This window comes from Malus sylvestris, chromosome 5 (assembly GCF_916048215.2).
Source record: "Malus sylvestris chromosome 5, drMalSylv7.2, whole genome shotgun sequence".
Classification (NCBI taxonomy): domain Eukaryota; kingdom Viridiplantae; phylum Streptophyta; class Magnoliopsida; order Rosales; family Rosaceae; genus Malus; species Malus sylvestris.
Genome location: NC_062264.1, coordinates 30,094,665 through 30,213,187, shown reverse-complemented (window position 1 = coordinate 30,213,187; position 118,523 = coordinate 30,094,665). Strand labels below are relative to the sequence as shown.

At 37.9% G+C, this 118,523-nt stretch overlaps 12 protein-coding genes, 1 non-coding gene and 3 pseudogenes across 20 annotated transcripts; 10 read left to right on the top strand and 6 right to left on the bottom strand.

Moving 5' to 3' along the window:
• Positions 1-11,157: 11,157 nt before the first annotated feature.
• LOC126624087 (sm-like protein LSM5) lies at positions 11,158-14,106 on the bottom strand. The gene is made up of 4 exons (XM_050293103.1): positions 13,954-14,106; positions 13,738-13,861; positions 11,795-11,867; positions 11,158-11,507 (listed from the first exon to the last, which is right to left on the bottom strand). Exons 1-4 carry the CDS (start codon positions 13,988-13,990, stop codon positions 11,475-11,477), a joined length of 267 nt encoding a protein of 88 aa, XP_050149060.1. The 5' UTR covers positions 13,991-14,106; the 3' UTR covers positions 11,158-11,474.
• Positions 14,107-17,941: 3,835 nt separating this feature from the next.
• Positions 17,942-18,891, top strand: LOC126622765 (blue-light photoreceptor PHR2-like; annotated as a pseudogene).
• Positions 18,892-28,172: 9,281 nt separating this feature from the next.
• Positions 28,173-30,648, bottom strand: LOC126624081 (uncharacterized). 2 transcript variants are annotated; one of them, XM_050293094.1, is made up of 2 exons: positions 30,380-30,648; positions 28,173-29,343 (listed from the first exon to the last, which is right to left on the bottom strand). In XM_050293094.1, the coding sequence occupies exons 1-2, from the start codon at positions 30,495-30,497 to the stop codon at positions 28,280-28,282; spliced, it is 1,182 nt and encodes a 393-aa protein (XP_050149051.1). In that variant the 5' UTR covers positions 30,498-30,648; the 3' UTR covers positions 28,173-28,279. The 2 variants fall into 2 exon arrangements, with proteins under 2 accessions (XP_050149051.1, XP_050149052.1); XM_050293095.1 differs by lacking the exon at positions 30,380-30,648 and adding an exon at positions 29,425-29,794.
• A 1,001-nt stretch (positions 30,649-31,649) lies between these two features.
• LOC126624082 (uncharacterized) lies at positions 31,650-35,186 on the top strand. 4 transcript variants are annotated; one of them, XM_050293097.1, is made up of 4 exons: positions 31,650-31,820; positions 32,542-32,819; positions 33,416-34,620; positions 34,724-35,186. In XM_050293097.1, exon 3 carries the CDS (start codon positions 33,438-33,440, stop codon positions 34,599-34,601), a length of 1,164 nt encoding a protein of 387 aa, XP_050149054.1. In that variant the 5' UTR covers positions 31,650-31,820; positions 32,542-32,819; positions 33,416-33,437; the 3' UTR covers positions 34,602-34,620; positions 34,724-35,186. The 4 variants fall into 4 exon arrangements, with proteins under 4 accessions (XP_050149054.1, XP_050149055.1, XP_050149053.1 ...); XM_050293096.1 differs by having other exon boundaries at positions 31,651-31,820; positions 33,428-34,620; XM_050293099.1 differs by having other exon boundaries at positions 31,652-31,820; positions 33,563-34,620.
• Positions 35,187-36,962: 1,776 nt separating this feature from the next.
• Positions 36,963-39,123, top strand: LOC126624084 (uncharacterized). The gene is made up of 5 exons (XM_050293101.1): positions 36,963-37,255; positions 37,342-37,426; positions 37,659-38,155; positions 38,561-38,819; positions 38,947-39,123. Exons 1-5 carry the CDS (start codon positions 37,250-37,252, stop codon positions 38,964-38,966), a joined length of 867 nt encoding a protein of 288 aa, XP_050149058.1. The 5' UTR covers positions 36,963-37,249; the 3' UTR covers positions 38,967-39,123.
• A 9,706-nt stretch (positions 39,124-48,829) lies between these two features.
• LOC126622763 (uncharacterized) lies at positions 48,830-50,276 on the top strand (annotated as a pseudogene).
• A 1,574-nt stretch (positions 50,277-51,850) lies between these two features.
• On the top strand, positions 51,851-54,705 carry LOC126624080 (F-box/kelch-repeat protein At3g24760). The gene is made up of 2 exons (XM_050293093.1): positions 51,851-53,189; positions 54,350-54,705. The coding sequence occupies exon 1, from the start codon at positions 51,977-51,979 to the stop codon at positions 53,165-53,167; it is 1,191 nt and encodes a 396-aa protein (XP_050149050.1). The 5' UTR covers positions 51,851-51,976; the 3' UTR covers positions 53,168-53,189; positions 54,350-54,705.
• A 741-nt stretch (positions 54,706-55,446) lies between these two features.
• On the top strand, positions 55,447-59,478 carry LOC126624079 (glycine-rich cell wall structural protein 1.0-like). 4 transcript variants are annotated; one of them, XM_050293091.1, is made up of 9 exons: positions 55,447-55,680; positions 56,981-57,061; positions 57,205-57,293; positions 57,477-57,551; positions 57,718-57,827; positions 57,913-58,104; positions 58,235-58,297; positions 58,689-58,799; positions 58,866-59,478. In XM_050293091.1, exons 1-9 carry the CDS (start codon positions 55,558-55,560, stop codon positions 59,150-59,152), a joined length of 1,131 nt encoding a protein of 376 aa, XP_050149048.1. In that variant the 5' UTR covers positions 55,447-55,557; the 3' UTR covers positions 59,153-59,478. The 4 variants fall into 4 exon arrangements, with proteins under 4 accessions (XP_050149048.1, XP_050149047.1, XP_050149046.1 ...); XM_050293090.1 differs by having other exon boundaries at positions 58,689-58,826; XM_050293089.1 differs by having other exon boundaries at positions 57,718-57,821; positions 58,689-59,478.
• Positions 59,479-68,717: 9,239 nt separating this feature from the next.
• LOC126624083 (protein SULFUR DEFICIENCY-INDUCED 1) lies at positions 68,718-71,680 on the top strand. The gene is made up of 3 exons (XM_050293100.1): positions 68,718-69,007; positions 70,622-70,990; positions 71,089-71,680. The coding sequence occupies exons 1-3, from the start codon at positions 68,888-68,890 to the stop codon at positions 71,488-71,490; spliced, it is 891 nt and encodes a 296-aa protein (XP_050149057.1). The 5' UTR covers positions 68,718-68,887; the 3' UTR covers positions 71,491-71,680.
• A 129-nt stretch (positions 71,681-71,809) lies between these two features.
• Positions 71,810-74,314, top strand: LOC126624088 (pantoate--beta-alanine ligase-like; annotated as a pseudogene).
• An 80-nt stretch (positions 74,315-74,394) lies between these two features.
• On the bottom strand, positions 74,395-77,757 carry LOC126624086 (putative vesicle-associated membrane protein 726). The gene is made up of 5 exons (XM_050293102.1): positions 77,392-77,757; positions 76,118-76,259; positions 75,903-76,023; positions 75,028-75,090; positions 74,395-74,809 (listed from the first exon to the last, which is right to left on the bottom strand). The coding sequence occupies exons 1-5, from the start codon at positions 77,579-77,581 to the stop codon at positions 74,666-74,668; spliced, it is 660 nt and encodes a 219-aa protein (XP_050149059.1). The 5' UTR covers positions 77,582-77,757; the 3' UTR covers positions 74,395-74,665.
• Positions 77,758-86,269: 8,512 nt separating this feature from the next.
• Positions 86,270-91,025, bottom strand: LOC126622176 (DEAD-box ATP-dependent RNA helicase 51-like). The gene is made up of 12 exons (XM_050290852.1): positions 90,568-91,025; positions 90,201-90,386; positions 89,570-89,755; positions 89,142-89,225; positions 88,857-88,898; positions 88,583-88,651; positions 88,127-88,426; positions 87,953-87,991; positions 87,240-87,344; positions 86,989-87,057; positions 86,779-86,904; positions 86,270-86,670 (listed from the first exon to the last, which is right to left on the bottom strand). Exons 1-12 carry the CDS (start codon positions 90,910-90,912, stop codon positions 86,488-86,490), a joined length of 1,734 nt encoding a protein of 577 aa, XP_050146809.1. The 5' UTR covers positions 90,913-91,025; the 3' UTR covers positions 86,270-86,487.
• Positions 91,026-94,632: 3,607 nt separating this feature from the next.
• Positions 94,633-96,290, top strand: LOC126622177 (uncharacterized protein At4g13200, chloroplastic-like). Its single transcript, XM_050290854.1, has 3 exons — positions 94,633-94,991; positions 95,227-95,381; positions 95,742-96,290. Exons 1-3 carry the CDS (start codon positions 94,775-94,777, stop codon positions 96,006-96,008), a joined length of 639 nt encoding a protein of 212 aa, XP_050146811.1. The 5' UTR covers positions 94,633-94,774; the 3' UTR covers positions 96,009-96,290.
• A 48-nt stretch (positions 96,291-96,338) lies between these two features.
• On the bottom strand, positions 96,339-99,885 carry LOC126622175 (guanine nucleotide-binding protein-like NSN1). The gene is made up of 9 exons (XM_050290851.1): positions 99,730-99,885; positions 99,321-99,562; positions 98,827-98,935; positions 98,541-98,714; positions 98,213-98,430; positions 97,788-98,052; positions 97,439-97,618; positions 97,118-97,329; positions 96,339-96,902 (listed from the first exon to the last, which is right to left on the bottom strand). Exons 1-9 carry the CDS (start codon positions 99,746-99,748, stop codon positions 96,522-96,524), a joined length of 1,800 nt encoding a protein of 599 aa, XP_050146808.1. The 5' UTR covers positions 99,749-99,885; the 3' UTR covers positions 96,339-96,521.
• Positions 99,886-100,012: 127 nt separating this feature from the next.
• Positions 100,013-100,097, bottom strand: TRNAM-CAU (transfer RNA methionine (anticodon CAU)). The gene is given in 2 exon segments: positions 100,013-100,048; positions 100,060-100,097. It is a non-coding gene; the product is annotated as a tRNA-Met (tRNA).
• A 5,260-nt stretch (positions 100,098-105,357) lies between these two features.
• Positions 105,358-109,495, top strand: LOC126624726 (uncharacterized). Its single transcript, XM_050293828.1, is given in 9 exon segments — positions 105,358-105,672; positions 105,883-106,086; positions 106,377-106,700; positions 106,962-107,184; positions 107,596-107,739; positions 107,831-107,955; positions 108,597-108,801; positions 109,244-109,372; positions 109,374-109,495. Coding segments are annotated over 8 exon segments (1,326 nt in total). The 5' UTR covers positions 105,358-105,672; positions 105,883-105,976; the 3' UTR covers positions 109,440-109,495.
• The last annotated feature ends 9,028 nt before the right edge of the window (positions 109,496-118,523 follow it).

Here is a 118,523-nt window from a genome sequence, read left to right as displayed (position 1 = left end):
CGCAATGTAAATTTGAATCGGATACGACCTGATCGCTCGTACCCACTCCGACCCCATGACCCAAGACCCAAAACCCGGGATGGTTAATGTTACCCTCTCCAGTCTCGCCTCCAATGCCATCCAATGCAACCCATCAAACAAAAATATAAAATAAAAAACTAAATAAATGTAATCCAATGCAACCTAATTAGTAGATTATGTGGCTATAGGTTACTGTTTTGGGGCTGCTTTCAGTAACCTATAGCCACATAATTTCTCTGCTTAGTTGAATTATGTGGCTATAGGTTACTGTTTTGGGGCTGCTTTCAGTGTTAGTGGACTTGGCTCAACTTCTACTTGTAATTACTGTGGAGCCTCTTTCTAGTTAGTTGTTTGTTTGGGCTTTGTATTGCTTGATTTTGTAATGAAATGCTGCGTTGACAAAAAAAAAAACTTGTAATTAGAAAGAGGACCCAATACTTTGTCCTATGGTATAAACTTGCAATTACAAAGAGGACCCAATAATTTATCCTATGGTATAAATCTATTTTCTGTTCAGTTTTTTTGGTTTGGTTTTAATTCTGTTCGACTTATTTTAGTGGATAATAAACAAATTGACAACGTGAAGTTAAAGCACTACCTAAACAGACGTCTCTTGTATGCAAAAGTGAACAAATGTAGTTTTTGGATTGATAGCAAAAGAGAATTGGAAAAAAAAAAGGGAAGGGGGTGGGGACTACTAATAAGTCGTTTAATAGCAATTCCATCTATCACTGTGAAAGACCAGATTGGCCTGTTCTGTCATAAGTACCTCCCTATTCCGCTAAGTGGGGTTCGACAATGGGTTTGAGTCAATAATTGGAAAATTTCCTTTTCTCAATCTTGATTCGCATAGAAATTCAAGAACTATAGTCCTAGGTGAACTGGGGAAACCCAAAATGACACGGGTGTCGTAGAATTACTTAGTTTAGATACCATATGAGTAGGCTCGGCAAAACCCTTGAGTTTCACTAGATAGTGCCGATAAATCTCATGATAGGTACCCAAAGATACACTGCATAAGCACCAATTTTGGCTATCTAAAAATCGGCAGAGTTTCTGCTACCTCGAAGCCAATGCAAAAAGTGCGTTATTGGGAAACAAAGGCAGAGAAACAGGAGGCTGAAAAGGTGGGATGAGTGTGGTGGTGAAAGTGGTCATGGTCACGGTTTCACTTGTTCGGATCATGAAACTTTTGCACTAGCAGCTGTACTAGAGGCTTTTTAGGCACAAAAAGAATTGGAGTGTATGCAGTGTAGTATCACACTGACCTGTTTTCTTCTAGGGCCGAAATGATCGTTGAAATTTATCTTTCTAACTGTATACATGTATCAGAGGAAAAAGGCATTTGAGGAAACAATGCAATGGAATTGTTGCATCAATTGCAAAATGTTACTGGAGTCCCATTACATATGTGAGAAATAAATAATAAAACCCGGCTTGCGTCAATGTATTCGAAAAATCAACACCACTCCAAATTAGAAGAAACATAATCCACCATATTCTTAACACATCCTACAACCATGTCACCTACGAAGAACGAGTGCTGGGTGGAGAAAATAAAGGGCATCTAAGGGAGCCCAGTTCTCGATGAAAAAGATCAACGATCTCCCCAGAACCATAGGTAATGCAAACATTCAACAACGGAGTGTGGAGTTCCCTCTCATTCCGCTTCAGGTGAGCCGCCAGGGACCAGCTGCATTGTGCACAAACCATTAGACAATTTATAACAATAGTTTGAACATCTTTCATCTATGTTTTATGCTGGCTCTAGCTTCTATTGAAAAGGCCAAGTAGAAACCATGAGCTTGCAGAAATAGTTGCAAGAGTAGGTTGTCAAATATAAGGCGAGAAAAGAAAAAGGCTACAAAAAGTGTAGTACTATACTTGACAATGAAAACCTAACAATCACTTGCATATTCACCGGAAATTCAATTATTTCATCCAGGCAAATAAAGACCACCCATGTTTAACTTACAATGGCAATATTGTTTCCGTTAAGTAAAATCTGATCAAGCTTGGTTATACGTCTTCCTTCAGGAGTAATCTCACTGCACATCCAAACAAAACAACAAAGGCCCTGAATATTAGCACGCATGACAGATCACAAAAGTGGAAAAACCATATAGCAAATAGGGGGAATGAACATAACTAATGACTAACATAAACTAACTACTAATACAAATACGATGTATGCCAGATACATCCTAGTCCGATTTCTCTTTTGATCCCAATACATTACAGTACGTTTGATACGACCAATGAAAAATAAGCGAAATGCGAAAGGTAGAATGCGCAGAAAACAGTAGGCTGGAGGAGGAATAAGTCTGCCTTTTTATTGCTTAGTTTCTTCAAATATTACATTTTTAGTTGCAATTTTATACATCACGTAAAATGTCCATGTAAAACCACTGTTGCATAGAAGATTCGCATTAGAAGTCTATCTACCTTATGAAAACAACTTGTATTCAACATAATGTCTAATTACGAAATGCCCTATAACTAAGCTTAAGCAATTCCATGACTTTGCCAGATTTCTCAATCTAGTATAAATCGATGTATCAACTGTTCCATTTAAAAGCCAAATCGAAGTATTTTGGCATCCAGATAAGAAAAAATCATAAGAAAATAAAGATATAGAGTAAAATTATAATATACAAACGAGGTTGTATTCGACTATTCACAATGCGCTTTACCACCAATCAAAATTAACCTTCAAAATTAAAAACCTTAATTCCCATTGTATATAACTAAGATTCGAAGCTCTAGAGGCTGTCCTGCATACTTCGACATTAAAATATACAAGTATTTGGAGTATTTGGAGTATTGGAGTTTCTCTACAGAAAAGGAAAAGGTCATGAGTGTATCCCAATAATACAACAGCGAGAGGGATCCCAGAATGGTTGAATTTCAGCGCGACACGTGTCCCACCCTACATGTGGCAAGGTTGTTGATTGGCAGTTTGTGTGAGCATAAACCAACAAAGGATGAACGAGTCGTGCTATAGCACAATGTTCTTGACCATCTTACAAAACCGAAAATATTATCAGATGTTTGCTTGTATAAATTGGACTCGTAATGTCTCTCCTCGATTTCCAAAGGGAGAGAGAGAGTAGACCTAGCTCCTCAAATAGTATTTGTTTTTAATTATTTATTTTTCTTTTCTTTTTTTTATTAATATTATTGCAGCCAATTAATCCAGAGAAATTAAGGGGGGAAATGAAAGGGAATGGAGTGGAGTTGGAAGATGAACAGATGCAGGACCAAACGATGGTATTTAGTAAACAGATTTCTGTCAGCGCATATGTGCTTAGTAGCACCAGTATCCATCAATCATTCACTCACATTCGAGACCATGTTGACCTCGGACACAATAGCAGCCAACTCTTCATCGGTGATTGCCATGTTAGCATGGTTATTGTTGTTCCCGTTAGCATTATTTTCATCATTGCAATGATAACAATCTTGTGCATTGTGAACAAATTTGTCACACACATAGCAGGCACCCTTAATCTTCTTTAGATTCTTGCCTTTAGGAGCAAAGACAAATTGTACAAACTGCTTGGTTTTCGGAGCCTTATTCTTCTTAAGCTTGGCCTTGGAGTTTCCTCCCTCAACATAATTTGCATTGGTATCAATGGCAGCAAACCCACCAGTGCGGTCTGGCTTTATGTGGTCTTCTTTTACTCGTAGCCTCAGAATCAAATCCTCCATATTCATCTCACGGCGCTTATGCTTGAGATAAATTTTGAAGTCATTCCAGGAAGTTGGCAATTTCTCGATTATCGCCCCAACTTGGAAATGCGCATTGATCTCTCATTCCTCAGAGTGCAATTCATAGATCAATTTTTGGATTTCTTCGAGTTGAGAGACAACATATTTTGAATCCACCATAGTATATTTGAGAAACTTACCGATAACAAATTTCTTTGAACCTGCATCATCAATCTTATACTTTTTCTCCAGGGATTCCCACAACTCCTTTGCAGTCTTGCATAAAGAATAAGTGTCGTAGAGATTGTCGTCCAAACTATTCAGAATATAGTTCATACAACAAAACTCAGAATGATTCCAAGCTTCAATTGTCATGACAGTCTCTTTAGTCATTGGATTCTCATTAGACTTCGGAGCTTCTTCCTTGACAACATGAGCGAGATTCATGGTTGTCAGGAAAAACAGCATCTTCTGTTGCCATCTTTTAAAATCCAGCCCTTTGAATTTCTCAAGCTTTTTAGAATATTTTGGCACAGTGTCTGTCATGCCCCAATCCCAACATACGTCCAGGATCGACACATGACGTCACCAAATACTCGTATATCTCACATACCCCATCTCCATGATATGGCAAATCACAACTCGAGAATCAAATTGCAAAGTAATTTTTCGTTTACTTTATGGTTGCATCTAACCTCCTCGTTAGACTGTCTACGTACCCTCAATAGGGATCAAACAATTCGTAGTTCACTTATCACAAAATCAGACGTTTATTCCACTAAGTTCAAGCAGAAAAGCATAGCATTCCTCAATCATTTATTATAACCTGACAACATGTAATTCCTGGACTCAGGCTACATAACCAACCCCCATGAAAACATGATTTCTCTCATATCCAACATATAAATCATTATGTCTCATCATGATATCGCAATTCACAACATGCATCGTATTTAAGAACCGACGAAACACAAAATCATTCTCTAGCCGCATTAATTAATTAATTTGATCAAAGTAATAACAATTATTCCCATATCTTCTAAATTCATACCTTATGAAATCATAATTGAATCGTAGAAAATCCCGAAAGAGCACTCAAACATCCCACATCTTTTCTAACTCAATTCACAAGATTCTCGAAACCATTAACACAAATATATATAAACCTAAGGCTAGAGTGACACAGTTAGGCCAAGCCTACTTCTCCAAATAATGGAATTTTAGACTAATCCATGAAATTCAACAACCTCGGGTTCCGGACCACTCAACAGAACCAAACTAAATATGATCGCCTATCAAATGTATCAAGTACAACTAATCATCATCACCTCTAGAATGTGTATGGTCCCCTATCGCGGATATACCAAGCAGAACCATAGGCATAATCTCATCGTGCAGGCAATGATCACCCATCGCAGATATACCAAGCATGATCACCTCTGAATACATATGGTCCCCCATCGCGGATATACCAAGCAGGACCACATCCTAACTCTAGGTAATGACCACCCATCACGGATATACCAAGCATGATCACTACTGATACCACCTAGCATGCGTATGGTTCCCCATCGCGGATATACCAAGCAGAACCATATGTGCAGTCTAATACCATAGGCAGTGATCACCCATTGCGGATATACCAAGCATGATCACCCCTAACAGTCCCCCATCGCGGATATACCAAGCAGGACTATATCATATAGCTCTAGGTAGTGATCACCTATCGCGGATATAGCAATCATGATCACTCCTAAGCATACATGGCCATAAGGATCGCCCAACGCGAATTAACCAAGCGCGATCCATATATGGTATGGTCCCCCAGTGAGGATTAACCAAGCAGGACCACTAGTGATCCCCTAATGCGGATTAACCAAGCAGGGTCAAGTTAATCAGGTCCCCAATGTGGATTAACCAAGCAGAGTCACACCTACAGAACTGTTAGGCAGTGATCACCCAACGCGGATTAACCAAGCATGATCACCCCTAAGTATAAATGGCCATAAAGATCACTCAACGTGGATTAACCAAGCTCGATCCACATATGGTATGGTTCCCCAATGCGGATTAACCAAGCAAGGCTATCCATGTACCACTGCTACATGGTGCAGAAAATTCAACACACAACCTACCCACAACTCAACCCCTATGGGTTACAACGTAGTCACTACACCATCAATTTCTCATGGCCACCAATTAATACATCACACAATCATATAAATTCTACATAATACATCTAATAGGATTCTAAGATCACATAGGAATAGCATTTATCATACTTATCATTTACATTGCTAAAAAGAGATAATTAAACACACATATATCACAACCATCATCAGTACACAAGCCAAATCATGTTCATAAACATAGGTCTATGGCTAAATATATAAAAATCACATTTCAATAGAAATCACACTTATAAAACCAATTCATATTCACAACGGATACTAATATAAGAATTTAAGGTAATAACCCTACCCCATATACTTAAGTCACTCTTTAACCAATGTGGGTCCACTAGACTTCACTTAGTCTCCCGTAGTACCAATTTTAGCATCCAAAACATTTCGGGACATGTTGACCAAAAGTCAACTTTCGGTCAACAATAGGATTCGCAACTCCACGTAATTCAATCCAAAAGATCCGCCCATCGGATTTTGGATCCATAACTTCTTAGGGTCCTCATTATTCTCATAGAACAACATACTAATTTCTCATCGAGATCCAACGGCCGGATCTCCACCAATTGATAAAATTAGGTGATAGTTAACAATTAATTTTTCTAACTTAGAAATCCAATTCAGGAAGATCCCTACGTTGGATTCCCGATCCATCAGTTCCAACTATCTTCAAATATTACGTTCTATAATGCATTAAAATTTGGTGAGGATCCAACGGTTGGATCGTCGATTCAAATTTTGATCAAGTGATGTATCGTAATGAAACTAAGTTCAAACAATCAAATCACTTTATACGGATATCAATTATGAATTTAGCTCATCTAATTAGACTTAAAAAGACATTATCGGTCCACCGCCTCACACGGCGGCCGGCCGCCACAACTCACCGGAAAATTCAACTATTTTTAAAAATTACTAAATTTTACAGAAATGAAGATCTCAATAAGTAGAGCAAGTTTCATACATGTGACCAAGGCCAATTTGGCCGGGAAAGGCACCAATTTCACTCAAACCGGCCGGAAACCCTAGAATTGGTAAGCTTCGATTCTCCTTCCTCGGTGTTCCACCGCCCCTATAGATGATTGAGCTTTGTTCTAGGGCTCATGGGGAGTCTAAGGGTGGTTGAGATCGATAGAATTTCATACAAATTTGGCGGATTATCACCAAGCACCTCACGGTGCCTTCGCCATCGTACACCCCAAAACGAGCCTAATCCCATCGAATATTTGATGATCAATGACGGAGAAGAAGCGGGATGGTGTTTGCAGGAAATGACGGGGTGTGGATCACCGGAAAATCGACGAAAAATGGTCCGAAAATCAAGCAGGTTCGATGGGGAATGCGGGTCAACCCATTTCCCCCCTTTCTTCCTCTCTCCTTTCCCCTCCTTGCTCTGCCATCTGATTGGGCTGCTCCCCCTTTTCTCTCCCGCACTCTCTCTTTTCTCCCCGCTCCCTTGCTGCCACTTGGCAGCTTTTAAACATTTATTTATTTATTTATTTCCCAACAACTAAAACATCTCTAATTTCTTCGTTAAAAATCCATTTCACGAACGGTTTTCGCCTACGCATTCATGAGATCGAGCTCTATTCAAAAATATAATTTATGCCCTCGAAAGGTCTATGAAATTTAAATAATTAATTTCCAAACTTCAAACTTCCTCATTACTACTTTAATTAAAACCTCAATTCAAATAAATTAATATAAAATCTCAATAATACAAATACGTAGATTACAACAGTGAAATCCAGGAACGGGATTTCACAGTGTCATTCACAGTCAATGATTGTTGATCCATTATTTGTTTCAAGATTGTTGGATAAATATCAACAATCAATGATAAATTTATAGATGCTAATAAATAATAAATGCGAACAACTAACCTAATAGAGTATGAACAACAAAATAATATTAAACAGATAAATTGATGATCGAGGCTTGCGTACCGCAATGTCCTTGAAACAGATATTTCACCCCTACTCAGTGCTTATAGTTCTACAGACGTCTGCTCACCAAGATTCAACGATCAAGTCATAATTCTAGCACCGAAAACTTAACTTCTGGCAAATTTCTTTGCGGTTCTCTCAGTAAGAATGCTTTTTGGATTGTAGAAGGAGAATTATGTTTTTGTGTTCTAAATGTCATGCAGATGAATGTATATATAATAGGATTATGCATGTTCGCAACAGGCATGAAGAAGGGATGCATCTGTTGGGAAACATCTTCTTAGAAAGGTGTTTGCTCTCTGCGTTCTTTCACCACACTTCAGACTTCATCTAAAAAGATGAGTATGTTGGTAAAAGATATTAATTAATTAAATCTGAAATTAATTAAAAATAATTAATTAAGGAATTTAATTATTAGAGTCCGAGCCCCAAGGCCCAATGCCCATCTTTTGATAATTAATTATATATTAATTATCAATTGATTAGTACACCCCAAAACTCAAACTCAAGGATGAGCCCAATTTTATTCTTCATGGTCCATCACTCTAATCACTTTCTATAAGGGACAAAGCCTTATAAAATGAGGGAACTTTTTGGTAGTAACCAATGTAGGACAATGAAATTCTACTTAAATTTCATTACACTTCAATTTTATAAAATTATGATCAATAATCTTAATTGGTTTCTCTTGTTTTTTTTTTTTTTTTTTTGTAGGCTTCTATATTGCAGAATAATGATGAGTACTTCGCCAACCTCTCTCAGCAGCAACCGGACACGCCAATGGAGCAGCTAACACTAGATCCAGATGTGTCTCTATAGTTGCTCATAGATAGGGGTGGGCAACAGAAGCCCGAGAGTTTCGTGGCCTAAGATCTAGTCGAGTTCGAGACCTCGAGAGATCTTCTTCATCTAGCTCTTAGCCTGCAAGTGGTCGTCTTCCAGAATGTAGTAGTTGGAGATGGAGTTAGAGGCCATGCGCCATCAAGAAGATGTTGCGAACCAGCAAGAAAAAGCTCGGAATGAAGTAATGCGCCAACGGAAGGATAACTTTTTACTGTACATGCAAGAGATGACAAAAATATGATAATCGGACAAGTTAGGTTCGTCGAGTCAAGTTGGTCAAGGCACTTCATGCAACAAAATAGTCGTCGATAATTCATTGGGCAAATAGTATTCACCCGACAAAATTTTATTTTACGTCAGGCAAACGTTTGAACGACGACTTTTGCCCGACGAATATCTGTCAGACAAAACATTAGGCGAAGAAACTTTATTTGACCTTTCGTTTGAAAAGGGTTTTTTTTTTTTTGTAGTGCACTTGTTGTGAATAAACAAAATACTACAAAGAAAAACACTTGAAGATTAGGGTTATACCATTAAAGAGATAATAAGTTAATCATGTTTATTTAACTAACGAGTATTACGTTTTTAGAGTTGTTTCTAGTTAAAGACATTGGGTTACACTCCGAGTATTAACGCCATATTATCTTCCGTTTAAATTTTGATAGAGACTAAACTCGGGAGACAAATCAAATGTTGTACGTAAAGGGCGGTGCTTATAGATGACGCTAAAGGGCGGTGCGTATAGATGACGCACTATAGATGACGCACTCGAGATGCAAACATTTTTCCAACTAGTGCACTGAACATCCCCATCCTTTGATATTAATTATATATTAATTATCAATTAATTAATACATCTCAATGCTCAAATTCAAGGTTGAGCTCAATTTTATTCTTCATGGTCCATCACTCCAATCACTTTTTGTAAGGGACAAGGTCTTATAAAGTAAGAATTTTTTTGTTATGATCAATATGGGACAATGAAATTCTACTTAAAATCTCCAACATCGTTAGCACTACACTTAAAAAATATACAAACATGAGTTGCTAGCACCAGGCACAGGCAGGGGTTTGGTGCGGCCTCTAATGCCATAAAACTAAAAGCGCGTAATTTATACGTTCGCGTACCGACGTTGACATACACGACCAAAATGTAAAAGAGCCTACGTCTCTCTTCATCTTGCCTTCTTTGCTGCTTTATTTAAGCTCATAAAAGTACGGTTCACAAGCACACAATGAGCACACACTGAGACAGAGAGAGATGTCAGCGAAGGCAAGTTTAGAAGCAAAGCCAAAAGGGATGCTGATGAAATTGAACACATCTCAGAAAATAGACAAGAAGCCTGATGAGCAACCTTATTGTTTCCAACCGCAAGCAGGTGTGACAGCGAGCGTAATTCCAGCAAAGAGGAGGTCAGTGAAGCGAATGATTCTTGATGATGTCGTCCAATTTTTCTCTTCGGTTTTCACAACCGACAAGGCTAAAGCGCCAAACACCAAGAACAAGAAGATGATCAGGATCAGTTAACGTTTACCCAAACCCTACCATGGCTTGTACTTATGTAGACGCCATTTTAGGTGCCGTTGGTGTTTTACATCTGGCTATTGCGTGCATTAGGGGTTTAAATGTCATTTGCATATCATTCTTTACTTCCTTGGTGTAATTTATTTGGGAATTAATACTTAAAGAATAATGCTGTATGGTGATTAATATTAATTCTTGTTTGAAATCTTTTGGTTTTCTGCTTTTTTTAATAATTTATTATTATTAATATGGTGTAACAATCCGTCTCTAATTTTATGAGTTTATTCACTTTAAAAGAATGGATTGACCTATTTTCTACTTGTAATTACTGCGGGCTTCGTAGCAATATTCATGAATTTTGACAATTTATTTTCGCTTTTTAACAACCAAATAAACTTGAAATTACAAAGAGGGCCAAATAATTTATCCTATGGTATAAATCTATTTTCTGTTCAGTTTTTTCGGTTTGGTTTCGATTCAATTTGACTTATTTTAATGGATAATAAACAGACTGACAGCGTGAAGTTAAAGCACTATCTGAACAGACGTCTCTTGTATGCAAAAGTGTACAAATGTGGTATTTGGATTGACCGAGCAGCACTGTCAAGAGAAGTGGAAAAAAAGGGAAAGGGGTGGGGACCTTGAGAGAGCATCACATTTGGATATCTACACAAGAAAGCAATACACTGACAGTCTGACTGAGTAAGCACCAATTTTGGCTATCTAAAAATCGGCTGAGTTTTTGCTACCTCCAACCCAATGAAAAAACTGCGCAATTGGGAAACAAAGGCAGAGAAACAGAAGGCTGAAAAGGTGGGATTGGTGTGTGCGCTGTGTAGTATCACACTGACCTGTTTTCTTCTGGGGCCAAAATGATCGTTGAAATCTATCTTTCTAACTGTATATATGAATCAGAGGAAAAAGGCAATTGAGGAAACAATGCAATGGAATTGTTGCATCAATTGCAGAATGTTACTGGAGTCCCATTACATATGTGAACAATACAGAATAAAGCCCGGCTTGTGTCAATGTATTCGGAAAATCAATACCACTCCAGACTAGAAGAAACATAATCCACCATATCCTTAACTATCCTACAACCATGTCACCTACGAAGAACAACGAGTGCTGGGTGGAGCAAATAAAGGGCATCCAGGGGGGCCCAGTTCTCGATGAAAAAGATAAACGATCTCCCCTGAACCATAGGTAATGCAAACATTCAATAACGGAGTGCGGAGTTCCCTCTCATTCCGCTTCAGGTGAGCCGCCAGGGACCAGCTGCATTGACGTTGTGCACAAACCATTAGACAATTTATAACAACAGTTTGAAATCTTTCATCTATGTTTTATGCTGGCTCTAGCTTCTATTGAAAAGGCCAAGTAGAAACCATGAGCTTGCAGAAATAGTTACAAGAGTAGGTTGTCAAATATAAGGCGAGAAAAGAAAAAGGCTACAAAAAGTGTAGTACTATACTTGACAAAGAAAACCTAACAATCACTTGCATATTCACCGGAAATTCAATTATTTCATCCAGGCAAATAAAGAACACCCATGTTTAACTTACAATGGCAATATTGTTTCCATTGAGTAAAATCTGATCAAGCTTGGTTATACGTCTTCCTTCAGGAGTAATCTCACTGCACATCCAAACAAAATAACAAAGGCCCTGAATAGCATGCATAATAGATCACAAAAGTGGAAATACCATATAGCAAATAGAGGGAATGAACATAACTAAGGACTACATAAACTAACTACTAATACAAATACGCTGTATGCCAGATATATCCTAGTCCGATTTCTCTTTTGATCCCAAAACATTACAGTACGTTTGATATGACCAATGAAAAATAAGCGACATGCAAAAGGTAGAATGCGCAGAAAACAGGAGGCTGGAGGAGGAATAAGTCTGCCTTTTTATTGCTTAGTTTCTTCAAATATTACATTTTTAGTTGCAATTTTACACATCACGTAAAGTGCCCATGTAAAACCACTGTTGCTATAGAAGCTTTGCATTAGAACTCTATCTACCTTATGAAAACAACTTGTATTCAACATAATGTCTAATTAAGAAATGCCCTATAAGCTTAAGCAATTCCATGAGTTCGCCAGATTTCTCAATCTAGTATAAATCGATGTATCAACTGTTCCATATAAAAGCCAAATCCAAGTATTTTGGCATCCAGATAAGAAAAAATCATAAGAAAATAAAGATATACAGTAAAGTTAATATACAAACGAGGTTGTATTTGACTATTCACAATGCGCTTTACCACCGATCAAATTAACCTTCAAAATTAAAAACCTTAATTCCCATTGTATATAACTAAGATTCGAAGCTCTAGAGGCTGTCCTGCATACTTCGACATTAAAGTATACAAGTATTTGGAGTATTGGAGTGCTTGGCATTGTACTAACAGATTATTAGAGTTCAATAATCTGTAAGAGCTCAATTCGGACTTCCAATCAACTGCTTACCATGAACAATTTTCTAACATAAATACTAACAAAGAAAATTCAGATTTTCCAAGCCAGTAAAAATTGTCTCTGCCACAGCGCATTCCTTGTCCCCTTCTTACACTATTTCTTCTATTCCTTCAATCTTCTTTTAGCCAGTGCACCGCCACCTTCATTGGGTTTGACCATATTACCACCGTATTATTCACCACTGCCATCGGATTACTTCACGTTGTTCAGTGATGAAAATAAAAATGGGTGCCACATTATGTGAAGTGAAGCTTTGTGGGCAATGACAGCAGCAATGACAGCACATGGGCAATTTGGTGTAGGAAGGGATGGAACTTGTAGCCTTGTTCTAGTATAAGTGCATTTGGGGATGGTATGTTTAGTGTTGTGTAATCTAAGTAATGTGGATATGGAAGGAAGACTAATCTAAGTTTAGGGGATAAATGGGGTTTAGGGAGGGTTCTAGCCTTCTAGGGTACTTTAAGTAGTTAATCTTCTATGTTTAACTTTGTTCAGTACGTTGTATATTTTTGCTCTTTTAATCAATATTAAAAGAGTTATTAGCTTTGTAATGTTTGGTCTATCGTTTATCGGCTCTTCTTTCTGATGTGTAAAGTAGATTTTGCAATGTATCTTATTATTAGATGGTGACTAAGCATTTTCAGCTGTTTAGGCATGAGTGCTGTTTAAGATGGGTTCAAAGCTCAGATCAAAAACAAAAATGTGGGTTCAAAGCCATGTGTCCTAAAAATGAAGAAGTCTTTTGTTCGGACTAAGTCACTCGTCCGACCACTCCCAAGGTGAATAGTTCCCTAGGGGCTCTACCGCGATATGATATATCTCACTAAAATCCCATATCCAAATTAGACCCAATTCATAACTTTGTACTCCCTTCTCCTTTTTCTAATCTTCCCATCAATTAATCAAACATTTAAAGCATTTACAAAGCTAAAGACTCAATGTTGTACCAAAAAAATCGAGATAAAAATCCCCCAAATTTTTAGGGTTTCATAAGAACAGAATTAAAGGAGAAATTCATACTATTCGGTGACGTCTTCGAGTACCATGTTGACGTAGACATCGAAACCCCTCAGAGTCCCTACGAGCTCCTTGTCACCCTTCATTATCACCCATATCTTCGAGCCTATGCACCGGTCGATCAACTCTGCGCATTTTCCAGGAAAACACCTCAAATTTTCCGTTTAATTTTCTCGAGAAAATACGGGAAAGTAGAAAGGGGAACGAAGTGGTCAAAACCTGATGGGAGTAGCTGCGAAGGATTGTTGGCGGCCATTGGAAGCGGAGTGAGCTTTTGGCTGCGGTAGCGAACGAGTTGGCGGCAATCTTGGTCTGTCAGAGAGTGAGTTCGGAAGTTTGGACTCGAGACTTTGTTAGTGTGATTGGCAAAGTCCAAACTACCCTTGACGACTTTTTAATATTTCTTTTCTTTCTTTTCAACATTTGAATTTGGTTACCACTTACAAGAATAGATTTTTTCGGAATACGAGTTGATATACAACGTATTATAATATATTATAATATATATATATATATATAGTTTACTGTTTGTTTTTTTTTTAACTATAGATTTTGTTAGATTAAATGTTAGATTAGTCATTAAAGAATTTGAATTCACGTTGTCGTGCAAAAATTCAACACCTTTTCACTTGCAAATCTTTCTAATACCCTTTTTTGTTATGATTACTGTAGACATCGAAATTTCGGTAAATAAATGTTGACCGATAAATCAAAGTGTCAACGCTCATGTATTACATAAATTTTACACGTAGCGTGTGACTCAACGAAAATTGAAATGAGTTGGAAAAGTCATCAAATAGGACACGTGTCAACACCTGGCAGAAACGACTTATTTCATCTGGGATATTATATTCAAAATTAGGCCTTGGAAAATTCTACAAATACAAGCCCATTTCATTCATTTGGAAGGAATTCATATTACACCTTGAAGCTCTGAAGCTCTGAAACTCCGAAGCTCTCAAGCAAATCCCGAAGGATCAAGAAAGCCCTTTTCGTTCTTCATCAAATCCACCTTCAAGATCAAGCCCCGACGGCCCTTGAAGAAAGTGTTCTTCGTTTTTCGTTCTTCATCAAATCCACCTTCAAGATCAAGCCCCGACGATCCTTTGAAGAAACTTTCAACAGTTCATCCAAGATCAAGCCCCGACGGCCCTTGGATCAACGAAATATCCATAAATCAACACCTTACGGAGATCGAATCAGAGGATCAAAATAGAGAGAGATTGTAACCCAAAATCATCAAATACAAATATTTGTTTGTGCACGTTGTTCTTGTCTCTTTCGTTTCAGGAATTTTCCGTGTTCACAAATTGGCACGCCCAGTGGGACCATTTCTGCCTCTCATCTCTTTCTCCGAAATTCAAGCGCACTTCGAAAATTAATGGCATCAAGGAAGGCTCAAACTGTTCCCGCAACCGGCGCAAAGAACAAGAGCGTCCTCGTCGCAAGTGGTGTCACTTTGGGCATCACGACTCGAAGCATGGCAAGAGCTACTTCTGCCACCTTTTTCACCTCTGCATCAACTCTGCCAAAGGGACAAGAGCACCCAAGGCACGAGCCTTTGATCACCTTAGCCTCACTAAGGGCACCAAGGGGGGGAAGCCCAAGGAAATACTCCGAATTCATGCTCTCCGATGACGATTCAAGTGGCAGTTCAGCCATGCAAGTCATGACTGCTGGAGCAACTTCAATCGATGAACAGCTTGCTCAAATGAATGAAGCAATCGCAAGACTAACTTGAACCGTGGAAGAAAAAGACTTGCAAATCGCAACATTAGTCAACCGACTGGAGGCGCAAGACAGCGAGAAACCCGACCCAGAGGATGATCCACTAAAGGGAGCTGGCGGAGACGAAGAACCCCCGGTGAAGAAAATCGATGGGAAGCCGAAACCAGACCAAGCAGCGGCGCTCATGAGATCTCTCTCTATCCAGCAGCTGCAGGAGATGATCACCAATACCATCAAGGCACAGTATGAAAGGAGCTCTCATACCTCCACGTTGTACTCAAAGCCTTACTCCAGGAAGATCGACGCCCTAAGGATGCCGAAGGGCTATCAACCGTCGAAGTTTATGCAATTTGACTGAAAAGGAAACCCGAAGCAACATGTCGCACATTTCGTCGAAACCTGCAACAATGCAGGGACGGAGGGAGATTACCTCGCTAAACAGTTTGTGCGCTCGTTAAAAGGAAACGCCTTTGAGTGGTACACGGACCTGGAGCCCGAGTCCATCAACAGTTGGGAACAGTTGGAAAGGGAATTCCTCAACCGCTTCTACAGTACCCGCCGCACTGTGAGCATGCTAGAGCTGACGAGCACGAAGCAATGGAAGGAAGAACCAGTCATTGACTACATCAACAGATGGCGCACTCTGAGCCTCGACTGTAAAGACAGGCTCTCGGAAACCTCTTCAATCGAGATGTGCATCCAAGGCATGCAATGGGGTTTGCAATACATCCTTCAAGGCATTAAACCGCGGACCTTCGAGGAATTGGCCACTCGCGCCCATGACATGGAGTTGAGCATCGCCCATCATGGGAAGAAAGAACCGATCGCCGACTACAAGAACGACAAAGCTCTTGGGACAAAGGTGGAAAAGGCTGCATGGAAACCCACCAAAGAAGCGATGACGGTCAACACATCTCCCGTCAAAATATCCACACGAGGCAAGGCGATTCAAACCGAAGCTTTTCGTGATCAAGAGACGCGTAGACGCACTTTGAATGAGCTTGAGGAGAAGACTTATCCATTCCCCGACTCTGATGTGGTTGCCATGCTAGATGACCTGTTGGACAAGAAGGTGATCAGTTTACCTGAGTGCAGACGGCCGGAAGAGATGAATCGTACTGACAGTCCAAGATACTGTAAATTCCACCGCTTCATCAGTCATCCGACAGAAAAGTGTTTCGTGCTGAAAGATCTCATCATGAAGCTGGCTCAGAAAGGAATCACCGAGCTAGATCTTGACGATGTAGTGGAGTCAAACTGTACCACCTTCACTTCTGGCTCTTCCGACTCAAAGTTTTCACCTCAACCGCTGGGGGCATCCTCCAAGACAAGCAAAGTAGAAGGATGGACTCAAGTCACTCCTAAGAAATTGCACAAGAAGCATACGTCTCCTCCACAAGTCTGCCAATCGGAAAGGGGGCAAAGCAGCTCTTGTCAACCTTCAAAACAACGTGAACGTGTTGAAGATGATGAAACTTCGACACGAATATCGTCCGTCCCCATCACGATGCGCGACTTCTTGCCCGAAGACTTCTTCAATCACGCGATCAAAGCTCATTGCTATGAAAATTGTGAGGGACGCCTCTCCTGGATTGCTTGACAAAATTCACAAATTCTCCTTGCCCGCACGAGTCTAAACTGCATGGCACAAAGCTCCTCACCTGCATGAGCCTAAACTGTACATGGCACCAACGCTCCTTGTTCGCACGAGCATAAAAGGCGACAATAAATGCTCCTTGTTCGCACGAGCCTAAACTGCACGAACCAAAGCTCCTTGTCCGCACGAGCTTAAACTGCATGACACAAAGCTCCTTGTCCGCACGAGCCCAAACTGCATGGCACAATGCTCCTGGTCTACACGAGCATAAAAGGCAACACCAACGCTCCTGGTCTGCACGAGCATAAAAGGCGACAACCCAAAGCTCCTTGCCTGCACGAGCTGAAACTGCAAACGGCACCAAACGCTCCTTGCCTGCATGAGCTGAAACTGCAAACGGCACCAAAAAAAAAAAAAAAAAAAAAAAAGAAAGAAACCAAAAAAAAAATATATGTATGTATTTGAACTACGTTACGACTTGCTCTCTTCTTTGGAAGGGTGCGTAGGCAACTCGAACGTTCAACTTTGAGTGCAGTCACATCAAAATAAAGAATAAGAAATTTTATTAAAGTTTGATGTTATTACAATATTATTTTGTCCAAAAAAAAAAATACTACAGCTTAAAAGAAAAAAAAAAATATATATATATATATAATATATATATGCCTCAAGCAGATCAAATAACATCTGCAATTCCAGCAGGCCTAAGCCTTCCTCCATTTTCACAGCTGCTTCCCTTTCCCAAATCCACACCATCAAATCCTAACCTGTGGCCCACATTTTAAAGTTCAAGGCCCGGCCCAGGAAAATAGCCCATATCAGTCCACACCGCAGGACCAGGTCACTCTCCACACCGGAGTTGGCTCGTCCCGAGTCACCGACATGGTTCTAGATGTGACTCCCGTGGCCATCTTCACCATCACCTATTGCTGCTGAGTGCTCAGATCGGCGCCATTAAATTGTTGGGTGCGATGCCCACGTCCACCAGGCTATCATCCTCTCCAGATCTCCCCAAGTCACCATCTCCTCCATTAAAACTGTTCATCTGCTCGCGAATTCTCTCGCTGCATCACAAAGCTCTTCCTCTCTCTCCACGGCTAATGTAACTCCGCCCAAGCTCTCCTTTAAATCCACCATCTCCGCCAACCCTCTGCAGAACCCCCTCTCTTTAGGGTCCGCGCCGCCCCTTCGACCCCTTCAATGGGGCCGCAATCCGTCGAGCTTCCATTGTCTGGTTCCGAAACGATTTACGAGTCCACGAAAACGAATGCCTCAACTCGGCCAATAACGAGTCCGTATCAATCTTGCCCGTCTACTGCTTCGATCCGAAGGACTACGGAAAATCCTCTTCTGGGTTCGATAAGACAGGCTCGTACCAGGCGTCGTTCTTGGTCGAATCGGTGGCGGACCTCCGGAAGAATCTCCAGGCGAGAGGGTCCGATCTGGTGGTCAGAATCGGGAAGCCCGAGACGGTTTTGGTGGAGCTGGCGAATGCGATCGGCGCTGACTCCATTTATGCGCACAGAGAGGTTTCGCGCAACGAGGTTAAGGAGGAAGAGAACGAACAATGCAGTCCTGTTTCTATATTGGACCCTCCGTTCCAAGACGACAACGAGGGACGTGACGGTGACGGTGAGGATGATGACGACGAAGACGGTTGTGATTTGAAGTGCAGCTATGCCAATGTACAGAGAACAAAGCATCACCTTCTGCAGACAACTCCATTTCTTTCGCAAATGTCTTCAACAGCAACCCAACTCCCCGACCATCCATGCTCGTCATCATCGTCCTCTAGCTTCCAACTTCATCACCATACTCGTGACCTTCTCTGAGCAATAGGATCCTCGAAAGTTATTGCTTGTGCTGCTATCCTGTCTTCGTCCTTCCCCCATCACCCTCGCCTGTTCTAGTTCCTGCCCCTGGATCTCAAGCATTCCCAGTAAATGGTGGTAATTTTCACGTTGAAAATCCTGCTTCCAGGCAATGGCCTACCATGCAGCACCAGCAACCTTCTTTATACCCTGCTACCGGGATTCAGTCTGCTGGACAACAATATATGCCCTCCATTGATGGAACTTCGACTGTTGCATCACAATCGTCAGCTCGGGAAGCAAAGTCTACTGGAAGAAGAGAACTTCCTGCGGATATTTTTTGCAATAAACTATTCTTCTTTTCCCGCATCGGTTCCTGGCAAGACCTGTGCCCTCCATTACTGAAGCTCCGCTGCTCTCGAACCTGCTCATCGCCCAGCACCGCACCTCCACTGCAACTCCAGCGAGTTTGGTCTAGATCCATCAACCACCTTCTTTTCTCCTCCAGCACCGGCTATTTCCGTCCGCGCGGACATGGCTTCGAGGATGCTCGACGGAGCAGTGAGGCTGCCAAGGTAGTTAACGGGTAAGGTGACAGCTGTGACGGATGTGAATGAGGCTGTACAGCCAGCCAAGGGCGACAGGAATTTGCTGAGGATCTTCTCTCGGTCGGAGCTCCGCGAAGCTTTCAGAGAAAATACGGACGGTGAGAGTGCAACGGAGCGTAGGGAGACAGCCTCCTTTGCAGCAGACAACCACCCTGGCAATGGGCATCCTTCCATGCAGCGAGCATAGCAAACAGCAACGAGCAGCAGCCATGTCGCTGACTCGTCCTCGTCCTCGTCCTCCTCTGCAAGACCTTTCCTTCTGCCCAGCAAGGATGATCAGCCACGAACTCCACACCTCCGGCTCCCTTTCTCCGTCCATCTCCGTCGATGCTCTCTGCAAGCCCTCTATCCCTATATATATATATATATATATATATATATATATATATATATATATATATATATATAATAAATAAAAAAAAAATAATAATAATAATAAATAAATAATAAAAAAAAGTAAAGGGCTTCATGGTGCGTCTGGCACCATGTGCAGAAAAAAAGAAAGAAAGAAACGTCTGGCACCATGTGCAGAAAAAGAAAGAAAGAAAAAAAAAAAAAAAATATATATATATATATATGTATATGTGTATATATATATATAAAGAAGTAAATGGATCCTTGGTGGCTAGCACCATGCAAAAAAAAAAGGGAAAAGGTTTTGGAATGGTGGATCAGTCCATGTGAAAAATTAATATGTATGTATGTGTGTGTGCATAATATATGTATGTATATAGCAAAAAAAAAAAAATGCATTGAGAGAAATAGAAGTCCATTTTATTTATTTTTCTGGAAATTTTACATAAATTTGCATTATACATACCTTAAAAAATAAAAAATCAAATCAAATCAAATTTACAAGAGGGTATCTTCAAGGACGATCAGGTGCCGCCTCACCACTCGGCAGAGCTCCAGAAATGAGAGGCGCCGGAGGTTGACTGTTTGAAGCCACACCACTCGACGGAACTCCAGGAAGAGGAGGCACCAAAGGTTGATCATTTGGAGCTTCATTACGCGGTACAGCCCCAGAAAACGAAGGCAAATGTTGTTGGAACAAACCCACAAACCTCCGATGATCAAGTAAAATATGACCATCAGATTCCTGCATCTGGTCAATTTTCCTCTTCATGTTTGTGGCATAGTTGTGTGCGAGCTTGTGCAACTGTTTATTCTCATGCTTGAGCCCTCTAATCTCCTGTTTGAGACTCATCACTTCAGCCGCCAACGATTCAACTTGACGGGTTCGAGCAAATAGGCGTTGGGCCATGTTGGACACAGAACCCGCACACTGCACACTAAGAGCCAGAGACTCCTTAACAGCCAACTCATCAGACCGCCTGGAAAGTAGTCTGTTATCTTTGGGAGTGACAAGGTTCCGGGCCACCACCGCAGCGGTCATATCATTCTTCATCACCGAATCCTTAACGGTAAGAGGACCAGTAGGGGATATGAAGGATGGACGCCATATGTTATCTGGAGAAGACGGGACTACCTCGTCATCAAGGTTCAAATCAAAACGATGGTCGGAGGGTCCAGACATTTTCAAAGTGTTGAAGAAAGAAGAGGTCAGATGAATCAAGATCTTAGAAGTGCAAGAAGGGAGTTTCTACAAGCAAAAATTCAAGTGTGCTTTGAAACGAACTGCGTGCCTCTATAAAAAATCAGCACTCGATGGGATTTCAGAGATCGAATAGGCGAGCTCAGAATTCGAAGAGGCCATTCAAAAATCGAAGAGGCAAGCTCAGAAATCGGAGAAGCATCTTGCTTTTCCAGACGCGTCAGCACCCATTACACGCAAACTCAGCTTTGCGGAAATCACGGGTAATTTGTCGAAGCGCCAATCCCAGATATCGAAGAGGCGCCAGTCTTTTTCAGCCGCGTCATCACTTGTCATATGCACACTCAACTTTGCGCAAATCACGGGCAATTTGTCGAAGATTTTCGGTGAAGGAGAAAGCACGTGAAGTTTACTGTTCAATCACGCGTTAGTTGCCGACACGAGTGAAAGAATAGTACCTCTACAGGTATTAAAGGACCTCCTATAACTGTCCACCTTCACCTTCCACAGCAAGGCAGACATATAGAGCCTTTCTTGATCTCCAAAAAAATGCTTTCCCAACGAAACCTCTCGAGTCATTCAGTGTTCCTTATTCCTTGGGGTACCTCTGCAAGCCAATGACTCCAAACCAAAAGTATCTCATATCACCAGGGTAGAAAGCAAGAGTATCTCATATCATGCACTCTCCCTGTCCTTTCTTTTGTCCTTGTTCTTACCTGCAAAGACAAGGATAAAGAAAGCAATATGCCGGAACCTCCACTCAAACTCGGGTAAAGAACCGACTGCTTGAAACCCTTCCCTGATTGCCTACCTAGCACTGCTCTCGAGTACTCGTCTCCCACTGCTGCTGTACTTCCAAAGAAGCTGTCACATCTACCTGAAGAACAGATAAGGCAAGTGAAAATGATACCTTGCAGCATGTGGAGACAACGTGCAGAAGGAACAAGCAGAGAAGAATGCAGTCTGCACAGTCAACTCAGCAGAAGGAGTCCGAGCTGAAGAACCCGAGAAGCTGCCACATCTGCCTGAAGAAACAAGCAGAGAAGAGTGCAGCATACACAGTCAACTCAGCAGAAAGAGTATGAGATGAAGAACTCGAGAAGATGCCGCATCTGCCTGAGGACGGTGAACTCGTTTTGACCCTCAAATTCTTGGGTCGACTTACTAGGCGTTGTGGGCTGCACGTGCCGTTTCACCACCCTTGAATCAAATCCTTAAAGATCAAGTGACCAACTGGAAGAAGAGCCCATCAATCTTGAAGATCATACCGTTGACCAAACTGCTCAGGTGTGAATTAGAAAGATTGAATAGAGCAACAAGTCGTCACCTTCACCTCGTGCCTGCTTACCATGTGTTCGAGTCAACCTTCAAGAATCAAGCCTCAAACGGCCCTTGAAGAAGCTTCCAGCCAAAGTTCAAGATCAAGCCTCTACGGCCCTTGAAGAAATCACAAGTACGATTCAAGATCAAGTGTCCATCACCCTTGAATCAAATCAAACTCCACATAAAGAGTAAGTTCAAACAATCGGAGGAAGCCAGAAAATCCTCCAACCCAGTTCAAGATCAAAGCTGTGGAAAGTCAACAAGCGCAACAAAATACGTGCCGATTCACCCACTACCAAAGCCAAAGATCATCTACCACATAAAGCTCCTTGTGGTCCAATTTCAACCTTCAAGATCAAGCCTCGACGGCCCTTGAAGAAATTTCAAACAAAAGTTCAAGAACAAGCCTCAATGGCCCTTGAAGAAATCTCAAGCCCAATTCAAGATCAAGCCTCAACGGCCCTTGAAGAAATCTCCAGCCCAATTCAAGATCAAGCCTCGACGGCCCTTGGATCGACATCTACATTAAGGGACTTCAAAACGCATCTCCTACACATGACAAGCACATGTATATGACGCGCCTTGAAGTGGGGGCATTTGTAGACATCGAAATTTCGGTAAATAAATGTTGACCGATAAATCAAAGTGTCAACGCTCATGTATTACATAAATTTTACACGTAGCGTGTGACTCAACGAAAATTGAAATGAGTTGGAAAAGTCATCAAATAGGACACGTGTCAACACCTGGCAGAAACGACTTATTTCATCTGGGATATTATATTCAAAATTAGGCCTTGGAAAATTCTATAAATACAAGCCCATTTCATTCATTTGGAAGGAATTCATATTACACCTTGAAGCTCTAAAGCTCTGAAACTCCGAAGCTCTCAAGCAAATCCCGAAGGATCAAGAAAACCCTTTTCGTTCTTCATCAAATCCACCTTCAAGATCAAGCCCCGACGGCCCTTGAAGAAAGTGTTCTTCGTTTTTCGTTCTTCATCAAATCCACCTTCAAGATCAAGCCCCGACGACCCTTTGAAGAAACTTTCAACAGTTCATCCAAGATCAAGCCCCGACGGCCCTTGGATCAACGAAATATCCATAAATCAACACCTTACGGAGATCGAATCAGATGATCAAAATAGAGAGAGATTGTAACCCAAAATCATCAAATACAAATATTTGTTTGTGCACGTTGTTCTTGTCTCTTTCGTTTCAGGAATTTTCCGTGTTCACAATTACATGAAAGAAATTTCCCAAGGCTAATCTTTAAAGATGTTGCAATCTTCTCCATTTTTTAACCAATTGTCAAAATTGGTGAATTTTTTCGTTCCACTGAGGGTAAGTTTCGACATTGAGGTGAGACAAATTACCAAAAAAAATTGATAAATTTGATAGTTCAAAGTAAATTATCACGTTTAAAAAATTCTTAGAGCTCAATACAAACCAAAAATTGAAAATATAAAATTAGAAGAAAATTAAGAGTATATTATTATCAAATCTAGAGCCTTAGATGTAGAAACATATATTCTTAACCGACTTAACTACGAATTTCTTGCTCATTTTCTTTCTATTTGTCTTATATTAAAATAAAATGATTCCACAGATCAACATATAATAATATATTAAACCTACATATTGGGTGAACAAATAATAGTGTCCAAAATGTGAAAAAGATGGTGGTGTTATAAAAAGGCAAAATTTATAGAGAGATAACCTTTACTCGGTGAATGAACGAAGCAGTTGCAGAGTAATATACCGACACAAGCTGTTGCAGAGGAAGTAATGTATATTATTGCTATTAGATATATTTCTCTTTTCTTTCTTCTTCTCATTCACTAATCTTTGCACAATTGAATTGCTCTATTTATAGAGCTACTTCAATGGAAAATTACAAAACATTACTATTTAGCTTATGAGTATATAGTACACATGTGATACTTTACTATACACATTACTATACACATGTGGGCAAACATACCCATCATTTACAACACTCCCCCTTGGATGCCCACATATCAACATCAGTTGCCTCATTAAAACCTTGCTTGGAAAAACCCTGTGGGAAAAAACCATAGCGAAGGAAAAAGAGTACAACTTTACCCGGATGGTGTTGAGCATGCTTAGGTTGCCTCGTTAAAACCTTGATAGGAAAAACCCAGTGGGAAAAATCCTAAGCGAAGGAAAAAGAGTACAACATGCATGTATCATGGATGCTCCCCCTGAATTGTATCTCCCCCTGATTCCGCATTTTTCAAATCTGTAAGCCGACGTAATCCGATTCCCTGTACCAACTTCTGAAATGTGCACTTTGGTAGAGATTTGGTGAACAAGTCTGCTAAATTTTCATTGGAACGGATTTGTCTGACTTCAAGAACTTTAGCCTTCTGAAGCTCATGTGCGCTGAAAAATCTTGGAGATATGTGTTTAGTCTTATCACCTTTGATAAATCCTTCCTTCATTTGGGCGACACAGGCTGCATTATCTTCATGGATGACAGTTGGAGTGTCTGTCTTTGAAGGTAGACCACATGAATTCCGGATGTGATGGATCATTGATCTTAACCAAGAACATTCACGACTTGCTTCATGTAAAGCAATTATTTCCGAATGATTGGAAGATGTTGCAACTAGCGTTTGCTTTGTTGATCGCCATGAAATTGCAGTATCTCCATTAGTGAACACATATCCATTTTGTGAGCGGGCTTTATGCGGATCGGAGAGAAAACCAGCATCTGCGTATCCAACAAGGATTTGTTCATTTGTGGGCTTGTCTGAGTAGAAGAGACCCATATCTGTTGTCCCACGAAGGTATCGTAGAACATCTTTGACTCCCTTCCAATGACGAATTGTTGGAGCAGAGCTGTACCTGGCTAACAAGTTAACTGAAAAAGCTATATCTGGTCTAGTACATTGTGCTAAATACAATAAAGCACCTATTGCGCTCAAATATGGTACTTCTGGACCAAGGACCAGTTCATCATCTTCTTTTGGACGAAATGGATCTTTCTTAATGTCCAAAGAACGAACGACCATTGGGGTGCTAAGTGGATAAGCTTTGTCCATGCCAAATCGCTTCAGTATTTTTTCAATGTAAGCTGATTGATGGACCAAAATTCCACTAACACAATGCTCGATCTGCAGGCCTAGACAATATTTGGTTTTCCCAAGGTCTTTCATTTCAAATTCGTTTTTCAGATATTCAGCAGTTTTGTTGAGCTCTTCGGGGGTTTCAACTAGGTTCATATCATCGACATATACTGCCACTATAGCAAATCCAGTATTTGATTTCTTAATGAACACACAAGGGCAGATGACATTGTTGGCATATCCTTCTTTAATCAAATACTCACTGAGACGATTATACCACATTCGCCCAGATTGTTTCAGCCCATATAGTGATCGCCTTAATTTGATTGAGAACATACCCCGTGGTTTGTTAGTTGCTTCAGGCAACTTAAGTCCTTCTGGGACTTTCATATATATGTCAGTATCTAATTCTCCATATAGATACGCGGTGATGACATCCATAAGTCGCATGTCAAGTTTTTCTGAAATCACCAAACTTATTAAGTAACGAAACGTAATTGCATCCATTACAGGAGAGTATGTCTCTTCATAATCAACTCCAGGTCTTTGTGAAAAACCTTGTGCAACGAGTCGTGCTTTATATCTTGCAATCTCGTTTTTCTCGTTGCGTTTCCTTGTGAATACCCATTTATAACCTACGGGGTTCACACCAGGCGGGGTTTGGACTACTGGTCCAAAAACACTTCGTCTTTCCAAGGATTTTAATTCTGCCTGGATTGCATCTTTCCACTTAGGCCAATCTTGTCTCTGTTTGCATTCATCAACAGAGCGGGGCTCAATATCATCACTTAATATGATTTCAGTGGCTATTGCAAATGCAAACATGTCATCGATGATTATTTCATTTCGATCCCACAATTCATTAGTACATGCATAATTTATGGATATTTCTTTGCTTTCATGTACTTCTGTCTCTTCAGGGACATGTGTCTCATCAAGGACATTTTCTTTTTCTGGAAGTACAGAGTCACGAATTGTGGATTTATCATTCAATTCCTTTTCTTGAATGATATCATTTGGGTTCAATTGGGCCCTCATCTTTCTCTTTCGAGGAGCTGAATCTTTTGAACCTGGGGGTCTACCACGCTTCAGGCGTGCACTGGATGAATCATTCGCTGCCACTTTATTTTGTCCAACAGGGACATCAATTCTTGCAGGTGCGTTTGCAGCCGGTATATATGACTGTGTCACTTTCGAAGCATCATTAAATGCATCTGGCATTTGATTAGCAATACCTTGAAGATGAACGATTCTTTTCACTTCGTTTTCACATTGAGTGCTTCTTGGATCAAAATGAGATAAGGTGGGAACAACCCATGTTAGCTCTTGTCGTTCTTCTGGAACGGTCTTTTCTCCCCCTAACGACGGGAAAATTGTCTCATCAAAATGACAATCAGCAAAACGAGCTGTAAACACATCACCAGTCAAAGGTTCCAAATATCTAATGATAGATGGTGAATCAAAACCCACATAAATTCCCAATCTGCGCTGAGGTCCCATTTTAGTTCGTTGTGGTGGTGCAATAGGCACATAAGCAGCACAACCAAAAACTCGTAAATGTGAAATATTTGGCTGATGTCCAAACACGAGTTGTATTGATGAGTATTGGTGGTTGGCTATGGGTCTCAATCTAACCAATGATGCAGCATGTAATATGGCATGTCCTCATGTAGAAACTGGCAATTTCGTTTTCATGAGCAGAGTGCGGGCTATTAATTGAAGCCGCTTGATAAATGCCTCTGCTAAACCATTTTGAGTATGGACATGAGGAACAGGGTGTTCAACATTAATGCCCAGTGCCATACAGTAATCATCAAAGGTTTGAGACGTAAATTCACCAGCGTTATCAAGTCGAATGGACTTAATGGGATGATCTGGGAACTGTGCTCGCAACTTAATTATCTGAGCAAGAAGTCTCGCAAAAGCTACATTTCGAGTAGACAATAGGCAAACATGTGACCATCGGGTAGATGCATCAACCAAAACCATAAAATATCGAAATGGTCCACAAGGTGGTTGAATAGGTCCACAAATATCCCCTTGAATTCTTTGCAAAAATGATGGGGATTCATCATCAACCTTTAGTTGTGATGGTCTAATTACCAACTTCCCTTGGGAACAAGCCTTGCAAGGATTATCATTCGGGACATTAATGTGTCTGCTCAGTAATGGATGTCCATTAGAGTTGGTAATGATTCTACGCATCATGGTGGATCCTGGATGACCTAGACGGTCATGCCAAAGCATGTAAACCTTTGAATCAATGAACTTCTGGTTCATGACAGTATATGCCTCAACTGTCTTTATGTATGTACAATACAATCCACTCGATAAACCATGCAACTTCTCCAATATACGATTCTGGGTATCGTTGGAGGTAATGCATAAATATTCCACATTTTCTACACTTTTCGTTTCAAGGTGGTATCCATTTAAACGTATGTCTTTAAAACTCAACAAATTTCGAATGGACCGAGTAGCATATAATGCATTCTTTATAGACAATATTGTTCCATTTGGTAACATAATCTGGGCTTTTCCTGAGCCTTCAATTACATCTGATGGTCCTGATATTGTTGTTACCTTTACTTTTGCAAGTACCAAATTCGAGAAATACTTTCGGTCTCGAAGTATTGAATGCGTGGTTGCGCTATCTGCAAGACAAAAGTCTCCGCCATTGATCTTGTTTTGAGAATAACCATAATTTTTATCCATGATCTCTGAGTAAAGAAAAAGCAATTTATTCATACTGGAATACTACTTTTATTGAATTGAAAATGCGAGCATTAAACCACAGGTACAAATAACATGAGTACATTAAACATAAATAATTCAATCGGACCCATAAACTTCATTCCCTCTTTCATTAATAAAGTCTGTAGCATCCAGGTGGGTTGTGTTTAACTGTCCTGATAAATTGGTCACTGGATCAGGGGTTTCCATTGGTTTAGCCTGGTCAAGGAAATTGATCTCGACACCCTTCTCCTTGAAGGAGGCTTGATATAGTTCCACCAGATGCTTTGGGGTGCGACAAGTACGCGCCCAATGTCCGTTGCCACCACACCTATGGCAACCTCCTTCATGATTTCTAGGAGTGTTCACATGAGCTTTTCCTTTCTGGCGATTGGTATTTTTAAAGCTCGGGCCTGGATTATACCTTGGAACCTGGTTGTGAAACTGGACACCATGGTTCTTGCTTTTTCCTTTCCACCGACCTTGCTTGTGACCACGTCCTCGTTTGTAATTATTGCCACGGGAGGATATGGTATTTCTTTCAAGGGACGCAACATTCACTTCTGGGAACGGTGCTGATCCAGTAGGTCGGGAATTATGGTTTTTCATGAGAAGCTCATTGTTCTGTTCAGCCACCAAGAGCACAGATATCAGCTGGTTGTATTCAGTGAAGCCTCGCGCTCTATACTGTTGTTGCAGTACCATGTTAGAGGCGTGGAATGTGCTGAAAGTCTTTTCCAATAACATCTCCTCAGTGATAGTATCCCCACAGAGTTTCATCTGAGAGGTAATTCTGAACAACGCCGAATTGTACTCAGCCACTGATTTGAAATCCTGGATCCTTAGGTGAGTCCAGTCATAGCGAGCTTTTGGAAGAATCACCGTTGTCTGGTGATTGTATCTGCTTCTCAAGGCATTCCAAAGGGCTAACGGATCTTCAACCGTTAAGTACTCGCTCTTTAGTGCCTCATCAAGATGGCGACGAATAAAAATCATGGCCTTTGCTCGATCTTGAGAGGATGAACTGCTTTCTTCCTTGATGGTATCTCCAAGATTTGCTGCTTCCAGATGGATCTTGGTATCCAGTACCCATGTAAGGTAATTCTTTCCAGTAATGTCCAGGGCAGCAAAATCAAGCTTTGCCAAGTTTGCCATTTTCTTTTCTGAAAGAAAAATGAGGTGTGTAAGAACTTGCAGTAATATGTGTACTGGAGAAATATATTGTTAGAACTTCTGGTTCTTACAAATTTTTTTTGATCTTCAGGCCAAAATGATAAGTACTCGAAACTTCAGGCTCGAGATTTACACAATTAATGAGAAGGGCAATTGTACCGCACCATTCTCATCGAAATAAGTATAGGATGGGTGATTATCCCGCACTACTTTAAACAGCAGGAAAATTTAAATATGTAGAGCAAGGTGGACGATTATACCGCACCACCTAAAATTGCGATAAAATTTAAATATGCAAAGCAGGGTGGACGATTATACCGCACCACCTAAAATTGCAATAAAATTAAATATGCAAAGCAGGGTGGACGATTATACCGCACCACCTAAAATTGCAATAAAATTAAATATGCAAAGCAGGGTGGACGATTATACCGCACCACCTAAAATTGCAATAAAATTAAATATGCAAAGCAGGATGGGTGATTATTTCACACCACCTAAAATTGCGATAAAATTAAATATGTAAAGCAGAGTGGGTGATTATTTCACACCACCTAAAATTGCGATAAAATTAAAGATGTAAAGCAGGGTGGGTGATTATTTCACACCACCTAAAATTGCGATAAAATTAAATAACGGGAAAATTTAAATATGCAGGATAGAGCGGGCGATTATACCGCTCCACTTAAAATTTGCAGTAAAATTAGATCTGCAGTCCAAGATAGGCGATAGAACCGCACAATCTTGGATTGCATAAATAATCAGTGGGTTAGTAGTCAATATCTACACCAAACAAGAAATCAAAGATATAAGTGACAGTTAGTTGGAGAACTAGAAGTAAACATGGTGCAAACAGTTCTTCGCGAGGGTATACCCAGCAATTGAGGGAGAGGAAGAAGAAGAACAGAAAAAACCTTAGAGGAAACATTTTTTTTTTTTTTTCTTTCGGTGAAAGGAAATGAGAAAAAGATTAGAGAGTCGTGCTGATAACGTGTTATAAAAAGGCAAAATTTATAGAGAGATAACCTTTACTCGGTGAATGAACGAAGCAGTTGCAGAGTAATATACCGACACAAGCTGTTGCAGAGGAAGTAATGTATATTATTGCTATTAGATATATTTCTCTTTTCTTTCTTCTTCTCATTCACTAATCTTTGCACAATTGAATTGCTCTATTTATAGAGCTACTTCAATGGAAAATTACAAAACATTACTATTTAGCTTATGAGTATATAGTACACATGTGATACTTTACTATACACATTACTATACACATGTGGGCAAACATACCCATCATTTACAACAGGTGGAACTAGCATGAATCATATGACTCTCACATATAATTATCAAACTTACAGATTCGATAAAATTATTGTTTAATTTGATCTAATAGGAAATTTGTTTTTCTTCATCCAAATATGTGATTGATATATTTGTTATTATTTTAAAATTTGGCCAAAGAATTAAAAGGTGAGTGGTAACATGTTATTCTCGAACTCGCTACATTTATGCTTAAGTATTTTGGTGCACCAGGGTTAGTACTCAAACAAACCTATGTCACACGCTAATTATGTTAAACAAAATATTTTAGAATTTGACATTGTCTCCATAACACAACAAATAAAGAAACCTAGTTGAAGATGAAGGAGATATCATGAAGAAGTTTTTCATGATACAAATTTAGTTGTAATTATGGAAGGGGACGTAACGTATTTGTTTGTTGTTGTCAAAAGATAGACTTTATTAAATTTTAATAGCAATGTTTACATCTTCAGCAAGAATATTAAACAGAAAATCAGGACAATCATGTCCTATAAATAAGAGCCACCATGCAAGCAACAAATGAAGCAACCGAGTGAGCAGCAAGATTACCACCCACAGAACAGACAAGTAATTAGCGGTGTCATTATTTAGGTTTTAGCTCTTCTTGCATTTTATAGATATAAGTTATCATTTAAACAATGAATTCTCAATATGTTTATACGTCTCGAGATATGAATAAAATTATAATTAGGTTCCATTGTTTTTTGGTCAATGTACACATTTTAAGTTGCTTGCATGGACTAAATTACACAAACCATTCTTTAAACACAATCCATTTAATCGAATATTATTAGTGTTCAAAGACTATAATTAAACGTATAATCAATGCAAAATCGTTTCTAGATGGAGGATCAAAACGCAAGACGGAATGGACCTGCCAGTGGGTCCCACATCCTCCCGATTTCCGCCACGTGTCAACAACAGGAAGTGGAAGTAGCCAAGACCGCTCCATCCATGGGGAGGTTGCAACATTAGTGCTTACCCTCCATCTTCCAACAAACGCATTATAAAAACCCTAATTTCATGTGCCGTTTCCTCATCAAATTTCGATCCAAAATCTCAAGCAATTCCTTCACGCAGTCTCTCTCTCTCTCTCTCAACCCACAGCCCCAAATTGAAGGACGAAATCAAATCATTAATCTTTGTAAATCCTCATTTTCTTTGCGCGTCTCATTTTTTGGAATTTTCAGTTATTTAATTTATGTTGATCTGATCAGTTTTTGGGTTTGATCTAGTTGGATCCTTGTTGAATTGGGTGGTTGATGGATTTTTGTGTTTTTTCGGACCTGAATTTGATACCTTTTGTTTGGTTTATTGAATCCTTTGATGATTGGAATCTCAAGTGTGCTAAATTTAGGATTAGGGTTTGGATGCAATTTTGGGTTTATCTGTGGGGTTTAGGTTTAGATGCTGATTTTTATCTGGTAAAGATTGGATTTTTGTAATCTTTTAATGACCATTTTGATCCCTACCCGTTGCAATGCTCAATTTCTGTTTAAAAATGCTTAATTTGCTCTGATTTTTTTTTTAGTAATTATTGCTTGATCTTTGAATTTCACTAACTTTGTATAATATTGTGCATATGAAAGGGGGCGGATGGATATAAAAAACTTTTAGAATCTCTAAACAGAAGGTGTGAGCACTTTTAGAATCTATGAACAGCAATAGAATCGGTGCAAAAATATATCTCCAATCTCACCGATTTTTTCATGGTCTTTGAAATTTCAGTTCAAAGGTCATGTGGTCTGATACATGTATACATGATGTTTCTACTAATATTGCTTCTATCTGTTGCTGAATAATGCCATGATTGAACTAAGGTGTTATGTACATGACATCGCTTCTGTCTTGTCGTATAACTGCAGGTCTCAGCCTCATTTGTGACCTTGTGGCCTGAGACGTACGTCGTTATAATAAATCAAGAATTCAATTCCTTGAAGCTCTGTGCCGTTGTCCAGTCGCTGCATTGTTTTTATCACATTTTGGAGCATTTGTAAGAGTGGTTGCATTCTGATTTCTGTTAGAGACAAGTGCTTGCATCTGATTTCTGTTAGAGTCAAGTAAAGATTCGGTATTTTTCAGTTGGTAAAGCAGTAGAGATCAGAAGCCCAAGTAGGGAATTTATTTAGAGCTTTGCCTTTTGGTAAGTGTATATGTAGTTCAATGATCCTTTATATATCTGATATATTTCAAATCATACGTGTGTTATATTAGGGGTGTTTGTTTGGATAGGTAATTATTCTGATTGCACGTAATGTTAAGTTTCTTGGGAACAAGGGAATTACAGTTTTGGCAGTAATAATTTGATAAACCCTTCATAGTAGCTGACTGTTCTTCTTTTGTATTAGACTGATTGCATTCTTTAAGAAACTTGGAACCCGATTGAACTTTCTTTTGTACGTTGTTATAGACCTAGATTTTGGGTAGGTTCTTATATTCCCACTAATCAAATTGAAATTGGCAGTGGTTCAAAAGTTGATTCTTACTCTTGATTTGAAAAAATATTTTTATGTGAATTGGATGGGGAAGGGATAATGTGAAACATTATACAGAAACATGTACCATAAAACATCTGTACCCTTCGCATTCAACATCGATTCGTGTATTGTTTTTATGTGATAAGAGAATAAATTGCTGCTGTATACAACATGACCGTAGTGTTTTCCCCCTGCTTATCTAATTGATGAACATTGATTATGCATGATAGTACTTATGTAGTAATAACTTTAACTTGCTTAGTAAATCGAACAGTGTTTGCAAGATGGCTGGTGTGAAACGAAGATTAGATACTGATTCAGATATTCGTGCTCTTAATAAAGAACTGGATGCCGTTTCATGCCCTATCTGCATGGACCATCCGCATAATGCCGTTCTCCTGCTTTGCAGCTCACATGATAAGGGTTGCAGATCTTATATATGTGATACAAGTTACAGGCATTCAAATTGTTTGGACCGTTTTAAAAAGATGAGAGAAAATACTATGAACAGTCCAACTCTACCCAGTCCTTTCCCTATAAACCGTTACGGTCCTCGTATTTCTGATCTGAACATCCCTCTGAGAACAGACTCAAATGAAGCTAATGAAAGTGACAACCTGATTGAAAGCAATTCTGTATTATCTGTTAATTTACCTGGACCTCCACAGCAACATGTTATTCAAGATTTAAATAGGCCTTTTGAAGCACAACCAGAAGGTGTTATGGAAGTGGTTGATTCTGAGTCATTTCAGGAAAGGGATGAACATGATGATTTGGATGGGGAAAATTCACCGGAGTCACAATTGAGCTTGAAATGCCCTATGTGCCGAGGAGCCATTCTTGGATGGGAGGTTGTGGAAGATACCAGAAAATATCTTAACCTGAAGAAGCGAAGTTGCTCTCGGGAATCATGCTCATTTTCTGGTAACTACCAGGAGTTGCGCCGGCATGCCAGGAGAGTTCACCCAACCACCAGACCCTCTGATATTGACCCATCTAGAGAACGAGCCTGGCGACACCTTGAGCACCAGAGAGAATTTGGTGATGTTGTGAGTGCTATTCATTCAGCCATGCCTGGTGCTGTTGTTGTTGGGGACTATGTTATTGAAAATGGAGATAGGCTACCAGGTGGAGGGGAAAGTGGTGCAGGTGAAGCTAATGGGCCTTGGTGGACTACCCTGTTTTTGTTTCAGATGATTGGCTCAGCTGACCGTGCTGGAGAACCAAGGGCTCGATCAAGGGTTTGGACAAGACATAGGCGGTCAGCAGGTGCTTTAAATGAACGCCGGTTTCTTTGGGGTGAGAATTTGTTGGGACTTCAAGATGATGATGATGATGATGACGATGATGATGACAACATGCCCATGACTAATCACAGAGATTTGTCTCCAATCCCCAGAAGGCGTCGACGTTTGACACGCTCAAGGTCCGATGAGGATCGACCATGAGAAGTGCCCTTTTTATCTGGTAAAATTTACAGTTCCTTGACCGAAAATTGATGTATACTGGATTTGTATATCAGATTGCCTTTAGTTGACCCCATTGGTGTCTTTGGCAATTGTTGTTCCAGTAACTGCAGAAAATCCTTCAGATGAGACCGCCTGCTCCAAGAACTGCAGTTTAAGAATCGCATCAGCTTGTTGGAACTTAGAAGAGTCTTGAAAAAGATCAAGCTGATCGTTCTGGGACAATGGCGGTGCTAATTTGAAGGGGATTCTCTCAAGCCCGTGTTCTCTTTACCGGTGGGAGGAATGAGCCTCTGGTTCACGTCTAGCAGCCCGAATCCTCTTTTCAAACAGGCAGTGGCAGCCAACAGAAGTTGAGCCATAACTCATTCACCTTCTGGTCAACACGAGGCCAAAGCTATCCTGTACATGCGTGATATGGTTATGAAGTTGATATCAGTTCTACTCTATGCTTGTTTATAAATAACATTAGACATTGTATTGAAATGTAAATAGCTTATGCATCAACGAAATTCCAGTTTGTATAAAGGATGGAAACTTTCAATTCATTTGTTTCGACGTTGTATTAAGCTTTCGATTCTCATTCAAAGATTGTCCACTGGGGAACTTAATCACCCCGAATGCGGCCAATTCTACAGAATGTCGTCCAAGGTGAAGAATGACCCCGTCAAAACTCTCACACTCGATAACTTTCTCGCGTTCGCGTTGCTGAGCGTTGTGAAAGCTTGTGAGAGAACGTGGATGATGTTACAACCAAGAGAGGCAAGCAGAATATGATATGAATGAGAAAACAGTGACAGGGTTGTTGAGAGCAACTTATTCCTTCCCAGCACTTTGCATTTCTTGGGGAACCAAATACTAAGATCTAAAGTTTAAGAGGAGCTTGTGCCACATCACTCTTCCTTGGCCCGATTTTTCATCAAGAATGTCGTGTACAATGTAATTCCCACATTGATTTTATTTGCTTCAATGGTGGAGATTACTGTGAGTTGCAGATGCAGTTGCTGCCACAAGTTTAGGGGAGCTAACGTTTTCCCATCAAGTCCCAATGAAAATGAAAGGGCAGAGAAGCTCAGACACAGACGAAATCTCCACAAGTAAGGCCTCTAGGCCTCTAGTTTGGGGCAAAATCTAGAGTATACCCGGTTGTATAATTCCGCTCTCATTCCACTCTCCTCACCTTGCACATTACGCAACCATTCACGTGATGTGAGAAATAGAGTGGAGAATATACAGCTAATTACCGAAAGAATCCCCAAACTTAGTTTTTACTTAAAAAGTAATTAAAAAATAGTTATGAGAGCATATCTGCATATGTTCTCAACTCACCTCCATGTGAAGCACACCAAGTTCTTGCAAGCACCAAGTTAGTATAACTGACACAGCCCCAAAATATCTCCTTCCCACATGCTCAACTCAAGCAACATGTAAATTCAATATTAATTTAATTTTACGCATAAGAACAATTATGTGTGCGTATAGATAAACAGTGTTAGCCTTAATCATTTAGCTCTAATCAGTTAGTAAGTCAGCACAACGCTAATTATTCATTTTCATTGACTTCAACGATGTAATTCTAGTATCCGAACCTTCCTTCTCGTAAACATTCATCAAAATCGAAAACCGTTCGTCAACGAAGGTTACCTCGAAATGTAGATGTATGTGTAGTTCGGAAATAGATGGAGAGTTGCCTGGAAATGCAGCCATACCCAACCGGCCAAAATACTGAAAATGTTATGGAATCTGGAAGACGGTGATGACCCTTTTCTTCCTTAATTTGTCACATATTTTTTTAACGCATTTCTAATGTGTTAGGGAACATGATTTTCCCAATTCTCCACCCCATCTTTCTTTTGTTTGATCTAATTCTAGTCTTTAATATTAATGTGAATATATAATCCATTTTTGTGTCCTCCTGCTTGCAAGTCAAGTTGCAAGGACAAATTGTTATCTTAATAAACCTTGCAATAATTGGTCTTCTATGCCAACTATTTGTTAGAGCTTCATTTTTACCCCTCGCTCGCAAAACTGAGTTTAGTAGAGTAGATTATTATTTACAGGTGTTGATTCCACCAGTTTGTCAGGGCAATACACTCGTCCTCTCTTCTTCGAATTCTCTTTTCCGTAGATTAACACAAGTGTAAATCTTAGACTAAGTAACTTTGTGGGGGTAATATATAAAGGGGGACCAAATGGGAGTGATGAACCATGGACAAACAAGTGTATGGCTAAAACAAAAGCCACCAAAGCTAAACACATTTGGGTTCTTAATTAAATTAAATCCTTTACTTAACCACCACATGATCATCTTATATATATTTTTCCCCCATGTTACAAAAGAATCCCAAGTCATTGATCCAATCCTTCCCCCACTCATTGCTTAGTTGTCTCTCAATATTATTATTTTTTATGCAGATTCACTTCTAATATCATTTGTCTTCTTCTCCAAAAGGTCCCAAACCCTAGACAGGAATCTTGAGCATGCAGACAGCATAGGCAGATCTCTCTGTGCTGTCCATTTGACCAGAAAACAGTCATCAACTTTCTCACTCCTCCATCTACTTCTCACTGGTCACTCCTCACAACTCACAAGCATTATATAAAGGAGGATCCAAATACAAGCGATAACCATGCAGGTAAAAAGAGTGTAAATATTTGTATATGTCAACGCAAAGACATAGCATTTTTGGATCAAAACTGATCTCTCTTATAAACATAGCAGCTTCTTCAATGGCTATTTGGAGCTAAAGTTGGACAAGAAAGGGAGGAGATTTCTAGTTCTTCCAACAAGAACGCAACAACTAATGGTAAGAGATCAAACTCGATTTACTTATTCGGTGCATTTCACTGATAATTGTTAATTTTAGTGAGAAATGTTTTAAGATAATAGTTGGTTGGAATAACAGTTGGGTTTATGTTTTGTTTCTTTGATCGAAACGGTGTTTTAAGTGTTTTCTAGCTATGAAAGAGAGTTTTGACCTTTAACATTAGGACTTTTTTTTACTAACCAATTTATGAACTTTCTATCTTCATTTTCAGATCAAGAAGCTAAACCAAATTACATAATCGTCTTTAGGCGCGGTAGCGCCAGTGTTTATCGAAAATCATCAAAAGGAGTTGAAGAAAGCAAATCGGGTAACAAGAAGTTCAAGCCGTTTACCTTTCTATGTCGAAAAGATGTCGCAACGGCTTGCTTTAATAGCACTCTTCAGCTAAAGAGACTTAATAGCATAAACAGAAGGCAGGGAAGGCAGCATTGGATTCAATCTATGAAGATCATGAAGAAAGAAGATATTGCAAGAGGTCTGGGAATTAGTAGCACCAAGGCGGATTCGGTGAATGTAAGCAACAAGGTTTTACCGGTGAATGATTCAACGTTATCAACCTCGACGAGAACAAACGAACAATGTGGCTTACCGGAGAAGAAAGAACAGCTTAAAGGGGACAAAACCAGAACCCTTTCAAGAATGAAGGAGCTTCTGAGATGGGCTGCTGCTGCAAAATCAGACAAGGGTGGAAAATTCATCGCTCGAAAGGTACAAATCTAAATTTTTGTTCAGTTAAAATTCATTGATAACCATTTAGTTTTTAGTTTTAGTTTTTTATTTTTCTTATATTTTGTACTGCATGGACCTATTGATATATAATATGAGAGAAGCAGGTCCACAACCGTAATAGTTATGCAGCCATATGTTGCTGTTGTGACCTTCTCTAGCCATTAATGTTCAAACTTACCACCACACATTGCAACTAGAGTGAATGTTTGTTACCTCCAGGTGGAAATCAAAGTTACATATTTTAACTGGTCCTAAATCATGCCGAAATAGCTTGCTTAACGCCAGGTTTCTCAGAACGTGCTCGTTGAGTCTTAAAAGTAACATATGCCGATCTATGATTGATATCGTTTATGGTTGAGACTTAACTTGTGTTGTTCCATCCAGGTTAAGCAATTTCGAAACCGGGGAACTCTGAAAGCAGTACCAGATGATGATCAACCAAGCAACGACTCGCCGAAGATCAGCTTCAGATGGGATTTGGAGAGCAACTCCACCACTTCCTCTGCCTATACAGCGCTTTCAACAGCATCTTCACTCAAGAATGATCAAATCATAAGCCTTCCATCTTTGAATTCTACAAAGTTTCAAGACCCGGATCACTTGGAACCCAAGAAAGGGAACTGGATCACCTCAGACTCAGAATGTAACACATGCTTCCTCCTATAGTTTCTGCCTAATCATTTCTTTTTTGTTAATAACTTGAAATTTATATTGCTAATACTCTATATATTCAACTAATTAACCCTGGAATTATGATTTTGCTTGAACAGTTGTGGTGCTAGAGCTATGAAGATCTTTCATATCCATCGACGGCCGGAATATCGATCAACTGCTTAGTGATTGTATCATAATTATTAATTGAAGATGTTAAATTTTGTGAGAGATTTAAGATTTGAAAAGCAAAATCAATGCAAGGAAAGGATGTTTATGTGATTTTCTTAAAAGAATGCGATCTTCACTAGTATTTCATGAAAATAGTCATTCAGCATAAATAAGTGAACCTCGAATTATACCATTTTTTCTGTCTGCATCCTGCATGAAACAAAGGCAGAAACTAATTTTACATTCACACCAATTAACTCTACTTTTGACTTTTCAAACAAATCAACAAAATAAAACTAATGTTCCAGTTGATAAGTACACAGAAGGATGTCCCTAACTTAAAAGTTAATCGGTTGGTTAACCCAATCTTAAGATAAATTACATTAATATTTCTTCAGATTTAGCGCATACTCCCAGCTAAACATTACGATTTGGAAGATGATAGAGACTACCTAACATCAAGATTATGCAAGGAAAAACATGCGTTAACAAGATTTGATTTCTAATTCAAACGAAGAAAACTTGTGCCGTCCGGCGGCTATAAATAGCAACACACGCATAAGGAGTGGGTGAAGAAAGTTGAGATTCTATCATAAAACCAATTGATAATATGGGGAATAAATTACTTATAAGCAAATGCAAGGTAACTCTTTCTTATGGGAGATTGATATTGTCAATATGCCCCGTCACATATGGCGAATTCTCAAGCCTAGCACGTAAAAAAGACAAATCGGTCGTGGAGCACGTGTGGTCGATGAGCTTCACATATGGGACAACCTACTCTGATACCATGAAGAAAGTTGACATTCCACTGTAAAACTCATTGGCAATATAGGAAGTAACCAAATTATTTATAAGCAGATGCAATGTTCATTCTTTCTCCGATGTGTGATTCATACTCTCAACAGTGGGGTCTCTCCAAGCACTGACTCGACCAGTATTGGAGAGTATGGGAGAGCTCGCCAAGCCGCACAGAAGAATTTTTCTGAAGGGAAGACCTTGAAAGAACTTGAAACAAAGAGTGCTAGAGAGAGTTTATGAATACATGTGGGTATGATTGTGAAGATGATGAAAGACTCCAAGGCATGCAGTAACTATGCTATCTTTCAGACTTTATTCGCCCTCACATGTCACATGTAGTGTGTAAAGAGGATATGTGAATAAGACTTGTGGTACAATGAAGCCCGACTTACCCTATTGTTTGTCAAAGTATTGCACATTCATAAGAAACCCCAAACCTACCGATCGCCCGAGGTCCCCATCCGACCGGTAGCCCATTCCAACCCACCGGTCTTTGGTTCCAGCAATTCTCCAGCTAGTGTGACTCTTGGATATTGGGCCACAAATTCGTAATATAGAGTATAGGCTTGGGTTAACGGTTGAATAATTGGGCTATTGAATAATGTCGTGGGAGCTGCAAATTTCAGCACAATCATGCACAAAATAAATTTGATTGCCTTTAGCACACATTATATGCTACAAGGAAAATAAGATCCACACTCTATTTTCTTTTACACAATTTTTTTTTTTTTTGGTTGAAGAAAGTTTAGGGCGAGGGAAGGCAACCACATTCCAGGGTCGAGACATATCACAAGCTTATTTCACACATTATTATTTATTTATTTTCAAAAATCAAAAGCATTTTTAATAGAGAGATGTAAATTTGAGCAATGGGACCACCACCGAAATATGTAAAAGAGTATGTACTTCATATTTTAAGCCGGCAACTGGACCATCTAGAAGAAATCCATACCAATCTGACAGCTAGCAAAGTACGTAAAAGAGTATGCGACATTAATGTGACTAAGACCAACCAAATGCTCTACTCACTCAGCCGCTGAGATATGATGGGTAATATTTATGAGACTCAATTTCTAGACTAAATTTTATAAATTAAATGATATAAAAATTTATAACTAGATTATTATTTAAGCGTTGATTAACGTTTTTATTTCTTAATGCATCATTTAGTTTGTAAATTTAGTCTCACTAGCATTACCTAGATATAATATGTACCACCATCCCACAAACTTGTATACGGTCAAACGACTTTCTCAACCACAATTCTTAGGCCATCTCCAACCGAAGGGTCCAGAGAGCCAGAGAGCCGAAAATAGCCCTAAAACCGTCTCCAACCGAGGGCTAGGCCAGAGGGCTCTGGAATCTGGGAGGGCCCCACAGGATCGGAGAGGGCTGGAGGGCTGGAGGGCTGGCTGCTTTCGGCCAGCCAGCCAACCCCGGGCTGGCTATTTTTTTTTTTAATGATTTCCTATTGCTGTCGGTTATGGCCGACAGCATTAAAGATATTCTTTTTTTTTTAATAGTTCTACTATTAGTGTCGGTTATAACCGACACTAATAGTTTGAAATGTTTTTTAATATAACGGCTAGTAGCCGTTGTATTATTAGGCCTCTTTTTTTTTTTTTTTTTTTTAATGAATTTAAACTTCTTTTTTTTTTTTTTTTAATGAATGTAAACTTCTTTTTTTCCTCTTTTTTTTTTCCTTTCATATGAATCAAATTTTGTTTCATATTTTTTTTCCTATAACTTTTATTTCACAAAATTTGTTTCATATTTTTTTTCAATTCTATTTTTTTCATATAACTTCCTAGGCCATTTATACAACATTAAATTGTAGTTTTTAAATAATAAATTATGTTTGGCCCTATGGCCCTTTGGCCCTCGGTTGGAGACGGTTTTTTGTGACAGGGCTAAAACGAGCCCTTTGGCCCTCTGGCCCTCGGTTGGAGACGGAGGCAAATATGACCATGTACTGTTCATTAAAATATTAATATCTTGGGGAATCTTGGAGGGCTAGAGGGCTCAAACGAGCCCTCTGGTCAGCCTTCGGTTGGAGATGGCCTTATATATGCCTTAAAAAAAATATAATAATAATCTCTACTAATTAATGAAACCTTCATTGTCAACCAAAAGAGGGTGAAAAGATAATTTAGTCTTCTATCACACAAAAAAATGATGGGCAATAATGTAACTTCATAAGTCTAAATTTTATTGTTTTTTATTGAAACCTCACCTAAAAGTGATGTTAAAATATCTCTAATATTTAAAATTAAAAAAAATTAAAAATAAAAACCTCCCACTCTCCCACGTTTTCTCTCTCTTCCTCTCTCCTTCTCATTTTCTAAAAAATGTGTTCATATACACAAAGTATGTAGATAAATGCTAGTACTTAATAATACCGATTTTCTTCATTTTGAAACAACTAACTATTCAAATCATTAACATTATCGTTTTACAAAAAAAAAAATGGTGAAAAATAGTTAGAAACTTTTGTTTGGTTGACCTGCTTTAGAAAGCACCAAAACATTTCTCATCCATTAGAAGCAAGGTCTAAAATATAGATATTATCTCGATATTTTCATCGCAATTTCCATATTTTTTTACTACCGATATTTCCGATATCATCGATATTTTAGATCTTTTAGGAACTCGATGTGGTACTAAGTCGCTCATGTATCTTACCATGCAATGTATAAAGTGTAAAATATTGTGCTAATTCATTATATATAAATGATTATGGTGTATTAAAACTTCTTTCATTAATTACTACATATTTTCTACACTCACAATGTTTGCCAACTCGCTATATAATCAACTTAAATCAGTTAAATTCATCATGCAATGCATTTCCTTCTAATTTTTTGTGATAAACTAATAGATAATTGACTAAATAAACATCCTGCAAAGTTTCAATAAAAAATTCCAAGTTTTTCTTACAATTTATGTGGGTTTTATTCAATTTTTATCGATATCGATAATATCCCGATATTTCTATCGAAATTTCCGTGTTTTTTTATTACTGATATTTCCAATATCATCGATATTTTATACCTTGATTAGAAGGAACCTCAAGGTGGTTATGATTTTGTGAGGGTAGTCCTAGTACGTATTAATTGTCCCATCAGAAGGAAAGTCAAGCTTTTGTCTCCTTCCGTGTACAAATAAAAACAAAAGAACAAGTGATGTGTTATTCATATACCTCTTTTTACTTTATACATATCATCATAAATTGCAATCGTCGAATTGATTGAATCAAATAAGTTTAAATAACAAAAATTAATAAAAGGTATGTGCAAAGTAAAAAGAAATGCACCGGCCCTTCCGGTTGTTTTCTAATTTTTCATACAATAAATTACCTTCCATTTAAGTTGTAAAAAGTCGAATTCCCATCCCAAAATGTAAGGTATAATTTTTTACATTCATTAATCTGACTGCAAACAATCAAAAGCAAAAGAGTATGAGACAAATTGTAAACTAACGCATTCTAGTAATATAAGGTATTTTTTATGCTGAGCGGATGAGTTTCGCATTAAAAAATAAATAAATTTACATATGTTTATAAATAATTGAACTATTCTTCATATTGTCAATTGATTTTATGATAAAAACCTCGGTTTTCTTCATATGACTTTGTTTTGCTAAATTATGAATTTACGCTGTGCTGTCAATATACAGAGTCTAGTAACATAGTATTGACGAGATATAGAGATATCATCAACAACTACTAACGCACTTATAAATTGTTAATAATTATTGATGTGTTATGAGACTCATTTACGTCAAATACTGCCAACCACTTGCGGGCATGTATAAAAACATTATGGTCAACGCTAGGAAGACATTTATGTATATCGTATCTTATAACGGGACTTTAACGAAAATATTTCGGTATTGTTCGCTTTAATGAAAAATCATATTTTTACACTAAAAAATCAATCTTGATACTATTCACTTTACCCTTTATTTTGTCCTTATCATTAAAACTCAAAGTTTTCAAGCCATTTTCATTAGTTTTCCTATCTTATAATTCATATGACGTAGTTATTGATGATTGGATCTCGTTTTTATTATTTTTTATTAGTGATAATCACATAATTATAAATTGGGGGTTTTTTTAACTTTAATCTTTGAAGAAGATTAAATTTAATAAAAATCCAATGTTAGATTACATATTAATTTTAGTCCTTTAACGTGTACTTAATTTAAATTTATATTATATTTTTGTTTTAATATCTAATGGATATCTTATTTAATGTCTCCATATTAAATTAAAAAAAAATTAGTACATCAATATTTTTACATTAAAGGAATGGGGAGTTCGGCTAAGCCACACAATGGGTAGCCCAATTTGGTATCGAATTCGTCATCCATGATATTCGAAGACCTCTCACTTTCAAATGAAGATGAATACCACCAGACCGTAGTACTGAGTGACTTTAAAATTATTATTATTATACACATTTTAATTTATTTAATTTTGTTTAACTTCCTCTAATTACTGTAATTAGAGGAAGTTATTAAATGATAAATTAAAATGTGTATCTAAACTACCTATTAATAAAACTTTCTTTGTCAACTAAAAGAGGATGAAAAGACTATTTAGTCTTCTATCACACAAAAAAATGATGGGCAATAATGTAATTTCACATGTCTAAATTTTATTGTTTTTTATTGAAGCATCACCTATAGACGATGTTAAAATATCTCTAATATTTAAAATTAAAAAAATATATATATAACCTCCCACTCCTACCCACGTTCTCTTTCTCTCATTCTCTCCTTCCCATTTTTCTAAAAAAAAATGTGTTCTTACACACAAAGTGTGTAGATAAATGCTAGTAATAATAGTAATTATTTAAAATGTGTCTATAATTACTTCCTCTAATTACTGTAATTACCAATTATTTGACACATCACAACCGAGGTTGAGACGTGCTGGCTGTCACGTGAAGGTGATGTAGCCAAAATGCGCAACAGAAGTGATAATAAAAGAAATGCAAATAAATAAATACCTAAAACCAAAATTATCTAAACCAAGATAATATAAGTGAGTGAAGGTGACCAAGCAAGTTATACAAATATCAAAGCATAGGTAAATGAAAGTGCAATCGAACCAACTAAGTACTAATTATACAAACAGGGAAAAGATCTCTACTTATTTATAGAGATATCAAAACCACCGTGAAAGTCCTCAGGAGCCACCAAGGATGACCAGCTACCTAGAACCTGGAGGGGCGCAAAATAAAAAATGTGAGTGGGCAAAAACAAAGCTTTTGAAAACACAGTTGTCTTTATGAACATACTAACCCCTCACTATCAAACCCGTATAATTTCCCAAAAAATAATAACACGTAGGTTCATAAGGATAATGCTTAGAAACAATGAAAACAGAGGTATGCCATGTCAAGATGTTCAACCATAAAATGCGTAAGCCAGGTGATACGAATTAATGTCAAATAGTATGTCAGCCGGAGTCACCTAATGTGACCTGTACGGTTGAATCTATAGCTCATCAAGTATGTCTGCACACAAGTCAAGACCACCTATTATGGTTTGTATGACAGGGCTGGGTGTAGATAAGTACGCTCAAGTGCTACGATCACGTGAAGGCAGTGCGAATAATCGCGGGTCACCTACGAGTCAAAACCACTTATTGTGGTCTGTACGACAGTGGTGTGCACCAAATTTGGATCCAAGGTGAATGCGTGGTGTAGGAGGTGAACATCACGTGAATGACTGTGCCCTGACCAGGGGCAGGAACACTAACACCGAGGTGCAGGATAGTGAGCTCAAAATGCATCAACGTATAACCACACACAACACAACCAATAGCAACATGGAGTACTCACCTGAAGCTTACCTGAGCCTCCGCAATCTCATCCAAAACTATGCATAGCTATACTAATGCAATACTAACACATAATGCACACATGACATGGCATTTAAAACATACGTTCATTTAAAATAGTTTTTGGGAATCAAAAGCATAAATACATATATATAGAAAACAAAAGCCCACTCACTGGTAAGTAGCAGGATCGTAGCCCTCAAGTCTCGCCTGACCATGCTCATCCTCTGGGTACGTCTCACTTATATGCGAAATAACTAATTTTACATTAATTTTAAAAGCACATACACAAACCCTAGGAATAACTTCGCATACATTGCTCAAATGGAGTGTTTGAATATACCAATGTGACCTACTCAATAACATGAACACCCCAATATTTTTAGATTAAATTTCTGATGTTTCACGCATCGGCCAAGGCACGGGCACACGCATGCATGTGCCTGGCACACTGATGGAATCTCTAACGGCGTTAGGGAATATTCCGTTTAAAAACTAATGGAGTTACCTGACGCCATCAGTATATTCCGTCAAAGTTGATAGAATATTCTCCTCCTTCTCCGGTGGCTTCGCCGGAATCTGCCGTCAGCCGCTGCCTATGTCACCTGTTTCTGGAAAATCTTAAAACTTTAATATCTTCAACATTTTTCAACCAAATTCCACCAATTTTATATGGATTTGAAGCTCTCAACTAGAAGAACATAATCTTACCTATTTGAGGTCCTAAAACCGACGGAAAGTGGTCCGAATAAGGCTTGGAACAACCGGCCAACTTGCAACTCCGTGTTCTCGCCTATTCCAACGTTCAAACTACTCCAAAACTATTCTAGAGTCCCTATAAAGTTGATTAGGACCCACCTCAAGCCTTTAAACCTTAGAAAAATACCACGATCACGACGTAGAAAAATACACCTCGCCGGAGCTCGCGAGTTCTCGAATTCCCGCCGTCTATTCCTCGACCTAAAGGTACCAATGAGTTCGTGGGGTCAAGGTGAGTGCGATGATAGTGATTTCCAATTCGATCTGTGATGCTTTGATGATGATTGTGAGGTAAAGGTGGCTCAGGTGTACGAAAGGAGAAGAAAGAAGAAGAAGGTATGAGATAAGAGAGAGAGTGAGGGTGTGTGTGTGCGTGTGCGTGTGCGTGATTGGGCAGAAGGAAAAATGAGAGAGATTTTTAATTTAATTGGGCAAAAGAAATCAGGAACTAAGGTGATTGGTGGGTAAGGTATAGCCAACCTATAATATTATATTTCTACCCATTTACACACTCGTTTGTTCGTAACTTCTTCGTTACGAATCCGATTTGGCCCTAGGTCACATCAACACACTCATGGTGTCGAGTACGATTTAACTACGACGGTAGAAATAATAATTTAAAACTACATATGTACATCCACGTCACTAAACCACGAGGGCATTACCGTCACTTTACACACTCGGGGAAAAAAATATATAATAATTCGGGACGGGTCGTCATGTATTACTATATACATTTAAGTAGAATTGGTCTATTACTCATAAATTTTTAATCTTTAATATTAGAAAGCCAGAAGGAGAGTTTGATGTCTCAAGGCTTCACCAAAAAAAAATTGGACTAGTAAGCCCCCCAAACAAAAAAAATCAAAACTGACATTTATATTTCATTTTATTAGAAAAAAATGAGATAAAAAAGGGTACATGACCAACTCCACTCCTCCTCCATTTTCGGAGAGGGAGGGACTAAATATCTCATAGAAATATTGTTAAAAAAAATAAAATAAATAAATAAACAGAAACTTAAAATTTGTTTTATTGAAAAATGAAAAAAACAAAACAAAACAAAACATAAGGGAACGTGCTGAACCCCTCAAACGTGGAAACTGGAAATACTAATAATTAAAATAAAAAAAATTCCATGACAATTATCCTCTAAAAATTAAAAAAAAAAATTCATGACAATTATCCGCCTCCATTTTCGATTTCGTCATCTATATCGATATATATAGATATATGGAAGGAGAGCCCCAAAACATGGTCATTAAAATTAAAATTAAAAAAAAAACATGACAATTATCCTCTAAAAATTAACAGTTATGGAGAGGAAAGAGAGACATCATTTTATGAGAGAAATATTAAAAAATAAAGTAAAAAAACGACATGGTGAATAACTGCTCTCCATTTTAGGAGAGAGAGATATTAAACAGAAAAATTAAAATTCGTTATATTGAAAAAAGAAATAAAAAGAAAGAAATAAGACAACAGAAATGGAATATTAATCTAACAAAATTATATTAAAAAAATATCTAAGAAATTTATATTAAACAAAAACAACGTTATTGCTCTCCATTTTAGGAGAGATATATTAAACAGAGAATTAAAATTTGTTTTACTGGAAAAAAAGAAAAAAGAAGAAGAAAAGAACATGAACGTATCTCCTCCATTTTAGGAGGAGATATTAATATCTAACAAAATTATATTAAAGAAAAAAAATTAAGAACCAACGTGGGAGAAAAAGAGTAGAGGTTGTCGTCAGTTAAAAAAAAAAACGGTGAAGTTCTCCCACTACCAAGCAGTAACTTCCTAGTTCCCACGTATATTCCCATTTTTTCCGTTGTGGCTACAATATTATTATATGTACTCCCCATCTCCTCTGGTTATGTGGCCGAATCTTATACTCCCCATTTTTTTGCCCTGCCTTCTTCACATGCGATGCTATTTGAATTAATTTGGTGAGATTCTTGACTCAAAAGGCTTTTGCCAACCATTCATATCCATCTTCTGTGAAATCTTTGTGCTTTTTATTTCATTTTTCTTATTATTTCTCTCTCCTTTTTGTTATAGGGTCAAGACGATTCTGTTAGGCTCCAAAGTTCAAGGTTTGAATAACTTTGGGTAAATCTCAATTTAAATTTACCTTTTCAGTTTTTAGGTTTTTTTTTTACGGTTTATCTTTTAGGTGATGAATTTGATGTACTCTACTACAACTTTGAGGATGTATATATGAGTTTGTATTTAGTATTTTAAGTCAATTTTAGTTTTTTTTAACTTCTTCCTTTGAAATCTTCATTGTGCGCTTTTTAAAATTTGGTCAGATTATGAGTTTCAATTTTGATTATCTTAATGTGCTATATGAGTGCTATGGTAATTTTAAAAATTATTTGTTTTCATTCACAGTATATTTGCAAGAATACCCACAAAAAATGAAGAATGAACTACCTATTGATAAGATCCCAAACATACGTGTCTTTATTTTTACACCTGAGTGGGAGATATCTGTCGAAGTAAAAACTACTGATCTAAGCCAACTGATTCTCAAAGAGTGGAGAAAGAAGAAGCATGAGCAATATGTATTCTAAATTCTTTATTAAATTTGTTACAAGAAATTTTAACATTATATATACCCTCAATATATAGGTGGCACATGAAAAAGATTGTAGAAGAATTAAAACCTTCAACAACTCTTCACATCATACCTATTTGAAATAAAGTTCAACAAATTAGGTACAACACCATTTCCTATTTATTTGTAGTGGCATTCTCTATATGAGCTTCATGTGAAAACGCATGCGAAGATTAACGTTAAGGAATAAAACACAAACTTTAATAATTGAAGCCAAAAAAGTATAACATATATGCATCTGTACATGCACACACACATATGAAATTGTCAGGTAAAATGTCCACGGGCTTGACAGTATACATGTTTGAAAACCGAACGTATATTCCACTAGGTCATCACCACATTATCTTTAAAGGAACTTTAATGAAAGCTTCCGGTACAGTTCATTTTAACGAAAAATCATATTTTTATACTAAAAAGTCAATCCTGGTACTATTCACTTTACCATTTATTTTGTCCTTATCGTTAAAACTCAAAGTTTTCAAACCCTTTTTATTAGTTTTCCTTAAAAGTTGATAGGCTTCAATCTCAATTAAGAATTATCGCATGCTTCAATCTTCTTATGGCCTGTAATGCCATTATAATTTTCTACTGCTGCTTTGAGATAATATCTCCTCCTATTGTTCCTTTGTTTCTTCTATATTATTATCTCCTCCTAAAATGGAGGAGATACGTTCATGTTAATTATCTCAAATTAGAAAATTAGAAAAAAAATCTACAAATTAATTATCTCAAATTATAAAAATAACAAAATAATTTTTAGGTGCAGGAAAAAGATTAATAGTGATCAAACAACTTTTCTAAATACGGTAAGTTTTCTCTTATTTTTATACGGAAGTATACTATAAATTCAAATTGCATTCAATTTTCAGATAGAAATAAAATTGCATTTTTTGTCAATTTTACAAGCATCACACCCGTCTCAAAGTACAAAGGTTGAAGTACAAGATTAAGGTAACATTTCTTACTATTTAATTTTGTAAACATGATTACAATTTGTTACCTAAAACTTGACAAATTATTTATCTTTCAATATTCTAATAGTAACTGGAGTAAAAGTATTGCCATGAGGAAATTGTAAAAGTTAAAGGTATTTAGGTTAAATTGCTTACAATCTTTATATTTGGGATTGTGCATTATAGTTTGACTTCTTATTTTATCATCATTGCTTGTAGATTAACCATGAAAATCTAAAGCATCAAGTGCAAGCAAATGGGTGGCAAACATGGCTTTCATTTCACACGTAAACGCTATGTTTACATATATACATGTTTATATTTTGCTTTGCTAGCCTATAACTTTGACTGAAAACTTATGAATCTAAAAATTTTGATTTAAGGACATTAAATGTTATCAGCCTGTATCTATAAATGAAATTACATGTCATATTTTCAGATTTTTTTAATAGTTTATGTTTTCCCATTTTATCTTCGTTGTTGTTTTAAAGGAAAAATAGTAAAAATTGTACGAGAGATTACTCACATATGTGCAAATTGAATGGAATATATGTTGCTAAATTCTTCAACGACTGTGGCAATATGACAATATGGCATGCATAATGATAACACCATTATCATAGTAAACGAAAATGAAATCCACCATTTTCAATCCCTTATTGACTAAGGAACCCAACTCTTGATTTTAAGGAACCTAACTCTTGATTTTATTTCTGGGGTAAAACGATACTGATGAATATAAGAGAATTCTAATTACACTGGTTAACTTATTTTGTTTTTTGTTAATAAGTAATTACCAAAGTGATAATAATGACCAAGCATAGTTTAGTTTGTGAAACCAAATTCTATCAGCCAAACAAAAAAAATGACACCATAATAATCAGTAAGCAAAAAAAATGTAGAATAGTTAGTGTGCAATTCATGAATTTCATTTTTTATGTACAATGGGCGGGTGCAAAAAGACTAAGTTAGATGATTGAAAATAATAAGAAATTGTTCTGATAGACACACACCCACAATTTATAAAATAATCACTTAAGAAATATTAGAATATTTAAAACAACACATCTTTAGAGCGCGTAGTGTTCGTGATGCAAAAAAATCTCTCGCACGCACGTGCAAGGCTAGTTATTATTATCATAAAAGTAAAAAAAGTTTAAAGGTTTTCTAGTTTTGGAAGGTGGAAAGCGAAAGCTACAAGCCTACAACAGTGGAGGTGGTGGTAGTAGTGGGAAAGGGATCCTCTCCGGATCCGTTTGTATTCAATGAATTTTAATTCTTTTAATGAATCTAGGGGTATTCAATCAGGAATTTAAGTGATTATCTGAAATTTAATGTGTATTCAATCAGAATTTTAAGATATTTTATGAAAATCCTTAGAAATCCGGATGTATTCAATTAGAATTTTAAAGAAGTTTATAACATTTCAGGTGTATTCAATTAGAATTTGATTTTAAAGAATTTGAGAAAGTTGAGGAATTAGAGGGAATTAGAGAGATTTCGTAGTTTATTTTGAGCATCTACAAATCTCACCTCCCCCCAAGAAATTTTGAGGGAATTGAATCAAAATTTTACATAGAATCTCTACAAATCAATTAAACTCCATAAAAATCCATGGATTTATAAATCCATTAAAATCTCTCAAATTCTCAATTGAATACACCCTCCTTAATCTTCCTTATTAAATAATTTGAACTCTTAAAATTTGATTCAATGGTTAAAAATACGGATTTATTTTAAAAATTATAATAATTTTAACTGTTGAATTAATTTTAAAAAATTCGGATTGTTTGACGATGATGATTATATGAAAATGATCCGGATTGCTTGCTACTAAAATATGGAGGGAAAAGGGCGCACGCAACATACTGTTAGTTTATCTTCCGATTAAGTCAAACTCCTCCACCAACTACCCAAACCCCACTCTCCTCCTTCCTCTCTCCTCCTCCTCTCTCCATTCTCTCTCACTCCGCATCCAACCCACCCCACATATGGCTGAAATCAGCTGCCTCAGCTCCGACGTGACGGAGCTTATCCTCTCCTACCTCCCCATCCCCACCCTCATCCGCGCCTCAGCCGTCTGCAAGTACTGGCACTCCCTCATCTCCTCCTCCACCTTCTCCTCCCCACTCTCCCATAAATACCCCTGGTTCTTCCTGTTCGGCATCCACAACACCTCCTCCAACTTCAACCAGTGCTTCGCCTTCGACCCCCTCTCCAATCTCTGGTTCCGCCTCCCCTCCCCCACCTTCCCCTCCCAGTCCTCCTCCTTCCTCGGCGCCGATGGCTTCTTCCTTGTCACCGCCCCTTTCTTCACCTTCTCCCATATCCTCAAGCGCCAATGGCTCTCCACCTCCCCTCTCCGATTTTCCCGCGTCAACCCCCTCGTCGGCGTCGATTCTCCCTCCTCCTCCTCATCCTCTGCCTCCTCCTCCCCAATCCCTAGCTTTGTCGTCGTCGGCGGGGTCCGATTAATCGGCAATTTGGTAGACATCGAGGACCGTTTGGCCGTGGAGATTTACAATCCCGATTCCGATTCATGGCTCCTCTGCCCGCCGCTCCCCGCCGATTTTCGCTCCGGAAACTCGTCAGAATCTCTCTCCTCCGCCCTCTTCAAGCGCCGATTCTACGTTTTCGGAATCTACTCCTGCTTTATTGCCTCGTTTGATCTCCGCACCCACGCCTGGAGCGAAGTCCAGACCCTCCGCCCGCCCGGGGTCGTCTTCTCCTTCCTGATTTCCTCCACCAACCACCTCGTCCTCGCCGGAATCTGCAACGGCCCTCTCGGTCCGTCATTTAACCTGTGGAAGATCGAGGAGGCCACCATGGAGTTCAGCGAGATCGCCATCATGCCGCAGGACTTGTTGAATGGATTGTTCGACGGCGATGAGGAAGACAAGTTTGCGAGCTTGAAATGTGTGGGATTGGGAAACCTTATATACGTGTTCAATGAGGAGTATCATAAGAAGTACCCGGCTTGTGTTTGCGAGATTGGTTCCGATGACAATGGCGGACCTTCGGGGAAGTGTAGCTGGAGGAGACTGCCCCAATTGCCTTCCCCTGTTAATAAATTCCATAAAGTCATCAGCTTTTCGTCGACAGTTTCCCCGCATAATATCCTTCGTGGCGAAGGGGAGGGCGAAGGAGACGGCGTTGTCAATGTGCAGCCTATGTTGAACTGATTTTACGCTCCGCGGATTCATGGTATGGATTCAACCATTTTCTTAATTTGTTCTTCATTGATATCGTGTTAAGATTGATTGATTTTGCAATTCAAGTTTGGTGGGTTTGATTTTGTTAAGTAGGATTTAATTAGCTGTGACGTTTCTTGATTGAATTAACAAGGGGTTTTATGCCAAATTCAGTGCAGATCAGTAGGTGACATATGTGAATATATCCTTAAAGATGCAAGTAAAATTACATAGAGAAACTCCCAAATCAGGGTACTTAATAACTTTATGTGACTAGTTCAGGCATGATCGATTAGTGTTAATTACCCGTTTTAAGAGGAAACCACGGTAGCCATTCAGTACTACGGTCTGGTGATATTTCTCTTCACTTGGAAGTGAGAGGTCTTAGGTTCGAATCTCGCGGATGGTGAATTCGATACCAAATTAGGCTGCCCCATTGTGTGGCTTTGCCGAACTCCCTCTCGCCTTAGTGTAAAAATATCAATGTGCTAAAAAAAAAAAAAAAAGTGGAAAACACAGTATAAACAGTATGCAGCTCCTTGATGTGCATGGTTCACAGTTCCGGTTGCAACTTTTTTGGCTGAAAAATAGAAGTTACTTTTGGTGATGGTAGAACATTACATGTTGGACATGTTCCTGAATGGTAGTGTGGGACAGTAAAGTTCAGAGGTTTAATGAGCTGAGATTTTCAAGTTTCTACCATATATGCTTCTTCTACTAATGTGGCAAGATTTATAAATCCAGTTTTCTCAAGTTTCTACCATAAAAGTGTTGGTTTATACCTTAATTGTTGACATTTCTGTGCTCCATAAGATACATAAGTTTCGGTGATTGAATATCTACCCGTTTTCATCTTTATAAGGAATATAATCACCTTGTGGAGGTTTCCGCTCTTGAGTCCTGCATTGAATATCTACTCTATGCTCACATTATGTGCCGTTGGATTAATTTGATTTTTGGGATTCTGTTGAAAATCTTTTCTCTCAACGACGTATGATCACCTTCCCCCTATTTTGAGGGGCATTGCCGCATTGTGTTTGTGCGTTCCATTTCCCTCATTAAGTGCATGTGCATTCACAACCGAGCAAAAAATAGATCCTGGTCTCCGAAGTCAGATCAAATGATGCCTTGAATGATTTACTAACATTTCATTGTCTGCAACATGTTTGACAGCAATGCACATGACAGAGATGCAAAATCAAGCACTTCGGATTGGGAAAAAACATGTTTCAGTTGTGCAGATGATGCTCCAGTATCTGTCTTGTTTCTTAATATTTCAGAAGCTTCTATACAACAGACACGGAAATTGAATCATAGCTGGAGTATTGTCAACGTCCTCGACGTTATCTACGCTCTCGTCTCGGTTATTGACATCGTAGTTCCTTGTACTGTTTGATGTAATTTTATGTGCTGTTAGCATTGTGGTGTTATATTGATTTCCAACGATGTGATGTAATTGTGTGTATTGGGTAAAACATTTTGTAAGTTGATAATTTTGGCTTCAATGAAATCGTTTAATTTGTGTACTATGGTGGAGCTCTTCGAGTCAGAGAGAGGCTTAGGTTGAGAATTTTTTTTTTTAATAATTTAATAATATTAACTTTTTATCAAATATTTTTAGAATAAAATTTTATTGCTAGTTGTTTGAACAATTCATTTTACAGAATAGAGTTGCACTTGGACAATTACTATTCATTAAGGCAGTAATTGTCTTTTCCCAATTGACCAGACAATTATTGCTTTAGTGAGGTGAAATTGCTCTAAATATTGCGTTGTTATCTGCACTTAGTTTTTTTTTAATCAATTGTGGAGTGATACATGGAGGCAACGATAAGTCAGAACATGTAAGTGACCAAACAATGGAGAGATTTTTCAGTGTGATCGGAACATGGGGTGGTACACTACGTGTTACTATACAAATCTTGGGATATGTGTGTCAAAAAATTAATAACTTGAAAAATAAAATATCCCACTACTTATATAAAAACACATGGTGTACTCCCGTGTTATGATCACAATAAAAATTTTCTCCAAACCTTGGGCGTCAATTTGTGAAGGAGTGTTATCCACACACTATTTTTTACTTCTCACACACCCTTTATTAATTTATGCCCTTCGATTTTTTTTAATTTATCCGATCCGTTGGTCGAAAATTAAAAGGGTGTGTAAGAAAAAAAAAAGTTGTGAAATATGGAGCGAAATCCAATTGGGCCTGGGCTTTTGATTGGCCGAAAATGGTTTTCACCAAAATTTCGCCCTTTTTTTGACTGCTTCTCATTTTCACTCTCACTCTCCCTTCTCTCTCTTTTCTGACTGTCTCGCTCCTCCTCTAGGGTTTTAGGGTTTTCTGATTCTTCCAAATCCGAAAAATCCGAAACGCCATGGAAAAGTTTCAGAAGGTCGAGAAGCCGAGGCGCGAAGTGCCCATCAACGAGAACGAGATCCGAATCACCACCCAAGGCTCTATCAGAAACTACATCAGCTATGCCACCACTCTGCTTCAGGTTCGTCTTCTCAATCTTCGATCATCGCTTATGTTCTCGTTTTTTTTATCGTTTTTTCTTCCATTGATTCATAATTTGGTGTTTTTTTTGTATTTTTGGTTTATGGGTGTTTTTGCATGTCTTTGTTTTTGTATTGGGTTTTGTCCGTTCGGTTTATTGGATTGTTTTTGCTTCAAATACTGATGGATTTCTGACCCATTTTGTTATATTTGGGTTTTTTTTTTTACTGGTGTTGGTTGTATGCTGGTGATAATATGCATTTGTGTTATGCTTTATGGATTTTTCTGGTATTTGGTTATGTTTGAAACTTGAATCACATGTATGTAGATGTTGTTATTGTTTATATTGATGGTCTCGGATGGTTTTTGTTGTACATATACAGAAAGTCCTTCGTGATTGTTAATTCGTGTTGGTGACGGAGATGCTAGCTGGTAGGTCTGGACTGTAAAATTGGCCATTGGCGGTGTTAGTGAATTGGGAATGCCATTTATCAATTATTTACATCAGAATATGACTGTTGACCTCAGTGAGGAGGTGGTTAGTCTTAGTTTGCACGTTTGCGTTAAGAATTCAGTTTACCGAACATTTCGTGTTGTATGCAGCTTTGCAAATTTAGTTCTGTACTTGTTTGCATCATATGCTATGTCATTTGATTATAGACCAATTTAGGCCGAGAGTTCAGTGACTGCTGGAGCTTTGAAAAGGGATGGTCAATGTTCCAAAAGTGGTTGCAAAGACAAGAGTGAACTCTTCAATCATGGTCTCTTCTTAATACCAATCCTTTCTCTCCAACAAGTGCACAAAGCCCTTTTTGGTGTGAATATTATTCCTTTTTGTGATGGATTCTCCACCTGGGAAGGGTTTCCTTTAGTCTACCTGGCAAAATCTATCAACAAGGCGGTCTACTGTTTTTAGTCACAGTAAGGGGTCAGATACAATAAAAAGTGTGTTCCGTAAACTACTCAGATAATATTATTAATGATGGTAAATCTGAGGATGGACAAGAATTCATATCTATTTACAGCTGTAAGATCAGTTTGTATCGGTTCTGCTTGAGCTTCTATTTACTATGTCTCCTTCTTATATCTGTTGTTCTTTTGCCTTTTTATGTTCTAGAATCCCAACTCCCAAGGTTAACTTTATTTTCTCTCACCATCTTTTTTTCTTTTCTGTCAGCTGGTAATCTAAGATTAATGTTATAGGACAGTGCCTTATATGGTACTTTGTCTTAGTGGTCTGTATTCGTGATAAGGGTGATTCATCTATCCGCGCATCTGATTTTTTTTGAAATTTTTTCTAGGATAAGCGTGGAAAAGAAATTGTCTTGAAGGCAATGGGACAGGCAATTAACAAGACAGTTGCAATTGCTGAAATTATAAAGGTTATCTTGCTTGCTCTCTTTATACACAACGCACGCCGCCACCACCCCCCCCCCCCCCGCGCGCGCGTCCTCTTTCTTCCTCTTTTTCTTAAAAATAAAAAAAATAGCACGCACATTAACCAACCATTTGTTTTTTAAAACAGAAGAGAATTTCCTGGTTGCATCAGGATACCGCCATCAGCTCTGTAAGCATAACTGATGTGTTTGAACCGATGGAAGAAGGTCTTCTCCCGTAAGTGTTGTAAATTTTGTACGCATGAATATATTTATGGTGATCACTTCATTCAGTAAGGAAATGACTTATGACTTAAACAGATATTTTGTGTATGCTCTGTTTGGTGGGTTTTTTTTTTTTTCTTTTCTTTTCTGCTTAATCAATAATGGGCATGTACTAAGTTATAAACAAATGTTGCAGTGTGGAAACGACTCGTCATGTCTCAATGATTTCAATCACATTATCAACAAAGGAGCTAAACACAAACTCTCCCGGGTATGTTCTGAAATATATTGGGGTCTTCACCAAGGTTTATTTTTTAGATCAAGTTTGATATTCTTCTGTGGTACGCGCATAAAAGTATTGAGCTTATGGAAAGTGTTTCCTTTTCCTTTTCTGGTGCTTTTAACATGAATTTTTTCTACATGATCCCTTTCCATAGGTATCAAGCCCCATATGCTGCGGATCAATCAAAGCCACAGCCGAATTACCAACAGCAGCAGCAACCAAAGCAAGCACGTGTTCCTTACAATGCTGTTAATGAAGGTGATGGTAAATGACAACTTATCAAGTAGCTTTTATTTTAAGCATGGTTTAATGTTTAAGTTTTAACATGTTTCCTTGATTTGGTTCTTAGATTCGTATGGCCGGGGACGGGGACGGGGACGGGGACGTGGTAGAGGAAGAGGCCGGAATTGGGGCAGGGGAGGAGGGTATGACAATTATCAAGGTGGATATGGAAACCCTCAAGGTGGATATGGGAACTATCAAGGTGGAAACCCTCAAGGTGGATATGGGAACTATCAAGGTGGCTATAGAAACTATCAAGGTACAATAATGAAATGACATACTAGTCATTGGGGATTTAAGTACTCATATTATGATTTTTTGAAGTGCCTATACTATATATGTTTTATATAATATAAATCTGCCCTTGACGTGGACTTCTTTTATGGTAGATAATGATGGATATTCAAATCGGGGACAAGGTGGTGGACGTGGTAGAGGTTGGGGTAACCGTGGTAAGTTTATTTAACATCCTATACAAGGTCTATGTGATAATCAAACTTGTGGACGAGTATAATGTATTCTTTTTAGTAAGTACCTATACAAGGAAAGTATCCTGAGCAGCACTTTGGGTTGGGGGATTAGGAGGAATTGTTTACTAAAGAGTCGGCCATATTTGAAGGGTTGGCATATTATACTATTTTGAGGAGTGTCGGATCATTGTGTCTTTGCGTTTGCGTTGTGTGCATATACTCAATAGTATCCCTATACCTCTCAGTCTGGTGGATGTACTTCACAGCTTAAGATGTGTACTTCAGATATGAATTTGTTCTTTCATAGATTTGCATGTGGTCATTGGTTCATATGCAACGGACTAATTATGAAAAGCATTTTATTTTTTTGCAGGTGCTGGTTATGAAAGGAATGGTGGTGGTTATGAAAGGGGTGCTGGTGGCTATGAAAGGGGTTCTGGTGGGGGTTACGAAAGAGGTGGTGCTGGTGGAGGTTACGAAAGAGGTGGTGCTGGTGGGGGTTATGAAAGAGGTGGTGCTGGTGGGGGTTACGAAAGGGGTGGTGAAAGAGGTGGTGCTGGTGGGGGTTATGAGAAAGACGGTGCTGGTGGAGGTTATGAGAGAGGTGGTGCTGGCGGGTATGAGAGACGCGGTGCTGGTGGGTATGAGAGAGGTGGTGCTCGCATGTATGAGAGAGGCGTTGCTGGTGGATACGAGAGAGGTGCTGGTGGTGGATACGAGAGAGGTGCTGGTGGATATGAACGAGGTGGCAGAGGTGGAGGGGGCAGAGGGTACAACCAGGGAAAAGGACGGACAGGTGGGCGCACAAGGGGTGGTGGAACTGGAAACCAAGCATAATTTAAAGTAGGTGATATTTTTTGCTTCAGCTACAATGCATGTGCCCTTTTGCCCGTGAGGGTGCGTTTTTATCAGAATACTGTTTCAATGGCGTGAAATGTGGCCCTTCGATATTTGGCGTTGTTTAAACAGTGTCTATGTTGATGTTTTCCTCCTGCGTTGCGTTATATTTTTGTGGATATGGGCAGCCTTGTATTGGGTTTTGCATTTAGCGTTTAGCATTTAGCAGCCAAGTGAAAAAAAGGGGTCGGTTTTAGTATTGCTGTAATTCTTTTGACATTATTGTATCTAGTGCTTCCTTAAAATATATCTTTATTTCTTTTAAACCAATGTTCTCTTCCTATTTACTCATTCTCTCCTTGCAACTCATTTCTTCTTCTCGACAAACACAGTTCGAAATGTGTAAAAACTTTTCCGATAAATTTTGTATTGAATGCTTCCTTAAGATTATTGCGTTTTCCTGTAGTACCATAGAAAATTGCCTTTTGGAGTTTGGTTATTTGCCTTTGCAAACAAGTTTCAACGGACTTCCCAAATAGGTAAAACCTAGCTCGATAAAGTATTCATATTGGCATGTTATCGTTGTATCTATACTATTGGTATTCCGATTACATTTAAAGTTTCAATATCGCATTTATATGCTTGCGAGTGGAACTTTACATGGAAAGTAAGTTTCCACTGATAGACATGATATTGACAATCCCAGTATCGATATCATCATTTATATGAAGGACAATTCTAATCAATACCGTGTGCATGTATTTTGTTGATATTGATTGATCAGACCGGCTAATTGATCAAGCGATTTGACTCGATTGTTTCTCTAACCTTTCAAAGTCTAATGAATAGATGGTATTTGAACCATATTGACTACGTGTCACCTCTTAGAAATGTGGTCAACATGTGCTCAATACAATGTAACGTTGATATGCCATGTGACACGTAGGTAAGATTAGGGCCGACCTTGGAGGTAGTCAGAGTAGGCGGATGCTTAAGGCCCTCCGGCCCTCAATTTATATATATATAAATTAGTATTACAAACTTTGTGTTTGTTCAAATAAGAAGTTTACAAACTTTGAGTCTTTGTCTGAATACAATAGATCATTGGGCTGAGCGGTTGATCCTAGCATTTGTAAGATTTAATTGTTTTATATAATCAATTAGGTGGTTGTTAAGCCCAACACTACATTTGTATGACTTATTTCTAGAACTAAGAATCTTGAGAGAAACTTTACCGTAGAAAATAAATTGGGCAATAAAAGTGTTGAACTATTTGAGATAAATGGATGGTTTTTCTCGAATGCATGAGTTTCTTATTGAATTTTGTTATTACAATTGTCTGTATAGAAAGAAGTTTTTTAAAATTAAAGTTGATCAAATCTTATCTTCGATCAACTATGTCATAAGAAATATTGAATGGGTTAGCTATTTTTTCAACTAAAAAAGAATTTGTTGAAATATTAGATTATGTAAACTTACTTGGTATATTTGCATCTAAAAAATGCAAGAAGTGTAATATTTAAGTAATGTTTGTATATCTTTCTTCTTTTGATATTATTCTGTAATGATATTTGATGTAGAAATAAACTTTTTCATGTATTTAGCAAATTCTTTTTATACATATCAATTTACAAGGGTCGGGGGTCAGACAACTCTAGGGTCCCACTTTAAAGGCTCGCCTAGGCCCCAAATTCTCAGGGTCAGCCTGAGCAAGAAATTGCATTAAAATGCCACATCATCATGTCAGCCAGCAAGGACAACATTGCTATTGCATCATAAAAGTTGTTATCTTCACCCAATGTTTAAAATATCTATGAAACTGTCGATATTTTCGTTGAAATATCCGAAAAATCAAGGATCGATATGGAAAGAAGGGATGAATTGCAAACTTTACCCTATATCGGTGCGATATAGGAAAATCAATTAATATCGATGATTTACTGATTCACTGCAGAAAATTTGGCAGAATCCATTGTAGATTTCAAACTTTTTGAGAAAATTCTCTAATTTTGACTAAATCTGAATAAGTTGATAAACACACCGCATTGTAAAATTCCATAATTTTTGTCGAATGCAAATATCAATTTCAATATTCTATAAAATTGAATATAGATATTTCCACCTATATTGATATTTTAAACATTATCTTCGCCACATTATGGAAGACCTTAAATCTCAAATTTTACTTTGTATTAAAAGAACATAGTAAATTTGAAGAAAAAAAAACACTTCGGTAATTATAAATTTTGTACAAAAGCGCTTTAATATTTAGTTTGAGGAAAAAAAGATGAATAACGTATTCATTTAGCATACTTTAAGTGATTTTTAAGTGTGAAATTTCTTCTATGTCATCTTATTACAAAGTAATTTTAGTTTTTTTATTCCTAAAAGAGGAGAAAGTAATAAAATTAACATGTGAAAGATGATATTAAATAGTGTGAAAAATGAGAATAGTCACAAATTGGTAAAGAATTTACATAGCAAATAGGCGTGTCATTATGACATTTCGTATTAATAGTACAATGTTATATATAATTTTTTTTATCTCATATGTTACTGTATTATAAACTTAAAGCGACACGATCGACCGTGTCCATGCCCATAAACGTTCTCTCCAAAAATTGAAGTTTTAGAGCCAAATTGGATCTTCTTTTTTTTCTCATTTCTGACAATTGAAACAAGGTTTTAATCAATCATGTGTCTGTCGATAGAGATATACAGGGAAACAAACAAACACATGGTAGGACTTAATTTTCATATTTCAGACCTAATCTCTTCTCACATGCCACAATTTCTTCGAGCACTATTCATAAACAATTATACTATTCATTTTTGTTAACATTTTCTTTTAGCAACTAAACTACCATACGGTTCATTTTTAGTATAACTAGTTAATTTGCACCCAATTAAGAATCACAACCAAAAATTAACATTTGCCCAACGAGAATTTGTTGGACGAATCAAGTTTTGTCAGGCAAAAGTAGTCAATGTTGTGATTTTTTTCAGAGACTTTAGGCGGCGAAACGTTTTGACGGGCAAAGTTTTCGTGGCAAGGAAAAAAATTTGCAAGTATTATGCTACCTTTTGCTCGACAGAAAGAAGTTCATCGGGCAAAGTTATATTTTATGATTTAGGGTTTAAAGTTTATAGTTTGTCGGGCAAAAGGAAATGTTTCACCTAGCAAAGGGGAGGGACATTTTTCGCATATTCAATGCTTTTGATGATTTTTGTAATCTGGGAAATTAATTTCAACACTCCAACCATCAATGTAGTTGGTATATACTCCGAGAGAGCATATGCCAAAAATCATCCAAATGCAAGCTTTGGGGATTAGGTAATGAGACGAAATCCTTCGAGTATTAGAAACTTAGCATCACGATTAAACAATTTTTTCAGCTCCGATTTTGATAATTTTTAACAACTACTCCCTGACAGTAGAAAAATACAGTGAACAGACCCATTCATCAATTTAAAATATTTACACTATTGGTTATCACAAAATCTTACGTTCTACTTACAAAAGTATAAAATAAACTTTAAGTTTTCGTTAAATCTATTGTTTTGAAGGGATACGCAGTCTACAAAATCAATTTCCACGATCCAACCGTTAAATATGTTTGCAAATAATACAAAATTGCATACGTCAAAAATCACCAAAAGCAAACTTTTAGAGATTAAGTAATGGGACGAAAGGATGGACTGGGTTACAATCATATCATCATGAATTGATTTGTTCATCAAATTCGATGACCTTGTAACCGCTTGAAAATATATAAATAAATAAATAAATAAATAGGGAAATTTTGAATGTTTGGTGTTTGGTAAATTTTGTCAGGCAACAATACTAAATTCGTTGGACAAACTTTCAAATTTTCTCCACTTTTCCAAAACTCAAAATTTCCCCCATATTAAAGTGCTTGCTAGATGAAATGTTGTAAAATTCGTCGAGCAAATGTGTTTTCGAATTTTTTTTATATTAGAAATATTATGAATATACTTGAATTTGTGAATTGAATGTGCAAGAAAGGCGGTGTGGTGGGGGGGGCGTGGTGGTTCAGGCTCGAAGGGGACCAGGGTGGGGAGTGGGTTGGTTCCGGGTGGAAATTAGAATTTGTATAATTTGTCGGAATATTAGAAAATTTCTTTGCAATTTTTTTTTGGTAAAATGTCATTTAATAAATATTTTAGAAAGTACTCTAATTTATTAAAATTAATGCAAATTAAATTTTTTTCCTCGTATGTCATCGCGGTTGATCACTTGTGGTTGTCGCTCTTCATTCGGTTCGAGTTGGAATGACTTGGCGGCAGATATGGCGAATATTTCATTGGAGGTACTAGGTGGCCACCGCCAAGTCAGCGGCTGGGCACATTGCATCAGCTTCGTTGGTCTAGGAGCACCAATTTTTCTCGACTTATTTACAGTCGGAAATGACGTGTTGTTGTGCCAGCCTAACCCCCACTGTTGATATCGCACAGGTTGACTTCGATTCAGTGGCCATCGCCATGTGAGAGACGGAGAACTTCCAGCCGGGGTGTGAAGAAGGTGAAAGTGTGGGGGACCTATAGAAGCTTCTTCTTGAATGGGATCACTCGCATAACGCAAGTCAAGATCATGGTTGTTTACAACTCAAAACATTACTGAGCAAACGCCAAATTCAACAATCTGTTGACTCACAGCATGAGAGCCATCATCTACACCAAGTACCCTATGAAACTCCTTACATGGAAAAAGCTCGCCTCGAGATAAAGGACGAGATCTCGATAAATGTGCCTGTTTAATTTTACTTATTTAGTGCATTTTTCAAACTAACACTAGATTTTATTTTTCGTCTATTTTAGGTCAAGTTTGAGATTGACATGGATAAGTAGGGTGTGTCCGAGTACATAAACCAGGTGTGGACCGATCGATTCAAGGAGTTGAGGCACGAGGTGCACAAAAACTATGAGTGTAACATCCCACATCGCACAGGGGAGTGGATCATGTAAGCCTTATATGTATATTCCCATCTCTACCTAGCACGAAGCTTTTTGGGAGCTCACTGGCTTCGGGTTCCGTAGGAACTCCGAAGTTAAGCGAGTTCGTACGAGAGCAATCCCAGGATGAGTGACCCATTGGGAAGTTCTCGTGTGAGTTCCCAGAAACAAAACCGTGAAGGCGTGGTCGGGACCCAAAACGGACAATATCGTGCTACGGCGAAGTTGAGTCCAGGATATGATGGGGGGGCCCAGGCCAGGATATGACAATGAGACTTGTGCATCTCCTACTTAAGCTTTGATCGATCTATTCCCAAAGTTAGTATAAATGATGGGCAAGTGAACTAACTTCACGTACGGTCACTTTCAGAGCCCGAAATTTTTGGTAAGTTTTTTTATATTTCATTTCAATTTTTAATTCAAAGTTTTTTTAATTTAATTTTTTTTTTTTTTCACAATGAAAATCAACGACAAATAAGGCTAACTGGGAAGCGAAGTAGTACCTCCCTCACTTTGGTGCTCGACTTCTCATCTACGGGTCAAAGAATGGCGTGCGAAGCGTTCGTTTTTTTTGGAAGTTGACGCCTAAGGGGATATGCATGACAATTGATAGGTGCATTATTTATCATATTTTCATATTAATTATTCCTAGATTTTGTTAAGGAATTGATTATAAAAGAGCCTTATTACTTTCCTTTTCTTAATTTCAGCCATTCTGCACACTTAGAACGTTTTTTGTGATAATTCGACTTTCCAAAGGAGTTTTAATGCAAGGCCAATTGGAGAAGGAAGCTAAGAGGCTGAAGATCGTTCTGTCCAAATTTCATAATTTTCCATGGAGCCATTCATTCTAGTTTTACAAATCAATCTTGCAAAAGTTGTTTTCCCGTCATAATTGCGCAACTGTGGGAGAATGAAGAAGGCTTTCCTGATTTTTTCTAGTGGCGTGTGATATATGCTTGGAAAGATAAGAGATCAAGCTATGTTTCCTATATTTTTACAGAATTTTCAAGAAGATAAATCAACCCCAAATTTGACGTGCAAGACAGAATACGTGTTTCCCAAGCCAAGAAGGATTATTTCCTAGTTTGTGTTATTAATTGTTTAGGAGTTTGTTTTATTTAGGAGAGTTTCTCCCAGATCTAGTATAAAATAGGTGTCCTAAGCTATCTCTAGATGACCCCCACATACCCTGGATATCACCCACATCCATACTACCATTCACCATCTCCGCAATTTGTAAAGAAGAGCTTAAGGACGTGCTTTGCCATGGATTCCGGATTCTATCTTTCTTTTATTTTTATTTCTATGTGTAACTAAGTTATTTTCTAAGGTTTATGATGAAGCCATGACATGAATATTTGCGAAGTACTTTGTTAATTTGATTATATGCCATGCTATATTCTTAATCTTTGTGGGTATTTTATTCTAGATTCGAATTTCTAATGACTGATCACCTTTAGGAATTTTGCATCTAGATAGTTAGATAAATCTATGAGGATGACCAATCAATTAGGTTTAGTGGAATTAAGATTAAGAATAGTAGACAAACTAGTGAGGATGACCAATATCAAGCTATAGCTAGTCCTACTTGGTTGGCATGATTCTTCTACGCTTAATGGGTTTTTATGTGTTTAATTGTATGCCTAACCAATATGATATAATTATCATGTAGAGATACAAGAGTTGATGCCTGACCATGAATTAATTCATATCTTAGAAAGAACAACCTTTAACATTGACATGGTAATTGGATAGTAGTTGGCTCTAGGAAAAGTAAAGTAAATAGGATTGTTATTGGTGAATTCATAACCTTAGGTTTTCTTGTGTCATGTGTTTATTTTAATTAATAATCTTTTCTTTTTCTTGTTAATTTTAGTCTGAATCAATTACTCAATTATTCAATTCAATCTATCCTTTGTTTGTTTAATTAAGTCTAGCATGATTAATCGATTAAATTGGTATTAAAGCAATCCATGTGGGATCGACCTCGTATTTGCATATATTACTACAATTAATTCGTGCGCTTGCAAGTTTAATTTGGTTTAAATTAATCTATTATTTAGGTTAGTTTAAATATACATCACCAATTATGGCAAATAGGTACCTGACAACATTTATGTACGTATTCCATTCAACATTTTAACTTCAAATTTCATTACAATTAAATTTTATAAAATTATGATCGATAATCTTAATTGGTTTCTTTTTCTTCTGTAGGCTTCTATGTCGCAAAATAATGATGAGTACCTCACCAACCTCTCTCAGCAGCAACCGGACACGCCAATGAAGCAGCTAACACCTGATCCAGATGTGTCTCTATAGTTGCTCATAGGCAGGAGTGGGTAATAGAAGGCCAAGAGTTCCGTGGCCTAAGATATGGTATGGTTCAAGACCTCAAGAGATCTACTTCATCTAGCTCTTAGCCTGCAAGTGGTCATCTTCCAGACTGTAGTAGTTGGAGATGGAGTTAGAGGCCATGCCCCATCAAGAAGAAGTTGTGCGCCAGCAAGAAGAAGCTCGGAATGAAGCAGTGCACCAGCGGAAGGATAACTTTTGACTGTACATGCAAGAGCTGACAAAATACGATCATTGGGCAAGTTTGGTTTGTCGGGTCAAGTTCGTCAAGGCACTTTGTGCGAGAAAATAGTCGTCGATAATTCGTTGGGCAAATAGTATTCGCCCGGAAAAATTTTATTTTATGTCGGGCAAACATTTGAACGACGACTTTTGCCCGACGAATATATGTCAAACAAAACATTAGGTGACGAAACCTTATTTGACCTTTCGTTTGAAAATGGGTTTTTTTTGTAGTGCACTTGTTGTGAATAAACAAAATACTACAAAGAAAAACACTTGAAGATTAGGGTTACACCATTAAAAAGATAATAAGTTAATCATGTTCATTTAACTAACAAGTATTAAGTTTTTAGAGATGTTTCTAGTTAAAGACATGGGTTACACTCCGAGTATTAACGTAACCCAATGTCGGGAGACATTGGGACTAAAGTCGGGAGACATACGAAATGAAGCACATAATAACTTCCAAGTTATAATAAATCACGACAAATCAAATGTTGTACATATAAGGCGGTGCTTATGGATACGCACTCTAGATACAAACATTTTTCCTAAACAGTGCACTGAACATGTCCAGGTTCATCCATATATGGCAAAGCTCCTCAGTCCTCACACAGTGCTCCAACAGTTTTGCACTGACGCCATTTTCTTGCTTGCTTGCTTACTATACAAGTATTTCTCTAGATTTTTTTTTTTAAATGTTTAAAGATAGCAACAAAATTTAGTGCTCAGGAGTTGGGATATATCTGAAATCCTCGTTCAAATCTAGTTCTTAGTTGTTCTAACTGAACCCGACTGGTTTAAAGGTCAGGTTCACCCGTACAACCTACAAACTGACGTCCACTGATAAGATTATCTTCCTTTTAGTTAGACTAGGAGCCGTCTAACTTTCTAACAAGAAAGCATTAAACGATATCGGATAAGACACACAAACAGAGAAGATGTGTTGTCGTCTATATATATAAGAATTTTCCTAATATATACATATTTGTTACATTTTCATAACTTTCATCGATCACACGCGACGTTTTGTGCTATCACACGCGACGTTTTGTGCTATCACACGCGACGTTTTGTGCTAGAAGAGTCTCAACATAATCATGTCCAAGTTCATCCGAAAATTGAGATATATAGGATAGGGAAGAATTATATGTTTATTAGGTAGTGTGAAAACCTCACCCTACCTGGCTATGATTAAGTAGCTAAAAGGGCATGACCACCGATCTGTCATATGCGATAAGTTACAACTAACTTTACTAATGATATGAAAAATAGTTTACATTACAGTGCTGTATTTTGACTAGTGGCATTGACAACAAACCCTAGGGCCCTGTTGTGGGGTCAAATGACGTATCAATTTATAGTAAAATACATTATATTTACAGTAAAAACCTTTTATATAAATAAATAAAATAAAAATAAAATGTAGTGTATTGTATTGTTAATTATATATAAGAGTAATGACATGAAACTAAATTTATAAACTAAACGTTGTGTCACTAAATGAAAATGAGCACGTTTATCAACGTTTAAGTAATAATTAAATTATCAACTTCTATATCATTTAATTTACACAATTGAGTTTGTCTAGCATTGTCATGTACGAAAAAGGAAAAGGTCATGATTGTATTCCAATAATACGAGAAATTTTTAGTTGTCACGAGAACACAGATAGTATACTACGTGTTTTTATACAAGTAGTAAAAAATTTTGATTTTTAAGTTATTAACCTTTTAACACATATAACACACTATTTATATAGAGACACGTGGTGTACCACCTTGTGTGACGGTCACACTGAAAAATCTATCTAATGCAATAATACAACCATCGAGACTGTTCCCAGAATGGTTGAATTTCAGCGCGACACGTGTCCCACCCGACACGTAGCAAGGTTGTTGATCTGCTGTTTGTGTGAACATAAACCAACAAAGGATGAATCGAGTCGTGATATGGCATAAAGTTCATGACCATCTTATAAAACCGAAAATATTATCAGATGTTTGCTTGTATAAATTGGACTCGTAATATCTCTCCTCCTCGATTTCCTGAGGGAGAGAGAGTGGAGACCTAGCTCCTCCATTATTATTTGTTTTTAATTATTTATTGTTCTTTTCTTTTTTTATTAATATTATTGCAGCCAATTAATCCAGAGAAATTAAGGGGGAAAAAAGAAAAAGAATGGAGGGGAGTCGGAAGATGAACAGCTGCAGCACCAAAGGGAAGAAAGATGATCTTTATCATGTTATTCATAAGGTTCCTTCTGGTGATAGTCCTTATGTTAGAGCTAAACATGCTCAGGTTCGTCCCCATACTTCAATAGTTCTCCAGTCTAGTTTTTATTTATTTGTTTATTTATTAAACGCGATATAATCAAAACAACGGGAAGAGAAATTCAAACTTGGGTGAGCATATTGCTCTTTCAGTCTAGGTAACTTCGCGATGCCCAAATCTAAGATCTTGTTAGTTTTTTTTTCGTTTGGGGGTTATAAGAAGCTGATTCATGTCATAAAAACTCATACCTTGGTTTTGCATGATACGATGAGTTTGATTAGTAGCGATTGAGTTTGAATTGCATGCTTAATTTTTCCAAGATGTATACATTTTCTTCTTTGTTTTATACTTCACGTGACGAGATAAATAAATAGATAAAAGATAAACTGCCGTCTGCAATTAGGTTGTTCTGCTCGTTCTGATATATGATACATCCTTGATATTCTCTCATTCTATCTTTTTTTTGTTTTGTGCACCCTTTTGGCATTACTCAAGCTTCTTCCAATTACCAAGGAGATTATTGTTTTACCAAATCCATCATTTTTGTTTGGAGGATGCTTCAATATTTCCTTAATTTTCCCAACTCAAAAACCCCAATAATTGAATGGCTAGTACATTATTTTATTAATTTTTCTGGATGAATGGTTGACTTAAGTGGGGGTAAAATTTTGGTGAAGAAACGCTAGAGCTCGAGCATGAAGTTTAAACTTCAAACCTACTTTCTTTCTTCCTTTTCCCAAATTCGAAGCTGATTATTGCCTACCATGCAATCGATCGACCTCTTTTCCAATAATTTTTATGGCTAGCTTTTATAATTAATTGGGTGAATTATAATTTATATGTAGTTGAGTGGAAAATCAGATCTCAGTGTGTTTCACAGGTTCAGATCTCATCTTTGGTTAATAAATTAGGTTGCAAATGATTTGAAAAATACATACTTGAGTTAAACCAAATAGTTTAATTTCGTGAAATAATTAACTTTGGGTTCGTAGAATGTGGAAGTTATATGTATATACACACACAAGCGAATATTTTTCATTAAATTTATCCAAATTGATCGAACTTGGATATAAAGAGGGAAACACGCTGCTTTAGCTAATTAGTTTAATTAAGTTGAGTTGTGCGTAGAATTTAGAAGTTTAAACCACTTGAAATGTTATATTATTTATCATAATTAATTACCTGAACAATACTTATTGCAACAAGATGAATAACATTATTAAGATGTTATTTGCAGTCCATAAAAATTTAAAAGAAAAATAACACCTATAAAATAATTGACAAAAATGAAAAATCTATTTAAATTGTTGTTAAAGATGTGGGGGCCAAGAACCAAGTGGATGTTGGATCTGGACTCTGAATTATGATGTCAACTTGGTATCCTAAAAAGAAAAAGATTTTGTGTTCATCAAAAATAAAAATAAATTGCTCAAAAAAAAAATGCATATATATAAATGCAATGCAAAATATTTATTGTTTTTTTATTAGTGTTGGCCCACTTCGTCTGGACCACTGTGAAAAACATGGAAAAGAGTGACAGTATCGATTATTTACATGGGCCTTTTTCTTGGGGGCCCAAATTACAGCCCAATTTGTTAGTCTTACCAAACCCCTTTTTTCTTTTTTTGTAATATTTTTCAGCTAGTTGCAAAGGATCCTGAGGCAGCAATAGTGTTGTTTTGGAAGGCAATAAATGCAGGAGACAGGGTGGACAGTGCCCTAAAAGACATGGCTGTGGTGATGAAGCAATTGGATAGAACTGAGGAGGCCATTGAAGCTGTTAAGTCCTTTAGAGGCCTTTGCTCCAAACAAGCCCAAGACTCTCTTGACAATGTCCTCATTGACTTGTACAAGAAATGTGGCAAAATTGAAGAGCAAATTGACTTGCTCAAGAGGAAGCTTAGGTTGATATACCAAGGAGCCGCCTTCAACGGAAAGCCGACTAAAACCGCGCGCTCTCATGGAAAGAAGTTCCAAGTTTCAGTTACGCAAGAGACTTCGAGATTACTGGTATGATTTATCAGATATCCATCTGATATGTTATGTTGAGTTGCCTAGGTTCATAATTTTGGTAACATGTTACCTTAGTAATGTGATAAATTTTACAGGGTAATTTGGGCTGGGCCTATATGCAAAGGGGTAACTACATGATGGCGGAGGTCGTGTATCAAAAGGCCCAAATGATCGACCCTGACTCAAACAAAGCATGTAACTTGGGTTTGTGCCTAATCAAACAGGGCCGATACGAAGATGCCCGTTTGGTACTTGAAGATGTGGTTCAAAGTAGACTTCCAGGATCTGAGGAGAGCAAGTCGAAGAAACGGGCCCACGAGTTGTTAATGGAATTGAGGTCAATGAGTAGTTTGCCAGAGTCATTGGATCTACTGAGCCTGGATGATGATTTTGTGAAGGGGCTTGAGCAATTGATGAATGAATGGGGTCCGTTTAGATCCAAGAGGCTTCCAATCTTTGAAGAAATCTCTCAATTTAGAGATCAAGTGGCATGTTAATAGTCCAAATTATCACTTTCTTGTGTTGTTTCACTTGTTCATATTGATATGTAGGTGTGTTAATATAGGTTGTGTGTTTAGTCCCAACAAAAGGGAAAACACAAACAAACACAGAATCAAGTTGTCTTGTATGAGGGTGTGTGGGTAAGTTCAAAATTGAAATAAAGTTCCTTGGTGGTTTGAAACACAATCCATTATTGGATTTTTCTAATGACTGCAGCTACAACTGAACATCAATTACAAGAGAGACAAACGAGAATTTAAATTAGAGTTATCGAAAATAGAATGAAATTGTCTTAGCAACAAATTGGAGGTAATTAGTCGTGTCAAAAATAAAATTTCATACTCCCCTTTAATCTAACGTTTATTTGATGAAATAGACAAAAATTGCGTAAACTGAGACTAAATTTGATGAAATAGACAAAAATTTCGTAAACAGACTAAATGACAATTTGAGAAGGCCCGACCCAACCTACCCGCCACAAAGCAGTTTCTTCCTCACTTGAATTTTGCTATTTGCCTTCGCCAATTCCACCAAGCTCTCGCTCTCTCCTTCTCGAAACACCAACATCCCAGCTTCCAATGGAGGCCGGAGAGCCACAGATCATCAGAGACAAGGACCAGATGCGGAGGTGGTCACGCGCCATGAGATCCCAAGGCAAGACTGTCGGACTAGTACCCACAACAATGGGCTACCTCCACGACGGACACGTGTCCCTCATCCGAGAAGCTCGCACCCACGCCGACGTCCTCGCCGTCTCGATCTACGTGAACAAGGGTCAGTCTCCCCCTCCGAGAAGACCTTTCCACATACCCGTCCGCTTTCCACGGCGACATCCGGAAGCTCACCCAAATTCCCGGCGGCGTCGACGTCGTTTTTAACCCCCACAACCTATACGACTACGGAAATAACACGGACGCAAAGGCACCAGCGAGTAATGGGGCACGTGCGAGCGACGGCGGTGAAACGGTGTCCTGCGTGGAGGAGAAGGGGGCGGGGCACGAGACGTCGGTGAGGGTGGAGAGGTTGGAGAAGGGGATGTGCGGGCGGACCAGGCCTGTGTTTTTTAGAGGGGTGGCGACGGTGGTGAGCAAGCTGTTTAACATTGTGGAGACGGATGTTGCGGTGTTTGGGAAGCAGGATTATCAGCAATGGCGGATTATTCAGCGGATGGTAAGTTCTTGTTGGATTTTCAGAGCTTGATTTTTAATCGGTTTTGCGAATTGCTTTCAAAATGTACGATGAAATCTCTTTTCGTGGCATTTTTCGCCGCGCCATAAACTTCTAGAAGTTCATGAATTGGAGCATGAAATTGTAAGACTTGGAAAGATTTGGTCGGAAGTGATGGCCAAAACGTGATTTAGACCTCTTGTCTTGTCCCTACATTTTCAATTGCATCGAATTTTTGTCTTTGTTTGTTTGCATTCCGTTTACTGTTGGAATTCGAGGACGTGTCAACTTACGTTAATTTCTTGGTGCGAAATGTCACTTGTGCGGCACATGGGAGGGTAGATTTAACGGAGTTCATACAAGGAATGACAAAATGTTGGGTGTGAGAATTTGTTGTTTGAACCCGATTTTGGTCTCGATTTAATGTGCTTTGTCAATGCAAGAATGTTTGATGTGCTCATTTTGTGAGGAAAGAAAAATAGATTGCCAATGTTGTGTTCATTGAATTGAAAATTGTTGCAAAGCATAAATTTCGGGTTTGGGTTAAAACCGTTTCAAAAACTTTGTTTGCTTTATTTCATTTGGCCATTTCAAACCTAATTGCTGCAGTAGTTTTAGACATGATGTGTTTTGATGATATGATGTTAGCTACATTTGTAGGAAGCTGCTTATGGATTACCGGTCTCTTTTGAATTTGTACAGGTTCGAGATCTTGATTTTTCCGTTAGAGTGATAGGTTCTGAAATAGTGCGGGAAAATGACGGCCTGGCGATGAGTTCACGCAATGTGCACCTCTCACCTGAAGAACGGGAAAAGGTTTGCTACTGCATTTAAGCCTATCTCGCTATTTGTATAAGCAAGTCACTGTCAAAAGCTAGATCTTCTGCAGAAAAGGGACATTAATTGTAAAGAGTTGAGAGACTTGGTCGTCGAAGCGATTAGTGAAGCCGGTGGAAGAGTCGACTATGCTGAGGTGAGCATCGCAGAACTAGCTTGTTTTACCGCGTTGGCTTTAAAGATGGAACAACAAAGTCCTTGATACTCGTTCAAGATAGCTTTGAATTTTTAAAACCCTAATTTTCGGCACTTACCAACTTCATTTTTCTTCGATTAATTTCTTCCACCTTTCTGGGAGACGAGGGACAAGTACCTCGTAAGCTAATATGTCAGAAAACTTGACGAAGATTATGTTCTAATTGTTTGTGAATTTTTCCGGCAGATTCTCGACCAAGGAAGACCTAGGAAAACTTTGGAAGAGAATCTAAGAAAAGACTAGTACTTGGATCTAACAGAGGACATAACACAGAACCGAACGCTATGGCGTTCTATGATTCATATAGCCAACCTCACTTAGTGGGAAAAGGTTTTGTTGGAAGCTTGAAGTCAGTAGAAGAGATCAGACGTTCGGTTGTGTTGTGTGTTGCTGCCTGGTTCGGGTTAGTCAGACCGATAGACAACATGGAGATCAATAAATGAATCATTGTCTTCCTACTTCGTACTTCATAGTTCATACAACATACATAGAAGAATGTCGAAGAGGTTGGACTTGTTTTTCCGTTTGACAAAAGCCATTTTCATACATTATTCTTAAGGGACGTTTTCCCTCATGTTTTCGATTCTCAAATGAAAGCGAAAAGAAGCACATTTCCCTCACGTTTCATTTCCGGTGAATTTTTTAGCTTCGCGTTATTTGGGCGGTTTTACGGTTCTTGAGAAGGGTGATAAGATGCACATTCGACACTTTTCAACCGTTGCATACCAAATCTAGAATCAGTCACAAGTGCTACAACATAAGTTCCATGGAGCAAAAGGAATCAAGAACGATTCGCACATCCGACAGAGCCTATTATGGGAAAAAATTTACGAATACAAGCTATACAAACGGTCTTGCAATACAAATTATAGCAGAAAGTAGGATGTGCAACCAAGAATAAATATACGTAGACCAGAAACAAGCGCGACGAACAAACTCCATCCTGTGCCCGATAAGAGTTTACGGACACATCAGCATTTGAAGCCATTGCAAACGGATAGAACGATGATGAGAATCAAAGCGATTAAGATTCCCAAAACTATCAGCTTGATCTTCATGTTCTGGAACCACATCTTCCTCCTCATCTGGGTTCCCTGCTGCCTAAAATCTTGTGCCTGCATCGCCAAACCAATCAGTAACACAGCATACATCAGAAAATTAACTACACAAAATCCGAACACTCAAGCCGCCAAAAGAGAGATAATTACACCCAGCCTACAGTGATTAAGGGTTTACTGATACTAATGAAAAGCCAACAAAATACGGTTCAATTTCAATACATGTAATTGAATTGGCTATTGCAGGGTAAAACAAAATGGCATCAATCGCTGACCTGTGAGCGGAGGTTCTCTGTTTTATCAACCAGAAGTTCAATTTTCTCCCCACGATCAAGAACCTGCAATGAACATAATCAATCAAATAATCTCGCACCACATTGATCCCAATCTCGAAATAATTATTCCAATAAATTAGATCTGGCATTCGTGTCATGGTTCCCGTGTTCGTGACATACCCAATATCTTAACGGTTGTGTAGTTAAAATGGGTAATATTACCCAACCCAAAATCAACCAATTAATATGACCCATCCCGTTAAAGAAAATATATTTTAAATCAATACATGATCAAATGAAAAACGCAAGTCAAATCAAATAATCCAATGGTAAGGATGTAATCTCACTTATGTGAAATCAAATCCTGTGGCAATTGTTGTAGTAAGGTTTTTTAATTAATGTAGAAGTATGAAAAATGTAATACATCCATACATACATACATATATAAACGCTCGTAATGACAATCAACGGTTAAATTTAAATTTATAGTTTATGTATTTTTAAACTGGTTTGGAAATTTTTATTCTCACTATCTAAGAAAAATACTATGGCTATTGTAGAAAGGGTTTTTAGTAGTATAAAATCATCAAACTAACTTTTTTTATCGGGTTGAGATGGGTTACCCACGGGTAAACGTATTAAGAACCCGTTCTTAACAATCTCTTAACGTGTGACCCCATAATGACCCAATTAGTTAACGTGTTGACCAAAAACCCGTTATTTCATGTCATTTCGGATCAGGTTAATAGGTCGTGTAAGAAATTGCCAAGTTTGAAAATTATTAGTCCCAGCAAAAAACCTGACCACAAGAATTAGATACCAAACTAAACAAAAACGATTGGTTTTCTAGATCTAAACAAATCACAAGGCCTTACCTTTTCAATATTTTCCATCATAACGCCTTTGACTTCTGAGACTTGTGCTTTCACTTTTGAAAGCTTGCTAATCTCCTCGGGATGATCCACACAGTATTGCATGTGCTCCTTCAGTTTGGACCTATATTGGCACCAAAATTTGCAGGATTAGAAGACGTCATAGGAAAGGTCAACCACATTCAATTCAATAAATGGAAAAGATAAAACAACAGTACCCGAATTCCTTGTTTAGGCTATTTGCAACTGCTGTTGCAGCTTTCCCCCCACCATATCTACCGATAAAATCCTCCTTGATTCGCTCAAGGAAGGCAATAGGAACTTGTCGACCAACCGCCTCAACTGCAACTACACAATATGCTGTAGCATCGAAGGGGTAAAGTTAGTTCAACTCTTATAGACATAAATGTATCAAAATTCAAAAGAGTAAAGAGAAACAAACACGAATAAAAAAACATCCCATCATCCAACTATGCATAATGAAAACTGAAATGTTTTTCGACTGAAAAGTAATTTTACGCGGCTCTTTTCTTTAAACTTCAGAAACTCAAGGTTCTAGTGCATGCATTCATGTAAGAGAACCGATTTTGACAGATCAATTAACAAGAGTTGTTTGCAGTGGCGTATGGTGGCACTACGTTTCCAGAGGCTCCTTAAAGTGAGATCACTCCTGTTCAACTTCTTTAACCTATTCTATTTCGGTAATGTTGAAAATCTTGGTAGAAACATGCATAGCAAAAAAACATTAAATCAGATTTGACATTAACGACTTCTTGCCATATTTCCTAAAGCTTAATCTAGTAATTACGAAAACTAGAAGCTAAAATATCTTACTCATTCAACTTATTTAAGTTGAGAGTTTTTTCGTTGGTTAAATCCGATAACAAAAAACACTTCCAAAGCCATTGGAATGCACAAGTGAATAAGCTTTACAAAATCAAAGGAGACACAAAGCCATGCTCATTCGGCTCGAGAAATCTAGAACTAACATAATTCGGATACAATAGTATTTACTAACTGAATCCAGAAAAACCAAAACCCAACTAAAACCTTCGATCGTGAATTTAATTTTTCCTCTCATATCCCTATTCAACACTCATATCAAACGAATCACTTTAACAACAGCGGGAGTTACGAAGTTTACTTTTACAATTATTTTCCTTTTCACCGCACAAACTTGACTCTTTTATCATTACTCACAAACATTTTCTCACCTACCAAACAGCCTAACAAAATCCGAGAAAAACGCACAAGAAATTACGAGCTTGAGAATCCATACGAATCTTATCCGACGGCCTCAAAGCAACGAAAATCTATGCCAATCGAACTAATAATAAACGATTTTCCAAAAATAGCATAGAAACCACGAAGGAAATCCAAATCGAGCAAAATCGGCACATCAAATCCACGATCAATACGCGGATCGGACCGGAAACTAAAAAAATCTATCAGAGGAGATCTGACGAGAGAGAGAGAGAGAGAGAGGAATTACTGAAGCCATTATCGACGAGGTAGTTGAAGGTGTGGCCGTCGCAGTTGTAGGTGAACTTGTTGTTAGTGGCCGGAAGTTTCTGGAGGCACTGGGAAGCTATGCTGGTGAAGTTTCCAGTGAATTCCGTGTACTCAGCGAGGATCACCGTGCCGCGCGCCACGAAGCTGTAGATCAACGATTGCTGCCCCATGGATTCGATCCCCGAAGCCTACCCTATGAGAGAGGAAGTGAAGATTCCGGTTGCGGATGAGAGAGAGGCAGCGGAGGGTTTGGGGGTTTTTTTATTGGAGAGAGAGAGAGAGAACCAAAGTCGCGGTGGTTTTATCGTGATGAGAGAGAGAGAGAGAGAGAGAGAGAGAATTTTGCTTAGATGAGAAGCTAGGTACGGTAGCGAGGGGGTCTTCGTTGTGAGTTTGTTAACCTACCCTCCAACGTGAGAGGAAATAACGAAAATGCCACGCAGTCTCTGAGCTGCAGTCGGATTTTGAATTTTTCGGAAATATTTGAATGCTTTTTTACTACAAAAGTCAAGGAGACGCGCAGAGCCCCCCTCTAGAAACTAGAATTTTGAAAACTCATTCAATTCAAAGGACCTCATCCGATACGTGTTTTCCTTTTTCTAATTTTTTTTGGACTTTAATTATTATTTTCTTTTTGGATTAGAGCAATATTGAAGAACGGAGATATTCTTTGTGTACCCACATCGCTACGATTATTTGATAACAAGTTGTTACATTGTATATTAATATAAACCATGTTATTGATATTTTGAAATTTTTATTTTATACTCTTCACAAGTATGTTCTTATCTTTAAATATAAAAAATTTGGAATGCAAAATTAAAATTTAAAGTGTCGATAACAATTTCTCTTCAAAATTTTTTATTTTGTAGTTGACATGTGTTCCACCAACCATGCTGGTATTTCAATGGAAACATATGACCTAAGAACTAATTTCCTCAAGTGAAAGTTGCCGCCAATTATTCATTAATATCAGCACAAATCAATTTCATGACCATATTTTAATTCCCAACCCTAAATAATCCAAGTAAAACTACCAGAACATGTTATATGCATTGTTTAAAAGGAAAATTAATGAAAATGGCTTGAAAACTTTGAGTTTTAACGAAAATGACAAAAATGTGTTATAGGTGAATAGTACAATGATTGACTTTTTAGAGTAAAAATATGATTTTTCGTTAAAACTACCAGAACATGTTCATGACCGCAATCTTTTCGTTAAAACTACTTTGTTTAAAATGGGATCTTGACAAAGTTTATAGCTTCAATAACATCTACTAAAAAAAATAGGTAAAAATATCTCTGGATGTTAATCCCAATTTTGTCCATTTATATTCGCATAATAAGAAAAACAATAATTTTTAAGTATGTGCTATCTACATACTTTTATTTTTCACACACTTTTATTAATCATGTCTTTTAATTTTTTTAATTTGTTCGATCTGACAGCTAAAAATTAAGATGAAGTGTAAATTTTCGCTCTAGCATTACTAGATGGGTGGCTCGATATGTTGGGGCTCTTGTTTTCGTTTGTTTCAAGTAGATAATGTTAAAATATATTAGATAAGTCTATTGGTTCCTGGATCCTCAAGAATTTGGGCAAACCCAGATAAAAATGAGTAGACAAAGTTTGTCCAGCCTCTCTCGTACTTGACAAAAACATTGCATTTTGCAGCTGTTCAATCTGACATCTAATTGTTGCGTGACAAATCCACCAACCAATTTTAAATAGGGAAATAAAATTATATTTATCTATATATCATTGCCAAGGATTGAAATTTCCGTACGTAGTTTACTGCCCTTTTTATTTTTTCGTTTTGAAATATACCATTGTTATTATCCATTTGTACGATCATTTCTACCATCTTTCTATAAAACCGACATTTGATGGTAATTGTAGCACCGCCTTTAAATTTTGTTTGGATAGACTTGATGAATGCTATTTCATTGCCTCAATAATCCAACGCCTTCACCTTCATGGTAATGACATGCACTAATACTTCGTGGTAATGAGTTGTAAATACAAGAATTAAACAAAGTTTACTTGGTGATTTTAGTACGGGTGGGTTCGAAAAACCGAAAATTGAAAAAAACCAGACCAAAAACTGAACTGAGGTCGAAAAAAACCGAACCAAACTGAAGATTCGGTTTATGGGGTTAGAAAACCGAATCGAAGTGTTTTCAAAACGACGTTGTTTTATAATTAATTATAAATTAATGCTTTTTACTTGAAACGGCATCATTTGTTCTTCCTTTCTTCAGTCTGAATTGCGTTGCTACGTTTGTATTGTAACCCTAATCCTAAACATCGATCCCCCAGCCTCTACTGTGTGGACCCTCCTCTCCTTCCCAATTCCCAGCCTCCGTCGCTCCACGCACCTCTCTCAACTCAATTAGTCTTCGTCTTCTTCCTTCCCAGCGACCTGCAACCCGTCTCACTCTTAGTCAGTCAGTCTCTCACATCTCATCGATTTGCAAGTGTCGCCGTCTCACTCTCAGTCTCTCACCCTCGCGACCCGCGACTTCCTCTCGCTGTTTCGAGTCTCGACCCACGACTTCCTTTGCAAGGTTAGTATCATGGTAATTTCTCTCATGTTCTACATATTTCCTTTTCAATTTCATGGGTTTTGCAGATTTTATTTTCAATTTCATAGGTTCTGCAGCTTTTCAATTTCATGGGTTGTGATTTTCTTTTATTTTTAGTGGTTTTTGTTGTTCCTATGATAGTAATGCTTACTATTGTTGTCAATTAGAAGAATATGATTGAAATGCTGTGTTTAACTCAACCAAACATTAAGGAAAAATCAAATTAATTCCTACTATGCATATCTTCCTTTTCCCTGAACAACTTTGATGCATTGCCGTCACCTATGTCCGTCCACGTTCAAATTAGGTCAAATTCACCTTGAGGGCCCTAGAAAAGCAAAATGAAGCTGCAAGTTGCAACCGCCTGTACGTATAGGACCTGGATTGGATTATCTGTCTTCCTCATTCCATCTTCTTCTATTTTTATGGTCACGGTTAAACCACGTCAACATTTTATATTCTTATTACTTTTTGTCTTATTATAGTTGAATACCAGAGTGCGGAACAAATAAGACTACAAAATAATAAGAATATTATTAAACAAAAGAGAATGCCGGAACGGCTACAAAACCCTAAGGGTGCGTTTGTTGTACCGGACTGTCTCGGACTGGACTAGCTGCAGGGACTAAGCTGGACTGGCTTAGACTAGACTAAGCTGGACTAGCTTAGTGAAGCGTTTGGTGCAGTGTCGGACTAAGAAGCAGGATAATGAAAACAATACTGTTCACCAGATTTGTGTTTGCTTAGACTAGGACCACATTATTGTTCTATTTCAATAGCTCCATTTACCTGTGCCCAACGCTTTTGCCATTGTGTAATAGAGTAATTGTACAAATCTCATGATCTGAGTTAATTGGAGCATATTTTTATCATGTGTATTATGAATCTTAAAAAAAAGGACAATTGTTTTGTTTTTAATACTTGCTAATAGAATTGGGACATGAATCTGCACATAATGAGCAAAATTACATTTCAAGTGGCTGAGACTCCCCACCCCTTAAGGCACATTCAGGCAACAAAGTAGCGTTTGGGAACTTGAACTATGGAATTTCTCAACTCTATTCTATATAAAGGCTTTTGCAGCTGAGTCTCTAAAACATCATTCACTAAACTTTCATCCATGATATTTTACAAAATGCTAGTTAACTATAGTATAGCATTCCAAAGTAGATCTCCATAATTTACAAAATCTTAGTTAATATTAGCCAAAATACTTCATAGTGCAAAGCTAAGTTAGATCTCCATAATTTGAGTCGTTTGTTCCTTGTTTTCCCTTGGGGTCTGAGCACTGGCCACTTCCGTTTATGCTCCTCTTGTCCGCAACAATAATTGGATCTGTACCACAAAAGAGTTTCATGAGAACAGGCAAGTAGGCAGGTAGATCTTAAGAATATATGAGATTGCATACAAGATAGACATTTTTTTTTAAGGGAAACGAAAGAATTTTATAAAAAGGAAAGAATTTACAAAAGAGGAAAAAAAACCGTGGAAAAGATATCCACCTGGAGCTAGAAGAAAACTAGCAAGGACCCCTACTGAAAACTAAATGAACAGAGGAAAAGCTAAACCGAATCAATTAATGGCTGCTAACAAATCCCTAAATATAGAAGAGAGATTGTAATCTCTAAACTCCACTGAAACCGAAGCCCAAAGGGCTGCCCATTGTCTTACTCTATCCCAAAGCTCCTCTACCTTACGCTCCAACCAAATGTTCCAGAAGAGGGCTGTCAACAGAGATCCCCACAAGGTTTTGGCATACAAGATAGACATATGAACACATTGAGAGAAGCAAATTAACTCATAGTTATAATATCCAATCAATTTGCATACTATCACCAGATTAACTCATAGTTATGATATTCACATTGAGAGAAGCAGCAGGGGTGGAATTTACATCGTTTGCGCAACATACTTCCCTCGACATTAGAGAACTAATTTTGCGCGATTGATGTGCTTTTAAAGCTTATAAATTCTCAGTCAAACGACAATACCTCTATTCTAACAAAACAGCATTTGCTCGAACGCTTATACTCAGACTAAAATCACAGGATTGCATCTCACTCTTGGACACTACTGATATTCAATCGAGCTATATTGACGCGTGCAAACAAATCATAAAAAACAAAACAAAACTCAAACCAAGAAGTATAAGGTTATTCATTTATTTAACATCCATTGTAAAAGACCCAAAAACTGGAATATACAGTTTAAATTTATAATCTAGTTTTTCTTCATTTCCTACCATTTCTCAGCAACCAAACAATTTAAATTTAAAATGTACATCATTTTTCAAATCAACACCACAAATCGGATTATACCATTAATTATACTATGAAAGAAGCAAATGGATACCCTCTAAAATCAATAGAAAGCACAAATCTATAATCTTTTCAATCAAAATCTCACCTCAAATCCTTCATCTGCAGAACCCCATTTTTCCACACTCGAAAGTTCACTCTCTTTCTTCTTTCCCTTCTGTAGACACAACAAATCACTCAAATCCCACGCTTCTTCCGAACTCAGCAACCAAGATTCAAATACGCAGAAGGATCTTCAGTCAATTTGAACCACATTCTCTTCACCCAAGAACCCACATTTACAAAAATGCCAGCTCTCTTTCTTTCCATTTTTGGACTAAATTTTGTGCTGAAAAACAAGAACAATCAGGTGTGGAGGAAATGATTGAAGATCTGAAAGCGTGGAGCAGCAGAATCATTTGGGTTTTGAAAGTAAAGAAAAGAGTCTTTAATTTCAGCGAGAGAGAGAAAGTCTTTGGGAATGCAACAGAGGAAAAATGTCAAACTTGAGAGAAATCAGAGGGAAATTTGCAGAAACTAGAAACCAGGAGAGAGAGAGAGAGAGAGAGAGAGTTTGAAATGGAAGAAAGAAGAGACGTTAGAATTTAGCACTGAGCAAGGAATCAGATAAATAAACAAGAAGAAAACGCATCATTGCTGTGAGGGAGAGCTTTGCTTTCAACCAAAACCCTGATGCCCAAAAATACCATTTTTCCCCATTTTGCAGAATACAAATTACAGATTGGTAAGTATTTACTCAAGAAACAAAATCAGAACCACACAAGTCGATAATCGAACTCACAAAAAGAACACCAGCCAACCAAGAAGCATCAAATTCGTGAACCAAGAACATAAAAACGAAAAACCACACAGAAATATGAAAACCCCAAATTCTAATCTCAATTTGACCTAAAAATCAAAACCCTAATTTGTTCAAGTGCAGAGGTCTATGATTGAAATTTTCTCAAACCCAAAACAACAAAATCAAATAAAGCTCAGTAATATCACGATCTGCAAAACAAATCGATGAAATAAATCGAAGATTCGAAGTTTACCAGACAACTCAGAGTAGATGAGGGCGAGCAGATGCAGATGAGGGAGGACGCAGAGATAAGGGTGAGGAGGACGACGATGAGGGAGCAGGGCAAGGAGGGAGCGATGTGTGACGAGTAGGACGAGCGACTTGGGGTTCTTGGACGAGCGAAGCTCTAGCGGTTCTCTCTGTGCTTACGAATCCGGCCGAGATTGGGGTCCTTCGTTAAGAACACCTAGCGAGGTGAATAATCCGAGCGAGTCCTACCTAAGCTCATTAAACCTAATCCTTGTCCAAAACAAACATGGGACTATACTAGCAATTAGTCTAGTCTAGTCCAGTACCCCTTAATCCGGTCAAACAAACACGCAGAGACTACATTGTGAATGACTTGTTCTCAAACTAAATTACAAGCTCTATTTATAGAGCAATAAACCTAAGAAACCCTAATGCTTAAATGCCAAAAATACCCTACTACAAAATCAAATCAAATCTTAATTAATTTCCTAAATAAACCTAATAAATTCCAACACCCCCCGTCAAACTCATGGCGGTATACGACATGAGTTTGCCAACAGACGATGTGGATGCAAGCTTTGTTATGCTAACTTCCGATGCCAATTTCAATACAAAATTCCATCGGTGCAAGTGCAAGATTTCAATGCCAGTGCCAGTGCAAGATTCCAATGCCAGTGCCAGATTTCCATGCCAATGCCAGTGCAAGATTTCCATGCTAGTGCCAGTGCAAGATTCCAATGCCAGTGCCAGTGCAAATGTCGATGCCGATGCCAAACAAACAAACAAAAAACAATCCAACAATTTTTTTTTTCTCTTTTGCCCGCATGGGCCTAAAAAACCTAACCCTTTTTTTTTTTTACTTCTGCTTTCTTCATGCAGCAACCAAGTCGAGGGAAAGAAAATGGATTGCAGCCAACAGAACAACTCCAATGCAATTGCAGAAGGACTCCATACGAGTTGCGACAGATCCAACTCATAGGAATCGAGTCCGGGTACCGTGCGAGTTCAAGCACATGGTGGGTGGATGGTTCTGCAGATCCAGATGGGGTAGGCGCAGTGGAAGTGATGGCAGATTCCACCTTTTTAAAAAAAAAAAAAAAAAAAAAAACAAACTAGACCAACGACAATCTAAACAACGAACAAGACGGACAAACAAACTGATACGAATCAAGGGCAGATTAAATCCCAAAGGATCAAACCTGCTCTGATACCAAGTTGAATATCAGAGTGCGGAACAAACAAGACTACAAAATAATAAGAATATTATTAAACAAAAGAGAATGCCGGAACGGCTACAAAACCCTAAGAGGTTACATTGTGAATGACTTGTTCTCAAACTAAATTACAAGCTCTATTTATAGAGCAATAAACCTAAGAAACCCTAATGCTTAAATGACAAAAATACCCTACTACAAAATCAAATCAAATCTTAATTAATTTCCTAAATAAACCTAATAAATTCCAACAATTATTTCCATAAAAAAATGATATAATATGTTGACGTGGCTTAACCGTGACCATAGAAATATGAGGGGATGGGAAGGGGATGGGATGAGGGAGGGCAGACAATCCAAGTCCGTACTTATATCCAATTCCAACGACACTTTGCAATTGAGAGATTTTTATTTTTATTTTTTTTATAAAAAAACGATATATTTCATTCCAAGGCCATAAACTAGGCTAAACAGTATAAGAAAAGAGGAGGTCCTCCTCCAGAAGATCACAAATAAACAGAGGAGGATTGCCAAACCAAGTAGAATTACTCTCTGAATGTAGAGCAAACCTAGCAATTCTATGGGCTACAAAGTTGGCATCACAGCGAACATGGACAATAGAAACTTCAGCGATCATTTCCATAAAGAGCTTGGTATCTTCTATGATAGGTCCAATAGTCGACAAATTAGTAGAAGAATCATTTAATGTGGAAACAATCTAAACTGAATTGCTCTTAAAAATTATATTTTGTAAACCCCTTTCAATCACCACTTCGAAGCCAACTCTAACCGCCAACGCTTCGATTTGAGCAGGAGAGAACACCTCCTGGAAATTAAATGAGGCAGCCCCAATAAAGCCTCCATTAGAGTCGCGGATTACCACCCCTAGAGAATTTCAGTTTAGAAACAAAATCCAACCGATTTGATGGAGAAATTTAAATTGCAGTAATAACAATAGTGCATATGTGGGAAGAAATATACACAAAGTACCATGTGGTGATGAGATACACAGATCATGGATTGATTTAAACAAAATTAATTGGGCAAAAACACATGTCAAAACAATCATATTTTATAAGTATTGCACACGTATAGGTGTTTTATGTTGTAGTTAAAAGATGTCCTAAAAACCGAACAATTGGTGTGAAGCCGTGTCGAAGAAGTTCTGATTCACCATCAGAAGATAATATAAGAGAATAAATTTCTTCTCACTAGGCACAATACAATAGCCTTGTTCCACTTCCACCCCTTGCCCTTCGTTGCTCGCCTATTGATATAGTGCACACAAACATCAGACATGCATCCCATAAGTCAGGAGCTAATAAAATCGCATTGGACTCCTAATTTTAAAAATAAAAAAAAACCAACAATATTATGTACGCTAAACGCTAGGTAATACTTTAGTATTGAACATGTTTATCCACGAGATTAACAAGTGAATTTATTTATTCACGATATTTTTTAAAAAGTAAGAATTATAATATTTTTTTATAAGAAGTAAGAATTTTATTGCCTACTCTTTGTATTATATTGCAAGAATAATACGTGTATTTCATCTCATGGTTGTGTCATTCATCCATTTATTATGATGGGACGTGTTCTTACGAACAAACAATTGGAATTGTTTAATTTCGTCGTAATCATCATATCTATATTCCTTATGAAAAATTTATTCGAATTGGAGATGGTTAGCAATTTATATGTATCAAATAAATTTGAAGGTATCGAATGCATATAATTCATCAGATTGTTTCTTGGAAGGTAAAGGGAATGATCTATTGCACTCTGCTTTTGGGCTCCAACACTATGAGGAGAATCAATTAACAAAAATAAGGTAAAAGGGGGCGGAAATCACTTTTCCATATCTGAACCATTTGATCACTTTTTACAGAAGTTAATGTGGATTCTTTCTTTTGGCTCAAGACTCCCTAATGTCTTACAAATTGTCGAATTTCATCTCGGCCTTTTTGCCTACCGTAAGGATTGCTCACGCTGAATCCGTTTCGACTTCCTTTTACTTTGCTCATCTTCTTCCTGAACTTTGAAGCGTTGCTGTTTAAGTTCAGATTCATCTTGGGGGGACTCAGAAAGCAAAATGAAGCTGCAACCGCCTGCACGCAGTCCAATTCCAGTTAGGGTCTCTTTGCCGATTAATTCAGATGAAAAGATAAATATTAATTTCCTCTGCAACATCAATCAAGAAAGAAAAAGTTGAGTACCTGCAGATCGAGTCGGTGGACGTTAAAGATGTCCTTCATAGAGTGTGAATTATACGCTAATAGATAAGATTTATATGCCTCTTTTGCTGATTTGCGGAGATAATCGTTGCGCTGAACCATCTCCACCTGCATCAAACAAAGCAACACATAAGGTTCCTTGGAAACAGTTATTGTATGGTAGTAGATTACGATTGAACAACAGAACATTACCAGTTGCGACTGCACATTTTTCAGCATACTCTCCTTGTATTTATGTTCTTCAACGGGGACCTTTTCATCCTGAACACATAATAACATAAGCAATTGAAATGGAGAACAAGCACCGAAGCGTAGCAACCTAAATAAAAGCTTAAGGCCATATATTCAATCAAGCTTGCTTTAAACAGACACCCTTCTGAAAAGCATGGCATTTTTTTAGATTTGGTTGCTTCCATTCGTTTCTTATTCTTGACTAACCATACCATCAAATAGCGAATAAACTGCATCTCTTCAGGAATGAGGAGAAGGAATGCCTTTCCTTTTCCACCTTCTCCTCGAGCTGTTCGACCAACACGGTGGATATATTCCTGCACAAAGATATCCCATTGTTGTGAAATCTTTTACAAATGGGTAAAACAAATGAACTCAGGAAGCCCAAGAAAATACGGAAGAAAACAAAGAACCTGAACTATCGTGGTTTGCTTATATGCCTATGTCCACAAGGCACAAACACAAATCTTCACAATATCGATAATGGGTACAACCAATTATCTTATCAAGCCTCAAGATTTAAGACTAGATGAGCCATAAAGAACAAGAAATATGGAAACACTCGTATATCTTTTCTTATCTTTCAGACACTTTGCCCTTCGATATTATGTCACTTTAACTCCTTGAGTTCCTCCCACTCCTCTCTCTGGATGGTATTCCCATTCACCATCTTAAGAGTGGAAGTCTGAATTCTCTCTTTGCTTACTTATGCTTGTAAACCAGCAAAGCTCTTTAAACAGCCACGAGAAAGGCATATTAGAAAATCTAGTCCTAGAACCTAATCACCAAGTATATTAAACCGTGGTTAATTGGGAAATTAACTCCAATTGGAAATTGGATTCTTATCCTGAATTAATAATGGATAAGGAAAAATTACTCGATACAAAAATTAATTGAAATACATTAGTAGAGAAAATTTGGGCACCTTGGGATCATCTGGAGGATCAAACTGCACAATCAAGTCCTACAAGCAAACGAAAAAAGAAGAATAAAATTTACCTTGTGCGACTGCTTGTTGCGGTATTGGTAATGTAACAGAACAGAAGCTTATTGGGATAACATGAAGTTCAAACAAGATATACAGTTGAAGGAAACATACCACGGCAGGAATATCCAGCCCACGAGCAGCAACATCAGTACAAAGTAAGATTCCTTTCTCTGCTTTGCAGAAGTCAAAGAAAGTTTTTGTCCTCTTCTGTTGCTTTTGCTTTCCATGGATATCAAAGCACTCCATATTAATGTATTTAAGAAGTTCAGAGTGGAATTTAACTGAGTTACAAGAAGAGAAGAAGACCATCACTTTCTTAGAACGAGTGGTCTTCAGAAAAGTATATAGGAGAATAAATCTCTTATCGCTGGGCACAATAACATAGCCTTGTTTTAGCCCTTCATTAGTGACCTACAGTGCACATAATTTTGTTAGACTCTAAAGATTTAGAGCTATATCAAAATGAACAAAGAATGTATTAAATACATATAAGTAGATTTAAATGCATGAGAGATATTAACACAAGTAAATTACTAAAAGAATACATGAAACCATCTAGATTCCTACCTTAGTCCTCCCTTCATCCACATCAATCAAAAAAGGATCTTTCAGTGACAATCTAGCAAGATCTTCAACCTACAGGTTTAACAAGAAAAGTATTATCAGAACAAAGCAATTCATGTAGCATATGAGCACACACACGAGTAAACTCAGTGCAAGAAAAATAACTGAACAACTGGACGATGTGCAGCCTATTAATTCATGCTAAAATAGATAAACACAATGCAGAAAGCAAAAGATTGACTATTATAAGATAAGGACATGAGTATAATGCACAAACCTTCTTGGTTTGGGTTGCTGAAAATAAAGCTGTCTGCCTTTCCTGCACATTCAATAGCAACTGAATAAGTCAAGGGAATCACCATGTAAAATCCATTTTCAATTGCAACTAAAACAACAAAAATGACACATTGAAGCTGAATTGTGAATATAATCATACACACTTCACTACATTCTTATCTCTATCTAACAAAAGAAAATAAGAATATGTTGCAAGCTGGATGCATCTATTGTTCAGCATTGAGTATTTGTAACACAAGCTAGAATGCAGAATCATATAGGGTACCTGGGGTAGACGTTTGATAATCTGTCGCATTTCTTCTTCAAAGTTATCTTCCAAAATCCTGTCGGCTTCATCAATGATGAGGCACTGCAAGTCCAATAGAACAATGAAACCAAGGATTGTCAATTGCTATGATGTCGGGAGACAAACTTACATCTCGATAAAACATGTTTAGTCCAACCAGACCAAGAGGCTAAATTTTATATCTATCATAACAACCAAAATTGAGAAAAGGGCCGGAAACTACTAACAAGTTTTCAGTAAAGGGATTATTAACCGCTGCAGAATAATAGAGAGTTAAGAAAATAGTGCGTAGAATCATCTTTCAATGAGAAATCCATTGTAGAAATTAGCCCCACTTTACAAAATAACCAGATACAAATAATTTTGATAGACTACAACAATATTTCCATAGAGGAGATGTGAGGAACCTTCAAGTTCTTATATAGAAATCCCTTGGTATTCTGGAGATGGTCAAGAAGTCGGCCAGGGGTTGCAACCAATAGATTTACTCCTTTTACAAGACTTTCTGCTTCTCTTCTCCGATTTGCACCACCAATAACCAAGTCGACAGTCTGTGAGTGATACTTGAGGAGGTGCTCTGCCACAGCGTGGGTCTGAATTATTGAGAGGAAAATATGCAGGGATGAATCAAGATGATTTATCGTAAACCTCATAATGCGACAGCACATCGACTAATAAAGCACAATTTCTTTGGTTTTGTGAAGCATAAAATTTTACATAAACATTTCCGTTTTCGGACTTCTTTCTAAGAAGTGAATTTCTTAAATTATTGAGCATGTTAACTTTCATATCTTGCAAATATGAATACCAAGCCATATTTCAGCCCGCTAATATAGAGGAACTCCATTACCAAGCCAATTTTACAAAACTGTTCTGCAGAATTGCATTATCACTCAAATACAGGCAGGCCTTTATGTTCAACCTAGATATGTAACAGGCATAAAAAAATGATCTTGAGTTGGAGCCAGTGAAATAAGACCGACCCCTGTAACATATCAAATCAATAACAAAGAAAGAATGTACCAGGGTTTGTTTCACCTGAATCGCAAGCTCCCGTGTAGGGCAAATGACAACAACAGCGGTTCCATTACGAGGAGTAAACTTTGTGTGATATAGCAACTCCACAGCTGGTACTAGAAAAGCAAGAGTTTTCCCAGATCCTGTCCTTGCAGCTCCCAGTACATCTTTTCCGATCAATAGTGGTGGGATTGTTCTGGCTTGAATCTGCAGCAATTGAATTTACTTGTAAATTGCGTTAAGCCAATTTCGCCCAAAAAATATACACTAAGTTACACAAATTCTACCCCAAAAAAGCCTTGATATTAGAAGCATGGCAATGTCAATCCATGAATGAATCAGGAGCTAATAAAACCATTGAATTCGAACCCGAAATTTAACTTTTTACCTGAGTCATGTGCTGAAATTTCATATCTTGAACGGCCTTAAAAGTGTTGGAAGACAAATTCAGTGATCCAAAAGACTCTGTGGTCATAATCCCAGACCCTCCACCTCTCTTAACCTTCGTCTTCTTCTCTTCCTTCGAGGCTTCTACACCTTCATTTTCCTCTTTTCCCGCTGTTTCCTCTACCTTCATTCTCTTCGTCTTCTCATCTTCCCCTTTGTCTTCTTCTTCTTGGTCCTCCTTACGGTTTTGAGGCTCTGATTCTTCAATCGTACCGGTCGATTCCGACAGTTTCTTCGCTCTCTTTCTCTTCCGGTTGTTCCTCCGAGCAACCATTGCGCCTTCCATGGCCACTGGTTCTATAGAATTTGGCAATTTAGGGTTTCCGGTCTGGATTGTACTAGCAAGCGAAGGTTTAGGGTTTTGACTACCGTCCACGGGGAAGTATGATTGAGTGAGGGCCAAGCCAACTCAATTAAATTAGGGAGGTGATTTTTAAAACGAAAAGGTCAAAAAAATAATTTAGTTTTAATGCAAAAGAACAAATAAAAATGTAGTGAATGGTATCAGAAAAAAGTAAAAATGTGATTTTTTGTTAAAAATGACCAGTACTAGAAATGTTTCGTTAAAACTCATTTTTAAAAACCTTCTTCTTTAATTCTTGTCATTAGAATAAATAAATTAAACGAAAATAACTGTGTACTAAGAAAAATGATGGGAGAGGTTTAAAAACGTGTTGAATCGTAACTTGTCTTTCATACAACTGACCATTAAATGCAAGCAAATGTTGAGACAGTCAAATTTGATAATCAATCGTCACATAACAAATTCCATCATGCTCTTATTAACATAGAGAATTGTCATTAGCACTCTAAAAATCTCATTTGGCACTCCAAATTTTCTATAATTAGAAAGAAAAATACACTTATAAGGAGTGTAGAATGAGATTTTTGAAGTACTATACTAGTAACAGTTCCATTAACATATTATAATATTTGTTACTTGCTCATAAGAAAAATGATTGAAGATGAATAGATTGGTTTGGTTCAGCTATGCTACTAAAATTATAGGGTAAAAGACTGTTTACTACCCTCACGTTTCGTGGTTTTCAACATTTAGTACATCAATTTTTTTTCGTCTCAGAGTCATACCTAAAGTGTAAATTTTGGGACAGTCTCATACATCTGTTAGTCAAACTGTTAAGTCTCCCGTTAACTATGACGTGACGGGCATGTGGACAATGATTAGGCGCCACGTGGAAATTAAAAAAAAATATTTATAAAATAAATATAAAAAAAAAATATATATATATATATATATATATATATATTAAAAAAAAAACCTTATCTTCCCCAGATTCAGAGGAAGAAGAAGAAGGAGAAGGAAGAAGGAGAAGAAGGGGAAGGAAGGAGGAGGAAGGAAGAAGAAGGAGGAAGAAGAAAAAAAAAGTTGCAGATTCAAAGGAAGAAGAAGAAGAAGAAGAAGAAGAAGGAAGAAGAAGAAGGAGGAAGAAGAAGAAGGAAGAAGAAGAAGGAGGAAGAAGAAGAAGAAAAAAAAAACGAATCTGCAACCCAGATTCGGATGAAGAAGAAGAAGAGGAAGGAAGAAGGAGGAAGAAAAAAAAAACCGACATCTTCCTCGGATTCAAAGGAAGAAAAATAAGAAGAAGAAGAAGGAGAAAAAGGGGAAGGAAGAAGGAGAAGAAGGAGGAAGAAGGAGAAGAAGGAAGAAGAAGAAGAAAAAAAATTGCAGATTCAGAGGAAGAAGAATGAAAAAAAAAAAAAAAACCAAATCTGCAACCCAGATTTGGAAGAAGAAGAAAAAGGAGGAAGAAGAAAGGAAAAAAAAAACCTTCATCTTCCCCAGGATTCGAAGGAAGAAGGAGAAGGAAGAAGAAGGAAGGAGGAGGATTTGGATCCTCTCTTGAGCTAATGGAGAGGATCCTCCTGACCAGTTATCATGGGCCATTGGTTTTTTATCTAACGGTTACAAACAGGGAGGTCCCTTTAAAGTTATAATAATTATAGCCGTTGGATTTTTATCCAACGGCTCATGATAACTGGTCAGGAGGATCCTCTCCATTAGCTCAGGAGAGGATTCAAATCCGAAGGAGGAGGAAGGAAGAAGGAGAAAGAGGAAGAAGAAAAAAAAAAGTTGCAGATTCGGAGGAGGAAGGGAAAAAAAAAACCGAATCTGCAACTCATATTTGGAGGAAAAGAAGAAGAGGAAGGAAGAAGGAGTAAGGAGAAGGAAGAAGGAGGAAGAAGAAAAAGAAGAAAAAAAACCTTCATCTTCCCCAGATTCGGAGGAAGAAGAAGAAGAAGAAGGAGAAGGAAGAAGAAGGAAGAATGAGACGAAGGGGAAGGAAAGAGGAAGGAAGAAGAAGAAGGAGGAAGAAGAAAAAAAAAAGTTGCAGATTCGAAGGAAGAAAAAGAAGAAGAAGAAGAAGAAGGAAGAAGAAGGAAGAAGGAAAAAAATAAAAAAAACAAACCGAATTTGCAAGCTAGATTCAGAGGAAGAAGAAGAAGAAGAAGAGGAAGGAAGAAGGAGGAAGAAGAAAGAAAAAAAAAACCTTCATCTTCCCCATATTCGGAGGAAGAAGAAGAAGAAGAAGAAGGAGAAGGAAGAAGGAAGAATGAGGAAGGAAGAATGAGGAAGGAAGAAGGAGAAGAAGAAGAAGAAGGAGGAAGAAAAAAAAAAGTTGCAGATTCGAAGGAAGAAGAAGAAGAATAAGAAAAAGAAGAATGAGGAAGAAGGATAAAGAAGAAGGAAAAAAAAAACCGAATCTGCAACCCAGATTCGGAGGAAGAAGAAGAAGATGAAGGAAGAAGGAGGAAGGAGAAGGAAGAAGGAGGAAAAATGAGGAAGAAGATAAAAAAAAAAAACTTCATCTTCCCCTGATTCGGAGGAAGAAGAAGAAGAAGAAAGAAAAGGAAGAAGAAAGAAGAAAGAGGAAGGAAGAAGGAGAAGAATGAGGAAGAAGAAAAAACAAAGTTGCAGATTCGGAAGAAGAAGAAGAAGAAGAGGAAGAAGGAGGAAGAAGAAAAAAGAAAGAAAAAAAAAGAAAAAAAAACGTGGATGACACGTGGCGCCCAATCATTGTCCACATGGGCGCCACGTCACAATTAACGACAAATTTAACAGTTTGACTAACGGATGTATGAGATTGTCCCAAAATTTACACTTTAGGTATGACTCTGAGATGAAAAAAACTTGATGTACTAAATGTTGAAAACCACGAAACATGAGGGTAGTAAACAATCTTTTACCCAAAATTATATGTAACCTAAACTAATCGAAATTCTGCCTCTTTGTTTAACTCCCCTTCAGACAATTGGATTTGTTAATAACTCATTTAGAATCAACTTATGATGTTCTCTAAATTCCTTACATCTTGGTGTAAATATAACGTTGTATTAAAAAAACGTATAGCCTGCAAAAGGAAATCATAGTTTTTCAAAAGTTAGGTTTGGTTTATTTCCAAAGATATTAGAGTGTTCAAAGAAACTGAAAAAGTGAAATATAGGTGGCAAGAGAAATTGGATTGTCCATAGAGTAATGTAATCACTTATCTTATCACGTTATTGAGTAGAATGTCAAACGATATCAGTTGATTATATGCCTACACTTCTCCAAAACACAATGAGAATTCTACAAGGAATAAGTTTTTTAAGTGGATTTGTCTGTGTGATACAGAGCAACGGTCCAAGTGACAAATTATGCTATGTTATAACCAAATTGGCAAAACTTAACTTTCAATCTCAATTTACGCACTTACAAATTGTTGATTTACACATCTTTTCAATTAAAAAGCGTGAAAACACGATTGACCATAGCAAAACTCTCATACAAATACTATAACACAAAAAATCCCACAAACAGATGAGCTTGAGCTTGTAGTGTTGTCAAATCAAATCACCATGAAATTCAAGATCTTAAGTTTTGATAGCAAGATGTGTGGGACAAGGTGCACTAATTTAGCATAGGCTGCTGCACTTGTTTATATGGACCACGCATGGTTCGGGTGGACCGGAACACTGGACTTACGTGTGTGTAAGTTTAGGCCCACGTCATTAACACAAACAGAAAACCCGACCCGAACCCAACTGTACTGGACGGCAAACCCTGAAGATTTTTGTTCTGTTGAGCCAACAAGAAAAGCCGAGAAACACCGAGTAAGTGACAGAATCTGAGAATCTGAAGTGAAAAAATGATTAGTGGGGTTTTAACTTCTGCTTCTGCTTCCCCACAAGCACTTTCTTCCCTGCTTTCTAAACCCAGAAGCAGCAGCTTTTTCTCTGCGTCGTCTTCAAGCTCTGCAAGTGTTCATACAGATTTGAAGCTTAAAAGCGTTGGATTTTATGGAAGAATTGGGTCTCAGAGAAGCAGATTGGACTGCAGTGCAAATCCTGGTGGGCCCGGATTTGGTATTGTTCTTACCTCTGTGTCTTCAATTTTTGAACTTTTTTCATGTGTAAATTATTTGGTGTCGGTTGAATGAATCTCGTTCTGGAAATTGTTGATTTGTATGAATTGGGTTTTTATCTAAATTACGAAAGAACAATCCTTTGGGTACCCCTTTCCAGAAATGTCAGGTTTTTATGGGATAAATGTAAATTTTGGATTGGAATATGCAAAGATTTGAGCAACTGAATGTTGCAGGTGAGGGTGATAGCAGGAGTGTTCTGGATGCCTTTTTCTTGGGGAAAGCTCTAGCTGAAGCTATAAACGACCGCATTGAGTCCGGTGTAGGCGAGTTTTTGAGCACGATTGGTAGGCTGCAAGCTGAGCAGCAGAAGCTTGTAGAGGAGTTTCAGGTGAGCACTTCACTTCATTGATGAATTGTTCCTCCTTGTGAACTTTCTGCTTTACAAATTTGCTGTCAACATTTCCGTAAGCGAAAAAACATTTCCAGAATTCATGGATTGAAGCTAAATGTGAAATCTGCTTTAGATAATTTCTAAATCACTTCGGTTTAAGGCAGATCATTGTGCATAGACAACACCATATTATAGTGAATAGCGTGGGATCATCGGTACAAAGTTCTCTTACTGGTTCTCGATTTGGTTTGAACTGTATATTGCTAGTGATGTGAGGGATTGAATCAAAACAACTGCATAGTCTGCATTGAGCATAATGGATATTAGTCGCTGCGCTAATTTATCAATTATACACAGGAAGATGTACTGGAAAGAGCCAAAAAGGCCAAAGAGAAAGCAGCACGCGAGGCCGTGGAGGCACAAGGAATCGTGACATCAACTACAGAATCCATAACACCAGTCACAACCACCAACGGCGTTACAGCAGTATCTTCGACAACCACGACGACTGTGGTCACTCCTGTGAATCAATCCTCATTGTCTGAACCAGCTCCCTCAACAACTAAGGACGAACAAGATCCGGGTGACGATGACACGGTTCGAGGGGTGCCAATTGATGATTGAGATCCATCTTCATGTATTAGCATATCTTACACCTTCCAGCCAATACAGTTGGTTTTTAATCTGGTGTAGATCACTCGTTATAACTTCGATAATAAGTTATTGTAGTCCTTAGAGAAAGGGCTTAAACTTGGATTGCAAATACACATGCTGATGCTAGCTACTTATACGTCCTCCGTTGGGAAATTGTAATCCGATTTTGGTAAGACTTGATCTGAATCGCAGTTCAGATTCAACTCGTTTCAACGAGGGTGACAGTGAAAGTCATGATCTTTAGTGGGATAAGGTTTTGTTGTTGTTTGTAGAGCGTGCAAGACGAATCCAGGTTAAATATGCAGATAAATAATCAAGCTTTTATATTGTTAGGCAGACATAAATCCTGTCCGTACAAAAATCTGAAAACCATTGGCATTCATACATATTTCTCTTAAAAAACAAAAAACTGGCTAGATCAGACTGAACTTGGTGTGCACCGTGGACCGCCTCTGATGATACAGTTGCATTTGATCGTCCCGGCTATTTCTCCGGTTCATCAAATCCAGTACCAGACATCGGAACCTTTCCTATAAGTTGACCATCACTAACATCCATAGCGGATCCCTTGTTCTTGTAATCCACTTTAAAGTCATAGTCACCGTCAGCATCCATAGCGTCGACTGAGGCTGCGGCTGACTTGGCCTTTTTGTTTTTCTTCCTTTCTGCTTTCTTTAGCTTAGGATTGAGAATACCTTCAGCTGTGTACAATTTCTCATTTTGCCTGATAGTTCTAATAGCTTTCTTTTCCTTGGGTTTGCCACCATCATCTTCTTCACATGCCATGGACTGGTCATCGTCTCCGTCAACCATATCTTCAGGACTTCCATCACCATGACTTGATGGTCCTTCTGCCGTATCAACCTGGTGCGTGATAATGTAAAATCAAATTACATTCGGAATTTGATAAATGTACACTAAATTTTAAATCAAATGTGAATCAGTCGGCTTCCTAGAAGACTATTGAACATATCTGTAAACAGCATGCACAGACTATTCAATGTGCACTAGTTTGGCTACCAAAATACTGAATAACAGAAAAGGAGTCATAAGTGATATGGTTAGCACAGATCACAAACCTCTTCAATATCTTCATTGAAATTGAGCGGGCAACTGGGAGGAACTTCGACAGGATGGAAATCACTAACAGACTTGAGGCTTCCGATGAATGAAGATTCTGCATTGTATACTTCATCAATGTTAAACGCCTTGCCCAGCTGCAAAACAATGTTTGCCTCTGAAGGATGATCTTGATTCCTAACTGGGGGCATGGTGTAGTATGGAATTTTACCTGAAAGACATTGAACGTTTAGCATCAATTATCCACTTTTTCAGCATTTACCTTCTTTACAAAAAAAAATTTCAGAGTTCTTGTCGGACGAATAAAGGTCAATGCATACCCTCGTTCCAGTCGTGCAGCACAATTCTTGCGGCAGCGCCAATATCTACAACACCACCCTTTTTTAGCTTACCCCTAACTGTAGCCACCTTATGCAGAAAGTCATCAACTGAATCGAAACTTGGGAGCTTGTATAGAGTCACCAAAAGTCTTTCTGGGCAAAGCTTCAAAATTTCCTTTACTGTTCAACAAAGAGAAAATCTCAACTAAGCTTAAGAAGGATTGCAATAGAAGTAAGTTTCATATACAATAGGAATCACTAATAAGCATTCCGTGGTAGATCAATGCAGGATTAGGGCAGTCATGCATATTACGAGGGTTAAATGAAGAATCTGAGACTTGGTGAATACCTGGAGCAATTGGATCCTCTAACTTCTCAATTCTTTTGCAGTTTCGTAGTGCTATAGAGGCATCATTCTCTTTAGATCTAAGCATTACAACACCAGGGCAGTCCAGCAATTTGACATTATTATCCAACTGAACTTCTTGCAGTGATCTTGTTAATCCTGGAGTAGAACCAACATTGACAACACGGCTTCTCTTCAAACTATTAATCAGACTACTCTTTCCGACATTGGGAAGGCCGATAACACCCACAGTAATTGATTTCTTGATCTGTGAAAGACAAAAGCTCACATTTACACCGGAAATAATGCGATGAAATTATTCAAACTTACTCATATTCCAGCAATGAAAACCCTAATTTTAGAGGGATAAATATAACATGCCTCTGTGTGTGTGTGGCATTGCTTCCTAAAACAGATGATACAAGTACCTCATGACTTCTGGAATAGTTCTTCAACAATTTTAGAAGAGTTTCAGCTCCCAGACAGTCGCTTGTCTGGAGAAGGCTGCTTGGTTTTGATTTCTTCGAAGATGATTTCCACCCTAAGTTTGACCTTTGCTCTTGGGTGTTGCACTTGAAGGCAACAGCTGGTAACTCTTCCCTAAGATAAGTCAGCCATTTCTCAGCAGCTTCTCGTGGGACAAGATCTGAGATCCAAGAACCATCACAGTTATTAAAGGCTAAAGTTTAGAAACAAAAAAAAAATTGAAAGTGCAAATCAATGTTTTAAGATACTGAAGAGCATGAAATGTATTACCAATTTTGTTCAGAAGTAAGACGAGATGCTTGTTAGGACCCGATTTCATCACCATCTTTTCCATATCAATACATCGGGTACCCAGGGGGTCTCGAGCATCAAGAACTTCCAAAATGACATCTGAGGCTTCAATAACTTTAACCAACTCCTTGTAGAAAGCCCTATCTGAGCTATCTGTACAGAGAGAAAATCGTTTTAAGAACAATTAAGGATAAAAAATGTAGTGATATTCAAGCTGAACCATCCGCAATAAAACATTCCTTAAAAACACCAAGTAACAACATACCTCTATTATTCCCGAAGGCAGTGGAATCATCAATACTCTCTTCTTCTGCCACTTCCTCTGAATTGGGGACATCGTCGTCCTCTAAAATCCCCATCTTCCTCTTTTTAGCCTGAATCAGAATAAAAAGTTTATTACCAATATGATACAGCTAAAAGTGTGCACTAAAAGCAGGTAAGTGATTGCTTCTCAATGATGAAATCGGCAAGCCGAGCATATGTTAATACTTGAACGCCAAAACTCATATGCAGTAAAAAGGGTACTGTATCAAAAAAGTATACTCATTCATTCTCAGCTATCATTGCATCATATGCTGTAAACTTTAAACCCAATTTCAAATGCCAATCTGAATGCCAATTGCATCAGTACACGGGAAAAACTATATTTCACGTACAACTGCTCAAAAACTCGAGAAACTCTAATTCGTAAATCATAAGTCAAAGTAATTCAAACAACAATCAATCACAAAAACAGAAACACGGGTACTAAAGCCGTACCCTTTCTTTGCGGGCAGCCTTCTTTTGCTCTGCTTCTTCGATATATTTAGCCCGACGGACTTCGAGAGCCTTGAGCTCCTGCTCCTTGAAGGGCCAGTCATTAGGAATACCCGGGTCCTTCTCGACCTTCTTGTTCTTGAAGCCGAGCTTCTTGGCGTCCTTGGCCTTCTTTTTGTGGTGCTCCTTCACCTTCCTTATCACCTTGTACTTCTTACTCAACGTCACTCTCTTACTCTTGCTCTCTGCAACCCATTAATCCAATTCCAATTAATTCCAGAAAACAAATACAAATCAAATTTATCAAAAAATTAACAAAAATAATAAAATTGCAGCTTCAAATTCCGATTAATAAAAAAAAATACAAAATTTAACAAAAATGAGAGATTTGTAGTGAAATTAAGAGGCTTACTTTTGCTTTTCTTCACCATCGTTGGGTGTCCTTCAAATGAAATATAGAGGGTGTAGAGAGAGAAAGGAGAGGAGAGAGAGAGGGAGGCCCTGAATCGGTTTAGGGTTTAGGAGGAAAGTGAAAGAAGACGGAGCTCTGATGCGGTTTAGGGTTTATGTAATTTGGGTCGCAGTGGAGTTGTTGGAGACTTTGGGCCGACCCGAAAGATTTTCTAACTGAGTGTGGAGCCCAGAGTTGGACCGGGCCTAGGCCCAACCAAAATAACTGAAGGCATAAAATAATTTGGGGTGAGAGAGGCTCGAACTCTCGACCTCAGGATCACTCAGAAGCTATGAGACCTACGCGCTAGCCAACTGCGCCACCACCCCGATGTTGTTAAACTTCGGCAGTTATGGAATATAACGCTTCGCCTCATTTTAACAAAGGATCTCATTTGAAATAGATAAGACGCTAATTTTAACGTGTTTATACCATATTTAGGGCCTCATATAAATACTCAAGGGACTTAAATGTAATTATGTAATAAATGAAGCGGCAAATATGTAATTAGGGGAGGAGCCCTTATTCTATAAAAAGGGTCTCCTCACCCTCACAAACCCTAAGCCTCTCCTATCTAGATCAAAACTCTCACACTCTCTCCCTCACTTCTCAGAGAAATATAATACAATCAGTGTGGACGTACCCCAAACCTTGGGGTGAACCACGATACATATTGTGTTATTTACATTTCTTGTAGATTCACGGTCGGATTTACGTTGTTCCAAGACCTCCGGTTTTATGCATCAACATTTGGCGCCGTCTGTGGTAATCGATACGAAAAGTTGTGTCGGTTCTCTTTCATTTTTTCACCTCCATCGTGAATCCACAAAATTTGCAAGAAACCCAAAAACCTCACTGGGCTTTTCCAGAAAAAGATTCGTCTTAGTAGCGAGCACAACTTGAGACAAATGTCACCTTCTCCATTTCCACAACATGAAAATCTTCCACTTGTCTGTCACCTCTTCATCAAATGTCTTTCTCTTTTCAAGACACCCTCTCGATTTCCTCAGCACGTCTTCTTTTTCCTTTTCTGGCCCCAATTTATTAATTTACACAACCTAGCAAGCTTAATTGCTTCAGTCAAGAAAACTTTTCTAACTCCCAAGTCCCAAGAAAAAATGGGTCTTGAAATATCAAAAGACCAATTCAGGCCAATAACTCCAGTGCGAGTTGCCACACACCCTGTCACCCAGCACCCAAGATCTCAAATTCTCAATGCTTATAGGTCGGTGACAGGGCCAAAATTTCAAAGATCTAAGGAGGAAGACTAACCAACCAATCAGATCTTTGAAAATCCTCTGATTTTTCCATTTGGATTTTGCTGGGCTTATGATGGGGTGGAGGTACAGAGCTGGGTTGTTCCTAATTACTGTTGTTATTGTCATTTGGGTCACCTATGCAGAAGCCGCGTTGACTGGTCCATGCTCGATCGACTCCCCGGCGAGCGCAATGGCTCCATTCCACGTCGACGACTCGTTTTTAGCTCGTGAGGCTTAATTCATCACCACCGTTGATTTCCCAGATCAGCGGAAGAGCTCATCCTCACCATCGCCGCCCTCTTATTCCTTTTCGCTCTTTCCCACGCCCACACATCATCCGACCTACCCGCCAACAAAATCAGCGGTCGCGATCCAGCTGGCGCAACGTTACTTGAATCCAGGCCCAAGCCCAGACAGCCCACCTCTGTCGTCCCCGATTATCTGTCTCTCTGGAAAACGATACGTATATTTGAGGCGGTGGAATATCGGGTTGGATAGCGACACCATCACGTTTGCTTTGAAAAGTATCAAGTTGGGGGATTTGGGATTTGGACGAGAACCATGTTGCCCACGTTGATTGGTCCTTGCTCGATCGACTCCCCGACGAGCGCAGTGTCATCCTCATCGCCAACAATGGTGTGCACATGTCATCCTCACTGCCAACAATGGTATTGCTTCGTATAACCGGTTTGCCAACGCTATAGGTTTCATGAGGACCGAAGCTTTGTCAGGCTGCACCCAGACTCTCAAGAAATGGCAGGAGCTCGACAAGTAGATTCAAATCCATGGCTACCCAATGTCAAGTTGTCACCGGCAAAGCAGCGGTGGCCTAGGAACCCGATAAGCCATTGGTGATCGAAGATGTACAGGTGGCTCTGCCGCAGGCTGGAGAGGTCCGGGTCAAGATTCTGTGCAATTTTTCGACGGATTATATATTACGGGAGCAGTACATGGATCCTTGGAATGAGGTCAGAATTGCAAAACTGCTTGAAGACTTTGATGCTTTAGCTAAAGCCTTTATTGTAAAACATTGTTGTGACGATGATGGCACAACAAGGCCACGATGATGCTTTGTCACTCCCATTGAGAAAATGCCCACTCTAAAAAGATAAAGCTTCCTATTATTATTTCTATCATGATTCCTTGCCAGGTGAAGAGACAGAGAGATGTGTCTGCCAAGTGAAAAGACAGAGAGAGGTGCAGCAAAAAAAAGAAAAGAAGATTGCAAAAGCAATCAAGTGAGCTGAGAAAAAACGAAAGCAAAAGAGAAAGTAAAAATAAGGAATAAACACCCCACCAGAACGATGTGATTTACTGTTCTTGTTTTTTACTGATGTAATTTATATTCCGTATCTTTCGGAGATATCTGTATAAACCCCATCAAAGGGTAATATGTATAAACCCCGTCAGAGGGTATATAAAAAAAAAAAGGCAAAGCCCAAAATAAATGGGTTGGAATGTTGTGTAGAGGGCGAAAGCCCATAAGCCCAAAATAGCTCCAACCAGGCGATCAAAAGTACGCCCAGTACTCCACAATTATTCGGCAACCTGCCGCTATTACCACCAACCAGGTAATCAAAAGTACGCCCAATACTCCAATATTATTAGGCAACCCGCCTCTATTACCACCAACCAGGTGATGAAATGTACAACCCGTACTCTAATATCATTTGGCAACTAGTCATTCATGCCACCAACCAGGTGATGAAAGGTATAACTCGTACTCTCCTTCATGCCACCAACCAGGTGATCAAAAGTACGCCCAATACTCCAAATTATACATGAGCACTACTCATGTCATTCATACATAAACATTCATGAACATCACTCATATCAATCATACATAAACATTCATGATCACTCATGTCAACATTCATGAGCATCACTCATGTCAACATCCATGAGCATCGCTCACGTCAATCAAACATTCATGAGCATCACTCATGTCAATCAGCTTCAAAACCTTCATTTACAAAAGCTCTAGCTTCGAAAGCTTCATTTACAGAGTTACAGCTTCAAAAGCTTCATTTACAAAAGCTCTAGCTTCAAAAGCTTCATTTACAGAGCTCTAGTTTCAAAGCTTCATTTACAAAGCTTCAGTGCAAGGTATACAAATACCGCCTCCGAACAACCGCCACTTCGGCCCATATATGGATTCAATTTGAAGTCTTTAGCCAACAGACTCTATTGACCGAAGACTTGGGGGACTACATTATGTACCATATATTGGGCCTCAACTGGGCCTCATGAAAAATACTCGGGTGCCTTAGCCCATCATTTATGTATTGAGGAGCGAGCCCTTATTCTATAAAAGGGACTCCCTCACTTTCATTAGAGAGCACCCATTGTTCATGTACTGAGAAACGATCCCTTATTTTATAAAATGGGCTCCCTCACCATCATTAGAGAGCAACGCCGCCAGCTGAGCAACCGCCTCGCCACGAGCATCACTCCTAACCCATCACTTATGTATTGATGAGCGAGCCTTTATTCTATAAAAAGAACTCCCTCACCACCATTAGAGAGCATCGCCGCCTTCTGAGCAACCGCCTCGCCGCGAGCATCAACTCTAACCCATCATTTATGTATTGATGAACGAACCCTTATTCTATAAAAGGGACTCCATCACCATTATTAGAGAGCATCAACTCTAGCCCATCATTCATGTATTGAGGAGCGAGCCATTATTCTATAAAAGAGACTCCTTCACCTTCAAACGCCGCAAGCCGAGCCAACCAAGGCAACATAAGCCACGAGCCGAGCAGCCTCGCAGCGTGTGCTACTTCTAGTTGAGCGTCATTTCAGATTGAGCACTGCCTCATATTGAGCATCAGTTCAAGACAGCATCTAGTTACTTCGGCCCACTCATGGACTGAATTTCAAGTATTCAACCAAAAGACTATCTTGACTGAAGACTTGGGGGACTACTGTTTATACCATATTTAGGGCTTTGTATTTAGACCTCGTATAAATACTCAGGGGACTTAAATGTAATTATGTAATAAATGAAGGGGCAAATATGTAATTAGGGGAGAAGCCCTTATTATATAAAAAGACCTCATCACCCTCACAAACCCTAAGCCTCTCCTATCTAGAGCAAAGCTCTCACACTCTTTCCCTCACTTCTCAGAGAAATATAATACAATCAGTGTGGACGTAGCCCAAACCTTAGGGTGAACCACGATACATCTTGTGTTATTTACATTTCTTGCAGATTCACGGTCGGATTTACATTGTTCCAAGACCTCCGGTTTTGTGCATCAACATAACGTATGTTAAAAAGAGTCACTCAATGGTTTGGTAGTATTCATCTTCACTTGTAAGTGGGAGATCTCTTAGGTTCGAATCTCGTAGATGGCTAAATCGATACCAAATTAGATTGCCCATTGTGCAACTTAGCCGGACTCCTCCATCGCTTTAGTGTAAAATATATCGTTGTACTATAAAAAACATATGTTAAAAGAAGAAAGGAAAAATTTGTTACGAACTTAGGCGTATGAGAATGATTCCTCAAAAAGAAAACTTACCAATTCCAATCTTTCTTAAAATAGTAGGATTAGAAGTGAGAAAATACTTTAACATATAAAAAAAAATATGGAACAATATCTTTGAGTACGAGTATGAGTAGTATCTTCAACATAATTTAGTTTGTCTTATAAAAACTAATGTCATCTTCAGTTAAGGACTAAATGCCACATTTAGTCTAAATTTGATAAAAACGATTTCCAAATGATAAAAAAAATTATATTATAAAAATCATGCTAAATTTAGCCTCATGACATGTCAGAAATAACCGATCCACGATCCTTGATAGTGTGAAGCCCAAGTGGAAGGCATGCTCCAATATCTCATACGGAGAACAAAATCCTTGAAATGATCAGGTTGAGTAGTACATCTAACTCAATTTATAGGTTATCTCGTAGTAGTAATTGTTATCTAATGATCAAACTACTAGCATCTTGCTTCATTTGCTAGTTTATGATCACCCAAGTACAAAAGAATCCAGCTTAAAATGTATTAAAAAAAGAGTTGGATCCATCATCCAATGAAATTCAGATTTTTTCAAATCTCGCAGTTCGAAACTGATGAACTGAAAAATCTGGATTATTCAAGAGAGCGAGAAAGAAAACTAAACTCTTAATTTGTGTGAGGTAGGCCAAATAAATAGGTTAATATGGACCGTAAAATTTAAAATAAATGGTTTAGATTTTCGATCTATCGACTCCCGGCTTGAAGATTCAAAGAGAATCTCCGGCCATTGCATTTGTAAATGCAGATGGAGAGAAGAGACTAGAAATTAAATAATAAAATACAAATTCAACTGAAAAGAAAAAAAAAGAAAATAAAAAAGAAAACAAGCAAAAGCAGGAAGAAGAAAGGAAAGTGTAAGGCAAAGAAGCGCTGACCAATCAGCGACGGAGTTTATAGTACTTTGATTTTGTTTAGGTTGGCTCCCTCTGAATTTGAGCCGTTAACAACTCCAATATTATATCCAATGACCATTTGCTTTCACCATCTTCTTCCCTTCTCATAGCCCCCCAATTTCATCTCCCAGATTCCCAAACCCTAACCCTAACCCTAATTCCCCAAATTTCATCTCTACAATTCTGGAGTTCCGGGTTCATAAATTCATGTATTGTACTGGGTAAGCGCTCGAATTGATTGTAATTTTCGATTGTATATATATGTGTGTACGTAAAGTTTGAGACTTGGGATGTTGTATGGCAGTTCGACATTGGTTTATGCTCTTATATCTGTTGGGTTTATGAGTAAATATGCTAGCTGACTAATTGGTCAATGTTATTTTTGAGTTTGGAAACAATGGAAAGTGATTGTATGCTGGTGTTATCTGCAGAATTTGATGAGGTAGCTGAAATTCTCGAATTTTATCATCGGGTGGTTTTATTATTACAATGTGCTGATTGAGGGGAGAGAAAATTTTGATTCAAATGGCGGAATGTCTGGCTTCGCCATTATGTATGAAGCTGCAGATGCGGAGAAGTTATGTCAAAGAGGAAGGCTCTGTACCCCGGAGTTCACGTCTGCAGAAAGTGCAAAGGTATACTGCCGGTGTTTGATTGTTTCTTACATTTATGCTTATAGTATTGTAATTTGCATTATGTTGTTTTGAGGATAGGGGTTAGTGCACCAAGCAAGAACAAATTGTGAATTATGGTTGTCGAGTAAGTTAGATTTGCCCTGCTACTATTTTGGGCTTGATGTGATAGTTAATGATTTCTAATGTCTTCCAGAAAAGTATAGAAATTGGGTCAACATCCATTCTGGCTTAACACTTCAGGGTTTATGTTTCATATTATGATTCTCACCCTTCTACTATATTCGTTGCAGTAGGAAGTATTCGTATGGAAGGTGCAAGACAGTTCCATTTCTGACCTGGAGAATGTGTGAGTTCACTGCTCTTGGCATTTCAAATGTGAAAGTTGGTCCTTTTTCTGAGGCTTCCTCGAAATGTGCTTGCTTGGGGTCTTTGGTAGGCTCTGATGGTGCAATAGCCTCTGATTGGGTACCTATTGCTGATCAAGTGCTTCTGACAGCCAGTGTATTTCTCACATATATGGCTGGAGTAATTCCTGGTCGGACCTCTAGTTCAACTTTTCGAAAGGGCATCTCCAATGACAATGTGGGCTGTGAAACCTCAACTGCTTCTGGTAGGTAAGGGTAAGCATGTCCAAGTTTTGAAGGTTGAAGTCTTCGTCCATTTAAAATTATTTCTGGATAAATTAACCCCGAAAGTTACCCTCCAACCTTATTCTCAAGGGGAGGAAGTGCTATCAAGCACAAAATATATTGGCATTCAATTATGTTTCTTCAAAATGACTGACAAGTTTCTTGTCTAAAACTGAAGCCGCAATGCTTATGGTTTTTTTATTTGGCTTATTTTAGTTAGCTGAGGTGTATTTTCTCTAATTGTAGTGGAAGAAAGAATGATAATCCAGAAAATTCAGGTTATGCCTTGGATGCAGTGAAAAGGAAACTTTCAGATTCACTCCAAGCTTTTGAACTTGGGGGTAATTTGGGAGACAGGGTCCTTCAACGTGAGGGATACACTGCAAAGCGACCCTTAAGTTTGAATGCTGTTGCTGATGGTCCAAGATTAAGATTGCTCTGGGCATCATTTCTGCGAATTGAGGAAGAGGTCAGCGCCATCCCTTTTCTCCTGCTTTGCTGTACTTTGTGTTTCCCCTTTCTTTTTTAAGACAAATATGGCATCTCGTTTAATTGAATAAACACAGTTGCAGTTTTGAAAGTGCTCTGGGATAAAGTTTTCTTCTTTTCCATTTTCTCAGAGGTTATTCAATTAAACTCATTTATATTATATATATATATATATATATATATTTTTTTTTTTTTTCTTTGCATTTGATTAACTGAGTCAAACAGATACATCTATGAGAACTTTCCTTGCACTACTAAAAAATGCTTATATGAACTTCGTACATTCTGCATTGGATGCTGTAATAAAACAGATTATAATTAAGTAGTTCTTTGAACTGCCTGAATTATTTTTCAATCTTTTGATAATATTTCTCTAAAACTTTTTTTATAGGTGATTAATATCTCAAATTCTGGAATTTATAAATTGGATGAGTGCTTGACGGATTTTTCTGATGTTATACGAAAGTCGTGTCAGCCTGTTTGCATGAGCTGGTTAGAAACAGAACTTCATCTTTTAAACAGCAAGCCTACCAAGGTATGTTGGATGGAAAATCTTGCCCCCTATGTTTTTTCCCCAACTTACACATTTAGATAAATTCTCTTATTCTGCTATGCATTCTGGCCAGGCACTTGTTACGCTGATGGATGGAAAGTTAGATGGAGACAATACTGTTTTACAGAACATCAGGAACTCAGGCAAGGAAGACCTTTATGCAGAACTAATGTGCTTTCTAAGCTTCGGTTCTCTCAGGTAAATTCAATTATGATTGTCTGTTATCTTGACTGTGTTTCTCGAGAACTGGTGTACTAATCTTCAGACTTCTGCCATTTTGAGTTCTCTTGTTGGTGCTTCAGATTTCTTCTGCAAACTTAGATTCTCTAACTATGCAAAATCATATCTTTTAGTGTCAATGAAAACAAGCACTTGAAGCTTACTAGTTTTAGCATAATTGAATACGAAAGTTTTTGATTTCTTAATACATGGGTCATAAATTCATAATATAGCTCCAAGAAACACATTGCTGTAAAGCAATTGCCATATAATTGATAGGCTCACTGAGGAATGGAAACTAGGTAGTGTTAGTAACGAGAAATAGGTCAATTAGGCTCTATTGTATGACTTCGACAGGTGTGTTTAATGTGTGGTTAACTATAATACTTTATTTAATTTCATCATGTACTACAGTTACCAAGATGGTACTTATTATTGGTGATGAACAGTTAAAATTTGTGGCATGTTACCATTTCATGTTGTAATCATATTAAGTACATTTGTGTTACATAATTACATTCTGGATTAGCGTCATGGCTTTCTCACACGTTGCATTCTATATTAATCTGCTAACTTTCATCTTATTGAGACACTTGTTGTACCTTTATTTGTTTCATCAGGGAGGGATGCTGTTATGACGGTAGTCTGTTTAAGAAACACGGAGTTTCCATACTGGAAGATTTGGTGATAAGTTTAGCAGACGGGATAGTAAGCATATATTTGGAGCTTATTTCTGTTGACAGCAATTTCTCAGATGAAATGGATAACCTGCCTTTGACATTGTGTACATTGTCAACAAGAGCACTCCAAAGATTACGAAATGAGGTACAGTTTGACAATTTCATCTGTCGCTTAGTAGTATAAATATGACAGTTGATTCTTAAGCATATTATTTTTAATTCTCTCTCACTTCCACGCCCACATACTAATGTTTGATGTAGAGATGGACTGTATCGCTTTATAATCAATCAAGCCGTTTTCTTTCTTATTATCTTGAATGCTGCACCACTGAGTTTTTATCAAAGGCCTCATAGTTTTATTCTTAGTTTCTTACATCAATTTTTCTGTAACTTTATTTTAAATGTTATCTGGTCACAAATTAGGAAACTGTTGATTGGGCATGCTATACTTCCTTTTGGTGGCTGCCTATGTATTCCGGAGGTGGTTGTACGTAGAGAGCTTGTGGGCTTTACATACTGCATTATACTTCAGTTTGATGTTAGAAACAAAATCCCAATTTTTCACCAAGACATGCCATTTTTACCAGGTAGCTTTGTACCAATGGTTGTATCAAAATTTGGAGGCAGTTGCATCAATGTATGAGGATCGATTTGATTTATGGACATTTCAGAGCCAACTCATCGAGGAGTCAAACAATAGCTGGACTGAGAATTATAAGTGGTGGAAGTGGCTTAGCCGGAAAAAATCTGACACTGCGTCATCAACATTACATCAGGTTGTGATAAGTCAATTCTCTATGCCTGTAAAGCGAACAAAAGAATTAAGGGCCCTTACGGGGTGGTACGCGCTTTCCTTTTGCCTCACATTTTTTTTCTTTCCATCTTCTGCATTCCAAATATCTTTGGCCATCACCCTATTGCCGGATTTAATCTTGACATTATCGAATATGAATGATTTGCCTTCTCATCCATTGCCATTGTCTTGTCTATTGCAGGAGGTATTACTTCAGCCTATTCCTTGAGTTATACGACATCAGCATGCCTTTGATTAGAGCAGTTGTAGACAACGTCAGTAGGGGTCTCTCGTTTTTTCTAAAATGCTTGATTGGAAGGTCATTAGGACTCATCTACACCGGAATTAGACAGTCTCTACGATGGAAGTGATACACGGGTACTCCTTTCCGTTGTACATTGCAATTTACCTTTTTTGTTAGGGAAGAGTTGGTTAGAAGAAACTGAAGTATGTCATCTGAATCTGTCAGATTGAAATATTCATTTTTAGTTGGGCCATTTGAGGCACTCTTTAAACCCCATTTGTTAACAATCTGAGAATTACAATGAATTTAAAATTTGACAAAAGTTTTGGTCTCTCTTTCAATCCATCTTTCTGGTGTCGAGTAGCCGAGTGACTGTCATACTGAAGAATCACTTGATCGGGTTCGTCTTGCCATATTCCATATATGTCGCAAAATATTATGTCTAACCTGGATTTTGAAATTGTGATCATATCGCTTAATGTTGAAGAAAATAGTTGGAAAATGACTGGCACATAATGATTTGACTTTTCAGAAGATCACAAAAGCAAAAGTATAATTCGTCAGAAGATAATCCTTGCGCCCTACCATCTTTACATCCTAATCTTTTTTTTCTTGTTAGAAACTTCCTATTAGACAATAATCAATTCGTGGTGTCCACTCCTTTATATAAAGCAAGGTTTCCCACTTTCAGCCTTTACCTAATTACGAAGAGGCAACATTATTGAGAAAATTGGTTACTTAATGGAAAAACCAGGCTTACTCTGCACTATAATGCACTTTGCATCTACAAAATCATGCATGAATAGAACAACTCAATCATTCAAAGCCATGCAATTGTTGGCCTTGAGTTATACTACAGTCAATTGCATTGGGATGTGTCACGATATTTCATTGTTTGACGTATGTGAGCCCTGTTGAGAGACCGCCACGTACTAACGGGACAGTGGGGCAGCATTTTCCTTGTTGGATTGAGGTCTTGGAAGAGTATTCCTGTTCAAATTTTTCTCCGCTAGAAAATATACATAATCCGGCCACATTCATTGAGAAGCCCTGGTGGACAAGATGGGCACAGAAAAATGGAATAACACAACAAGGGCGGAGAAAAAGGCATGATTAAAAACAAAAAAGAATAAGGGAGTTGAGGAAGCGTCACTATCCAAGCAAAACAGTAAGAACATTTTATTTATATTTTATAATATATTTATACTAAGGCAGTAAAGTATTGAACTATCCCGTACAAACTTGTCATTTATGATAGTTGAATTTAAGAATTCTTTTATTGATGGTAATGAATATCATTACTGCGAACAATATGAAAATTAAAAAATCTAATTTATTTATTCAATTATTTTTGTTTATATTTTATGGTAACAAACAAATGAATCTCTCTTAATCATAGAATAGAGCAATCACCTTTTCTTATCAATGATTGGACAATTATGAAGAACACGTTGGTTGCCTGGTGAAAAAAAACCTTACATACCTATTTGACGTTGTTTATGAATCTTGATGTGCAAGTGATCTAATCAAACAAGAAGAGGAAAAATAAGGGAAATATATTTAGAGTTGTGCTATTGATATGTTGACGATCTTTGATCATTGATTAATGTTAAAAATTTCACTTTAAAGTTCGTAAGCGACCTAGCTTTAACAAACATGAGCATAAATGAATTCTGAAAATTAAATCGTAGCACCGTAAAGAGAGGAGCAAGATTATCACTCTCCCAAATTTATTTATTTATTTTAAATCTATCATGTTTTTAAATAAATAAGGTAAATATTACCATCAACAAAGACAAAATAAGTATATTATACTGAGATATTGAAGTCAATTATTTGCATGGGGACGTGCATTGCAATGAGGACAGCCTGAGCCTAAGCGGCCACCCTAATACCCTATATCATATTTTCCTTCTTCTCTTTGCTTCCATATTTGACCAGTCTTTCTTTTGCTTTGTAAAAGTTTAGGGGGACAGGAAGCTATCTCATTCCAGTGCTGGGCAATACCATAAGCAACTAAGCATCTTTGAGGACTCACGAAGTAGGGACTTAAGTCAAAAGAGATTATCGACAACGAGAGTCTTACACGGGCCTTGATCTGCATATAAAAACTTTATGCAGATTTGACTATAATTGTTTGACTGCGATGACCTAAAAGTTAAAGGCACCATACTCCCCTATATATAAGGGTGCGTTTGGTACGGGACGGGACGGGACGGAACGAAGGTGTAATTTTTGAAAAAGACATGGGGTATATTTGTCTTAAAATGGTAAAACATTGTGTTCCACATACGTGGAACAAACCCGTTCTAGGGGGGAGGTGGAACGCAAAAACACCCAAAATCTGTCTCGTGGAACAGCCCGTTCCACCCATTTTTGGCGCACCAAACGCGGGACGGAACGCCTCGTCCCGTTCCGTCCCGTCCCGTCCCGCGTACCAAACGCACCCTAAGGATTGCAGGGTAGCTATCGGCGAGTGGCACATATAATGTACTTATTTAAAAGGGGTAGCCCCACACCTAGAATTATATGTGCGGGAACTGTTTCGGACGTATAAAGTCTAAATAAATAGCTTCTGCCTTCAAAAATGAATTGACCAAACACTGTTTGGTTACTGAGTAGCAAGATTAATGTTTATATGTATATAAAAGAAAGCCAAAGCGTTAATTAGCTACAAGATATGGCGCTAAGCTAGCCACTCGTCTGATCCTATTACATAACATTTCACATAATCTGAACGATCATTTTTAAGGTTATGCTTAAAAGAGCATCTCAACAAAAATTTACAAGAACTAGAAGCCCTTTAGTTAACCTAATAAATAGATGACCAATCACAATGTTGTTGGAAAACAATGAAATCTTCACAACAACAATTAAAGAACTAAGCGGTATTTCGATTTGAGTGTATTTTTACAAAGATGATCTATGAATTATGACCTAAAAAATGAAGAGTTCAAATTATGAAATTACTGTGTGGAGTAAGCCAAATAAGAATTAATATCGTATTAAATTACTAACTAGTTAGCATTTGAAGATTCACCAAAAAGTGGCACTCATAAAAAATGCTTTGGGATAAGCAACTCCTAGACTTCCAATGGGTTCAAGGTTCATGCTAAGCTTCTACGATCTAAGCTCCAAAATGCAGCCTTGGGGTTTGAAAAAATTATCACAAAATGCTATTAAAGTTTCTCACCATTAAGATTTTCAATTTCCACACTCTTTTTTCTTTATTAAAAGAAAAAAATTCACTTCGATGCCGTCTTCTACATTTCTTGATTTGCAATGTTTGAAATTGTATTAGTGATTGACTCAGTTGAATTATTGGAAATATGAGCCAAATTGTCTACATCAATTATTCACGTTGGTTCATTGCATTGCATATATGTTCGTTGCTTGATCATATATACTAAACACACTCAACCATTTAACATGTCAACTTCGATTCAACCAGTCTAGTGGCCCAAACTCTAGAAACAAAATACTGTTCAAAAGCCATGCATGCATAGTAGGAAGGCTTCTGTTTTGAAATTAAACATGACCCACATTGCTAATCAGCTGACGAATAGATGACCTTAATTACAACTGGTTGTATACATATATAGAGAGAGTCTTTATCCAAAGGATTTCCATTTTTTTCCAAATGGGGACTTTATATCGAACTTCAAAGATTCGAACAGTCTATTTCTTTAGTCTTCTTGTAAAAATTTAACTCAATCCAAAACTATTTATGCATTTGATTGTCATGATGAAATTCTAGTCTTAGAACATAGTGTTTCTCAATTTCTTTGAACTTAATTAGATGACTTAAACATTTCCGTTTTGGCTAATGTTTTGCAAAGATGATTATGAAGTGCAACTTGAAAAATAGAAGGTTTGGATCATTGAAATTCGATGTGAAGTGAGCTTCACAACTAGTCCTTATTTGTACCAAAAAATGAAAATTCCTTTGGATAAAGGGCATATATATATACATATATATTGGGGTACAGCTAATTATATAACGTTATAACAAGTTAGATAGATGCTGTGTGTGCTCCTGATTATAAACCCTAATTCCCTATACAATGGTGACGTTAAGGAGGGCCTATGTGTTACAAGATCGCCTTCAATTAGTTGATCGGGAAATACTTGTATGTTTTAGAGATATATCCAGGATGCTCATTCCTTACATATTTGTGGCAAGTGATTCATTACGTGTCATTTGAAGATTGAGAAAAAAATAACGGAAATATGTATCTTGTTTTATACAAGTTTGGCACGAATTAACCATTGAATAATTTGACATTAATTTGTCCACACTGCATCTGCATGTCAGTTCGTAGTAATATCTGTAAGTGGGAAAAGAATTGTGATCATATAGGAAGCAATTAAAATATGCTTTGTAAAGTGATTCCTTACACTAAAAGGTGGTTTTATCTTGAACATTCGCTTCCCTTCCCACCTAAAAATTGGAATTTAATTATTTGACTATTAAGTAGCGGCGAGGAAATAAAGGAGGGAAATAAAGTGTCAGATACATAAAGTTTGTGCAAATATTCAAATCATGCAGACTATACAGATAATATTCTAATTGCTTTAGGCTTTAGCATGTGATTGCTTTGGGTCGCATCCATAAACATCCATCATCTTTACTATCTTATTTAGATGCCGCAAAGGAATTATTTTGAGCGTCACCGAGGCCATATTTCAATGTTATTGTCTCAGTCATCTCGTGAATATATTCCTAGTTAAACGGTTGAATCTATACTAATTAACAGATTATACATATGTATATCGTTGTAACTCCGTGTATGCATGTAGAGCTTAGACAAACTCATTTATCGACAATAAGTATGACTAAACTTTTTCTGCCAGAAAAGGAAGAAACACGGCTTGTGATCAAGCATGTTCATAATTCCCTGGGTCGGCTTTTTGATATTATTATTAATTACTTCTCTGATGAACTACTTTCTTAACACAGTGATTCATGTTGGATGACAATCAAGCACGTGTATATATATATATATATGTGTGTGTGTGTATATATACATATATAATGCAAGAATAAAACGAAATATATATACAAATTAATATGATAATAATAAACAAATTGCAATTATGTACATTGACAACAAACAAAACTAATATACAAACAAGCGAAATGAAGATTGACGCTTATGTATTGCAATATCGTTAAAATAGAAATTTGCCCCTACTCTGTGCTTGTAGTTCGGTGGACACTGCTTCACCAAGATTCAACCATCTAAGTTAAGATGTGCATTTTATAAAAGGAAACAACTATATGTCCTCTTTTGCAGATTTCAGATCCCCTTCTCGTACTCGATGACACAACCATTTTTTCCCCTATTTCCTCTATTCAAATCCCTTTCTCCTCATTCATTCATCTACACTCGAAATTTTCCCCCTTTCCTTTCTTAATCTCTCTGGCGCCACCATTGCCAAAATCCGCCCACCAACAAAGAAATATAGACAAGAACAAGTATTGATAATGAAATCATAATGCGATATTTTTATGATATGAAAAAACGTTATAAATAATTGTAATTCATAAGTTTTAATGTTGTTTCTTTTATGAATAATATTAGTACCGTCTAATTTCAAGGTGTCTTTTATTGTCTACAATCACTTAAAAGCTTTCATATTTTGCCCACCAAGACTAAATTTTTTGGATCCGCCCGAGTTTTCTTAATATTACCAAGAAAAAAACAATAATGATTACTCAAAAAAGAAAACACACATCAATTATCTTGTCATTGGCAAAACCTGTTAAAGGCAACACCTACATACGATATTAGATTAGGGTTAAGAGCTTATACCTCACCTTGTTGACATTTCGAGCAAACAATAGTAGCAGTGTGGTACTGGTTTTGGTTTGCTGCTACCCCTAGGTTTACTATTATACCTAACTCAAAGAAAAGATGGATTAATATATGAAGAATGTCTTGTCTTTGTCCCTTTGAGATATTGAAATCAACTTTTGCTGATTTTATGGTTGTTGTTAACTTGCATCACCTGATTTCAAAAATAAAATTGCAAAGGTCCACTCAATTGACTTCTGGGTTTTGGTCCCAGATGTCATGGAACCATACACACCAACACCATCACATGGCCTCAACTTACATTTTTTGTTTGATGTTTATTCTTCAATATATTTTCATTTCTTTTTACATTTTTTTATTTTTATTTTTTGCATACGCAGACTATTTTTCCCCAGTGAAATTCGCATGATATTAAATAGAAGTTGTAGATGCAAATTTCTTCCTCCTTACTCTTGGACAAATTGCACCTACAAAACAAATAACACCTTAGGTCAAGGCCAAGAGCCTCACGCGCCCACTTTGAATGGGGGACTCTGGCCGAAGAACCTCCGGTGCCAAAGTTAGAATTTAGAGAGAAAAGTGTTTGGAGAGTTTTTGGAAGTTTTGCCAGAGTGTGGAACTTAGGTTTTTAGAGAAAAATGTGTAGTATTTATAGGGCATGGCCGGTCCCCTTTGGAGAAAAGGTGGCCGGCCTTTAGGATGCTTTTTGTGTGCATTTTGTGGTTTAATGTGTGAGTTATTTTGCAATTAATGAATTAATTAGGTTATTAATCCATTAATTAGCCAATTAACACATTTTTTGAATGAATATTTTGGAGGTTATGTAATTTATGTGGAATATTTTGTAAGTTATGGAATGATAGCTAATTGATTATGTTGATGCACAAAATCAGTGAGGACTTTGGTACAATAAAAAGTGTTAAGTTTGTGACCTTCGCTAGATTGCTCCGGTCACTAGTGTGGATAAGTAAGTAAATGGATAGGGACAGGGAAGCAAACACAAGATGTACGTGGTTCACCCAGATTGGCTACGTCCACGGAGTAGAGGAGTTCTCATTAATTGTGAAGGGTTACACAAGTACATAGGTTCAAGCTCTCATTTAGTGAGTACTAGTGAATGATGTAGTACAAATGACATTAGGAAATATTATGAGAGAATGATCTTTATTTATAAGAGAGAGATTCTAATTTCATTCTAACATTGACACGTGTCGTGTTGTGATTGGCTTCTGATGTTGACACGTGTTGCGCTATGATTGACTTCTGATGTCGACACGTGTCGCGCTGTGATTGGCCTCCTGGTTGGAGGGAAACTCTTCTGGGTCCTTGACGGTATAACGTTGACCGGTGCTCAGTAGTTTCGGGATTGGTCAAGTATGGTACAAACAGTGCTCCCCTAAGTTCCCGAGTGAGGGAAGCTCCTCGGTTGGGGACTTGCAAGATCCAAGCCATTGACTAATCACGAAACTTCTAAGTACCGAAGTGTGGTATCATTTTCACTTGCCTGATCTATTTCATACGTAGATGTGACATCTTCTCTGGAAGTACTTTCCTCCATCCAGGGGTGGTATCTTTAACCGATGAAGATGCACAAGGTAATGTATCAATTTCACTTGAAGCTTACTTGTAGTTTTGGCTTTGGTCAAGTGCGATACAAAACCCTATAGTAGGAGTCCCCCAAGTCGCCGAGCTAGGAGATTTACTGAAAGAGGTAACAGGCAAGGTAAGCAATCAGACTTCCAAGCAAGCAACCTGGATCAGAGGTTCAACTTCGGCTTTCGGTTGATTGTTTTCTTCTCATTGTGTCGTAAACAGCAACAAGGATAAAGAGAAGCAAATGGAGAAGAGATGATATGAGATACTTTTGCTTTTGAAGAAGTAACTTTCCACAGGCTTATTCTTGAACTGGGCTGGAGGGTTTTCTGGTTTCCTCCAGAGTATAAGACCGACTCAAGAATTTGAGGGTCAAAACAAGTCCATCAAATCAAGAATGCGTTCGACCTTGATGATATGGGATAATTTTGCTGTTGACGAAGTAGTGGATGAATCGGCACGTGTTCTGTTGCGCTTGTCTCCACATGCTTCCTTGTATCATTCTCACTTGCCCTATCTGTTCCTCAGACAGATGCGGTATCTTTTCTGGAAGCATAAGATGTTGAAGATGAGTACTCGAGAGCAATGCCAGGTAAGTTGTCAGGCAAGGGGTTCCAGGCAGTCAGTTCTTGACTGGAAGCTTGATTCCAAGTGCTGACTGATTGTTCTCTTTCTCCTTGTCTTGCAGGTAAGAACAAGGGTAAAGGAAAAGATAGGGAAAAAGCATGATATGGGATACTCTTGCTTTTGACCCTGATGATATGAGATACTCTTGCTCTAGTGTTAGGGGTGGGTTCAAAAAACCGAAAACTGAAAAAAACCGAGCCAAACACCGAACCGAAACCGAAAAAAACCGAATCGAAAAAAAAACCGAACCGAACTAAGTGAACCGAACCGAACCAAAATAGGTTGGTTCGGTTTCGGTTTTGATGGTCCAGAAACCGGACCGGACCGAACCGAACCGATATATATAATTATTTAATATATATTAATTATATAAATCATATATAAATACTCAAAACCTAGAGGCAAGGTGTTTCGAACTCCTTACCTCTTAGTTAAGAGTGTTTGTTTCAGCCAACTTGACAACAGGCTTTCTGTTGCTACAATCGTACTAGTATAATATTTATACTGATTTTGGATCTTTAATTCATTATAAGATTTCCAAACACAAAACCCTAGCCGCCCCATTTACTCTCCCATTTCATCTACTCCTAGTTCTGTCTTCTCAGTCTCTCTCTCTCTCCCATCGGCGAATTCTCAGCCTCTCTCTCTCCCATCGTCAAATTCTCAGCCTTTCTCTCTCCCACAGTGGAGCCATTGACCTTGTCGCGGGTGATTCACTCGATGTGGATGACCCATTTACGGCAGTGAACCTAGACGACCTTGCCCTCACGGCTCTTGAAGGGCCCGCAAAC

Coding starts and splice junctions, on each gene's coding strand:
- LOC126624083 (XM_050293100.1), top strand. CDS start 68,888: ATGGAGGGGAGTCGGAAGATGAACAGCTGCAGCACCAAAGGGAAGAAA. Junction 69,008..70,621: donor TTAGAGCTAAACATGCTCAG/GTTCGTCCCCAT, acceptor AATATTTTTCAG/CTAGTTGCAAAGGATCCTGA. Junction 70,991..71,088: donor AAGAGACTTCGAGATTACTG/GTATGATTTATC, acceptor TAAATTTTACAG/GGTAATTTGGGCTGGGCCTA.
- LOC126624086 (XM_050293102.1), bottom strand. CDS start 77,581: ATGGGGCAGCAATCGTTGATCTACAGCTTCGTGGCGCGCGGCACGGTG. Junction 76,260..77,391: donor CCTCGTCGATAATGGCTTCA/GTAATTCCTCTC, acceptor TCGATGCTACAG/CATATTGTGTAGTTGCAGTT. Junction 75,091..75,902: donor TGATGGAAAATATTGAAAAG/GTAAGGCCTTGT, acceptor TGTTCATTGCAG/GTTCTTGATCGTGGGGAGAA.
- LOC126622177 (XM_050290854.1), top strand. CDS start 94,775: ATGATTAGTGGGGTTTTAACTTCTGCTTCTGCTTCCCCACAAGCACTT. Junction 94,992..95,226: donor TCCTGGTGGGCCCGGATTTG/GTATTGTTCTTA, acceptor TGAATGTTGCAG/GTGAGGGTGATAGCAGGAGT. Junction 95,382..95,741: donor AGCTTGTAGAGGAGTTTCAG/GTGAGCACTTCA, acceptor AATTATACACAG/GAAGATGTACTGGAAAGAGC.
- LOC126624081 (XM_050293094.1), bottom strand. CDS start 30,497: ATGAGAAGAAGAAAGAAAAGAGAAATATATCTAATAGCAATAATATAC. Junction 29,344..30,379: donor CGTTCATTCACCGAGTAAAG/GTTATCTCTCTA, acceptor TTTTTCTTTCAG/AAAAGAAAATGGCAAACTTG.
- LOC126622175 (XM_050290851.1), bottom strand. Junction 98,715..98,826: donor TGCCTTCGGGAATAATAGAG/GTATGTTGTTAC, acceptor CTCTCTGTACAG/ATAGCTCAGATAGGGCTTTC. Junction 98,053..98,212: donor ACTATTCCAGAAGTCATGAG/GTACTTGTATCA, acceptor TGTCTTTCACAG/ATCAAGAAATCAATTACTGT.
- LOC126622176 (XM_050290852.1), bottom strand. CDS start 90,912: ATGGAAGGCGCAATGGTTGCTCGGAGGAACAACCGGAAGAGAAAGAGA. Junction 90,387..90,567: donor AATTTCAGCACATGACTCAG/GTAAAAAGTTAA, acceptor CAATTGCTGCAG/ATTCAAGCCAGAACAATCCC. Junction 88,899..89,141: donor TTATCAAACGTCTACCCCAG/GTACCCTATATG, acceptor TTGAATGTGCAG/GAAAGGCAGACAGCTTTATT.
- LOC126624084 (XM_050293101.1), top strand. Junction 38,156..38,560: donor GAAAATTCATCGCTCGAAAG/GTACAAATCTAA, acceptor TGTTCCATCCAG/GTTAAGCAATTTCGAAACCG. Junction 38,820..38,946: donor GATCACCTCAGACTCAGAAT/GTAACACATGCT, acceptor TTGCTTGAACAG/TTGTGGTGCTAGAGCTATGA.
- LOC126624080 (XM_050293093.1), top strand. CDS start 51,977: ATGGCTGAAATCAGCTGCCTCAGCTCCGACGTGACGGAGCTTATCCTC.
- LOC126624079 (XM_050293088.1), top strand. CDS start 55,558: ATGGAAAAGTTTCAGAAGGTCGAGAAGCCGAGGCGCGAAGTGCCCATC. Junction 57,552..57,717: donor CTAAACACAAACTCTCCCGG/GTATGTTCTGAA, acceptor CCCTTTCCATAG/GTATCAAGCCCCATATGCTG. Junction 58,105..58,234: donor TGGCTATAGAAACTATCAAG/GTACAATAATGA, acceptor CTTTTATGGTAG/ATAATGATGGATATTCAAAT.
- LOC126624087 (XM_050293103.1), bottom strand. CDS start 13,990: ATGGCCGCCAACAATCCTTCGCAGCTACTCCCATCAG. Junction 13,862..13,953: donor TTCGCAGCTACTCCCATCAG/GTTTTGACCACT, acceptor GAAAATGCGCAG/AGTTGATCGACCGGTGCATA. Junction 11,508..11,794: donor ATGGAAACAATATTGCCATT/GTAAGTTAAACA, acceptor ACGTCAATGCAG/CTGGTCCCTGGCGGCTCACC.
- LOC126624082 (XM_050293097.1), top strand. CDS start 33,438: ATGGCTGGTGTGAAACGAAGATTAGATACTGATTCAGATATTCGTGCT.